At 39.6% G+C, this 131,009-nt stretch overlaps 8 protein-coding genes across 9 annotated transcripts; 2 read left to right on the forward strand and 6 right to left on the reverse strand.

Moving 5' to 3' along the window:
* Positions 1-1,852: 1,852 nt before the first annotated feature.
* Positions 1,853-16,942, reverse strand: ankdd1a (ankyrin repeat and death domain containing 1A). Of its 2 annotated transcripts, none has more exons than XM_080520960.1 (15): positions 16,872-16,942; positions 15,849-15,952; positions 14,116-14,214; positions 13,535-13,633; positions 13,254-13,358; positions 13,079-13,177; positions 12,079-12,177; positions 10,638-10,736; positions 10,448-10,546; positions 9,014-9,112; positions 8,783-8,881; positions 7,413-7,505; positions 5,830-6,025; positions 4,763-4,894; positions 1,853-4,620 (listed from the first exon to the last, which is right to left on the reverse strand). In XM_080520960.1, the coding sequence occupies exons 1-15, from the start codon at positions 16,906-16,908 to the stop codon at positions 4,559-4,561; spliced, it is 1,521 nt and encodes a 506-aa protein (XP_080377086.1). In that variant the 5' UTR covers positions 16,909-16,942; the 3' UTR covers positions 1,853-4,558. The 2 variants fall into 2 exon arrangements, with proteins under 2 accessions (XP_080377086.1, XP_080377085.1); XM_080520959.1 differs by having other exon boundaries at positions 7,413-7,508.
* Positions 16,943-19,590: 2,648 nt separating this feature from the next.
* plekho2 (pleckstrin homology domain containing, family O member 2) lies at positions 19,591-36,929 on the reverse strand. The gene is made up of 7 exons (XM_080499985.1): positions 36,746-36,929; positions 25,461-25,610; positions 25,256-25,378; positions 23,622-23,726; positions 23,386-23,484; positions 22,314-22,631; positions 19,591-22,227 (listed from the first exon to the last, which is right to left on the reverse strand). Exons 1-7 carry the CDS (start codon positions 36,752-36,754, stop codon positions 20,872-20,874), a joined length of 2,160 nt encoding a protein of 719 aa, XP_080356111.1. The 5' UTR covers positions 36,755-36,929; the 3' UTR covers positions 19,591-20,871.
* Positions 36,930-39,229: 2,300 nt separating this feature from the next.
* Positions 39,230-44,826, forward strand: rwdd3 (RWD domain containing 3). The gene is made up of 5 exons (XM_080501834.1): positions 39,230-39,421; positions 40,728-40,960; positions 41,173-41,397; positions 44,155-44,273; positions 44,370-44,826. The coding sequence occupies exons 1-5, from the start codon at positions 39,337-39,339 to the stop codon at positions 44,482-44,484; spliced, it is 777 nt and encodes a 258-aa protein (XP_080357960.1). The 5' UTR covers positions 39,230-39,336; the 3' UTR covers positions 44,485-44,826.
* A 3,467-nt stretch (positions 44,827-48,293) lies between these two features.
* pcsk6 (proprotein convertase subtilisin/kexin type 6) lies at positions 48,294-66,766 on the forward strand (the record flags this gene model as incomplete). The annotated part of the gene is made up of 21 exons (XM_080520515.1): positions 48,294-48,458; positions 49,515-49,619; positions 50,255-50,365; positions 50,445-50,588; positions 51,299-51,375; positions 51,963-52,051; positions 53,589-53,761; positions 53,844-54,056; positions 55,458-55,558; positions 56,421-56,524; positions 56,628-56,745; positions 57,166-57,354; positions 60,011-60,147; positions 60,225-60,377; positions 62,538-62,640; positions 63,044-63,240; positions 63,380-63,467; positions 63,553-63,656; positions 63,883-64,012; positions 66,116-66,228; positions 66,669-66,766. 21 exons carry the CDS (start codon positions 48,294-48,296, stop codon positions 66,764-66,766), a joined length of 2,712 nt encoding a protein of 903 aa, XP_080376641.1.
* Positions 66,767-72,305: 5,539 nt separating this feature from the next.
* Positions 72,306-73,349, reverse strand: plekhf1 (pleckstrin homology domain containing, family F (with FYVE domain) member 1; the record flags this gene model as incomplete). Its single annotated transcript, XM_080520525.1, has 2 exons — positions 72,306-72,886; positions 73,091-73,349. The coding sequence occupies 2 exons, from the start codon at positions 73,347-73,349 to the stop codon at positions 72,306-72,308; spliced, it is 840 nt and encodes a 279-aa protein (XP_080376651.1).
* Positions 73,350-77,336: 3,987 nt separating this feature from the next.
* Positions 77,337-86,206, reverse strand: pop4 (POP4 homolog, ribonuclease P/MRP subunit). Its single transcript, XM_080502335.1, has 7 exons — positions 86,099-86,206; positions 83,219-83,274; positions 81,720-81,949; positions 81,551-81,628; positions 81,388-81,449; positions 80,392-80,493; positions 77,337-78,169 (listed from the first exon to the last, which is right to left on the reverse strand). The coding sequence occupies exons 1-7, from the start codon at positions 86,103-86,105 to the stop codon at positions 78,033-78,035; spliced, it is 672 nt and encodes a 223-aa protein (XP_080358461.1). The 5' UTR covers positions 86,106-86,206; the 3' UTR covers positions 77,337-78,032.
* A 1,162-nt stretch (positions 86,207-87,368) lies between these two features.
* Positions 87,369-111,177, reverse strand: tpcn2 (two pore segment channel 2). Its single transcript, XM_080500909.1, has 25 exons — positions 110,999-111,177; positions 106,317-106,372; positions 105,429-105,505; positions 103,715-103,892; positions 103,494-103,610; positions 102,673-102,779; positions 101,038-101,110; positions 99,719-99,818; positions 99,572-99,637; positions 99,424-99,488; positions 97,381-97,472; positions 97,061-97,142; positions 95,697-95,786; positions 95,468-95,587; positions 95,331-95,390; positions 94,759-94,887; positions 94,315-94,364; positions 93,290-93,392; positions 92,003-92,074; positions 91,810-91,883; positions 91,129-91,234; positions 90,906-90,988; positions 90,729-90,810; positions 89,498-89,589; positions 87,369-89,408 (listed from the first exon to the last, which is right to left on the reverse strand). Exons 1-25 carry the CDS (start codon positions 111,147-111,149, stop codon positions 89,330-89,332), a joined length of 2,304 nt encoding a protein of 767 aa, XP_080357035.1. The 5' UTR covers positions 111,150-111,177; the 3' UTR covers positions 87,369-89,329.
* A 1,251-nt stretch (positions 111,178-112,428) lies between these two features.
* On the reverse strand, positions 112,429-124,402 carry nadsyn1 (NAD synthetase 1). Its single transcript, XM_080499384.1, has 21 exons — positions 124,298-124,402; positions 123,195-123,255; positions 122,889-123,005; positions 122,167-122,220; positions 121,999-122,088; positions 121,523-121,574; positions 120,667-120,755; positions 120,474-120,591; positions 120,158-120,289; positions 119,948-120,019; positions 118,883-119,007; positions 118,748-118,796; positions 118,547-118,649; positions 117,288-117,456; positions 116,978-117,113; positions 116,274-116,380; positions 115,563-115,694; positions 115,384-115,453; positions 114,255-114,383; positions 113,230-113,406; positions 112,429-113,060 (listed from the first exon to the last, which is right to left on the reverse strand). The coding sequence occupies exons 1-21, from the start codon at positions 124,380-124,382 to the stop codon at positions 113,025-113,027; spliced, it is 2,103 nt and encodes a 700-aa protein (XP_080355510.1). The 5' UTR covers positions 124,383-124,402; the 3' UTR covers positions 112,429-113,024.
* Positions 124,403-131,009: the final 6,607 nt, after the last annotated feature.

Consider the following 131,009-nt stretch of genomic DNA (forward strand, 5'->3'; position numbering starts at 1 on the left):
TAATTTCATTGATTGCATATCCATTGAAACATATACTTAAAGATTATCCTCCCCTAGTTCTTAAGCCCGATGGCCTTGCTCCTTGAATCGGATTTGCTTTGAGAGTGACTGTGAGAGCTCTCGGCTTCTGTGGAAGTTTAGACAATGCAAATAAACGCAACCAAAACTCGATGAGACATATTTTTAATACTTTGTCATCCAACTTTAAAACAATTTACCCAAGGAACAGTTTATGCCCCCTCCCCCCAATATGCTACATTGTATTTATTGTATATAAAATCATCTTTTTTCATAATTGTAGCTCAATAGTCATATTACGGTGTCTAAAAATATCAGGATGTTTCATAGAATCAAATGTTTCTTGTATTTTTAACCAGGTGGCATGATCAACACAATCTAATTGTTCAAATGTTCAAAACGATATAAATATGTTATTGTTGCAGATATAACTTTCAAAACAATATAATTTTCAATTATATGTTTTTAGATGTGTCTTTAATAGTGGAGTGTGTGTTCTACATGATCCATCGAGGATTTTCTATATTACAAACTTAGTTTAACCTTAGTAACTGTTTATTGCTTCATTTTCTTTCTTCAAAATCAGTAGCATGTGTTGCTGATTGCATTCTGTAGAAATACTTTTGAAAGCTGTTAACCTTCCTGTTGAAAATGCAGGATGTTGAGAGTTTTGAGAATCTAATGTGGCATCCCGCAACACAACAGCATCTATGCCTCAACATGAGGAATAAATTACCAGCCAGATTCTGTTCAGTTCTGTGGAATCAACCTCTATAATTAATAGTGATGTGTCATGAAGAATTTCTCCAGTTTTTTGGTTTATATAGATGATGATGAAGTTGTTGTTTATCTAATTCCTCTCAGATGGGGAACTTGTGGACTGTTTTGGGTTTTTTTTTTATCATGTGAACACTCCTCACTAGGAAATGGAACTTTCCACTGCACAATGCACTGTTAGACCTCAATGTCTAAATCAGAGATAAGTATTGACTGTATCTTATCCTTGAATGCGATCAAGCTTTTTATGAAAAACAAACATCCGTCTTCTGTTGCACTTTTCCAAATGCTGAAGGCTGAACAGGAAACAAATCCATGACAGAACAAACACAGTCGACACACACTCACACATATTTACACTCACGGGATGACTGAGACTCCATTGAACCTGTGGTCCTGTTTGTTGAGTCTGTGAGGAAGAACTACCCAGAGAAAAGAGGGAGAACATGCAAACTCCAGACAGGAAGGTCACTTGGCCCAGGCTCAAACTGCTTAAGATAAATGTTTTCCCTTTTTCCCTTTACTCTTTGGCATTGTCACGCTTACACATGTGTTTACAGTCAATGACTTAACACTGAAACATATGTAGATTCATCCATGTAAAATATCCCTGTGAACAAGTGGACATTGCTTGGATTTGCACAAAACATCATGAATTCATATTATTCTGCAGAGCGATGAAGTTTCTTTAGACTGTTGTATGTATTGTCTTTCTCACACAAACATATAAGGTAGTGGCTGGAAATGAGAACTTTTCAGTTTCCTCTTTTCAGTTTCCATGACTGTTTTGTAATGTGATCTTAATCCAAGCCTTAACCCAAGAATAAACAACACCAGACATCACTCTATAAGAAGCCATTTATTGACGTGTACATTTCATGTACAGAGCTGCACTGAAGGTTCACACTTGGTTTATACAAAACAATTCAGCATAAGTTCAGAAAAAAACCACATTATTGCATTGACATGAGAAAAAAAGCAACACATTTTGATTTAATAACCTCAGGAGGCATTCAAGGACACCCCCCCCCCCCCCCCCCCCCCGTAGGTGGCATCATGAGACCTCCTGCCCCAGCTCATGCAAACATATAGAATTATAAATAAGATTCTGCCGTACACTGGCACACAACGGCACAGTGCGACAAACCGACGCCAGAGAAAACCAATACAAAATGACATCTTTACTCAGTGAGCGATAATATGTCTTCACCACATGCAAGAATAGAAGCTCATTTGTAGTTTATTAACCTTATAAAGTAAATTCAAGCCATTTTTTTTTTTTAAATGAAACCCAACATCTTTAAATGGTGGATTTTATGTTCACAGTTTGATGAGTTTCTTTTATGTCGAACAGTCATCAAGTTTAACCCTGTTAAGAGCAGTTGTCTACAATTGCTCGTGAGCCGTCTCTGTCATCTAGAATTAACAGCTCAGGGTTGCTTTCTGTTCTTAATTAACTTCCACTGCACTTGTGATTTATTTTGTGATCACTTGATGTTACAATGAATTCCATTTGTTGAGGTATAGCTGCTGTCCACACTCCATCTTCTCCAACTTTCTTACCTCAAACTGAAAGTTGTGGCTAAGTTTGGTTCATGACTAAGGCTTGGACATCAGGAATTCAAGCTGTTTTCCACAATGATGAACAAAAGTAATAAACGGACAAAGTCTCTTTAAGTCAATGTCCCAGAAATGTAAAAGGAACCAGGGTTTTCTTTTCAAGAAACCCTGCAAAGGGTGACATGTTAACATCAATATTAAGTCATATTATTAGTTAGTTTTAATGTTTTCTTCAACACAGTTTTTTGACTCTGTGCATATGAAGTTAAGCCATTTATACGAATGAAATTGGGCATAGTTAGGAAATTATTTTCCAAAAACTCTAAAAGATACATTCTGAACCCTGGAACAGCTCCACCGGGGTTACATGATATGACAATTACAGTATTTTCCAGACTATAAGTTGCACTTTTTTAGTTTTCCTGTCCACACCTTTGCGGACTACTGGGACTGAGGCTCATTAATGGTGCAGTGTCATCTGTGCATGGAAAAAGAAATGTGTCTTACACACCAGTGCAACTTATGACACACTTTTTAAAGATGTGACTAACATTCTGGGAAATACAGTAGCTGGATAGCACGCTCATCTTGGCGGATATTTTTAAAGCCATAACCCAATACACATAGTGTCTTAATATTTCTTCATTGTCTAACCATAGCTTAGTTTAAAATAAGAGCATATTGAAGACAAAGTACTCCACATTGAACTTTCAAAACCACAAAAGTAAATGTAAATGTCCGCAAATACTGGAGCAGAAACTTCACATATCTACTAGAACGATAGTGAAGATGCTGATGGTTTTTACCCTCACGTGTTCCGTTTGTGTGGGTTTGACTCACTCGTACAGAATCTCTAATTATCAATAACAGTGTGCAGAGCTGCATGTTTGCATTTAGTGAGTCAGGCTTGTAAAAAAGCACCATTCCCAAGTAAACACTTAAATATGGAACAATAAGAAGACATAAAAATAGACCCTGGTGTAATTACCACTTCACTGCTGTAAAATTGTGCAGGTTTGTACATTGCAATGTGAACCCTGCTGTTTTTTTTTTTTTAGTTTAACAAAGAAAAGCTTTGGTGAAGTGGCTATGTGGTTCACGTTGGTATAAAATCTGGACAGTCCACGGACCAAACACATGTAGAAAGAGCAGACGGTGACAGATCATACGTGCCTTCAGAGTATCGTTACTGGAGTCGGTCTGTGCTTCAAAGGAGCTCCTGCCACTCTTTTCACTCCCTTTTAGATATTTTATAACCTGTTTATGAACTCCCTTCAACCACAAAGAACCACTGAGTTCTCTCAGCCCAGCACACAGCACACTATGGCAGTTATGAAAGTCTTGCTGCATAATAGAAGACTGCGTTTCATTAAATTTTTTGGTCTGGAAAATAGAACTCCCTCCTGTTTAATATTACACACTTATAGATCTAATATCACTGTGTAATGTCTTCTTGTGATTTACACTCACTTGTCACTCAGTCATCTGGCTGCGCTACAAAGTTATAAAAAAAAATAAGTGAACTTAAAAGAAATAGTTTTTTGATACAGTGCATACAAATTAATGCAACAAAATAAACATATAAAAATGGCATTTTATATTTATTTCCACAATTTAGGTGAATTAAAAAAAGAAAATGAAAAGTATTTTTGCTTGGAAAAAGACCCAGAAAAGTCAAATATATAAATTCTTGGAAACTGTTCTCCTGCCAGCTGGAGCGACTACAAAGTGTGAGAAACACAATAATCTGGTCAAGTCGTCTGCACGTGTCTGTGCAGTGATCACCTATTTTTCAAGCACGTATTTTGTTGCATGATTTTGGTCTCATTGTGCAAATAAAAATGACTTAAGTCATCACAGACATCCTTTCTTTAAAGAAATAGCTTATGTGTATTACTATCCCCCATCCCACGGAGGAAGGGCTAGTAGTCAAATAGTTTTACAGGATAATACATATTTTTTGGCATAAATATAAATGCATCATTGCTATAATGTCTGAATGGATAGGTGGTCATATTATGTGTGCAGAATCAGTGCAGAATGAGTAGAGAGCAGTACGATCAAAGCAAAATCCTCTCAGTGTCTCTCAGCAGGTGTTTGACAGAGGTTGCAGCCACGATACACTGACAACCTCGAACGGACTCACTTGTGGACGTCTGATGCCAGGCAAAGTTCTGAAAGCTGCAGATTTGGTGAGCCGCCGTCACATTGCAGAGCAGATTTTTGGAGAGCTGGTTTCTGCGTTTGCCTTCTGGCGGATGCACTCTGGATAATTGAACAAAGAAACACATCATCAAGATCTGAGACCTTGAGGACAGAAATGCAGCCTGAATCCGAAACAGATCATGCAGCTGACTGCATGAGAATATCAGCGACGGATAGTTAAGTTACTGTTGCATGAGCTCACCTGCCAGGTCTGTCCGGGAGATTTCCACCAGTCCCTCGTAGAGGCCTTTGATGGGGTTTTCCCCGGCTGCCACGGCTCCGTGCAGCCAGATTAACAACATGCGGTGGCCGTGCTCTTTGAAGCTCTTCATACCTGCACAGTGGAAAATGAACAGCATCTTTTATAGCCAATAATATGGCTGCAAACAGGAGCACAAAGCATGTGATGATTCCGTGTGACAACTGTGACATATTCCATCAAGACATATTTTGATTCAAACCTTTTAGAATTCTGTATTACAGCTGCAAATGGTTTGCCAGATATATTAAAAATCCACTGCCTCAGTTTGCAGCCATGTTTTAAACGTATGACTCATGAGCCAAAATGATCTTATTAGAGGGTCCAATCCATTTACTACAACGGTAACAACTATTTTGAATTTGTTCACCGGTGAGTTGCACTGTTTAAGTAACACTCGCAGACTCAACTGAACAGAAAACTGCTGCTACACAAAGCTAACAAGCTATTTTTCCATTCAAATTCTATTGGCATCAAATCCAAACTGTGAATTTGCAACAAAAAAAAAAAGTCACCTGAAAGCTGCAGAGATGCAACAAACAATGAAATTCTAGGTTATTCATGAAAGATGTCGTAGAACGTTCATTATAGACAATCATTTCTATAACGTGCTTCTAATTCTTTATAATGAAACCAGATAAAATATTTGGAATATATGAACACTTTGTTGTAGGATTGTTAATGCACTTGCATGTAGCATCTTGTGTATTGTGTATCATATAGCTGGACCTCTTGTTTTGCTACTTTATATTATTGAATTCACAGAAAGTTTGTATTAATGTGTTTTTGTTTTGTTTTTTTGTCCTGTTTGTTACTTACTAAGAGGCTTTTGTTCAATTCATCTCATTGTATTAAATATCTTTTGATCACTTCCCTTTAATGAAATAGGTCATAACATTGTCTGACTTCTTGAGACACAAACAGCACCGTTGAGTGAGACGCTGGTGGATTCAGCGATGAGCTCTTTATCTACGCATCAAGTCGTGTTTTAGAAGATCAGCTGTGCTCACCCGTCCACTGATGCTCTATAGCCCGAATATGTGCATCGCTGAAGTCCCAGTGCTGGGCCAGGATCTTCCACTCTCCCCTGCACAGCGACTTGGTGGCCAGTCTCCACAGAACGGACCTGAGGTGTTGAGTCTCTGGCTGGTGGTCCTGCTTGAAGCTCAGAGGTCTGCCCGCCCACGGCTCCTGCTCTCTGTGATCCTGAATCCGACATGTAATACAACAAAAAGCTTTTACTGAAACATCATCTGGTGCATAAAACACTTACTGAGTCAGCTGGCCTCCAGGACTTGAACGAGGAACAACCATGACACCAACTCAGTGACTCACACTGGAGATAAATAATATAACAATATATATATATAAATATACATGATGTATAAATGTATGATACTCGCTGAAATGAATGTCTGTAATGTATTAAATAAAACTAACTTCTGTACAGTTAAAAAAAAATTAGCAGCAGAGAGTATTACAAATAATCCAGTGTGAAGAAATGAACAACAGAACAGACAGGCCTGCCTGAGGAGCAGCAGCTGGAGCCGTTAATGCCCTGAATATGTCGGGTCCTCCATAATGTCTTTTGCTCTTTTGACATAACGAGATGTAACAATGTCTTCCAGTCAGAGAGGCCAGAGAGCACAGATGGATAATCTCAACGAAATAAAGAATCTGCTTATATCTGGCACTGAACCGCCTGCATGCCACACTCCTATGTTAGAATATAGACTACATTTATATGAAATCTTTTCTCCATTTCACAGTTAGTTGAAATGAGCAAGCATGTTTTATAAACGTCTGAACTGAAGGACCCTCAAGCCAAACTGCATTAAGACACATTTCACATTTCAAGAATGTGTCACACACACATACCAATCATAATCTTTGAAAACAGGTTATCACTTAATCCACAAATACAAGTTTAAGTAGCAAAAAAAGGAAACATGTCCAAGATTTGGAATGCTTTTTAGAAGCCCAGCTCATCAGTTGTATTAGGTATACATTAGTGCCTATGGTCATGGAGACCTCATGGAACTCAAACAGTAGTACTCAATTCTATTCTATAATGTATTTCCACAAACCATTGGAATCAAATCAATGGCATTATATTATTTCCGTTTCTTGTATTTGATGTGAGATGTTTCTATACTCAATGTCGTTGTGATGTGATGTTACTTTGATCCCAAATTGTTTCTTTAATTGCTAAAAGCCGAGACAAGGATCGTAAATCAGCGTTGGCTAAACATAAACTATATGTATCACGTGTTTTGTATTTGATATAAAATGATGTTTAATGGATTTGGCCCTGTTCAACAACCATCTAAAGAGGGAAAATGCATTTCAAATGTTTGTTCTGAGGCCATTGCAGCATCCTATATGACCTGCATGTTTGGTTTGACACTAGTTTCACTGAGGAGGCTCTTATTGGTGTAAAGCAGCTTGGTCCACAGTAACAATTTGTCAGCGGAGGGATTCAAACCAGCAACATTCCAGTCACAAATGTGCTTCCCTCACCTCTAACTATCTTCTACTTAAGTGTTTTCCACATGAACCTCTGCAGATCCACACACAATGAGGACGGACTCACCTTCTCCCACTTATAAAAGCGGTCGGCTTTGATGATCATGTCCACCAGGAGGACGTGGTTTCCTCTTGCAGCCACTTCCAGACACGTTTTCCGCTGCTGTGCAACATATGGTCAAACTAAATCATTTACAAATTAACAGAATCCAATATTACAGAAATGTACATTTCTCCAGTTCAATATTCACTGTGTTACATACAAACACCTTCTGGAATGTGACATTGAGATTCCTCCTGATCTGTGACGCTGGCGTCACTCACCGCAAACGTCTGGGTTAATCATGGGGCTTTTATGGATGTGATAACATAATCCAACACTCAATTCTCTCCATGTAACCTATCATCACTTTAATGCATGAAGATAATCTAATTAGACCTACAAATCCATCTTCTCCATCCTGTTGTCCAGTAGTGGATAGTGGGTAAGCTGACTGATAATTATGAGTATTGATATGCGTGTTGTATATTAGAAGGGGAATGCTAATACGTAAGGAGCTTAGTGTGTGTGGGTATAACGCCCTGCTTCTCAGTTGATCGCTCCTGATTTATTAGTTTGCAGATTATTTGTCTAATTGTGTCGGGGGGGTTTTTGGGGCTCTTTTGTTTTTGTGTACTGCTCAACTCTGCCTTTACTGTAAGCTGCTTAACTTTGTTGGCACTCGTTGATTTCGGTTGTTTTTGGCAGCAGTTTTCATTATATTTGTTCAGAAGGAACATAAATACCTTTGTGAAATCAACTTCCATCTGTTTAAGAAAACATGCATGTTAAATGTTGCAGATACTAAAGAAGACATTAAACAAGGAACTGGCTTTTGCCAACATCTGTCTGACTGGATCTATGCAGGATGAACCACAGCTGTGATCGACTCCAGCCCCCTATGTTCCTCAACTGGATACATCTAAAAACATTGATGTTTGAGGAAATACTTTTTCGAACAAGATTTCAGCCTACAAATATTTTCTTGAAATATTCAAGGCTGTTTGAATATTAAATTTTGAGTTTGAATTTAGGCTTTGTTAAAAAGAAAAGTCAGAATGGCCTCTTCAAAAAAGAAAAAAAGTATGAGAGACAATGAAAAATATAATAATAAAACGTTTGATTGGATATGTACTAGATATATAGAATAAAGATAGGAAGAGAAAAAAAATATACTCTATTTTATATCTTTATACAATAAAGCAGTAGGAAGATGTGAACACTTTTTATTCCCACCCCTTTTGAACTCTTCACTAATTTTGTGCCATAACTATTATTAAATGTGTAAAATAATATGCAATCATTGAGATTATTATTATTGGATCCTCGTTGATATCAAACTGGACTGTTTTTGGCCCCTGACATAAACTGAGTTGGATGTTGAAGCTGTGCAGTACCTTGTCAGTCAGATTGAGGTTTACGCCTGCGATCAGCATCATCTCCGCCATGTCCTGAAAGCCTTGTTCTGCCGCGATGTGCAGGGCGGTCTGCTGCCTCTGCGACACACAGGACTCGTCTGTTTACTTTCTGCTCTGTCACCTCCGTGTTCCAAGTCATCAGGTCACTGCATAATTCACTGGTTTATTCAAGCAAACGCAACTTCCTCTGCTGCACGGCTTCGTACTCACACCGTCGGCGACATCAAGGTCACATTCGGCGTCGATCAGCAGCTGCACGAGTTCTGTGTGGTTGTTGAACATGGCGAGGTGCAGGGCTGTGACGTGTTGCTGTCCCAAACACACACAAGAAGGATTTTCACAATAGAAGCACTCGCCTCCATCTCATCACCTCACAAATTAGATCCTAATACAGTGCAGTCCAGCTTCACATCACTATGAACCACCGTCTCAACGAGGAGCGTTTATCATAAACATAAAACATTACAGAAAATATGACATGTGGTCAAATTAGTACCTACAATGCGTTCGGTTTACACATCTGCTGAAAATTCCCAGTGCTGAGCAGTAAACAAAGATTTCTGATCTCGTTCAGATAACATTTCTTCAGGAAAAGTGTTTCATATTTCAGCTGAACCACATGCTGTATTCATCAAAAAAGCAGAAGTGAAGCAGCTGAACTGGCCGACCTGCGGTCCAGACCTTTCAATAATAGAAAAGATTTGCTGCATAATGTGAAAAAAAGACATAAGACTGTTGAACATCCTCAAACCTGCATTTTAAGATCAAATTATGATAAAAATCCGTCATTTTTTTATGATGTGTTGAAATCATCAAAGTCAAAACGATCTATAATTTGTCATTCAATGAAAAAATAGGAGTATTAGATGTGCAACTTGATGCATTCATGGACCACATGTGGCCTATGAATGCATTCTTTGAAGCTTCTGAGACAAAAAAGCAAATAAGTTAATCATTTGCTCTCGAAGTGATCAACTGCATGTAAACCAGCTATAATAACTTCGCCATGACTGTGTTTGTAATATTTTACTATCACAACTATCAAATGCATGGTTGATATAATAATTCATGTTTGGGAACAAATAGTGAATAGAACCATAACTCTTATGTTCCGTGTCCTCCATCTCAATTTGGCCTCCTGATAGTGAGGATGAAATATTTACGTCCCTCACATTGATGAATAAGGTTTTCTAATGCCTCCACTTTTGGGGTTCGAGAAACTAAATATATTTGACGTTTTCATGTTTCTAGCATTGTGTTTGAGAACAATAAGAAAGTAACATACTGGCTATTAATGGTTTTTTTGTCTCTAATCAGACAGATGTATCAGCGGGAAAGGGTATTTCTTATTTTTCTTCCATTACTCTTACAGTTATGTTATTAGTCAGTCACTTTATTTTTCAGTTCAGCTACACATAGACACACACATAGAGAACTGAAATAGCTTTTCCCTCTTACATGACATTTTTAAATAAAATAGAAATGATATACGCCAAGATATAATAATTTAGGCATAAAAATTTTTAAAATTGTAGACATAACCATGAATAAAAAACACACAACAGAGAGGTCAAAATTGACTTTGTCCAGCTATAGTCCCTCCTACACATAAAGTTCCTGCTCCGAGGAGTTTGCTCTACTTACACTGTCCCCAGCGTCGATGTTGATTCCGGCCTCCAGCAACAGGCTGGCCAACCTGTCAAAGCCGTGCTGGGCCACATGATGAAGAGCGCTCTTATTCTTCTGCAGGCAGACACAAACCAAGCTGAGAAGATCCAAACACTATGTAATCTCTTGGTTATTTTAAGCGATCAGTAGCTCTCGAAACACATACGTTGGTCAGTGCATTGACATGACAGCCGGACTCCAGCAGCAGTTGGACACACTTATAGTGACCTCCGTCTGCTGCCATGTGCAAGGCTGTGAGACCATCCTGAAACACAGCACATGCAAGGAAGGGGGAATTAATCCAGTAAACAAGCAGCAACAAAGCCAAAAAGTAAATTATATATATAGTGCGGATCATATATATAAACAGTCTCGGCTCATCTTCATCTTCAGTAATTAAAATCAGATTATCTTCTTGATGAAAGATTTAAACATGACTGAACAATTCAAGTTATTAATAAAGGTTTAAATGCATCACATGTCAAAACACACACTGTAGAGAAAAAATAGAATTACTAATATACAATTGTATGTTTGGCTCCACATATACAAAATACATTTTTGACATTCGTGACAGTACTAATAAGTGTATTTTCCTGTGCATCTGTACACCTTGATGTATAAACAAGGTCATCCATTGCTGGAATAAGTTACAGTAACATTACTGGAGCTAAGTAGTATTTTTGGAGTATTTTTCAAGAATGTAAAGCCTCACTCAAGTACATTGAACAAAATGCAATCTACTTTGGAAAAAAAAAAAAAAATTGTTCCTCACACCAGTCATCAACTCACCACTTTTGCTGCATCCATAAATCTCATGTCATCTCATACAACTCATCTCATACTAAAACCAGCTAAACCTCGTCTCTCACTATCACCGGACTGTCCAACATGAGCTCTCCCTCTAATGTACTCAATCTTAAATCCAGTTTTTTTTCTGCAGATGTTTACAGAAAACATTGCAGGTTTTTAATGTGTGGGAGCCACAAGAGAGCTTTGACTGGGGTGCAGCAGCAGTGGAGGGTGAAATTATCTCTTTTTTTTTTTTACTTCGTTTATATTTTGCTTGGAAACATGCTTTGAAGGTAAATGGTTAAAAACTAACAAATACTTTGATTTGAGAGTATTTAGTATTTTTACATGACTATCTTTTCTCAATAGTACTTCCACTTGTAATTGAATACAATGTAGACCTCCGTCTTTGTCTCAGCTGCTTTCTCATTGGTTCCCCTCTGGTTGAACTATCTCCTGATTCCTACAATGAAAACAGAGTTCAGCTTCGAATATTGCCCTCTAAACATCATCACCAGGGAGTAAATGTCAATACTGCCTGAATTCAACGGTCCTCACAGCAATATATTAGCAATTGACAGATTAGTATTGATGAATAAGAGTGTTGCTGTTGAGATAACAATAAATTCTAACAGTTCTTAATTGTAAAATAAGCACAAATGTGCCATTACTTCCTGGATGAGGTGTACATTAATTTTTAAACAGAACCAAGGGGCTGACATGCTGGTATGTGTTTGATATCAGATGTAGCTAAATGAAAAACCATACTTCTGTCCGATTGTCCTTGAAGTGTGCAGCCCCGTTCAGATACTCACTATATTCCTGTCGTCCACATCCACTCCGATCTCTGCCACTTTCTGCAGGACCTCAGCGTGGCCTTGCCGCGCTGCCAGATGCAGGGCTGTGTTCCCTTCCTGTAGTCCAGACATAACAACATGTGAGCACCACATTGCTGTTCCAACACTGTTTCCTGCACACACACACACACACACACACACACACACACACACACACACACACACACACACACACACACACACACACACACACACACACACACACACACACACACACACACACACACACACACACACACGCACGCACACACAGTCATACATTAAATATGAATATAAGGATGTAAAATGTTCAAAATAAGAGAGGTCAATGATAAACTCTCAGCTCTTGTGCTTTGGCGTGCATGTGCACTGAGGATTAAAGAAGTGTGTGCTACATTTTAATGCAATACTTCCTGAAATTTGAATGCAGAGTTGCAGTGAAAAGAAAATCCTGCAGTAGCAGTGTGAACAGAGCAAGTTTTAGCTGAGCAGTGAACAAATATTATCATGGAAACAAAAAATCCTGCAGATGAGCAGTAAGTTACAGTCACGGTTCAACAATGTAGTCATTCCTATTTTGTTTCTCCCAACATTTAAATATTTAAACGCTGATTTGTTTTTATTACTGTGTCCATTATGAGCCAGATGAGCCAAAGCAGTAGGTCAAAATAATGTAATACAATACATAATAATATCAATTTATTACTGTTCATCAATCTTAATATCAGTATTAACATCTGGAGGATGTTTTTGGAATAGAAAATAGAAAAGATATTTTGCTTATTTCACTTTAGAAATTTTAAATAATAACTGTGTTTTTACTGATTCCATTATTTTTTGATTTTTTTATACACAAGTAAAGGGCTTGCATTTTCTGCAGCTGGTTATGGTTAAGACCATTTATGCTGAACAATAATTACAATTACCAGCATTTTACAGATGTGTGCACACATGTAATTGTGTGTTTGTGTACATCTACCTTGTCCTTCAAACTATGTCTGCAGCCCATTCCGATGAGAAACTCCACCACTTCAAGCTGTCCATGTTCAGATGCCAGATGAAGTGCCGTCTTCCCTGCCTTCTTAACGAGACGCCGGCTGGTCACCACACGCAGTTTCAGCAAATGAAGTGTGTAAGATATCAAAGAGCGTCACCTTGTCCACCTTATCCACAGAGATGTCTTCCAGGTCCTCCATGATGAACTCCAACACTCTGATGTGGCCTCGCTGAGCAGCACAGTGCAGTATAGTGAGCCCATCCTAACACACACACACACACACACACACACACACACACACACACACACACACACACACACACACACACACACACACACACACACACACACACACACACACACACACACACACACACACACAGAGTGAGGTTTCCGTCAGACAGTGGGTAACGGTCAGGCGATTGGATGACCTCTGACCTTGTTCTCACAGCTGAGTTTGGCTCCACAGGACACCAGGATCTGCAAGATCTTCAGGTGACCAAACCAAGAGGCCAAGAGCAGAGCGTTCATACCAAACTGTGGACACACGTTCACAACATTAGTGTGTTTCTGACTGAGCGTACCTGGAGCAAAATACAGTATATCTTCATGATCATATACCTCTCATTGGAAGAACCAGAACATGTTTTATTGCTGAACATGGAGACATTCATTTCAATGTTTGCTTCTGGAAATGTGACTCTCAGTGATGTCTTTTAAAAATGGATAATGTTAATAATGTCAAAGGCTTATCTTATCTTATCTTATCTTATCTTATCTTATCTTATCTCGCCTGTGCTCTTATATTATTTATTTGCAAAACATTTGAAAATTCCTTGCATAAGATTTTAACGGTCAAATTCTCACCAAACCTTTTGTTTGACCTATATTTCTAGCAATGGCTGCACAAAACTGCATTTTGGAAGTTTACCATAAATTCAAAAAAGCTCTCTGGTTCTTTACCGCTCACTGAAGAAAACAGTTAGAAAATAAGATGAGTGCGAACTTTTCATACTCACGCTGTCCCTCTCGTCCACATAGGAGTCGTGGAGCAGCAGCAGACGCAGAGCCTTTTCATGTCCAACTCCTGCTGCCCAGTGCAGGGCCTTCCTCTCAATCTGTGGCCCCCCCCACACACACACACACACACACACACACACAGAATCACATCATCTCAGCGATCATATTCCTGATCGTCGAAGCAGCAGAGAGATGACTCATGTGACGACGTCACCTGGGATCTCCTCAGAGACACCATGAACACATTTCTGTCAAGCCAGAGTCAGTGTGTCTACACACACCCTTTCACCAAACACCACTTTGCACCTATTTCATGCGTGTACGTGTGTGTGTGTCACTGTCAGCAGTTCTCTGTTGATTTTAAATGAGACTGCAGCAAATGGTCCCATAAAACTAGATTTGTTATAATTCTGTTCCTTTAGTGGAATAATACAGCTCTGTATACATTAGACCAGCTGCACAGGGGAGAAGGCAAAGCCATTTTCAGAATAGTGGTAATACTAGTTGTTGTGCTGTTCAGAAACGGTGTGTGTTGACTGCACAAATGCATGATTCACAAATCTGGCTTTCATACATTCATCTATCGTCATTCAGCTTTGGGTCCCAAGGTGCTGGAGTCTATCCCAGCTAACTAGTTAAACACAGGTTGCACCTGGATAGAGACACAGTCCCACACGCACACTTCTATGGAGTCAACAGTTAGCCACGTGTTTTTTGGACTGTGCAAGAATATGTACACAGACTCAGAGAGAATATACACACTCCAACCAGAAAGGCCCCAATCCCCATACTTAAATCAGACAGACAGTGAATTCCTCTGCTGGTGGGAGAAAATGTTCTAATCACAAATCCAGAAAGCTATTGAAAACTCACCTCAAATACATGAGAACTGCTTTAAAGTACAAGAGGATTTACCATATAATGAAAATTATGTGTATGTCGTAAAAAAATAGTCCAGAGTGTACAGTTGTGTTATTGTACTGCATACATTCTTAACTACATTACACAAACGCATGCAATGTATACACCTTTATTCTGAAGACTTATATGAAATATGTAACGTGCAGCTGGGCTTTACATGACATTATAAAGTAATTATTGTAATGCCACCACTTTTGGCAGTAACACGCTTGTAACTAGTTGCTGTTATGACAGCAAGACCAGTTGTGATACCGTTGCTTTAATCGAATATAAAAACAATGTCGAAGCACCATTTTTCCTTGTTCTGCTCACTGTGTCAGCTGTCAGCTCATCCTGAAGCTATTTTCTTCACGGGTATTAATTGGAAAATGCTGTTTACAATAGCAGGAGGATGTCATCACTATCTCAACACCAACATGAGAGATATAAAACTGTAACTCAAACATGAGCTTGTTTCTATGGTAACCATGATGATAAACTTTACTTTATGAGAGCTCTCTCCTTCTGTCTGCGTTGTGAGGAGTTTATCACTGCCATTGCTGTTTTTGTGTACAGCGCATCTTATTTGAGAAGGACACTGAAATGTTACGAGTCTGAGTAATAGTTGATCTGCTTTACAGCTTCATTTAATTGAGGGTTGCTGAATTCCAGGGAGCCAATTCCAGCAAACACTGAGTTGTAAGGAAGAACACCGTCACACACTTCACATACCCACTAATACATTCTTGGTATTGAGCGTGTGTGTGTGTGTGTGTGTGTGTGTGTGTGTGTGTGAGTGTGCGCACGTGTGTTTGCTCACTGGCAGCCTTACCTTGTTTTTAGCCTTGACATCCACACCCTTTCGGATCAGTTCCTGCAGTTTGTCCGTGTCGTTCCGCCTGGCAGCATCGTGGAGCTCCTTCTCAGAGCACAGCACTGTCACACACACACACACACACACACACACACACACACACACACACACACACACACACACACACACACACACACACACACACACACACACACACACACACACACACACACACACACACACACACAGAAGTGTTAGTGTGAACTGCAGGGAAACTGATGACTGCCGTCATGCCTGATATGTATGAAGCAATGCTTCTATGCATTATGACTGCACTTTATATTGCAAAAGATTATGCTTTATTGCATGGTGCTAGACATTGTACTTGTAGCTATTAGTTTTTACTGTCAAGTCTTTCTCGGTGTATATATTGTGTTTATTCGTTGTTAATTAAGCATTGCACATTTAATATTGTGTTCTTTCTACTTATATGATATTTTAAGATTCTATTGATACCCAAAAATTCTGGAGCAACAATGTAAAGAATCTTCCCCTGTGATTGTACACTATTTCTAGTCTAGTCTAGTCTAGTCTAGTCTAGTCTAGTCTATTCTATTCTATTCTATTCTATTCACGAAAAACGGGGTAAAAATATGATCCAAAGGGGAAGAGAAAGAACAGTTATCTGGAAGAACAAATCTCAAAGCCGAAAGACGCTGAGATAATCTCATTAAGCGTTTATATTCATAATTCATTTATAATCATATTATTATCGCGATAATAAACCCATACGTGGTGGTTTAAGTGAAGAATCCTCCACCAAATGCAGGCATGAGATCTGTGAAATTTCCTGCTTATTGAATTTTGTTTTCATCAGCTGCACTGGGATCTAAATCAGCCGTGAAATTTCCCCCATGCCCGCCCCCCTCTGAGCCCCCCCCCCCCCCCCCGCACACACAGGGAGGCTGTGTGTGCGGGACAGCCTCGGTGTGCGGGACGGGCTCTGCTCGGGACAGACTGCATCATGCATCTCGTACTCACACACGTCGTCCTCCGACACCAGATCGTCCTCCTCCATGTTTCAGCCGTCCCCGCTCCGTCCTCCCGTCATCGCAGCCCGGGCTCAGTCTGCTCCCCTCCCGCCCTGTGTCTCCTCCCTCCTCCCTCCTCCCTCCTCCCTTCCACAGCAGCTGGATCCACGCAGGACGCGTCAACATCTGGCCAGCCACGTAACCACCTCCGGTGCTCCGCCTTCAGAGTAAAGGCGTCCCACCTCCGCACCACCTCCTTTTAATGTCCATTTAGCATTTTCTTTCTGTTGTTAACGACCAGATTACTCATTGAGGTTACAGCCTGTGACCCGTAGGTCGCTGGTTCGAGTCCCAATACGGACACCCCTTCTCACTACTCCCAGTATGTAGATATAAATACCCCAACATGTCCTCAAGGTGATCGATAAACATATTCTGATAATGTCCAGCAATTTTTAAAAGTTTGATTGTTTTTCAATTTTCAGACTCAGCCCTTTTAACAACGTATTTTTAAAGAGTGATAACCACTGCTCCACCTTGCAGCCAAAGATCAAAAGTTACACACACACACACATGTATATATATATACATATATATATATATATATATATATATATATATATATATATATATATATATTGCCAATTTCTTACTTTTTTGCATGTTTGCAGATCATCAAATACATTTAAACATTATTCATAGATAATAAGTAAACACAAAATGCAGTTTTTAAAATGAATGGTTTTATTAATGAGGAAATAAAAAATCCAAAGCTCCATAGCCCTGTGTGAAAAAGTGTTTGCACCCGAAACTTAATAACTAGTTGGGCCACCCTTAGCAGCAACTACTACAATCAAGCATTTGCGATAACTTGCAATGAGCTTTTTGCTGTGGAGGAATTTTGGCCCACTCATATTTGCAGAAGTGTTATAATTCAGCCACATTGGAGCCACCTTTTTAAGGCCATGCCACAGCATCTCAATAGGATTGAGGTCAGGACTTCGACTAGGCCACTCCGAAGTCTCCATTTAGTTTTTCTTTAGCCATTCAGAGGTGGACTTGCTGGTGTGTTTTGGATCATTATCCTGCTGTAGAACCCAAGTTGGCTTCAGCTTGAGGTCACGAACAGATGGCCGGACATTCTCCTTCAGGATGTTTTGGTCGACAGCAGAATTCATGCTTCCATTTATCACGGCAAATCTTCCAGGTCCTGAAGCAGTAAAAAAGCCCCAGACCATCAGACTGCCACCACCAGATTTTACTGTTGGTATGATGTTCTTTTTCTGAAATGCGGTATTACTTTTATGCCAGATGTAATGGGACACAGACCTTCCAAAATGTTAAACTTTTGTCTCGTCGGTCCACAGAATATTTTCCCTAATGTCTTGGGGATCATCAAGAGGTTTTCTGGTAAAAATGAGATGAGCCTTAATGTTCTTTTTGCTTAGCAGTGGTCTTGGAAGTCTGCCATGCAGGCCATTTTTCCCCAGTCATGAACACTTAACACCTGAACTGAGGCTAGTGATGCCTGCTGTTCTTTAGATGTTGTTGTGGGTCTTTTGTCACCTCTCGGATGAGTCGTCGCTGTGGTCTTGGTGTCGTTTTGGTCGATCGGCCACTCCTGGGAAAGTTTACTACTGTTCTGTGTTTTCGCCATTTGTGGATAATGGCTCTCACTGTGGATCGCTGGAGGCCCAAAGCTTTAGAAATGGCTTTAGAACCTTTTCCAGACTGAGAGATTTATTTGGATTTCAGTATAATGTCGAGAGCTGTTGAGGATGTTATTATACTTCACTTTGTCAGGTAGGTCCTATTGAAGTGATTTCTACATTGAGAACAGGTGTGCAGTAATCAGGCCTGGGTGTGGTTAAAGAAATTGAACTCAGGTGTGATCAACTACAGTTATGTTTTAACAGGAGCTGGGGGGCAAACACTCTTTCACACAGGGCCATGTAGCTTTGGATTTAATTCTTCCTCATTAATAAAACCCTTCATTTAAAAACAGCATTTTGTGTTTACTTGCGTTATCTTTGACTAATGTTTGATGATCTGTAACATTTTTTTTTTTTTTTTCAAATATATTTTTATTGAATTTTTTACAAATAAAATCACATCACATTGGTCACTCACACTATGCTCACTCACACTGCATTCATACTCGCACACGTCCATTCAGGCACACACAGATGCACACTTGAGGAGAAAGGCGCACTAAAGACTTCACAAATCAAGGTTTTTGGGGTACAGGCATTGTTGGAAAAAGTTCCCAGATATTATCTATACTCATCCATCCTGCACTGGTTCAGGATCAGGATACGATCCAGACCTTAGCAAGATGGATGAGTGTTGCTCGGCGTCAAGGGCTCCCAGGAAGCAATCAGTGGATCACTTCCTGAGGACCCCTCCACCGCTCACACACAAAAAAAAAAAAAAACATAAGTACAAATATAATTACCTTCTTGACTATCATTTGAAACCATCATACAGAAAAATTTTTTTGTAAAAATAAGAATAATAGAATGATATTAAATAGATGATCTGTAACATTTAAGTGGGCAAAGGACAAACACTTTTTCACACCACTGTGTTTTTGTCTTGTGCTGACACTTAATTTGCTAATGTATTTAAGCAATGAATGAATATGCTAATCATAACAAAAACCAGTTTGAAGGAACATGTAAGTACAACATAATAGATGACAAATATTAAAAGTATACATGGGAACACTAAGAAAAACAAATATTGGGTAATATATATAGTCAAAACTCGACGTGGGAAAAAAGACACAGCCTGGAGCAAATAGCTTCCCTTTTGTTTAATTGAACACATTTCATGAACGAGTACAAAACTGTTTTTGATGTTAGAAAATATTTTAACATGCTCTACATTACATGACATTAAAATGGCCTTAAAAACTACCATCACATGTGTTTACAAAGCACTAGATGGTGAAGGTGAAATTCTTCATTCATATCTCACACTGCAGGGAATGTCACTGAGGGTCTCTCCATTGAGGAGCTGCTGTGCATTGTCAGTATGAAAGATACCGCTAATGAACAATTCTGTAATTGTTCTACGGGAAATAAGAAAGTACTCTTTGATTCACTTTACCACATGATTTGTTTTTATCAATGTATTTCAGAAAAAAAGCCTATGCTGGTACTTCTTTCACCAGGGACAATCTGCAGTAAAAGTATAAAAGTATGTACAGTATAGATTCCCGAGACCAGGACTCCAAAGTTCACAGAGTAAAATTAAACTGTTGTGTAAAATGGCATCAACATATTTTTAGTATGTACTTAAGCGGTTTATTCTCAAAGTTATAAAACACACAGACTTTCTATCTCATTAGGCTTTCTCATATGAGCTTTCAAGTAATTACTCCTCAGTAAAAAAAAAAAAGTAAAATTTGTTTAACACAACAAAACATAAAAAGATCAGAAAGTACGCCTTCCGCTACAGTGAAACATCAACTGGAAATAATTGCACATATTTAATTAAGAGCGATCAGATGCATGCGCTACATAAGCATCAATAGTGAGACACCTCTGTCCGTCATCTGACCTTTGTGTAAACCCCAACTCCTCAGCTAACGCTGCCTCACAGGCTCTCCGGTCTCACAAAGCATATGTGCCACTCACATAGAAAAAAAGCTGGAAATAGGTAGACTCTTTTAAAAGCTGTGGCCATTGATCACAGACAGAAATAGACAGACAATAACTGAGAATATTTCTGAGCTGTAGCAAAGCAGGTTAGTTTCATTAGCTGACTGAACATGTTATGTTTGGCTTTTACCATAAAGAAGGGCTCAGGAGAATGAAGGATTGTTTGAGCCCAGTCTGTGTACATCGGCAAAAATATGGCACTGTGAATCTCCTTGTCATGAGGGGATCTTGTACGCACCATACAACCATTTCCCTTCTGCCTCACATGGAGAAGTCCAAAGCTTGACAGGTTTCTGGGCCTTGTTGGACAATCTGTGTAATGACGGGATAAATCCAAGTGGACATTCACCAACTCTTCCTATCGTGTGAGGTGTGTTTGAGTTGCAGTTTGTTGACCTCCCTGAGGACGTGATCTGCCTTCTTCAGCTTCTCCATGGCCTTAGTGAGCAAGTCCTCTGGGGTTCTCTCCCCATCAGCTCCCCTCTGGGTGTTGGACACTCTGCTCAAGAGGTCACTCGTGTTCTCCATCTCCAAAGCCACCTCACTCTCCAGTTTCATGACCTCGTCACGGGGAGAACCCATGCTTTCCTTCCCAGCTCTGCTCGGTTGTTTCACCTGAGCGCACACTGCAGCACTGGATAGCAGATCCCCGCTGGATGCAGACTTGGCCTTGACTGAGTGGCTGAGAAGAGCCGCGGGCTCCGAGCAGCGGTACGCAAAGGCCTTGGGTTTGATCTGAGGCTTGTTCGAAGCCTGTTTCTGGATCAGAACAACAGAGGTCTGAATGTCGTCCTCACTGTTGTCCAACACATCCAGACCGACGTTGCTCCCTCTGAGTGCCGACGTGGAAGCTGCCAGTGTGTCTTCACAACCAGAGCACTCACTCTCATCATCTGAATGCTGTCCGCTGTCCACCGATTTCTCTTCCGACTTTTGTTTCTTCTCCCCAGACGAGTGACACAGCAGTGGACTGAGGTTGAGGCTGTCATTGAGCGAGTCACTCAGAGAAACTATTATTGACTGTACTTCACTCTCAGGCACCAAGTCTTCTGCTTGAAGAGAAGTGGTTGAGGTATCAGAGGCAGATAAGTCCGGTCGATGAGCAATATGAGTTGCAGCTGCACAGTTTTCCAGTGAGTCTGGATTTGTCTTGGAGGTCAGTGGAGGACTGGGGCTCTTCCTCAGAGGCTCTGCAGGTATTTCTTGCTCATTGTTGGACTCTCCGTTAATTCCACTGAAGTTCTCCTGTAACTCTTCTTCAGAAACCTCTCCATCTGTGCCGGGACTTTCAGGTTTAGCATCTGTGACATGAAGTAGCTCCGGCTTGGTAATGGGCTCATCTTCCTCTTGTAATTCCACCACAGTCTCCATCATGCTATCTTCTTCTTCCTTCTCTTTATTCTCCTGGTTTGAGCTTTGGACATCTTGATCTGACTCCACAGTTTGATGGCTGGGCTTCTTCTCTTTGGATGGAGGAGTGGGAGGGTGGGGGTTTGACTTGGGCTGTAAGGCCTCTGAGAGGCCACTCAGGGAGTTGTTGGAGCTGGGTTTGTTGGGGGGGGTCGGTGGCGGGTCTGCATTTTTTCTGGCTTCAGGACTCATTTCAGGCACCTCCTCAGATTGTGTCTCCTCTGTGGCTTCTTCTACAGGTGAAGCACAAGGCTTGGCTTCTTTAACTGGAGGCATGGGTGGCTTCAGGACCTTGAAAACATGCAATAACAGAATATAAGCCTCCTTACTTAAAAAAGACAAACACAGAAAATGCTTTTACACGTCATCATACAGACCTTTTTCTCTGGATCGTCCTTTGCACGCTCATCCTGAGACATTGAAATCACTTTAGCCTCTTTGGTAGGCGGCATGGGTGGTTTGATGACCTTTTTCTGGGGAGTCTCCTCTGGCTTGGGCTGAGCCTCGTCGTTAGCGCTCTGAACACGCGGAGTCTCTGCAGGTCCACCACTATTGTACCGAGGAGTCGAGGCTATTGTGTCATTGGAGGTGTGAGTGCCATCAACAGCAGCAGCAAGATGGGTCCCATTAGGCATTACAGCATCCTCAAGATCAAGATCCAAACGCAGGATCCCATCAGATGACACATCAGCTACCTAGAAAACAAAAGGTAAAATCGGGGAAATTGCTAATTAAAGATCCTGCTGAAGCAAAAAGGGTGATATCTCATTCAGCACTGTGATACTTGCTCTTTTGAATAGAAATGTCTTTTCACAAATGAACTTCAACTCCAAACTTTAGGACATTTTAATCACTGTGATGTTACCATCAATAAAACCAACACTTCCTCTAAAAATATTTCACAATAAAAGCTAAAAAAAAAAGTTCAATAATATAGGGATTTATGAATGGATTAATGAAAGTAACAGCATCAAAACAGTAGAGGCAGGGAATTCCGTTAGTCAAATCTACTACTGCATATACTGACGAGAGAAGGGTAGTTGGTTACCATTGCTCTGGAAAAATTTTTCGATTGCTTTGATATAGAATAGTTCTTCTTGAAATTCATGTTTTCAATTTTCAATTTCAATTTTCACCATGATCCTGTTTATAAAAGCAATGAAAGGAGAAGTATCCACAACGCAGTGGAAACCAGTTTGGAGTTTGTGTTAACTTCAAAAAACATCTGTAACTAATTAAAATAAATAGTTAAAGAAACATTTTACAAGGAAACCATCAGTGTTATGATCAAACTGTGTCACAAACAGCATAATTGAATCTAAACTAAGTGTGTATGTTGATAAAAAGTCTCACACAGGGTCTGATTCAAATGTAAACCGACGCATTGCTGGAAAAGCAAACCCACCCACACCCAGATTTATGGACTCCCAAGCACGCACACACACAAACCTCCTTCATGTGTATCCTGGTAGGTGGCCGGCGGTTTCGGTTGCCTTTGGGTCTTGTCCGAGTAACATGCTCTAAATTACTGGCCTCATCAACCTTCACCTGAGAAAACATGAAGCCCAGGGAGCTTTTACAAGCTAGTAGTGTACAGTACAGTAGTACAGTATACAACGTCTGTCAGATCATCACTGATTGAAATGAATTCACAACTACTGATTATACTGATTTTCACTGATTACCTCATCAAACACTTTGTTCTTTGCTCGGTTGATGGCATCTCCGAAGGCTTTAATCCAAGCTTCCTTGTCTTCTGCACTCTGAGCCTGGAACTTCACATCATGGACCTGCCAGAAACCGAAAGAGGCCAACAATGATCTCAAAATCCCCTGACGCGAGTAGAATGGAACATTTACTTTACAGTTATTCCCTTCATCTGATGACAAACTGGATTATTATTAAGTTGTTTTTTTTTCTCAAGGGTGTTGTTATGGGTCTCAGTCTGAAGGCACATATGGGATTCAAAGCTAATAAAAGAATCAATAGAGCCTCCTATTGTGACAGCTACCACTCTGTTCCACTGCTCTCAGTGTTACAGGATTTGTTCCATTTTCACACTGACAGTTCATGTTAATAAACATTGTTGTTATTAGACTAATGCTTTTCCACTGTTAGATGCTGAGAATTGGACCTGTGCTGCACTGCAGCCACAGATTGGTGGTTGTTGGTTGTGAGAAACACTGTTGCTGATCTTCTGCTAATCTGCTTCCACAAAGTCTTTCTGGCATCATTTGGCCACACAGAGCCGGAGCTGAACACGGTTACCACGGAGAATGCAGGAGGCAGCCAAATAGCTCCTCACATCCTGGTCGGACCTCCCTCACTCCATTCACACTCAGCAACCTCAATAATACAACCTACCAACTGGGGGATTAGGTTCAGATCCAGAACCTCACAGTCAATGAATTAAAAATCAATTTAAAATGGTAGATTGTTCTATTTCCACCCACAAAATACCAATAGTAGCAACCCATACTTTTAAAAACAGAACTTTATTCAGGAAACTGTGACAATAACTAAAACAATGTCATAAAAATAATGTCATAAAAATGGGCACTAGGTGCATATCAGCTGATCTATAGATGTTTGAGAAGCTGCCAGTGATCACAGTCAGACTTGCACATGTAAAAATAGAAACCCTCAATGTTCATCTTGAACATTTCGAAGCCTCCTATCTATGTGTGCCAGTGAGAGTAGGTTTCTTTTATCTTCAGCACTTAGCTTCACTGCAATATTTTTGCCAATCAGAGATTAGAAAAGGAAGCCTTTTCTTACAGGCAATCTAGGAGGGGACCTCAGAGCAAGAAATGTTGGGGACCAGTTTCCCAATTTTGTGACAACTGCACATTCTAAGTCTCTGACTATGATGTGGGATTCTGCATCTGCACTGCTGGAGACTCACAACAAGAAAAAATCATGAGGAAGAAGAAGATTATGGTTTATGTGTGGGCTCATTTCAACATTTCAAGGCAGAAAATGACAAGAAGCCTTGTTGTAATGCTAAATGATTAGTTTGGTGGCAAATAATTGAATGCAGCAATGAGTTTAAACATATTTATATGTAACAAAAGCCAAAATCCCACTTTCATGAGAAACCACTGCTGTTGGAGCAGAGAAGACACTCAAAAATTCTCGAATTTGACTAGTGTTCGGTTCCACCCTTTGCCCTCCAGTCACCTGCTTACTTTATTCTTCTTTGTCTGAGTGTGTTGCCTAATATTTGCTTAGCATTGCATGAACAGTAGCTAATACACACTTCAGGATCTATTTAACATTTACGTGAGTCCCGCCGTCTCCCGACCACCTCCCTGCTCACCTTGTTCCCAGACTTCGGTGATCGGTTCAGTATCAGCCTGTGCTTCTTCTTGAAGGGGCTCTTCAAGTCGTGACATCTGTCGTAGTTTTCCAGGTCGATTCTCTCTGTGCAGTTGTCCAAGCCCTACAAGACAAATAAAACGTTTTAATTGTAATTCCAACTAAAAATGAAGCCTCATCACGTCTTGATGCGAAAAGTGACGCACCTCATTATCATACACCGCCACTTCTGTCTTCTCCACATGAACGTAGCGGTCTTTATAGCTTGCCAACAGCCTGCCGGGGGCTTTCTTCAGCCAGCCAGCTTTACCCAGGAACTTTGGCTCTTTCTGCTGAGCCGGCTCCTCGTTTACACCCTGAAACAACACGAAAGAAAGAGATTCACACTCAAAGCACAACCCAGAGCATCAGCAGACTTCACATGGTTAACATCGCTTTCAGTAATGCTGTTTTACAGCTGCTCAGATTTGCTGAGAATGGCTTGGAATGAAAAAAAACAGTTGTTGTTTTCCAGTTAATCACAACATATGAAATCAGAAAACAGTCTGTTGAGTTTTTCTTGGGCTAACTAGTAAAGAGTTTTAATAAAATAAAAAAAAAAACACACATTTTTAACAGATAACACCGTAGCAGAGCCTTATTAAGTCATGAAAACAGTCTTAAAACTACAATTTATGCATACATGTCACACTAATGACATCATCTAAGCTGTCCTCTGACAAACCTAATGGGGCAACGCATTTTATTTCTGTCAGACCACCACACTGAACACACCACTAAATACTAAATCTTAAGGAACTGGAGAGGAGCATAATAACACGGAAGCAAACTTAATACCTTAACAAGAAATGGAATTTAGACCCACAGCCAAAGGGGAGGTATGGAAGCCTGAATGTGCCAGTGTTACAGCCTGTATTACATTGTTAGTGGGCTTCAAAGAGGAATTTGAAAACATTCTGATATGACTGTGTGCGGTCATACAAACACTGGCTGACTATTTGCACAAGGACAGATATACAACTAGCAAGAATCTGTAGCTCCTTATCCAGATTGGTGTAATATTTCATTATCAGTTCACAATAGCTGACTTCTTCTTGCTCTGGTAGTTGTTATTTCCTGCCCAGTTGTAATTTTGACATCACACCTTCCCCAATCACATCTGGGGAAGTGTGAGAAACTCTTTTTTCAGTAAGAAGCAGAAGTTGCTCTCTATTTACAAGTTTCTGCGCCGGCTCCTCCCTGCTCCAGCATGTGAGATGTCTTCTGTTGTTTTTCATGACTCACCCAGAGACTGAGTAGGTTTACAATATAGTGCAACCAGCGAGGGAAAACTACGATCTGCTTCCAAGCACAGAGCCGCGGATCTCAGCAGAGGCAGCGGCTCACTCTTCTGACCTGACATTCTTATTTCTGCCCTCTTTTCAGGAAGCACATGGTGCCTCTGACATGTCTACTCACCTAAGATGAACACAACCTTTGAACAGAAAGTTTTTTTTTAGCCGCCTGCATGTTTTGTTCCACTGTGCTTCAGCAGATGGGTGTGGAGCGACAGAGTGATGTATGTGTTTGCATAGCTTCCACCTCTTTATATGAGCCACAATGTTTTTTTAGTTTAAAACACAAAATACTTATTTTACTTGCGAATGCACATAAAAAGGAGCTACTTACTCTGGAAAGTAACTCAGTAATTATGGTTGCTTCAATTAAGTACACATGGCTTTGATATTGTAGCTCTGCTCTTACACACTGACGGAGCTGTCAGGACTGTGGGAAGGAATTCACACATTAAAGGGGCAACTTGGTAAATATAAGTAATGGCACTTCTAGACACTGGGTGGCAGTAGGGAGTGACTGCACAGAGTTGGACTGAAGATGAACTGCAGTTCCAGATCTTTTGAATTCCTCTCAAAGGTTTGGCAGTTTGTTTTTAAGCTAATCATTTGCAAGAGGTTCAGATTCTGTTGTGTTTCCATTTAGGGACTGGACAAACTGAGCTTACATAGTTGGCCTGGTTTATTCACTACTTATACCTAAATGATATTGCATAAACATCATTGAAATTGCATCATAGTTATAATTTTCAATATGAAATAAAATATACCGTCCCCTTTATGTCAACAGCCGTTAGTGTTACATCAGTAAGTTAGTTAGCTGCGTATTAAAAGTCACCAAACAATTAAAAAAAGTCCCACTTATAGTAATTACAGTACTAATACAAACAGAGATTTTACAGTAACATGTACTTTATAAAGGATTATTCACAACAGAGCTGGGTACTCTTCTGTGTCCAAAGCCAACTTGTGCTTCACTTGATTCATCCACTCATATATGTCTTACTTTATCTGTACTTGGGTACATTTAAAAGGGAAGTGTACTTTTATCACAGTACATTTATCTGAACGCAAGATAAGTCAGAGAAGATGTACTGCGATAGGTTGAAATGGGTAATCATCATTTCTCTTCTCTCCCTTTCAGGCTCATACAAGCCTCTGTGTAACATCACAATCGGAAATATGTGTGTACACATTGTATGTTTAGATTTTCTAAGATACTTTTGTTGAGTTTAGCAAGCAATAAAGAAAAAAAACAATTCAACCTTGTTCCAACACAAGCTTTATAATTCTACAACACTCATTACTTACACAGTGTGGCCAAAAACAGAGCATACATCAGCACTTTCATGGGCGTATGGCTGTGAATGCTGAATGTGAAAATGAAATTGTCAGTGAGGAAACTAAGGTGTGTATTTAGTACTGACAGATAGGGGTGTGTGAGCCTTTTTTCCGGGCAAACGCTAATATGATCTGGAGCAACTGCTTTGAGTCCAAGCAGACTGCTGACCTCCATGAAATATCTCCACATGCAGACTTGCAAAGTAAGCTTTGCTTTAGAGCCATACTCCCTTTTTTCATGGTTACTGGAACACCAGCATATGCAGGTGTCTGCAAAAATTCACAGTCTTTGTTTCTGCAGGAGGCACTTCCACAGGATATCTTTTTTTTTTTTTTTCTGGTTCGGGATTAGGTGGGAGGTCATCTAACTGTTTTTCCACTTTTACTCTCGCTGCAAAAATGTCTTAGTGCAGTAAACAGCAGTGCCGCTGCAAAAGAAAAGCACGCAAGGCAGGCAGGAGAGAAATGCCAGACCAGAAGGCAAGAAGGGTGAGAAAAAAAAAAGACTTCTTCAAAAGAGAAGTTATGTTAAGTTCCCTAAAGAAAGATGAAGCTGCCTCTCTGTGCAGAAGCCTTGGCAGCGCTCTAATATGTAAGAACATGGAAATAACTGGATGGAGCTAGGTGGAACACTTCAGTACAGTACTGACCGAACCCTGAGAGAGTACGAGGTTTCCATTACTCAAGCCTCAGCTGGCCGCTGCAGCTCCGCACGGCGATCACAGGCTTTTGGTGACACTCTAATTTTGAACAGTGAGTCAACGCTGATCCACAAACCCACCAAACATTTGACCTAAACCTGTCCACGTGTGCGATATATTCTCTTGGTCTGTGGTTTCTGTGGTGAACTCAAAGCAGATCAACCTGCATCAACTGAATGCGCAGGGCCAAATAGCACTGCAGCCAGCTTTGGTCTGTAAGCTGAGTCCTAAAAGAGGAAGAGAAAACAAAGCACAGAATTTTAATGGAAGAGGCACACCTCGCCACACATGTGTTTCTGATGAAGTTTTAGGTCAGAGCGCATCTGGAATTCATAGATTTTCCCACTGACCTGCCCAGCTTGAACTCACCACAAGACTCAGTGGAACTCACACTTCACCCCTGCTAACCTCGACAAGCCGAGCAGGGGGCAGGACAGCAGGGCTGCACCTCTTTGTGTTTGCTTGGTCTTATTGGGCATTTTGCAGGCCGGCCGGCGATGTCTCTAACTTCCGCCTGACGAAAGCTGATCCACATCTCATATTTCTTGCTTACAGATGGTTAACGGATGCTCAGCCGCACTCTGAGAATACACTTCCCATTTTATGTTGCTGCCAAATGTGCTGCAATAAATGAGGACGGTTCCACACTCGGCTGCGAGGGTTCATAAAACCGTCCACACCCTACAGTCAGAGACACAAGCTTTTCCAATGTGATTCCAGCTCATGGTAAACAACCCAGAAAACATGCTTTAATATCAGAAACCTGACAAAAAACAAAACTTGAACTTTAAAGTTTTTAGGTATAATCCAAGTACATTTTCATATTTTTCAGGCAGATTTTCAAAGAAAAATATAAAAAAAAAACAACACAAATCTCACATCCATTTCTTAATCTAATATTATATATTGTTATATTGAATTTACATCTGTTTCGTTCTTTCTTCTTGACCCACAGAAGAGCATAAAAAGGCTTCACAAGTTTGAAGCTGATCATAAAAAGTTCTGTGGTGTCAGAAGGTGGGGGAGAGTTTTCGTGTCACTGCTTTTTTTTTCAGCAATCTATTAGTCAAACATGGAGGAAATCTATTTTTAATAATGCTGGCAGCCCACGAGAGGCTGTGCAATGAAAGCACCTTCTTCCTCTCATATGAAAGAGTCATGCTCACAAATCCTTATTAAGGACTTGCGATTGCACTTCGTGAAAAAAACAGCTACACTTACCACCACAAGATTTGCACTATGATATTACAATTTCAGTCTGGAGCTTATCATCACATTTACTGTTTTCTGTCAAGCTCTGATGTGATAATCAACCCAAGCAAATGGCCAACAAGTCCAATAGAATAGAGAAGGGACAACTCTTCCAATCAGAGATATTGCCTTTTTTAAGATAAACGACTTCATCATAACAGCCACAAAGTTGTTTCCTTAGGATGAACTAATGAGTGTTCTGCTGAATCAGTTCAGCTGTTTTCCACTGATCATGCACTGCGCGCTGCAGTAAAATGAGTGCAACACACCAAGAGACTGCCAGAGCCATCCACGATCATGACCATGACTCACTTCCTATCCAGTGCACTTGGGCGCCAGATTCTTTAGGGACCGTAGCAGCCAGTGAAGTGGGATGTTGAAAAATGAGCCACAGAGCCCAAATAACATCCAAAATGTTTCCCCGAGCTTACAGCATGACGACAGCTGCACCAACTTCTTTCATAAACATTTACGGCAGCAGCCAAACAGATCAAGCAGACTGATGAAACCTGCTGTTTCCAGCTTTTTTAAGCATGATTCAGACTCACTGGATCAATCAGCAGCTGTGTCGGGATCAGCTAACTGGATTCAGAGCCGATACTCATTCAAACAGTACTCCATTTACAACTCGGCCTCCTCGCATTGCTGCTGTTATGATCACTTTATCCAGTTTTTCCATTAACCCAGAACCAGGGCATCCATATATTTTCATGCCCACTTATTCACCAATAGGTTTTTCAGTCTATCCACCCATTAGTACATCTATCCACCCATGCATCCATCTGTTCACCCATAACCCACGCGTTTATGTATTTTCCTGTCCCTGTGAAGTCCCTTATTGCCCCATTCCACCATCCACCAATTGATCCATCAATTGATATATTCATTCAACCATCTATCCAACATCCATTTGACCGATCCATCCATCCATCCATTCATCAATCCATCCATCCATCATAACTTAAAGTAGGTTTTTTTGCAATCTGAGCCAAATATGGGATCATACTTACTAACTAAATTTGAAAATGAAAATGAGGAACTGTTAATGTTTGGGATGTTTTTCTTCTTTTTGTAGCAGTATGTCAGTAATATCAAGTAACAGCTCACCAGTTGTTAGCCAGAAAAGAAAGTATTACTAGTTTATATAACTAATAACTAATAATAAGTATTATTAAGCTTTCACTTTCAAAGTCAATGGCCAAATCACTTCACAAAAAGTATGTTGAGTTAGTTTTTAGGCACGCATAGAAAAAGATAGATTTGAGATTTTAATCTGACTATCTTTCTCAATACCTTTAAATTAACTTGATATCTTAAGTGAAACATTAGATTTTTTTTCTCTCACACATATATGATCATCTTTTAAGTAACTTCTGAACAAAGTCTGCCACCAATCTGATAAGTACTGGAGTACTCAGAGGTAAGTGATGATTTTTATTTTTTCATTTTTCATGTGTTTTTCATTTCTTTTGTATTTTGTCAGTTTGGATGGTTAACTTTAACACAATTAACAATTCTTCTCCCTCGATCATTAACAGAGAATATGAGCTAAATAGAAATTGGAATGACATTTTTGAACAAAATTGTTGAACAAAGCCTCGATTGTGCCCTTATTTTCATGGACAGGCTCACCTTGTAATTACCTGTCTTTGATAATAACATCAAGAACACCCCTATTCATTCACTGATTCGATGATTCTAGCAGAAAAGCAATGGGCACTCAAGTACGAGCTGAAACTATCTGCTCTGGTCTTTCAGCAGAGTTTTTTTGCCGATCCAAGCAGGGTAAATATTCCAGAAGGACACTTTACTCATCTTTCAAGCACTCGCCAGGCCTGCAAGAACACATTCCCGAAAAACACACAGCCATTCACGATGAGGACCCTTTCTTTTCCATAAAGGCACTTTCCCAGCAACCGTCAGCAGCACCCCAGTAAGACGATGGGTGCACACACACACACACACACATCCATTGTGCAGAGGAGGCCTTGATAGCAGGGCAACCATGAGAGAGGGTTAATTGTCTTCTGCGTGACACATAATGTGGCAGTCTGTTTCCTCTTTGTCGAACGGGGTCATGCAGACACGTCACAGCGTGCTCTCTGGGTCAGATGGATGGAGATGAAGCGATGACTCACAGAACTCAAACAAATGATCATCGTGGAAGGACTGCAGTGGTTTGGAGAGTGAACGATGCAGACAATAAAGCAGTGAAATGATAGATTTAAGATAAGCCAAGTACTGACACATCACTTTTCAACCATAAACATGCAGGGATACTGATTACAGTTCACTTCACATAGAATACGCCATCCTAACAAAGTTTAAAACCTCCCTTGGCTTCCGAAAAGTGTTGACAAGGTGTTCAAGGACATGTTTGTTTCACAAAGAGATGACTGTTAACCTCAGAAACATTGATACAGAATTTATCCATCAAAACCACACAACAGAATACATACAAAAAGTTTCTTCACTTTCCAATACTGCCATTATTCTGAGATTTCAAATGTCTACCTTGTCCCAACTGCTGTAAAAATACTACATGAAAGGAGGGAGTTCATACGGGTAGTGTCGGATTAGGACGATTATTGTATTATTTGATCTGAGATCAGTAAATTGAGCCAATCAGTTCAAATGGTTTCTTTTACGGGGCGACCGTGGCTCAGGTGGTAGAGTGGTCGTCTTTCGGAGTGAGAGGTCGGAGGTTCGATCCCAGTCTACACTGGTCTATGTGTCGAAGTGTCCTTGGGCAAGACACTGAACCCTAAATTGCTCCCAGTGGTCGACTAGCACCTTGCATGGCAGCTCTGTCCCATTGGTGTGTGAATGTGAGCGTGAATGGGTGAATGACTGATATGTGAAGCGCTTTGGGACTGCACTCAGTGTGGTTAGAAGGCGCTATATAAATCTAGACCATTTACCATTTATCGCAGTTGTTGTAAAAGTGAGAATGGTTTTCAACATTGTAAATATCCATGGAGCAGTATTAGTATTGCAGTTGATAATTGGTCAATGCTTTAAAGTAGAAAACTGAAATAGTCCAACAAGCATTTTTAATATCTACAATGAGTTGAAAGTGTCAGAGCTTCTTTTGTTTCATACAAAACCAAAAAGGAAACAGAAGTGACAAAATAAATTTCGTGAATCATAACTGTAGCTGAAGGTTTGACCATGAAATTCACCCATTATGTGATGAGTAGAACATACAACTTCATTAATGCTATCCACGGTTATCCACAACACACAAGAAAAGTGATGCAGTGTTGAGCCAATGCCTCATAAAGAGGATCTTTAATCATAAAGGCAAAAAAATAATAATAATAATCCAGCTTATAATCATGTGATTGTGAAATTATTAAACCTTTGTCCTGTCCTATCAACATTACATATGAAACTGCCTTACCAGAGCTCTACAACAAAGTATGTGTCAAAATACAAGATAATTTAAGACTTGCTGGCACTTTTCAGTTTAGTCATACACACCAGTTCCACAGGTCTCCTATAAGAACGTGTGAAGATCATCCAGGAGATGATGACCAATTTGATAACTAACAAGTTCATGGCATTTGGTTTAACATAACACCTCATTACAAGCCAATATACTAAATTAATGTAAGTAGCAGATTGGGAAAGTATCAATATACCATATCATACCCAATAAAAAAAAAAGAAAAGTGATTTGATTCAGCGATCAAAAATCAGGTAATCTCCAGATAAAAATTATATTTTGTGAATGAATGTTTTATCTGATGCTTCAGTCTTTCTAAAATCTACATTCTGGATGATACAGTTTTAGTAATCATATTTGAATCTATATATTCAGACAGTTTAAGCCCTTCATCTCTCTAACTTTACAACCACACTCAGACCAGATCTCTTAACATGTCCAGGTGTTATGGGCCGACACGAGCATAATTATTATTAGCACTATTTCATAAAGTTATTTACAGGAAGAGAGGAGGGCAATGTGACAGTGGTAATGTCACCAGTTTTATACAAAGCTGCAATAATGCCGGTAAAGAATAAAAATACAGTACCATCTCCTCTATGATCTGCTTCCCAAACGTCCACTCAAGATTCAAATAATGAATGTGAAAGTACAACACTGAGATGTCCGCAGCTGTGTTCACTACTTAGCGAAGAACTACTTCTGTAATGTCGACCACCTTTCTCTGTAACATGCTTGTAATCAAATACAAAACTGAGATTATTAATGCAATAGTCAAACATGAGAAGAGTTGCAGAGTTGCTGTCTCTCTGTGCTGCATTAACATTATCTGTTTCCACTAGAGAACAGCTCTGTGACTATTTCCCTGAATTCCTGTTCGCTGGACGAGAGCTGAACTCAGTGCTCCTGACAGCAACATAAAAAGTCCTGTGGCTTTAAGTGGTATTACAATTGGCTTGTAACCGCAGTACCTGTGATCCATTATCACTCAGAAATAAATGGCTTGCCTTTGTGGCACACACACCTCTTCCTGTTCACACATTAGCAGTTTATTGCAGCTGTTTTGCTACTTCATACATACTTAGTTTACGAAGTAAAGTAAAGCTAGATTTACTCAAACAGAAAACCTTTTAATGTTCTGTAGCCACTCGTTCTTTAAAGCAGTTACTGAAATTACTAATTAAATCACTAACTTTTAGTAACTTGCACAACACTGATCGTCAGTCACAGCCCTACACTCATGACAGTGAGCTCACAGTTTGGATCTTCCTGTTTAAAGAGTGACTTTGCGACTGATGCAAACATGTTTGAGACTCGACGTCAGAATGAAACTACTTCTATAGGTAATCCAGCTCATTCTGCCTCTTCAACACTTCACTTTTTTCAGTAGACTTGTTCCTGGTGGCTGATGTTGGAAAGCGTACAAAGGGAAGGCTTTTGTAATAAGCTTGTGACATCAAGTGTTTGCAAACTCTTAACAGCATAGTGAGTCGTCCAGTGACAGTAAAGGAATGTTTTTCTTGCGGTTGAATGAATAAAAATCAATGATCAAATTACTTTAGAGGCCAAGAAAATGAAGCTGCACGCACAACACTGCCTGGAACAGGTTCCCTGCAAACAGCAGGTAAACCTCTAGTGAACTTCCTTTTTCTACTCGAGGGACTTCCTCAAACATCAAAACTTTGTCACTGCCATTTTTGCACATAAGATCACGACCTTTGCACAGTTTCAGATGAACTATGTTCTCTTAATTAGATGCCACACATAAAGTAATTTCTCTCTTTGTTCTTTTCTAAACAGTATCAACACACACCTCTGATCACACATCAGCTGGTAAATGTGGAAACTGTAAACATTTATAAGCGTTTGTAAAAGCCCACTGGCGAGTGCAGTCCAGCACATAAAATCTGTTTTTGAGTCCTTGAAAGACTTTTGACGGAGACGGGAAAGACGGAGCTGAAATTTCCACCAAGTTCTGCCTGATTGCTGGGAATTATATCCCCCTCGAGGGAGCACATGCAGATGAGTACTTCCAGTGTTTAATACAGAGTTTAGTCTAAAACTAATGTGGCCGTCAAAAAAAAAAACCCTGCAATGAACCCCTCCTGAAATATGTCTGTATCAACTGAAAGGTTTACATGATCATCAATTCTGATGACTTATAAGTTTTTGGCTTTAACGTCGGTTATTTCATGACATAAATGAGTAAAATTTGATCGGCTAATTTAGAACACGAGCTGATCAGCCATTTATTTAGTTTTTTTGTCTCGTGGAATTTTTTTGATAGATTTAACAGACTGTATCAAGCTAATTTCATCCATAAAACTGCCATTGTGACAGATGAAACTATTAGGAAACATCTTAATTCTTTCCAGTGCACTTTACTGAACAACACTGCATGGATTTGACACATGTATAAAGAGTGTAAACAAATACAAATCAGTGTTTGTCTTACAAAATTGCCAGCCAGATTTTTCTAATAAACCATTTTATTGTGTTTATCTTAATAAAGCTTTCACTTTTATATTTTCCTTTATTTGTCTGAAAAAGAGAAAGACTAGAATGAAAATAATTTATTATCATTCCACAATGTACAACAAAATTGGAGAGCGGCTCCTTGAACAAATCGCTTGGTTTTAATGTATTTCATAATCTTAATCGCTTTGGATTTCCGATTCTTAATCGCCTTATTTTACTGCGTTTCCCTGTAAAGCACTATGAAATGCCTCGTATCCTAATATGAATACGTTCTAAATGTTTTCTTTCATTTTAATAGAATAACTGAAGTTCAAAGTGGTGATAATTTATCAGAACTGACCCTCCTGTGAACATTTAAACCGTTTTCGAGCAGTTCCCTGCCAAAGAAATTATGAATATTATACTAGAAATATTTTCAATATAAGATGCAGGCATTTGTTGAGAGAACACTACTTTTGGCGACCCTGTTTTGGTCCACTGACACTATGTTTGACACCTTTGCATTTGGGGTGTAAGTATAAATGCACTTCATCCAAATACAGATTTGAAGAAGTCGCAATACACACAGACTCTGTGCACAGGGTGTCGCATCCCTGCAAGCAAAGCTCCTGTTTCCTCCAGCACACCAGCAGATTGACAGGTGGGCAGGTGCTCCGTGCCAAAGCCTGAAATCTGCAGCAGACTGCCGGAGAACAACTCCGTGGAGCCCGAGAGGACCTCTTTCTGTCTGCCTGCATCTCAGCGGCCCCAAAACTTTAGCTCCAATAAGCTGGTCGCGCCCTGACGGAGCTTTTTTTCTTCTTCTCTTTTTCACTCCCCGAAACCTTCCCCCCATCACACAGAAACTTTAGATCTGATCAAACAATCAGTCGGGAAATAAAATAAAAGTCCGATCTGCGCTGCGAGCGGACTCGGACACAGAGAGAAGAGACTTTACTCACATCTCCCATGATAAACAGCAGCCGGGATCCGTTATGTGGCTATTGACGAGCCCCCCCCAAAAAAAACCTCTCGACGTCGCCCTTATTCTCTCTCTGCTCGTCGGCGCTCGGCCAGCGGATCACTCATTTCAAGCAACACGCCTTAACCGGAGAAAAGAAGGAACTGTGCAAGTCTGTGACGCTGAAGGGTCGTCTCGTTTTCCTCTTTTGCCTCTGAGCGCAACAAGTTAAAAAAAAAAAAAAAAAAAAAAAGTTCGAAGAAAAAGTTTGGTTTCCGGTCGAAGTCCCTTTTACTCTCTTGAATCGAGAAGCGCGCTGAGGAGGAGCAACAGAACAGAACAGACAGAGAGTGCGCGCCAGCAGAGCGCACCAGCCTGCCTCCACCCCTCATCTCCCCCAGGCCAGACCAGCATCCCCCGGCAGGGACAGACCCCCACCCTGCTGCAGACTCGCAAGATGCTCTCCATCCTCGCCATTACTCGCCTTTACAGTGTAATAAAGGACATATAAGAGCTGTGGCCTCTCATCGTGCCAGCATGGCCACTTCCTGCCTCCTCCTGTGTGATGAGTCAAACCTGCAAAGGCAAACAGAATATCTCTGTTTGAACCTACTGACATGGCTGTCAGGAGCCAGTCTGGGGCCTGGGGCAGGTTTATTGGGTAAAACCATAAATCGATTATTTGATTAGATAATGTCTAAAATAGAACAGGAAAAAAATGGTAATTGTGTTTGGTTTGAACATTTAACCTCTAATTAAATATTGTAGGCAGTGAAACAAACAAGCTCTATAGGATTCAGAACATAAGAATGGAGGTACAGAAGGAGGGGTTACATCAAATCAGCTTTTGCTTTTTTCTCACTCCTTTTCACTGTTTACTGTGACTATTAGTGAGTTTATATACACTATAGCTAGTACGGATTTGAGTACCTTTATTTAACTGTGAGTATATGTACAAATGTAATTATATTTCTGTAAAGTTGTGATTATCTATGTGGCTGACATCAAATCATCACATGTTCATGTCCACATGCAAAGACACCACAGAAAAATACTGTTAAAGAAAATAAAAGGTGTAGAGGTTATCTTTGAAGGTTACCAGACTTAATTATGTTTAAGACGTGTGTATCTATGTTTTATGTCTAATAGATAGACATACAGATTAACATTTTCAGAAAGAGAATCAACATATTCAAAAAAGTTTGTGATGAATTTAAAACTACTTTTTTAAAAGAAGAAAAATCCCACCACGCACCAGTTCTCTTTACATTTCTTTAAGCATCTCGCCTACATATTTATATTTTCTCAATGATTTGGTTTTGCACAGATTAATGTGTTATGATAAGTAGTTTAAGTGTAATATAAAATCCAATGATATTTATACTCTACCTGTTTTCTTATTTGTTACCACTGAGGAAACATTGTGAAAAATAGTAAGATGTCTTGTCCTGCATAGACTGCGGTTTCACACCCTAAATTTTTAAATTGAGTTCCATGCTGACTGAGGATTGCAGCTGAGTTTTTTTTTTTCAGTAGACAGTGTAGAATGTGCCTTGCACTACATTTCTGCACATAATGTAAAAAACCAAACACACATGTTGATACTGGTATAAATGCACATGAGAGTTTATCCCTCAGCAAGTCACAAACAGCCATAGAGAGTTTACTTCTGCACTTCATATGAAGGTAAATATTTTGACTGCACATGGTGTGGTGGTTGGTATCTTCGATGGATGATACAAGAGCTGAAACCACTCCTTAAAGAAATGTGATGTAATCATTAACTTGTAAATGTTTTGATGCCATCAAATAATTAACACGCGTAGTGTTTAAAATATGATAATTAAAATGTTACATGATAACTATATTTACGAAATGTTGCCGTTCATGGTTGTTTCACATCTATAAATATAACTTGCTGCACTCTGACCAAATTACTTTTTGTTACGTTGATTTGTTGGTCAAATCCACACAATCCGACAAACAAAAATTGTCTTTTTTTGTTTTTCTAATTGTGTAGATATTGTAAACAAATCAAACTAACAAAAAGTACCTTGGTTTACTACTAAGGCCTTTAATCCTTTCATCCTACTTTCAACTGTTCATGCACGGCTTTGGTTCTATGTGTGAGTCGTTGGATATGCCCCCTTTAAAAAAAAAAAAAAAATCAGTTTTATTATCCATTATTATTTTTACCTTTTTAAAATCAAGGTATGTCCTTAAAACATTACAAAGCTGGATAGGAACCTGGAGATTGCTCAGTTGGTAAACAGTATAATAGTTATTATTGATTAAACAATACCCACATATCAATAGCTTTTCAGATTGCACATTTATAAGTGCAAATATAAAATTAAAATACAGAAGAAGTAAAGTGTGAAAGCACGTTGTGACAACTGTCAAGGGGCTTTCCTGCGAGGCGGAACTAAGATGATGTACGTGTGAAACTACCCGGACAGTAGAGACGAACGGACACATGTGTCAACATGGAATTTGGCAAGATTTGGAAGAGTAGCTGAGTGTTTGGTGGCATGTCTGTTATTGTTTCAGGGATATAAACAGCTGAAGCTGCGTGATGCTGCCTCAAAGATAATGTCCGAGGCTGCTTTGGAGGAAGTTTCTGTTTTATCGTCTATTTACTGCGGAGAAGGAGAGTTTGTACTGCTGCAGCAATCTGGTGAGTTCACAATAAACACCAGAGAGGAAGGATGCTCATTCCTCAAAATATGGAATTCATTCAATAACAAAAATCTCGTGCTATCAAACAAGACTGAGTCATGCATCTTAATGATTTCAAGCCCTTCATTTTTATTTCAGTCTGAACTTACGATGTTCATGTATTTCTACTTCGTTGGCAGCTGTTCTGAGCATTGATGTGACATGAAAGTAACTGCATTCAATGAATACAATTTTCACACACAAGTTCAGTAAAGAGTCAATCAAACCAAACCTAACAGCACCCAACATGTACTGAATCCTCTATTTTACACCCAAGAGCAGGTTTTGGCGGCATGTATACTTGATTTAATCCAGTTTTTCCTTTTTGATTAAATGAAATACAACACTTAGTTGTAAAGGCTGATAAACAATAGAATGAATCCACTGAGCAGACGGTCAGACTTGAGATTTGTGATCCCACTGAAAACTTCAAGTAATATATATTATTGGCTGGTAGGTTTTATTTCACAAATATATGCTTGAGAATGGAAATTCAGTTCAGTTTAAACCGGTTTATATGAACGTGTTTTCTACCGTCAATTAACCATTGTTGAATGTTATGTGGGTTAAAAAGTGCCCTTCTATGCAAAAAAGAAAAGAGGAATGAATGTTGATTGAATTTGAAATGAGCCTGGTGCAATACTTTTAAGTGAAAGGTAACATGTCATTAGTGAAGTCTTAAAGGAGTGGTAACAATGTGTGCTCTGGGATACTGCTGCATCACTCTGCTGTTTCTGACACTGCTGTCACATTTCACAATACAAAACACTCATCATTCATGATGACAAAGTTCCTTTTGCAGCTGATGAAAATGTCCATCCTGCCTTCGACAATAATACTTTACTCCTACACAGCTATTATGGAGGCCGTTCTCATCTGATTTCCACCTCGGTGAGCATCTGATCTGCTGCCGTCATGGCCGAGGTCAACGCTCAACCTGCTGATAGGATAATTGGGAAAACTGTCTCTCACAATCCTGTGCTGTAGATGCAATACTGCTCACCCTTTAGATTTTGTTTTACTCACACTTTTAAACTAAGACCCCATGCCCAACACTTTAATCCCAGCCTTTTATAATCAGTTGTTTCACTGTAGCACAAGTCATTGATATTCTGTATATTCAGTGTTTGGCTGGTATTTATTACCTCGCGCCTTCACTTAAACAGACCTTGTATTTGTTTCTGTGCTAAGTGACTCATTTCAGTAAAAAAAAAAAAAAAGTAATGATTAAGAAAGTCTTTTCTATCTGTTCATTGTGCTTGTAGGTCAGGATGGTCTCATTGTCCAAATCAACTGCACCGGTGGAGGAGAGGACGCGTTCGACGCGAGTCTACTTTTCCACGTGCACCCAGGCTACCCGTCTCACCCCCCCGACATCTCTGTGTCCTCCACCGCTCTCTCCCGGACTCAGTGTCAGAGCGTCAGGCAGAAGCTGCAGGAACGAGCGTCAGAGTTACCTGCAGAGCCAATGATACACCAGCTGGTGGAGTTCTTCCAGGTACACCTGGGGTAAACTTCAGTCCTCACTACTATTCATCTATCAGCCCCAACTGCTCAGTTTTGTGTCAGAGCGGTTTATTATGCATTTAGTTTTTCCTTGTAAAATAGCATTTGGTATTTCAGTCATTACAGAGATTTTAAAAGTCTAGTAATTCATTGGTTTATGAAACCATCTTAACGAATGCGCTGTGTGTGTGTTGTGTACTGCAGGAGTGTGTTGAGCTGACAGACGCCCGCAGAGGAGGAGAGGAGGCCGTGAAACCAAGAGAAAAGGAGGATGAGTGGACAACTGTGCTGCTGCTGGATCACATGCAATCTCGGAACCGTTACGTCGGATTGCTGGAGCGCTGGAGTCAGCAGCTGCAACTGGCCGGGACGTTATTACTGGGACAAAGTATACTGGTGATCCTGCAGGGAGCCAAGCACAACATCAAGGTAAATGCCACCAACACGGTCAACGCTGCCTTTATGGAGCGAACAAAGGCAAAACAGAGGTGCTGATCGTTGGTTCAAAGGTTGAGAGCGGCATAAGGCACTTTGATAGCAGCACTGAACCTAAGCCAAGAAGGAAGAAGTTTTGACATGATTTGAAATTGCTTGAGCATTTCCAGCCATTGTTTCACAATGCAACACAGAGACTCATGCATGCCTGCTGTAATCTTTCCACTCTGGTCTACAAAGAACACAATTCACCAATTAATAATTTCAGAATTTAGCCGCATGAGTTCAAAGGTCAGAACGAGAGATTTGCACCTTGAATTTTTGCAACAATAAAAAGTTCTTTCATTCCTTTATAAACCACAATAGGACTTTACACCTGGTAGAAATGCTTTTAGTTTACGAACTTGGAAGGTTTCCAGATCTTTTACTTTCTCACATTTACTTACTTAAATGTGCAATTCCTGCTTCAAACGTCCAGCCAGTGATATTAACATCTTAAAACATGAAATCAGCAAGTTCTGACAGTTTTTAAATATCATGCTTAGTACTTAAATCATCTATTTATTTTGCTCAGTAGTTTTGCACATTTTCAACATTTTGTTTCGGCAGTGTTTTTGAATTCATTTTTCATTTTCCTATAAATTCGATCATTGTACTCGAAAGTCAAAGTCTCTATTTCTTTGTTTGTTTTTATAGTTTAATTAGAATAGTACATTGGACTGCATACCATTTTTTTTATTTCCTCATTGATTTGTTTATCTTAACTGTATTACAGCAAAAGGTGTGTTTCTTGATTAAAAGCAGAAGGGGGATTGCCAACTTTCTAATATGAATGATAAACATCAATAAATATCTAATATTGAAAAATATCTAAATATTAAAATGAAAAATGTATAACTAGTTGTTTTTGTAAACAATTTCTGCATTTATTGTGATGGAATAATACAGACCGAATACATTTCAGTGCAATTATCCATTCAAGTAGAAAGCTCTAACCAGTACTTGTTAAAAAATGTCATTTACGGCCCACAGCAGCGAGTTTGAGGTCGAGTGAAAATTGTAAAGTCTCACAGTCCTTAATGTCCCCAGTGTGATCAAAACCAACACTGGAATGTGAACTATGAAGTCTGTCTCTCGCTCACATGCACAGTGTGATTGAAGGTCAGCGGTGACAACTTCACAGCGGGAAACCAAATGAAAGAAATAACTGGTGGAATACTCGCAGATCAGATAAAGAAAGAATGTTGTAGAATTGAATCACTATTTGTAACCAGTTTTGATCACCTTTTGATAGAAATATCTGTAAATATTATTTATCTGTATGTAATTTTGAGGAATTAGAAACTAATCTACAAGATTGAAAATGTAAAACTTTTTATTTACTTATTACCTAAGAGGCCAACCTGCAGTAAACGTGGGTCCCCCCCAGGGGGCCGCAGGCCACACGTTGACCTGCAGATCAGCCATTGACAACAAGTCCTTTTCGTTTGAACCTACTATACATCGGGAATTCAACTAAATTGTATTAATTAGTGTGCAGAGTTCGGAGTTAAATCTGTGAGTTTCACTGTGGACAACTTCTTTCTAGGTGTTATTGGCCGGTGTGCTGGTGGAGTCTTGTTTTTATTCTTTTGGTGTTTGTGTCACATTTACATTTGAATCACACTTAACTAGTTTAAAAGTGCGTCAAAACCAATAATAACGCTTTAATGGCCACTAATGTAATCATTTTGTCCATTTTATTTTATTTATTTTTTATTATTTTTTATTAAAAAAAAGACATTTTTAAATACAGTACAGTCATTCCAATGTGCTTTTATAGAGAAAATAGAAAGGCCCAACATATCCACATGAGCAAGCAGGTTTGTTTGCGACTGTGGAAAGGAAATTTTATCCATTTTAAAAGTAGTAACTTGCCAAAAAAGTAATGAAATACTAAATAATTTTTTACTACCATACTTGAGAGAGTGCTGTGTAGTCATAGTTGATAACCTCAATGAATGAGTATGGTGACTGTCTCATCCACCACATTTATTTTTCACAAAGCAAACTGCACAAAATTTGCTCATAAAAGGCATTTAATTCTCAAACAAAATGCTGTTTTATTTATGTATTATCACATTATTGACTGAAGTTGTAAGATTTTAACATTTTATTCATATTACTTCAATCATATGACTTATTACATTATAAATGGACAAAAATATTTAATGATTGGTTGTGACAATCTGTATTACAAATAATGATTGAGTGAGTGACATGCCATACTGGAGGTACGCTGTACATTTTGACTCAATATGCTGAGTCAATATACATTATAAAGATATTTTTAATAATGGCGATAACTTCACCATTGTCCTGGTGCTTAATGGAGGTGCTGCAACCTTGTATTTCTTACTTGTTCACTGAGCAGCTCGTAACAAATGGCCAAACCTCTCTAATCCAACAAATGCACCATCACAGTGGTTTAGGTCCAGTAATAGTCTTTCCAGCTGCGGTGATATGCACAGACAACAGATTCAACCACTTCTGAGTGTCACTTCCATCCACTCACACTGAACTCACAGAAGCGACTTACATATTCTATACCTGAAAACTATATAAGTTGCTTAGAATTCTGAAACGTTTTTGATGGAGCGCAAGAAACAAACTCTCAAGTTTCAGCTCTTGATTGACGTGCGAGTTAAGGTTGTGAGTTTCTTTCCGATAAGTGACCGTAGTGAGGAGGCCTGACTGGTCATCTGTCTCCAGGAGTTTTGCCACCGGATGAAGACGGTGAAGGTCGACGTGGATTCTTCAGGGAAGAAATGCAAGGAGAGGATGATGAAGGTCCTTATCGAAACGCCTTCTTCTTCCTCGAGTCTCCACAGGTATGGATCACAGACAGGTGACTGAGATCAGACCTTATATTCTGATCACACAGTGTTATTGAAGCAGCTCTCATGTCCCCGTCCCCTTTCTTTCAGCCTTCAGGGTTTTATAGTGAAGAACTACGACTCAGTCACAGAGCTGGCTGCAGCATTCGAAAATCTCCACATGGCTGATCTTTACCGGCGCATATTCCCTTCACTGAAACACTGACCCAAGAAGAGTGCAAGCAAACTCCATAGTTCCTCTGATTGTCAACACAACAATGCCTCTGTGGTAGCATCAATTCATAAATGCAAAGGACCTGATGTACAGAAAACCAGCGTTTCGATACTGTTCTTGTTTGAATCGCTTCCACTTTTTCCTTATACAATGGGTACAGAAACCATTCTTTCTGTTATATAAGTTATAAGAGCTTTAATGTCCCCTCAGGGGAATTGGTTTTCAGCTTCCAGAAATCAATCACAAGTTGTGAAAGAAGCATTAAAAATCCATAGAAATATCTAATGTACTCGTATATTAACAACCAGGACCCTAACATATAAGACTACCATTTAAAATGGTTAGTTTTCAACAACACACCAAAATGGTAAGACATAACCTGCTCAAGTGTTCCAATAACTTTAGGAGCAAAGCAGATTTTGTGTCTCTGATTCCTCACTGAAGGCATCTTATACTGCTTCCTGAGGGATTAGGAGCATAGTCCTTCAACAAACGATGATTAAAATGCTGCAAGTGACCTTGCTGATCAACTATCAGGTTAAGATAGACTTTAATTCTCCTGGTATGCACTATTTCCTTTATTCCAAATATAATTTTATTAATTTTACTCTCCCAGCTACAGCAGCTAAACCTTTGTTGTTGTTTTTGAAACATTCAAACACATAATACATATTGTTTTGATTGTCATTCTGGTTCACCTGGTGGTTTTAGGCACAGGATCATTTTTTATCGAAGGATTTAAAAGAGAAAGTCTTGACATTGGCTCCACCTCGTGGCTGACTTGAAAACAGATCAGATTATTTAAAGGATATGTTCAGCATGCAAAGGATTTGTTCTGGGCTTTTTGAACGGTGTTAGTTAAAAACTCCGTTTACACGTATAATTTAGACATGTATCCATTGAAACATCCACACAAATTAAGCCATATGTATTTGTGACAAAAGATGGAGGCACATATTTACATATACACATAGAAACAGATGTCATGTAGACATATTAGCATATGAAATAATCACGGTGCCGAGTTCTTTTACCTTGTTTGGTACCAAATCCAACCAGCCTGCCCATGGCACTGCAGCTCTAACCGTGGAGTGGTTGAGGTTTCCTGAACATACCACTGCACTGCAGCAAGTAGCTGCAGGCACAAAACTGAAATAAAATATAAGAACTGGAAGCTCTTTTCATGCAATTTTGCACCAATGTTGTAGGACTGTCGGTTGAACCGCCTGCTTGAATTTGCCTGTAATTGACATGCATGTTGCACAAAATCCATGCACCATTGGTACGATGCTCTTTTGAGATTTGATGACATTTGTCAGGCAGCAGTTACATGACACTCCTGAGAATTCTTTATAATTTCAACTTCATTCTTCACAGACTCAACTTGAAATGAGAAAAAAGACATGCAATAGTGAATGTCTGAAATTGCTCATATAAAAATGCAAATAACATATTTGAAGTGTAAAAGTGGCCCATAATATTAAATGAATGTATTATATCGGGTGATTGACAAATTGCAAATGTATAAAACATTTTTTTTAGGTATTTTTGAGTCTCATTTGCAAATTTCCAGAGTAATGTGGCAATTCCCACTTGGATTTGCTTTTTACTTTTGACTTTACCCAGCCTATATTGTGTGTAATTTGTTAACAGAAGAAAATATTTACAAACTAACACTTCAACACACAAGTGCAAGACCAGCTAAATATCATTTTACATTTAACTCTGCTCCTTGTCTTTAATTTATTACACTGAATCTTTTTGATCAGTCAAGTATATTTTTTTTAGCAAACTATTGTCACTTATAAACAAGACCTCCAGAAAGCTTTTCCTGAAATTAAAGGTTATCTTTCCCTACCAAAACAAGTCATGTTTTCTTGTGGGATGAACCTGGATTCATGTTACATCCATATTTCACCACTTCATTTGCACAAAGCAGGGAGGCCAACCTCCGGCTTTCCCACATGTACAAAAATAAACTCACCAGACTCGCCCCGAACAGAGCTGTTGACCCTCACAGGACGTCTGCGAGAAGACAGAACCATCAGCTTCATGATGGCAGGATCGTCATGAGCACAGATCCACACACAGAGGACGACACATCCCTGGTCCTACTGGGCTTTCCACATCGGACTCTGATAGGAAGAAAAAGTGCAATTATCTTCTAAAACATTTCACACCATGTAGGACTGATGGTTGGACAGTTCTGTATTTCATCCATCCATGATAAGGTATGATGTCGTACGCACTGCTTCCTTCGAATACAGAAGAGGAGCCATCTGACCAGAAACTGATCATTTTACATTTATGTGTTTGCAACAAGTAAAGGAAATCCAATTTAAATGGTTTAATCCAATTTTTGGAGGGAACAGGGGACGCATACCTCATATGTGAAACCCTTTCCATTATGGCAATCAAAGACACCTTTCAAAGACCTCATGCTGTATACATGCATGCATGTGAGTAATTCAGTGACAAAACAAAGCCCAATAAGCATATTTTACTCACATAGGTAAAATATCCAGAGTTTACCATTTTACATTACAGAAACACCCATCATTAGTGTTCAAGGTGAGATTTGGCTTGTAGTAATGTAAATGGTATAAATAATGCTGCCTTTGGGCTCAATGATATGAGAATATGGTCCACTTCAAAGAGTCCTTATTTGGTGCAAAGAGTCTGGGCCTAAAAGTCAGAGTGTTATACAAAGAGCATATAGGGATGTTAAAAAAAAAAAAGTCCAGGTACAGTTTGATAAATCAAAATATTTTCAACCATCAAGTTGAGAAAGTTAGTGTCTTATGTAAAGACATTATGTCAACGGTTTCAAAAACCGAGCTTTAAAGGGGTTATATTATGCAAAATTTAATTTGTGATGGTTTTCTCACAGTAATATAGTCCCCATACCTAGAATGACGATGACGAAGATATTCTGTCCTCTCTCTCTACCTGGCTTGTTTCAATTTTTTAAAAGTGTGTTGCTCCAATGAGCAAATCAGAAATCACACCCAATATAGTGTCATTGGGGGTTTATCCAAGCCTAATCAAGGTAGGCCCTGTCTTAGACTCCTCCCACAATTAGGCAGCTCTGCACTGGCACATGGCACCACAAGAGGAAGTGCTTCCTTCTCTTCCCAAGATGAGCATGTATGGGAGGAGCCAGTCCAACTGGCACAGACACAACATATTCTGAATGCGGCCCATATGATCCAATATTCAAATTGATAAAAATCGAGGAAAATATGGATTTGGGGCAATAAACTGTGAATACAACGTTTTTGAAGTACAATATTGATGCTTAATTGCAATATTATGGTTATGTATTGTTCACATCTCGGTCCACATTTTATTCCTTCTCATTTTTTCTATAATGTTATTTAATTAATTTAATGCCGGTGATAATGGGAGTGCAGAACACGATTGCTTTTGTAACTGACAATAAAACCTTCAAACCTTTATGATGGAGATGGGGTGGGATGACGTTGTATTTCCTCTCTCCTCTTTCCTATGTGTTTATGTCTTCATTATATTGCAACAATGTAACTGTGTTATTTATTCAAAACAAACAAAGTTCATCATTTAAATCACCGTCGCATTATTCCTTTGATAAGCGACGTGTCCTCCGGCTCGGTGCGCCTCGGAGCGCGGCGCCGCGGCGCGCGCACTGGAAGCGTGGTCGTTTCAGAGCGGACTGACCGGGACCGGGGACCGGGATGGAAACCTACCGGACAGTGCTGAAACCTGGACTGCTCATCTAATCACAAATTCAAGTCAGGAGTCTGTAAAGTCCCGGAGCCGGGATGCCTTTCTTTTGGTTCTTGGTGTTCCTGGGTGTCGCCGGCGGGCTGCAGCTGGTGTCCGGACGCCGGGATCAGTTCACCAACCACTGGGCAGTGAGGGTCACAGGAGGTCCGGACCAGGCGGACAAGATCGCAGCAAAGTATGGATACAGAAACCTGGGACAGGTAAGAACAGCTCTGCTTAGTTTTCTTTACAATAGGAGGAACACATGGGGATTCTTCTTTTTTTTCTCTCTGTGGATCAATTTACATTATTTCGGGAAACTATAGAAAAACTTTGTGACGGTAAATAAATGTTAGTCTTTTGTTTACAGGGGGTCAGTATGGGTGAAAGAGTGAATCACTCAATTTGAAGTCAGAAATCAAATCAGAACTAACATCAAAATATCCTGGATTTTTTTTTTTATTGTTTAGATTGATGATTTTCAGAGTTCCCTCAAACATTTATAGTATATGATTACATCATTATACACAATCATGACCGTAGCGCAAAAAAAACAACAAAACCACTACACTTTTCCAGTAAATGATTAACACCGTGAGTCAACTTCATCAGTTTTTGAAGATGTGCTGGTTCTGTACAGATCTCTCAGAAATGAGGAGTTATACAGACTTTTCTCCTTGCTCACTGGTGTCTAACGTCCACTAGGATCCAAAATCTAACTTTTAGAGTAACTATTTACCCACCTTCTGTTGTTGTGATTGAAAAATCATTTATTGAGGCCAAATAATAATTTCATTATGGAACAGCTTGAAATATAAAGATTAAAAGGGGCTTTTACAGTTAAACTCAGCTTGCAAAATTTCACAATTGAATTGAAAAATGAGGAAGCCTCCAGAAATTGTCAACAACATCTGAAGATGGGCCATCACTTATAATGTGTGGATCTTTAAAAGCTACTGGAAAGATAACAAATGGTTTTTTTTGGAACAAGATAGTTTGTAGAAGAGCGTAACGTCCTGTGTGAGATAAGCTGAGGAAAAGTCAGATTTGGATCACATTTGAAGAAAAAAGCAGGCTTTGTGCCAAGTGAGCACATGTTTTAATCCAGCTCACATTTCTGATGCTATTTCAAGAAGAAAAAAACATTTATCGAGTGACGTAATCCTTCTGTACACATGTAGAAAACTTGAAATCATAAGCACTTTTTTTTTTTTTTTTTTAAAGCTTTACACTGATGGAATGCTGAATATTGTGTGATTATCTTCTTGTTTGGTCAGATAGGAAGCCTGGACGATCATTACCACTTCCACCACAGCAGGGTGGTCCGCAGGGCTGCGTTCTCTGTGAGGGGCCCGCACAGCTTCATCCACATGGACCCCAAGGTGAGTCTCTGTCATGTGGAACCATGTTCAGCAGGGGTTTGTTCCTCCTGTCTGGTTCCTTACAAAAGTGTGGAGCAGGGCGTTGGCCACAGTTCACATAGTTCACATATTTTGGTCACTTTATACAATAATGCGAAGGGTTGTGTGAACATGGTGGTCTTTACTGGAGCACGTCGTGTTGTCATAAACCTGTGGGAGGAACCACAGAATGAAAAGTACATTTTCTTGACGTTCTGGCAGCAGAACACATGTATATGGTCATGTCCCAATTTGTATTTATTTTTTTAATAGAAGTAGTGGTGCCATCACATTAAAAAACAGGTAATAGGTTTTTAGGCAACGGCAAAATGTCACTGTATTTCTCATTTTTTTGGCCTCATTTTGCGCAACATAAATGTTTCTTTTGTGGTTCTAAGTTATAAAGAAAAAAACCTGATACAACATGATGAAAGAAAATCTAAATATTATATAAATAGCAGACCGAGATCTAATAATAAATGTTTAAGTGCTCTTGTTACAGAACCCATGCCACATGATGATGTGGATGTGTGCTTATAGTTAACTATGTTATAATATGAGGCCTTTATGTTAACAAGTTGGATTCAGGAAATCAGAACTTTGTTTTCCTTCTGCAGGTGGACTGGGCCCAGCAGCAGCTCGTAAAAACAAGAGTGAAAAGGTACGCCCCGAGTGACCCGAACTTCATTCACTTCAATGACCCTAAATGGGCCAACATGTGGTATATTGTAAGTATAGTACTGACAGGTTGTGTTGCTGTCTTGGGACAGAAATACGAGGTGTTTGTGTCTGTGTTTTTGTCTTCAGCACTGCAATAATCAGAGCAGCCGCTGTCGCTCCGAGATGAACATCCTGGCCGCCTGGCAGAGAGGATACACCGGCAAAAACGTAGTGGTCACCATCCTGGACGACGGCATTGAGAGGAACCATCCAGATCTGGTTCAAAACTACGTGTGTGCATCTCAATATATGAATACAGCACAAAAATCTATTTGTTAGCGCATTGGCAACCACAGTGTTGCAAGTTACTAAACATTGGTTTTTATTTACATTAACTGTCTTCTTGATAATTACTTTATAAGGTAATACAAATGTAAGATTTATTGAAAGTCCCCAAAGCAGCGTAAGAGTTGGACACGAAACACAAAAACACATTCATTTCCTTAGCATATATTCTCAACAGGTCCATTGAAATAAACTGGCTCAAGATAAACCTGTACAACCAGGCGATAAACTCTATAACGTACTGTGTGTCTGATCAGAGCTTTGGAATTAAATAAAAACATTTCCCAAGAGTGCATTTTCATTTCACTCTCTCCCTATGTGCATCGGTTTTCAGCTAATATTAAAGCTTAAATCCTGCACAGGGAGCAGGACAGGGAGACAGCAGCTGGGTTTTTTTTATGTCTGCTAACAAGCAAAACAAAGCAGAGAAATCTCATGGATGTGTCAGTGAATTCAGTAAATGTGATAAATACACATTTCATCATTTACTAGTAAATGTAACATACTGCGTTATAACTCGTTCGTAATGCTGCCTATAAGTTTACCCATCAACCTTATTAACATCACACAGAGACGACTGACACAAAAGTGAGTTGGATTTTTCTTTTCTCTGTCACATATACGTCATTTTTCTTGGTTCTTTTTCATTTCTATAGGACCATCTCGCAAGTTATGACATCAACGGGAACGACCATGACCCCACACCTCATTATGGTTTACGCAGTGAAAACATGTAAGAATTTCACAAAGGTCTCTTGTCCTTCTTACATCCGTCTGCATAAATCCATCCCTGTTTTTTTTTTTTTTTTTCCAACAACTCTGCCCTTCAAACAGTGCAATTCACAATAGGGCTCATGTTCATGCACAGACCAGATACGCTCTCAATCAATCCAGAGATGTTTCAACCAGTCAAAGTAGATCACTGTCAGAACAGAAGACTAATTATTTATTATATGAGTTAGTCTTGCAACCTAGTCCTTCACTTTGGTTCAATTCAGTCAGTTCATAAAGCTTTTCTGGAAAATGGCTGGAAGACCATTTATTTTTGCCTTACCTCCCAGGTGTGTTTGCTTCCCGTACAAAAAAGGATTGACAGAGAAATACAATGTGTCAGCCTTTACAAAAAGGTGTTTTTTGAGCATGCAAAGAAAAGTCTGCCCTAAAGATCTCAGTGCATGTGATGTGATGACAGCTAATCTGCAATTTTTTATCAATGGACATCGATGTGCTTTATTTGTTTCATACTGTAGCCCTTGGATAAAGGCATTGAACAGGTCCCAACTGTGGATCAGGATGTAATTCCTGCTCTTTGACTCGTAGACATGGAACTCGGTGTGCAGGTGAAGTTGCAGCAGCAGCCAACAACTCCCATTGCATCATTGGTGTTGCTTACAACGCTCGCATTGGAGGTAAACTTTGAGGTTCTTTCCACATCTGTGTCGGATGTTCATGATTTTATCAGGCGTTTAGACAGGCCTTATAAAGTCTCTAATGTTAATTTTTAACACAAATCGGGGTGAATTGCTGATTAGATGTGAAGTTCAGTGGAAAACAACAAATACCGTTCCCTTAAATTTTCAGTACTTTTCAAATTCAGCAAATAAGCTCTGACACTCTTTCTTCAGCTCTCCTAGGAGGACCCCAATGCTGCAGCCAGATACAATCAGATACAATTTCTCTACTTAGGAGTCTCATGTCATTGGGGCATGCCTGGTAGACCTCTCGTTGAGGGACTGGAGGGCAAAGTGAGGCCCAACAATCTGTTAAGAAAGCTCATTTCAGAACATAGTATCTGTGGTCACATTTTTTGGGCGTTATGATCCAGAGTCCGCACCATAGCTGAGGGTGGAGGTGTCGACGAACCAGTGAACAGAGAGCTTTGCTTTACAACTCATCTCTGGTACAGGTATCTCCGAAATGTGCCACATCTATCCAAATTTTCAACAGATCTCCCATCAAAATTCAGAATATATTGACAAGTAAATGCAAAGGAATCATGTTTGCATGATCAGAATATTTGGAATGCAAAAAGGAGTTATGTGCGTCTGGTTAAACAATGAGAGCATTGTTGTGCTGATTGCAGAGCTTTTAGTCTTACGCCTCGGATCAACGCTTTCCAACTCATCTGTTCAAGTTCTTTTTTATTTGTGACATATTTCAGGGTCTCCAATTGTTTTCAGTCAGATTTAGGGCAGGATTTGTTATTTTAGATGTCAGTGTTTTTAAATTTGACCATTTCTTTGTACTGATCTTCTGCTAACAGCAAGTCAGAACAGCTGCTACACTCACTATGGTCTTATTTATGACCTTGCTATGTTGATCTCTCACCTTTCTATCAAAGGCCATGTTGATGGAGAGCTGAGGAGCATCAGCTGCACCTTCTTCTGCAGTCATCACTTCACTAACTGATCAGAGAGGACGGGGATCAATGAATTTTGTGTTATTCTTGCTAAAGGGGTTCAAATTCAGAGATTTCCTCTCAAGATATTTGTGTTAAAATGATAATTTTAGCTCAATTTGCAAACAAACTGCAGAATTAAAGAAAATCTGCTTTATAATTGACCAGGTGTGTACAGGAGCTGAAGACGGCCAATTTTGATTCACCATTGCAAAAAGTATCTTCAGTACATGCGAGCAGAGAATACTGCTTTTTGTTGCATGATTATGAGATGAAGTTCATTCAGTGCCTGGTCTGTTTTAATGATTTAGTTTGACTGTAGTTAAAGCACATTTTCAATTAGACTTTAAATCCAATTGTTTAAAATGAAGAGATTACGTTTCTCATCTGCTATGTATGCCAAGACAAGCTACCTGTGCAGCTGTTGGACATTGGAGCTGTAAAAATCTGATATTGTTCGTGACTCTTTATTCTTCCACATTGAAGATAGCGCCCAGTGCACATGAAGTGATCCTGATCCATTGAGGCTGATGTAATCTTGCATGCAGGGATCCGGATGCTGGATGGTGATGTGTCCGATATCGTGGAGGCCAAGTCGCTGGGAATTCGACCCGACTACATCCACATCTACAGTGCCAGCTGGGGGCCAAAAGACGACGGCAAGACCGTTGACGGCCCTGGGCCACTAACCAACCAGGTTTTTGAGCGAGGCGTCAGAAAGGTCATTAAAAACAACATGTGCTTGTGTAATTTGCACGCATGGAGATTACATGAGCACATCACAGTGTGTTTAACTCACGCAGGGCCGTCAAGGCTTGGGCTCCATTTTCGTGTGGGCTTCAGGTAATGGAGGTCGGCAGGAGGATCACTGCTCATGTGACGGGTACGCCAACAGCATCTACACCATCTCCATCTCCAGCACAACAGAGAATGGAAACAGGCCCATGTACCTGGAGGCCTGCAGCTCCATCATGGCCGCAACCTACAGCAGCGGAGAGTTTAATGAGAGGAAGATTGTAAGTACACATTTATGTAGTGTGGATTAAAAAAACCAAAACAATTTATGAGTATTTGTGGTTTCTAATCTATACGTGAAACCAGAAGCTGTATCTCGTTTCCTTCTCCGGTGATTCTGGTTGAAGTAGCATACAGAGATTTGCACTTTTGAACACAGTCCAGGCAGACATGTGATAGACGTTGACCAGGTTACATTCATAGAGGGTGTATCCACAAGCACAAGTGGTATTTCAAACGTCCTCATTACCTGGGGGCCACTACCACTATCAGGATTGTGTTGCAATAGTGAGAAAAATCAGAGACTATTACTTTACCAGATTACAGCAGTCTAGTTAAAATGTTTACAAAATAACACACACACACCACTGCTATTTTAAGTCTTTTTTTCAATATGACTGTACATCAAGATGGTTACTTTTTGGAGCGGTTACTGTATAATGATCAGCCCAGAAGCTTTTAAGCAGTCTAAAAGGAATTTAATAGTGTGCTAGGCTTCCTCAAATTCCTGCAAGTTTCACTGAGAAAAACTGTCATGGAGATCACAGTGTGTGAAAATGATTTAAAATGTAGATTAAAGTCAATTGATTGGAAAGGTTTCTCTCAGAAAAAAAGCTCCATGTTGTCAATACAGGTGAAGAGGATGATTAGATACATGGTTGAGTTGAGCTCTGATTCTCCTGTATGCTTGAAGAGGTGTGTATAAACATGAGCCCACACAGCTGATTCATTTGTAGCTCCATGTCGGCTGTTTGAACTCACTGATAACAAAAACCCACAGACCCCCACTGGGTCAAGGTCTGAGAGCAGGTCTGGTACAGCAGCCACATGCCCACACAGTAAAGCCACGTTCAGGTCACGTGAACTTCGCTTCACAGCATCGTGACGACCCACCACAACACAAACCCTAGGAACGTCAGGATTTCAAACATCACACTGTGAATACAATTACTTTTTGAGATTCGCAAATCTTTGCATTGTTTTGAATGATGTTGAGCAGAATGTCCCAACTTTTCTGAAAGTAAGTACATTTTGAAATTTCAATCTTGTCCTTCACTGAAAGCACTTTGTAGCTGTATGTTATTCTCATGTCCTCTAAAAATGAATTCACTTTTATGTTGAAGTCAATATAATTTCCCATATACACAATAAGGGAAATATAAAATATCTAAGCTATCCTTGATATAAGTTTATTTAGGTTAGGGTTGATTGACACTATTTCCAGCATTATATTCGAATTACCAACAGTAGAAATAACATTTAGATATTTTATGATTGAACACACGGTGAATTTCTTTGCAAAATTTCTCTTGATGACTGATAAATAATACACTCATGACATTGATAGAGGGATATGTGAATAATACATATAAGTAATAGTTGAATCATTTGTTCCCTGGCAGTTCACGACAGATGCGTCGCAGCGCTGCACTGACAGCCACACTGGCACGTCTGTCTCTGCTCCCATCGTGGCCGGGGTCATAGCGCTCGCTCTGGAGGCCAAGTCAGTTCACTCTTCGACATCATCTGTCTCTGTACTCATTCTTACTGGACATGTTAGAGTTAGCCTGCAAAACATTGGGACCATTTATTTAGCACAATATACTGCAATTTTCTATGTGTGTTCACTGTGTGTGTGTGTGTGTGTGTGGATAAAGACAAGAAAAAACACATATCGGAAAGAAAACATGGATTAAAATTCACATTTTTTTCAACAGATACAAGTTCTAGCTTAAGTCACACTGCAAAATTAGAGCCATGATTGAAGGCCAGATTTGTATGTTTAAAAATAGGCTCAAAGTCGATATTGCATATACACAATGTGGAAACGGATTTTCTGATGGGAACCACTAATGATAATATCTGACAGATGCACAAAATAACACTCTATGTTTTGCACAATTGTCTTCATGAACATGACGTACATTCTGAGGAGAGATCATGCAAATATCTGAAAGTGCAGTGTCTATTGTGATGTGATTAACATTTCTTCTTTTCTTTAATGCTTGAAATAGTTTGAATAAGTTCAGCCTTCAGCTGAAATGTGGCTGTTTCAGCGGCTGGATCCACCACAACTTTTACCTTTAGACTTAGTCATAATACCATTTCACTCTTCTTAGATCTTGCAATTGTTTCTGAATGACTGAGGGCTGTATCTCTATGAGCACACTGCCACTTTGATGTGATCTTCAGTTCATGGTATATGTGTATGAAAAAGTATTAAAAAAAACAATAGCAATTTCTTCCCCCCAAACTTATATTAGGCAAAAATACTGGAAATTAGTTTTCATAGAAGCAGAAACTAAACCAACTCTCTTTAAGTCAATCTTTGTTCAAATGAGATAAAGAGTGTTTGCTTCCTGCAGCCTCTTACTGACGTGGAGGGATGTGCAACACCTGCTGGTGAGAACCTCCAGACCAGTTCACCTGAAGGCTGATGACTGGAAGACCAACGCTGCTGGACACAGAGGCACACTGCTTTCTTCTTCCAACGTTATATACACTAAACACAAGTGTGTCTGAAGCCCGGTGTTCATGTTGTGAGTCTGTCTGTGTCCTGTGGTCTTTCTCAGTCAGCCACTTGTACGGCTTCGGCCTGGTGGACGCAGAGGCCATGGTGCTGGAGGCCGCCAAGTGGAGGACCGTTCCTGCTCAGCGCATCTGCACACAGATGCCAGAGCGACGCACCAGGTGTGAAATTGTCCACCAAAATTGTCCACCTGCAATAAGATTGGAGTGCATCTTGTCCTTTATGATAAACAATTGAACATTGAACCGAAGTGAAGACGAAATGATGCATCTAGTAATCAGGATTTTTTTTAAGCCCATGCCTCAAGGCATCAACAAAACAATGGTTCTTTTTGGACTGATGGATGTAACCTATGACAAAGACACGATCTTGGCAAAATAGATGATATTTTAGGTCCAAAATAAATCACACAAAAACAACGACATTGATTACATTTAAGGCAGTTGAAATGCAATATAGGTCATTTTTTTAAACCAGATCTCATCTTGTAACACACACTTCTTGATCACTGCAGTTGAAGAATTTGTGAGAAAGCAGTCTTTACTATGAGAGTATTTCTATAATGGCTGTGCTTCTCTCAGACACATTCACCCTGGCCAAAGTCTGAACAGCAGTATTTTCACCTCCGGATGCTCACAAGACCCCGAGCAGCACGTGGATTACCTGGAACACGTTGTGGTGAAGGTCCTGATCGTCCACCTGCGTCGAGGAGACCTGGAGATTAACCTGGTCTCTCCATCTGGAACCAGAACGCAGCTGCTGGCCAGGAGGTGAGAGCCACACTGCTCACAGCAGCACATTAATGAGGGGGTCAGGTCAGCCAAATACCCCTGTGATGTCTAGTAATGTATTCATACCGTATCTATTGTAACTCTTCTTGGAGAAAAAGCCAATTTTCTGATTTACACAGTTGCTTGTCAATGTGTGCCATCAGATGATTCAAGAAAGACTCGATTTTTTATGATAAGCCTTTTTCCGGTTTATTAAAAAAAAAAGAAAAACACCAATTCAAATCAAAGTTAACTTTGTTTGCGTTCTCTTATGGCTCTTTAATCCACTGGACACTCAGAGGATTTGCTGTCGTAACACCAGGTATTCTTCATTATATGCTTCCAAAAACAACAGAGAAGGCATTAATTGGAATCTCAGCTCATTATTTTGTAGTTTTCTGGATTATCTGTACAGAGCTGCTGGATCAAATCTTTGCATTTTACAGCATTACAAAATACAATAGAAACAAACTCAGACAAAGACTTGCTGGACTGAGGTAAATCAAACATCTGGAGCATGATTTTATGAAATGAGCATTTTATGAACAATGTTAATTTCCAGGTAACAGGAAGTGGTGCTACATGTGTTTAAAGTTACACAAAGCCTGTAGTTTCTCTGAAGGACATCCAAAGAAAGGCTTGAGTACTGGCTGAAAAACTGTATTTTGAAAAGAATTTAAATACCATTCCAGACCTTTTTGCTGCAGCTGCTATTCATTTCTCCACAAGCAACAATGAGAAGGACACTTTCTCTCAGGAGAACGTTAATTATTCGACTGCATTGTAAGGAGTGTCGGCATCTAAAGCTTGATAAAGAAAAAACAACGTTAACACCTACCAGTGATGTCCTGCATACACAGTGAAAAATATGTTTTGAATACATCAAAATGAAGGAAAAAGTGCTGAAACAGTACTGTGACTACACAGCTAAAGCAGAGAGGTATAATATAAGACCTGCAGGCCAAAACCAGCCCATCAGGGTTTATTGTGGCCCACAGAATGACCTTACACATTGTAAAATTTACAATAAACATCAACTTTTATTCTTCGATAAAAGTAACTTCTGCTTTTCATTTATTCACTGGAGTTTATTCTGTTTTAGTCCGAGCTTGTAACAGCCAATAATATAATAGCGTGTCAATAGCGTATTTAATTGTAATTTCAACCTGTAAATAGGGTAATCTAGTATTTTTTCACCAGTGAATTAGAACTTGTTAGGTTATGTAAAAAGATATTTTCTTGAATATATATATTTTTCCACTTGGGAATTTGCTGTCATTGAGAGCTTTTTATGCTTCTTTTTTTTACTGGTCCAGCCTGTTCAAGATCAATTTGTTGCCACCACCTAACTGTATAATAACTGACATACATACATACATACATACATACATACATACATACATACATACATACATACATACATACATACATACATACATGTATATGCCACATCCATATTTGATTATTTATTATGAGAAACTATTTGGTTATGATGCAATGATGCACGGTGAATGAGATGCAGTTTCTCCCCCCATGATCTATCTGGTCACGTATAACTCATGGTTCTGGTCAGGCAAAAATAATTGAAAGCAGTGCAATGGCCTCTGTGCTGTTGCTTTTCCCCATGACCTGAAGTGAAGTCAGATAGGCAGGAATTGAGAGTAAAAGCCAACTGTGTACTTTTGTATATAAGAGGCTTATTTTTCCTTTCCTGGGTTTATTAGCGTGTTCACATTTTCAGTATTTAAGCTTCATTATTCTTCACTGTACGATTACTGTACTTTATTTGTAGTAATGTAAATTCCTTTTATTCCTATTCTCTTTGAAAAAAAACAAGCCCACTTAACATGAATAAGGGATGTTTTCTAAAAATATTTGGTGAATCGCACTGACATTTTCATGAGCCGTTAAAATGATTTTGTTCAGATCAATCATTGATGTGATAATATAGCTCAACTCAGAGATGCTGTGCGGCTCACTGGTATAAGATTTGTGTTTTTGATTAGTATAGGTTTTGATGCTCATTTTGTAACTTTTAATTTGTAACTATGTAGTTCCTACACCATCAGACCGAGGGTATCGCAGCTTCTCAGCATTCTCACTTCTGACTTATGGTCCATAACAATAATATTATTAATAAATATTTTGAATACATACAGCAGTAACAATAATGAATGTAAACGACTTAAACCCGCCAAGAAGATATTAACGTTCTGGTGCTTATCAAGTCTTGTTGGGAAAAAGTGTGTTTGCACACAATGTTTGAAACTCCTTTTTAACCCCATGTGTGTCTTTGAGTGGTCTTCGTTGATAATTTCCGAACATGTTGAATGTTAAAGTTATTAGAGCATCTTTATGACAAGCGAGAGAAACATTGAAAGCTGTGAGTGGAGTTCCTTGCAATGCATGTTAACAAGGAAAGAACCAAAGAAGCTTAGTGTGAATCTCGGGAGAACCGGAATTGTTAGTACATTCTGCAGCCAAACTCTCAGAATGATAAATAAATACAAACTTATAAAGGCGTGACTGAGATCTGCTAAAGTGACCTCGTCTGAGTCTTCAACATGAGGCTATTTGTGGCTCCATAGCACCATAAGCACAGAGGATTTCACTTTATATTTTCCTCATTTCACTTCAACTCCTTGTTGTTTCACAGGTTGTTTGACAATTCCAACAAGGGCTTCACGAACTGGGAGTTTATGACAGTTCACTTTTGGGGTGAGAGGGCAGAGGGCACATGGACTCTGGAGGTTACTGACTCGCCGTCAAAGCTGCGCAACCTGGAGGCGCTTGGTGAGAACCAGCAGGCCAACCATTAAATCTACATCGCTCCTGTGTCAAGTTAATAACATGCTGTTTGCTTGGCACAGGTAACCTGAAAGAATGGACTCTGATCCTTCACGGCACATCTCAGGCCCCTGGCAGCCCGCAGCACTCCCGGTCAAGGATCCTGGAGGTCCCGATCTCCAAGGAGATTCTGGTGGAGCCAGAAGTCCAGGAGGAGGACGACGATGAGTACGATGGTGAGCACAACAATAAAACACACCAAAAAAGACATGCATCTTCTAATTATATCGGAGTAATCCAGGCAAGGATTGCATGAATCAGGAGTCCAACATAAGGGAAGAGACAACCAAACATACATTCAGCCTGTGAAAAATGAACACGGGGTCAGGAAAACCATGCAAATGCCACACAGAATATACAAAAAGTTATTGATAGGCAGCGGTGCTGCCTTGTTCTCATGATCGCATCTCTGATGTCTTGTTTTAGAACAGCACTGCAAGCTAAACCACATACATGCAATATTATCATTGTGCTCACCTCTGATTTGCATCCAAACTAATGTTGTATGTAGCCTGTCCCAGATTAATGGCAAGCAGGAGCGATTCTGATAAGTCACCACAAAGGATTAAGATTTTGCATGTAGGTTCAAAAATTGTAACTTAAAGGTATAGTAGAGGATTTTCTTCTTCCGGGTGGATCATCAAAATAACTCTTCCTCCCAATTGTCAATCATTCTGGTGATATATGACGTAAGCCCGTCGTACGTGCCCGTCCCTGCGCGCAGCTCACTCCACACGGCTCTCATTATGCCGGTGGCCGACCCGACGCATTATTCTCGGACATTTTTACACAGTTTCACCCCCTCTGGTGCAAATCTTCTTGTAAAGTGAGCTTATGTGAGCGATGCCGACTTGTGACTTGTAAACAGAGCGTGCACGAGGAGAACTGGGCTCGTGCATGTCTTTCGCACGCGTTTTAGTAGGCGTTCCGTTCCCGGAGCAGGTACAGCGTTGCGCATGCGCATTTTTTTCAAACGGTGGAGAGGGCGGTTCTTTCCTAAAATTCCTGAAAATCCTCCTGTATACCTTTAATTTATTGAGAAGTTCGTGTATTATTATTATTATTGTTGTTGTTGTTGTTGTTGTTGTTAAGGAGAAGATCCATTCCTTCTTATGAGGATCATCCAACTGCACATCTTATTGCACATTGTCTCACTAGACGGAAACTTAATTTGCTTAGTAGCAAATCTTCATATGACAAGTGACATAAACAACTAATTAAGTCGAGCAACATTTTATTATGCGTCTGCCTGTTTTGCTATTGGTGGTCTGATCATGCATTTGATTACATAATTACCGATACAACCAGTGTGTCTCTTTTTACGTTTCATTGTGGTTTTTTTGCTTTACATATACACATACAGACTAACTCTGTAATATCAGTCTAAGTGTGCTCCCTCCACCACAGCCTGTCTGTGCTGTCCTTTGTTTTTCAGCAGTATGAAATCAACTGCAGACTTAAGTATGAGAGAGATCAGCTTAGACAATCACCTGCGACAAACTGGGACCCTTCATGGAATTTCTTTGAATAAGGATAGTGTGTTAGCATTTAGTCTGAGATGAAACAAACATACTTTGGTGGCCAACAGTCAAAGGGGCTTGAACACAGTGTCCTCCTGCTTGTACAATCAATATTTCAAGGGGAAAACTCGATGGAATCCGTCTTCTAACATTCCTCAGAGTCTCCGTAACATCTGTTATACGTGTCTGGACATGCATGAAAGTCAGCTACCTCACTAGTTGGCTGAGGCAAATGACCAAGAAGCAATAATTCTACTAGACTCTTTTCAAAGAGTAGCAGATTTCTGATGAACTCCCCCTATAGCATTCCAAATGGTCTTTGTCATTTCTACAATAACAGTCAATCACCTTTAAACAGAGACAAGGTGCTCGCACATTATTGTAAGTCATGGTTTGAAAAGCACAGCCGAGCCGCTCCTCTCACTGCACATTGTGGCTGATAGCAAGCCGATAAAAGGCAAAAGAAAAGCAAATTAAATGGTTTTCAAGTGCCAGTGGCCACACAAGGACATGATGAGGAACATTAAACCACAGGAAGAAAGTCCTAATAGGCAGCGACAGTGGAGAAAGTAATGCTCCAGCATTTAGTCATTGTTATAATGATAACAATGACTAAATCAATGAAAATGATGATGAGGATTTTCACGAGAGTGAGAACGATGACAGACCATGATGCTAATGGCAAATATGATAATGGCAATAGGTTACAACGATGATAAGGCATCATGATGATGATGATGATGGAGGGAGGAAGAGGTGATGCAGCAGATAGAGCTGGTGATGCAGTGGCTCACGATCTGTGTGGTGTTGCTGCAGGACCTTGTCACAGTGAGTGTGGAGACCAGGGCTGCGATGGACAAGACGCTGACCACTGCCTCAACTGTGTCCACTTCAGCTCAGGCAGCCTGAAAAGTGGCAGGTGAGGTTTGTTCATGCTGCTCAAGAGAAAATGTTTAAAAGTTGATCAATTGTGATTCGTACATTCTCTACTTGTGTTTAGATTGGAAAATCGGACCGACATAATTTTGTACAGCATCTCTGAATAAACACTTCCTGTCCTGTCCTTCCCTCTCCTCTATCCCCTCGCCCCAACTGGTCAGCAGAAAAGCCACTTCCTCTGGGTCTGGTTTCTGCACAAAAGTATTCCTGTTGGAGAGAGTTTTTCCTTTCCACAGTTGCTCTTGTGGATTTGTTGGCTTTCTCTCTGTTAAAAGTACCTCAAAATTACTGTAGTATTTTGTGCTATATAAATAACGTTGAATTGAATTGATTTATATGTAAACACTGCATCTTCCTGTGTGTGTGTGTGCGTGTGTGTGCAGAACTTGTGTGAGCCACTGTCCACTGGGACGCTACGAGGATGTAGCATCTCGCCGATGTAAACTCTGCTACAAAGGCTGTGAGAAATGCTCTGGCCGATCGGCCGGCGAGTGTCTCTCCTGCCGAGGAGGCTTTTACCTCAACGCCCTCACCTCCAGCTGCATCAACATCTGCCCTCCAGGTTACTTTGCTGATGAGAGTAAGTAAACGCAGACATAGAATGTTTTTGCCTGCATTGAGTGAGTACGAGGAACATAAATAAGATGTTTGTTCTCATCAAGAACCTGCGTCATGTTGCCATATTCATACTTTGAATGTGTTTACCATGTGTGGCGCAGATCAGAGGCGGTGTCTGAAGTGTCATGACACCTGTCAGACATGTCTGAGGGATGCAGACCGGTGCACTGCTTGCACTGAAGGTTACAGGTATGTAAACACAGACTAACTCTCAATAAGGTTTCCTGATTCAGTTTAGAGCAACAAATTGCAGCAGAGCTGTTTTTCCCTTCAGTCTTGCAGGGATGACATGCGTGCCTGAATGCACTAATGGGACTTTTCTCCGACTGGAGGACATGACCTGCAGCCTGTGCCATGCTTCCTGCAAGACCTGTACAGGTCAGGTTCACTTTTAATCTAGTTTGATGTATTTAGCCGGGCACAGCATGCCATTTTTAAAGTTATAAACCTCCAAACACAGAGGTGGAGGCCAGTTAGAGGGTAATAAAGGGAGGAAATTGAGAGGGATTCCATGCCAGCACAGTCTGCAATTTCTCACATAGAGAACAAACTCAAACTGTGGTGTGTGCACGAGCAGCCTCACATTAGTTTTGGTGTTCCTCAGGGCCGGGCAGGGAGGAGTGTATCCAGTGTGCTGAGGGCTTCCTGCAGCAGGAGTGGCAGTGTGTGGAGGCATGCACGCCTGGATATTACTCTGCAGAGGCAGAAGGATTCCCGCATAGGATCTGTCAGAGGTGAGGGCAGCCTTCATCGGGATCTCATCATCAATATTGTTTTTATCAGTGTCGGTCTTTATAGACACTCTTGGATTAAAATGTACAGCTGTAGTTGTTATTCCAAACTATATTCACTCATAATTTTGTTATTGCCTCCCGTGTTGGAAAATAACAGTATTTGTACTGTGTACACTATTTGTTACTGTACTTTTTTGGAATGTTTTGGGGTATTTGCACTTTTCTAACTTTTTATCTCTACTTTTGGCCTTTGTGTTTGTATTTTGTATTTTGTATTCCTTACATTCTTAAGGTGCCTAATTTCTATCAAACTCTGTGAGGGACGATTCAGAGTTGCAGTGAGGCGATCAAAGACAGTTACGCATGCTGAAGCTGTAGAAGTTGTCAAATTTGAGTTGATTCATATTTTTTGAATACAAAAACCTAAAGTTTGTAAGGTAATTCACAACTCAAAAGTTTTTATCCTTTTTCTTAGAAAATAATTTAGTTTTTGACCTAGAACTATGTTACAAGTTAACTGTTGTCAACAAAGACATTATTACAGTGTGAACAGTTTCGATGTGTCTGGAGTTCAGCAAAACATGTGAGTGTTTTGGGCAATTTTGCTATACATTTCTATAATAACCTATGAGCAGCTGGATGCCAGTTGCAACATGCAGCAGTATTGTGTTTTCTTAAAGGTATACAGGAGGATTTTCAGGAATTTTAGGAAAGAACCCTCTCCACCGTTTGAAAAAAATGCGCATGCGCAACACTCTACCTGCTCCCGAGACGGAACGCCTACTAAAACGCGTGCGAGAGACATGCACGAGCCCAGTTCTCCTCGTGCACGCTCTGTTTACAAGTCACAAGTCGGCATCGCTCACATAAGCTCACTTTACAAGAAGATTTGCACCAGAGGGGGTGAAACTGTGTAAAAATGTCTGAGAATAATGCGTCGGGTCGGCCACCGGCATGATGAGGACCGTGTGGAGTGAGCTGCGCGCAGGGACGAGCACGTACGACGGGCTTACGTCATATATCACCAGAATGATTGACAATTGGGAGGACCAGTTATTTTGATGATCCACCCGGAAGAAGAAAATCCTCTACTATACCTTTAACATCAGCATTACTGTTTAAAGCAGTGGTTCTCAATTATTTTCTGTCATGCCCCCCCTAGAGGACAAAAAAATTTTCAGCCCCCCCCCCCCCCCCCCCCGAATTGTACTACCATTGAGAACCTGATAATATTAATTTATTTATCTGTATAAACCACTGTATGATTTGCTGGCACCAGCATTCTGCATACAATCGCCTGATTATCAAAATAACTTAATAAAATGAGCTGGAGGCCCTTTTTTTATCGTTCAAGCATGAATAAAGACATTAATACTGAAAGTCGCGCCTGCCTCACGCCCCCTGGTTTAAAGGCAGGTATTTGCAAGCAGATAAACAAAAGAATAACAGTAATATCAATTGAAAGTAAACCTTGAAACACATTTAGAGAACCAAGGGCATTGTTTAATTTTATTTAGTTTTATTTAATTTAATTTTATTTTATTTTATTTTATTTTATTTTATTTTATTTTATTTTATTTTATTTTATTTTATTTTATTTTATTTTATTTTATTTTATTTTATTTTATTTTATTTTATTTTATTTTATTTAGTCAATCCTTGTCATGCTGTCGAAATTGTAATCCTACTACCCACAACACCTATTACACCGTATTATTTAAAAGTTTCTATTCCTCCATATGTATTTGGTTACTTGACCATGAAATTCTGAGAGGTTTGGAAGAACAATTAAAAAAAAAAAAAACTTAAAAAACTATTGAAAAGAAATACCATTTGTTGTGGAATTCTTTCATAATATAGTCGCCCTGCATACAGTATTCCCTTAACTCTTTGCAAGTAAGAGTAATGTGCTGTAAATACCACAGTAAAGTGACTACCTACTGTAGCAATCCAACATTTAAATATAAATACGCTGTATTTCTGTGTTATTGTACATCTCGGTTTAACATTGTTTAAATGACAGAATATGTGACAGTGAAACAAGCTTGTGTCTTTCTCTGATTTTTCAAAGAAATCCATCAAATCTTTGCTGTGTGTCTCCAGGTGTGAAGAAAACTGTGTGAACTGCAGCGGACCTGGAACAACCTGCACTGAATGCAAAGCGGGTTACAGTCTAATCAGCAGGATGTGTATAGTAAAGGCTTCTTGTAATAATGGTAAGAAGGAGGATCATTCTCTGTTAATGCTGTCAAAATGTGACACAAGCGTCTTCTATTAAATTACTGTTATTATTATTGTTGCAGCAGCACAAACACAAGACATGAAATATTTAGTCTGAAACACGAGAACGGCCCTTTTATAGGTGGCTGTCTGGGTTCATAGTAACAGAACTTATAGTTAAGAGTAACATGATTCACATGTGGAGCTGTTTATAAAGATGCTCATTTGCCTTAAACCGATTGATTGAAATCAACTTGACTTTACATGGAATTTATGACAAAAGTAAAAATGAGTGGAATAAAACCACATTGGGATTTCTGACTGGAACTAAAAGTGTCACGACAGTTTCAATAAATCTTGCCTTTCTGAAGTTGGACATGGAATTTGCAGACTGTACATCTGTTTGACCCCCTGCTTGCTGTGTGTTGTGTCCCAGCTAACGAGGTGTTTTGTGAGACGGTGAAGTCCAACCGACTGTGTGAGAGGAAGCGTTATCGTCAGTTCTGCTGCCGCACCTGTCTGATGAATGGATGAGGAGCCGGGCGCACTTCATTATTCTCAAGCAGCGCAAACTTTAATTAAAGTTATCTGTTATTTTACAATGTCTCACTGGAGTGAAGCTCTCTTGTTGGTTTTATTCAATTTGCTGGGAGTCAAATATGATTTAAGATTCCATTAATCTTTTTCTATATTAAGTGACTTAGTTGAATGTGTACTTTTACAGGTCACATAATAAAGGCTTTCATAGAAATTGTGTGAAGCTGAGTCTCGCCAAACAGTATTTTTATTCTAGTCTTTTTTTTCGTTGTATTTAAAGTTTATTTTCAGATTATTTTCAGATTCATTAAAAACAATAATCTAATAAACCCACCTTCTTTTGCACCCATCTGGTTACAGCCTCATGGAGGAATTATGTTCTTCTTCACTACTTCCTGTGTTGGTCAACACCTCAGCTCAGGGCAAAGGTCAGCAACTGAACTCATTTGTTTTGGCTGTTAAGAACCTGTGTTTAGACTGAGCGCAAGTAAAACCTAGAGTTATTGTTGAAAAACACTAAAAACATTTTGTTTTTGATTTCTGTCTAAAATATGTAAACATGAGTCACTATTCTAGTCACTGATACTTTTCAAAGTGTATTTTCATGCATCTCCACATAATGAAACATGCACTGGTGTCTGATTTTTAGGCAGAGGAAAAAGTTGGACTTCCTCCTTGCGAGGAACGATTAATTTTAAAGAAAGTAAAAAGATGCCTAGTTGAATACTAATCCAGTATTTATACACGATTACTTTCACAGCTGAAAGCGGCTGTGAGAGTAAATGTTTTCTGAGAGAAAATGTGAAATTGGATCATTTCCCACAGCACACCTCACTATATCTCGCGGAACACCAGTGTGCCGTGGCACAGTGGTTGAAAAACACTGAAATAAGTCACTACTATATTGTACGTTTACACGAGTTTTACTTTAAGTGATTCAAGAGAATTGTTTGAGTTTCTTATTTCAAAATACAAGTAAAAACTGCTGAGATGATAAGATATGTGTGTGGGATTTAGTGAAGTTATGTTTGAATAAAGGTTAAATTAGTTTAACACACATCGAACTTGTGACGACCACTGCTGTCAGAGACGAGGACTATGGCTTGAGCCTAATCTGACAAGCAGAAGAATCGGAGCACAGAGGAGCGAGAACACTGAGTGAGTTCATGAAACTCTACTGCCCTCTGCAGCACTTTCTATATCTGCATGGAACTACTGAGCATGTGAGACTGGTTTGACTTCTGAAGACTGTGAAACAAAACAGGGCCACACGCTGTCATGCAGGCGAGAGGGTGAAGTCTGTGTCTGTGCTGAGGACTTGTCTTCTATCTTGAGCTATGAGGGCGAGGAGACTTCTCCGGGATTATAATAGCAAACAGTATAATACCACTTATGCATGTGTAATGCATTTGACGTGTGTGTACTGAGGTACAAACAAGAACCTGTTAGATGTGTTACTCTGGGTTTTATTTACTGTCTCTCTTTATCAATGCAGCCTTTATAATACTAAGGCCCGACTGTTGTGATGCTCATTTCATATGTAACGCGACAAAAACTAGATAAGAACCTGTGTTTAGACTGAGCGCAAGTAAAACCTAGAGTTATTGTTGAAAAACACTAAAAACATTTTGTTTTTGATTTCTGTCTAAAATATGAAATAAAATTAAATAACCAATGGGTCTTACAGACCGAATGAATATTTTGAAATACTATCGCATTATTCTCACATTTACCAGAAATGCCAGTGGTTGACGGTGAAAGATGACACATCTTTTTCTTTTTTTTAAATGTGTGTTCACAGTGAAGTTGCTCTGCTGCTGCAAAGCTTTGCACACATGAGACTAAACAAAAAGCAACAGAATAACTTTAAAGCTGAAAATAATAATTGTACACTGCAGTTGAACACGTCACTTAATTGAAAAAAAGGCATTTATAGGAACAAGTTGTAATCAATGTCATTGTTTTGGATTAGATATACAATTTAGATTAAATGTATTAATTAATGCATATAATATCATCTCCGATATGTCATTCCACAAAAGCATCAGGAAGGGAAGAATGAAAAACAATATCCCCAAATTCTCAAAAAGGTTTTTAAAAAAAAATGAATCTGTTGTTTGAGGATCCACATTTTGACTTTCAAATCTCTCATCTGTTCCTCATCCTTCCCTCTACGTGTGTGTCAGGTTGACTGAGTTCTCATCTTTTCAAAATTTCCACGAATCTGATTTCAACGCAAAAGTGAAACAATGAGATGAGGTGATGTTATTAGATACATTTCTGCATTTATTTGGAACTCTTCAACAGAAACAGTCGGACGTGACATTCTGAGAAAACCACAGAGGAAGAGTTACACAGTCATCATTTCCTTCTCCTTTATCTGAAATGCAGCTGGTTTAAGTGAAGAGAGCCTCGACTCTCCCGCCGGTCTGCAATTTGTATTCTGGCCTTGACTCTGCACCACTAAACAATCTCCAAATAGTTATTTATATGTGTATATATTTGAATATATATTTACACTTTTTTATGTAGGGGTTTTGTTATGAACATATTGACACAGTTAATAGGATGACAAATTGCAGCTGTAATGAATAAATTGATTCTGATGTTATACAGTATATCAATATTTATTAATCATTTTAGACCAACGTCAGACCAGGAATCATTATGATGCTGTAGGATTGTGGATTTTATGTTGATTTGAACAATTATGTCAAACATGGACAACTTTGATTGATCTCATTACTAAAAGATCAAATTATAGCACATTATTTATTAAGCGCATTTGAGCCACTAATCTGACATAAATATGGTTCTAAGCTATACAATTAGTTGGAGATGATTTATTAATTTTACAGAATCCTTGGCATAATAAAAACTGAACCACGGTTTCTCACATCATCATTAAAAATGAAATATTTAATTAATAAAGTCCATTTTGGTCCTGACTGGGTTGGACCAGTAAAATGGCAGCATAATAACCTTTTAAATACAAGGTTTTCTGCTTGTTTAAGTGCTTTTTGCACAATTTAAAAATGTCTGCAATTAAAGAAAACCCAAAGAAGTTAAAGGAAAATGTGCCATTTCCAATAAATGGCATAGCCAACAATGCTACTAGACTACGTCCTCAGACTGAAACATTTTGCTGCTTTCAACACGCATGTTCTATCAAACGTACACAACAATATGGTTTTGATGCTATTTTAACGCTACTCTGCATTGCTGATCCACTCTGACTGTACTGTTTGTTTGCAGTACTTGTCGAAGAATTCATTTGGAGGTGAGATCAATTTTTAATTCTGAGTAACTTTCAAAACACTGGAACTCATTTCATTCACTGAGAGTGTTATCTTATCTCATTTCAGGGGGAAGTAGAAGACCGACAGTAGATCTGACCTGCAACAGCACAAAGATCCAATTGTATGCATGAGTGAATGACCCCATTCTGTCAGGACGAATCATGGAATATCATTGTGTCATATACAGTGTTGCCACAGTGACTTTAAAAAACGAATCCGATTACTGATTACTAGTTACTGCTTTAAAAGTATCTTAATTACTTCACTGATTACTTGTTTTTAAAAGCAACTAAGTTAGATTATGAGTTACTTTTTAAAGTTATTTCAGCAGCCGCCAACACCACCCCCCCCACCATGTCAACATAAAAATTACAACTGGTTTTGCCCAAAATTCTGCTGATCCCTGCCTCCTGCTCCTGATGATACATATTTAACCTTTGACCTTCATTCTTTGTTGTATTTATATCTGACTCACGGTTTTATTATCACATTTTTACTATTATTGATATTTATTTACCCAGAGATGTAGTTGTGGTCTGTTGTTGCACTATTCTATTTCTTTATATATTTGCACTGCCTGTTCTATGAGACTTCATTTGCCCCCCCTCTTGGACAAATAAAGTCTTTGATTGATTGATTTAAAGGTTGGGGGGGGGTATTTATTGTTGACGATGGTTGGTTCAGACTCTTTGGTTACCTGAATGCACCGTTGGAGTTGGAGGAGGACGGAGGAGCGGTCCGTTCTGTTTAATAATAAAGCGGCTTTGCAGACAAGAAACTCGTCTTGCGGGACACAACAACAGCAACGCACAGTGACTTGGAGTAACTTTAATCTGATTACTGGTAGCGCGTTAGAATACTCGTTACTGAAAAAAGTGTGTCATATGAGAGTAATGTGTTACCAGCATCAGTGGTAATATATATGGGCTGTATTTCCTAAATCCAAAGCCAAGAGGCAAGTGTGTCAAACAGGTTTGACGGCAGAGTTTCCAGGTTGCACTGAGGAAATAGATTAACGTCACAAAGTCCCTGAGGAGAAACAGAGGTGGTTGTGAGCAATGCTTGAAGGCAGGCTGACCGCTGTGGTATGTTTACTCTCAGAGTTTTGGAAAGCTGGAGATTGGGGAAAGTTCAGGGGAAATTCCTGTCTATTAATCATGAGCTGGTTGGATGAACATGGTCATACTCCTATATACATATACTGCATGTATGTCAGTGTTTCTTGTCTGTCACTATACACTATATAAGTATAAAATGCGTTACCATAATAAAGATTGATTGATTGATTGAAACTGAGCGTTCAAACAAACGAATTGCAACTAATCCAAAGATATGTATGTTTGGTGTTTGATGTGTAGATGGATACTTACTGTAGCTTGTAGATGTGTGTGTGATTGGTTGTGTGTTGAACTCCAAGTCTGTCCAGATTAAATTTGTTCTCTTATATTCGCTCCAGATCTACAGAAAGACAACTTGGACAGAGTGGTCTAAAACCGCCACTCTTCACTGACTAGATGTGCCTGCACCTAAAGTGGAATAATTCATAATACTAGTATGTCAACAATAAAAAGACTGTTTTGTCTCAAATTTAAATGTATAAAAAAAAAACCCATGCAACTCAAACTGCTTGATTGGGTTTTGTCAGTTCAAGTTTCTGGTAAAAAGACTATCAATATTGTAATCGAATACATACGTGGCTTCTCAGCTTTACGTTTTCAGTCGAGAAGCACCGTCTACCTACTGGCTGAAGTGTTTGTTTGTTGTGAGTTTGGTGCATGCAGTGTGTACACACTGTGCTATTCACTGTTTAATCATGTTCATAAATTCATTATATATAATCTATGGATGGGTGAAATAGCGAAAACTATTCTATTGGTTTTTAGATTAATACCACATATGGAAGAGCATTTGATTCAACCATGACTTTTTGAGTTGTTTATTTTCTTAGTCATTGTTCCAGCAGACATGTTCAATCACAAACAACAAATCATTCATGAATGCATTCAGTTCTTTATTTTCTCAGTTAGTATCAACGATGCATGTGCAGCATGTTGTCATTTACACCAACACACTGCAAGAGGATATAACATTTCACAGCAAGAGTGTTTGTAGAATAAACAGTGATCACATATTTTTTTTACAAAAATAAATAAAGTAAATATGTTATATACATTTTGCCTTGTGTGAGAAGGCGTGCAGTTTGTGCACAGCATTGTCCGAGAGGCTGTAAACACTCTTCACGAGCCCATTCTTTGGGGCTTTTTGTGTTCTGGATTGAAGTACACAGAAACAGCCCATGAATTCATCTGAGGGTCCATCCACCTGCTGGGGTCATGGATCTCCTGGTAAATCTCCTCCACCTCCTCGTCCTCGCTGGACGTCTCCACCTCGTCTTCCTCTGAGCCCATCTTCTCGGAGCTCCACGTGTTGCTCTGGACGGAGTGGCACCTGGTGCACACCCTCTGGGGCTTCGTCGGGTGCATGTGACTGATCACCGCTCGAGTCTTGGAGCACGCGCCGCACACCACGAAGCCGCACTTGCGGCAGTGGTGTCGACGCTGCGTCAGGGAGAACCTGTTGGAGCAGCGCATGCAGATGGCCGAGGCCTTGTCGGGGATCCAGGTGACGGCGAAGTCCGAGGAGGCCCGGCAGCCCCCGCCTTGCAGCAGCGTGGCCTGGCAGTCCCTGATGTGTTCAATCCAAGCTTGCTTCTCCACAGGCGACGACGCTCCCACGTAGAAAGACTTGCGCGGCGTGCGGATCAACCATTGGTTCTTCATTTTAAATCCGTCCTCCAGCTCCTCGATCTGGATCTGCTCTGAAATGTTGACAAATGGCATGTTAATACAAAAAAGCCGAAACGTTTAGGCGACCTTTACTACTCAACTATACAGCTTGTTTAGAAGAGACAGCTGCAGGTTTGATGTATTTTTATTTATTTTTTTATTTTTTTGCACGCCTGCAGTGTCTACTACTTTTCATTCAGCTGGATTAAGTCCCGCAGAATCACAGCAACGCTCACCGAGAGGGATGATCTTCTGCTTTTTGTACCAGTGGCCGTTCAGGATGATGCTGCCGTACACCAGAACGTCGTTGAAGAGGAAAAAGACTTTGGGCTGTGGGCCCCCCCGGGGGCTCATCTTCATCAGTCTGCCCTCTCCGATGAGAACTCGATTGGGCTCCACTAACGGCTTCCCCAGTGGTCCAAAAGAGTGCTGAACTGCACAGATGCGTTCACGGTTCTCCTGCGCAAACGTGAGTGTTGCTGCTGGTAGTTCCATCATGCCTCTGCGGGTGTGAGACTGTGGCCGCTCTTCAGCCGCCAGAGCCTTTTATAGCCCCAAGCCCTTGATGACGCAACGGGGCTTTCCAAAATAAACCACGCATTTTGCAACACGTTTGAGGGCGTGAGCAAGATTTTAACTCAGAAACAAATGACACAAGAAGTTCTGCATAAAGAAGTAATGACATTCATTCTTCAAGAATAAGTACTCATCTGCGCATTGGCATGGCTGATTCTGTTGCTGGTTCACTGGATGCAATTTAGAAATATGGGTAAAGGGCAACAATCCATTTAAAGTCAGCAATAAAAAAGGCTGAAATGTCCAGAGGAAAAAAACCCACGCATGCACTGCTAAAATAAAAAGGCCATGAACAGGATTAAACCACATCCACACTCTGCATTACACAAGTTTTTGTTTGTATTTTTGCATTACATGCTCCAAATATTACCTTTTTTAAAGTAGAACCACATGAGACTTCCACATGGGGCAAATTCAATCACAAAAGGTCCAAATTGCACAAAATCGGAGTTTATTTTCTTTAGGTAATAAATACATAAACAAAGCACCAATGAGATTTTTTTTCAGTCACCAGAAATGGAGAAGCAAGAAAAACTTGACAACACTTACAGACAGCAGTCCCGTCTGACCGGTGGAACAGCTCAGTCCGGGAAGGAAAATGTTGTCAAACGTTTGCTTTTTGCCAAACCTGCTGTGTCATTTATTTAGCTGTGTCAGAATAATTAATATCCTACGGTAAGAAACAAACATGGTCAAAGCAAAAAACAAACAAACAAAAAAAAACCCAAAAAGCAAGGAGAGAATAAAATGAGATAGGAACTTTTTTTTTTTTTTAGTTTGGAGTTAAATACCCCTGTCGCTAAAAGTCAAACTATATAAAGCAACTTCATCCAACTAAAATATGTAACAGAATTTAATGAGTGAATCAGTATTTTGACTGAATCATGCAATGCTCAGCTGAGGTGTAATTACACAGCTATTTCCATGTTATTATGAAACACATAGAATTGAAGGGCCAAAGATCAATTCTATTGAGGTGCCATTGTGCAAAGTGTTATATTAGATAATTGATTTTCAATCATAATGAATTTTTGCTTTTTTATCCAACTTTGAGAAACTTGTTTTTATTTGAATAATCTTTCAATGAAAAAAAGTAATAGTTTTTTAAATGAACCACAGTACCAGTGATTTTAGATGCGACTTGGACTCACTTAAGATCTCAGTCCACACTGATAAAAGATTTCTGCTAAGTGTGGATACATGCTCCTCAGGGATTCAGGATATCAAATATGGTGTGCCCCAAGGTTCAGTTTCAGGCTCAATTCTTTTTGACTTGTCATCAAGACGCCATGCCATCGATTGTCTCAGCTATGCTGACGACACACGGCTGGACATTTCCATGTCTCCTGAAGACATGCAGCCACTTGCTGACCTTGTTTAGTTGTATTTTAGTTATTAAATCAGGGATGGGATAAGGGTTTATACAACTCAATGAGGACAGAACTGAAGATTGTGTTTTCGTTCCTCAGGCTAAGAGAGAGAAACATTACAGATATTGTATTTAAAAACATCAGATCAAGTAAAGCATGCAAGCAGCTTAGGAACATGTGCAGAGTCTGCCGTTTTCTCTCAGGTCAACACAGAGATGCTGATGACTTTGTCTCAAGTTGGAGTGATTATTGCACTCTCACCTTCAGATTCTCCAGAAGTTGAGGTGTTCTTGTGTTGACAAGGACCAGAATCCAGGATCACATTACATTGGTTCTGAAGGCATTGCATTGGCTCCCCGGTCCTTTTATTCACTCCCACCATTAAGAACCTACGGTGAAGCTTTCCAACATTCAATTGTGCAATAAAAATGAAGGTTGATTGATTTATTATCTAGTCTGGTTCACACAATGTAATAAATCAAGATGACTGTGGTGAAAACCTGAGTGACAAAGAGAAATGAACAACTCTCTGGAAACCAAAGTACGCATGCTCAATTGTTCCTTGAACACAAGAATGTCCTCCTTACCCTCGAGGCTGCACAGCTTTGTAACCTATACAAACCTGAGAGTCAGGAGGAAGCAGTTTCACTCTTTATCAGTGATCTGATCTCAATGAAAACATCTGCAAACCTACCATCAAAACATAAACCAGCATAGCTGAAGGAACTTAACCAACACAGTAACTTCACAGCAAACTGTGTGTCACATCAAGGATGAAAGGGAAGTGCTGCGTAAAGTTTGACGCTGACGCAGAGACCGGACACACATCTTCCTCTAACTTATACTGTAAGATGGGCACTGTAGGGTGTTCCTACTAAAAAGAAAACAAAACAAAATACTGAGACATCAGAATAAATGTCCAGTTTTGTGTCAGACTCACACTTTCAGGTAAAACAGTTTCTCGTGAATAAAAATCTCACATTTGGTCGCGAGATTTAATTCAAACTACGTAGAAATCACAAGTATTGACAGACAATAATACCACATGAACATTTTTTATAGTTTGTATCTTAATCGTCATTAACGTTTCACATTATGGCTGGAATAAAACTGCACTCCAAGTCTAATGACTCCTGAAAAAACTGATTGGATTTGTTGTCTTTCAGTCTATGAGGGTTTTAAAGCAGTCAGACGTAAACTTTAGACACTCGGAAGCTCGGTTTGATGCAGCCGCATGATTTTGCTCCATGTGACTCAATGATAAATGGCACTTGAGATCGTGGGAACAAAAAGGCCATGTTTTATGGAATTTTCCCCACATGTTGCATCGTCTTCTAGTTCTATTACGGCACTGTTTAAGGACACATTTTGATTTTCCCAGGTTATTGGGATGAGGAGGGAGGTGGCAAGATTCGGTGTTTGGAGATTTGACAGCTAATAACATAATTGCTCGACGAGTCAAAGATTTTGAACCAAATTTTTGAACAGGAGCGTCTCCTCTGTCATTTGATTGTTTTGAATCTGATATTATATTCGCCTCAGACGAGATAGCATTTGTGTGAGGGCCTTTTTTGGGTGAAAATCTTATTTTGAAAGGCAAATTGCTGACTTCCTCTTGGATTTAGGTCCGAGGTATCAGCATGTGATTTTTAGATCGATGAACTAAACAATTAAGTTTTGGTTCTTAAGTTTTGGTTCGATCTCCCTACAACATTCCTGCAGGCTGTGGTGGCCGCAAGAGAGCACATTTTGGAACTCTGGGGGTTAATTGTTACATTTTCATAAATTTTTCACAAGCCTTGGTGAGCGTGCCAATTTTAGCGAACTTTTGAGTGTGTTTAGACAAATTTGGGTCTAATGATGCAGCGGAATAAGAAACAATAATAAACATTACAAAAACAATAGGGTCCTTACCTCCAGACCTTTGCCTGCTTTGTCCCGAATTAACATCCCATTTATTAGTTTATTATTGAGTCAATGGAAATATTCCACAGAGGAAGCAGCTGTAGAAATTTGCTAAAACACATCAAAACCAAACAGAAGTACCAGGAACATGAACTGATAACAGTGAGGTTGAAATCCTGAAGAAAACAATACAGACATGTATAACATTTGAAAGGGCAGCACATACCAACACGGGTCCCTAAATGTGACAAAGTAAGGTGGAGGGATCATCATGATTATCAGCCAATAGAGACACTCTGAAAACAATGTGACAGTTTCCAATTTTGGACCATGAGGAGCTTTAATTTAATGCTGTTGTATGAAGGTCAACCAGTTGTTAAATCCACGGATCATTTGCTTTGTTTCCACATCGGTACAGTGAAGGTTTAACAGCTACGTTCAATAAAAACATGCAAAGTTCACTTGATATTTGCGACTCCGACGAAGCTCGAGTTAATGCATCAAATCATTTTGAAAGATGAATGTTCTTCTTTCTATATGTATCAGACAAATAACAGCACACACTGGACCAGTTTACACTTCTGCTTTGAAGACACTTTATTCTTTAAGGTTGTTTTGTTACAGGTTGGAGCAGATGTAGAAAACAAAGTACAGGTGCATGTTTAAAAAAAATTAAATGTTGTTGGTTATTTCTATACTCATAACATTTAAACTCAAAATGTTACAAGCATGAAAATCAGACAACTTTAAGCACTACAAGGAGGCAACTGGGAACGATAAACACTGGAATGCATCATCATGTTTCAGTGTTGACAGTGTTTCCACAGCCTTTATGTGACAGGAGCAGCTGTAAATGAGACGTTACGAATGCATACAAATTTTTATTAGGTTTTTCAACAGACAAATTCTAAGCATCACAACAAGGAGAGAAAGAAACGGGGGGAATGCATACAAATTTTAACAATTGCTGCCAACAGGCGACTGCAGTCACAGTTCAGTATTTACCAGTTCAACAGTCTCTTTAAGGCCTCCCCGTGCATTAAAAAAAACAAAACAACCACACATCTTTCACATTGTGCACGGCCAGCACAAGCTGCAATAACCTGGACGACTTGTTCAAGGAGATTGTTTTGATTTAATGTACTTACGATTCACTCCGAGACCAGATGGCTCATCAAGTCTGCAGAATCACTGGAGTACAAACACACTCATGTGTCTGACTGCGTTAGCAGGAAAGTCCTTTAGAGACACGCGCTTGTCCACTGCGCTGCACTTCCGACTTTGTTCGTACCAGCGGCACGTGTTTGGGTCACGACATGACACGCGATCACAGGTCGATGGTTCCCTTCACTTTGAACTTCTTGGCCGAGCGCTCGCTGGCTCGCTGCTCGAACTTGCTGCCGTAGATGTGCGAGACGAAGCCGTTGATCTCCACCGCAAACACGCTGTTCCTCTTTGGTATCACTGTGGTAGAAAGGAGGAGAAGAGGGTGAGAAGAGCCGAGCGTTGGTGTGAACATGGCGCAAAGTCAAATTCACACGGACATCAGGTGTCTTCTTTTTTTAAAAATGAGGAAAATTACAAACATGTAATTAATGAATCTACTTTTAAAACATTCATTAGATGCTGATGACGTGTAAATATTCACTGTGTGTTTTGTCGATCAACTCATTAATGTGACTTTGGTCCAAAATAGACATCCGGTGTATTGAAGTGGGGCACCAATTTGCTTTAAGGATGCTTTGCAGGAGCATAGGTCAACTGAGCATTTGTCACAACTTGTGGTTTAGAAAAAAAACACCAATCACTGTTCAGCCCTGTAATGTCCAACATACAGTCAGAGCACTGATCGGTGCAACATTTAGTCTCCTTCACTTTAGTCTGCGTAGCACTGTTATCATAGTATCATCATAGTATCAGTTACACGAGACAGATACATAGACCACACAGCTCATGTCAAAATGGACGAGCTGAATTCATTTAACTTATTTGAATTATCTCCAACCAATCACCTGGAATCAGGAATGCTAAATTCTCTTGAAGCTGGATTTTGTTTGATCGAAACTGCTGGATTTCAGTTGCAGTGTTTGTGTGAAGACCAGCTGATTCACACTGACGAATTGCACAATGTTGAACTCCTCTAAATGTTGTCACTGCAGTTGTTTTCCCGCATTAAAGCACTGATGAGAAATGTGATTAGTGATGGCTTCTTTCCAGCAGGTGACACATGTTGGAAACACGCCATCAAGCAAACAGCAGGACTGTAGCGCCAGGTCTGATGTGTGCAGTCCTCTGAGCCCATTTATACTGAGTGTTTGATCAATGAGAATCAATGCTGTGAAGATGAAAATCTGAGAAGGGTGAGAGTCGGGGCAGCTTGGACTATGGTGAACCATTCCCTGAGTTATGCTGCTGTGGATTCAAACTTTATTCGATGTGCTCATTTCTTTGCGTGTCCTTCCGTCCTCTCTATAAAGTCTGTTGCACAATCGCTGGCAGTGAAGCCGACAGCCACCTGTGCCTCTTTCACCACACAAAGCCTGAACTTTCCTATCTGACGTCAACTCTCATGTTGTTCGCCGACTTATATTTTCTCTTTGACAATCTCCTCATTAAAACAGGCGCATAAAAAACCCCCACAATGTCTTCTCTTGCTGTAAAAGGGATTTTTCCATTTCCAATGTTTTCTGGAGCCACACAGTGTTGTAGAGGTTTGGACTCTTGTCCCACAGTGAGATTTATTTCTTGGGGATCTTTCTGAATGTCCTTCACAGGTACTCTGGGTTCCTCAGAGGTTCCAAAAACATGGACGTTAATTTGTGACTCTTTTGTAGGTGTGAATGTGACTGTGTGTCATTATCTGCACCCTGTTTAGAAGAAAAATTGATGTTGTTTTTGTTTGCGCGTGGAAAAGATGGGCTCAATAAAATGCCCTCAGACAGGAAAGTTGCTAAATCAATTGAACTCAATGCAAAAAGAAAACAGCCAAAGATGGTTGACTGATTATTTATGCAGCGTGCACGCAAACATTGAAACTGGTTGTTCACATTTGTTGGGGTGCATTGAGATGGATAAAGGTATGTTTTCCCCACTTGTCACATTTCGGTTATTTGAAAATAAACCCTGGAGTTACCGTCCTGTTTGTGCATCACATATCGGAATAGTGTGAAAACTTCAATCTGAATTTGAGCATGCACCAACCAATCGATAGGTATAATATAGGCACCATCTGCACATAACATAGGTGTTCTTCCAGTTCTAAACAATTCAGACCAAAGGGCTCCTGGGATGTGGAAATATCTACATCACTGAAATGCCACGCAAACCTGAAAACTGTCCAACAAAAAACTTTTGCATGCTCGTGTGGCTTGATTTCAACTAAACGATGTTGAGCTGCACAACATTTATCATGAAACGTAAAAACATCGAGGTCCTTGAGATTCTGCGTGATATTTCCACTTTTTCCTGGGATTGTTTGATTTCTTCTCTCCATTTTAATGACTCGCCATGTTGTGTCGAGACAGAACCTTTGACCTTCGTTCAGTCTGCTGGAGACCTTTCGACCTACTTCCTCCAGGTTTCACGTTAATCAAATTAAACCTGCCAAGGGTGAGCACGCCTTCACTAATAGGAGCCAAACAGCCGGAGGCCACTTTCACACACCGACACACATTTGTACGTCCAACCTTTCAGCCTGTCCTCCTTGGTGATGAGTTTGAAGATGTGTTTGAACTCCTGAACGAGGATCCCAGTGGTTCCAACATATGATGGACATTTGGAGCGGACGACTGTGACAAGGAAGAGATCATGAAGCTTTAGCAATGCATTCAGTCACTTTAGAATATGTTTGTCTTCAGGTTCAGGCTCAAATGTTACTGCTTTCCATGAGTGCAGAGACAATTTGATAACTTTCTGAAGATTTTCTAGCTCTAAACTCTGTTAGTTTAGAGAATTTCACAGGATGTTAGTGCCGAGCTTTCATTTTTAACTCTGAGAGCTCAGAATACTTAGATTAAATGTATTAGCTGATGACAACAATTACTTAGTTGTGCTGCTATATGATGAAAGTGGACATGAAGAACTTCACTACTGCATTAAATGAAAAACACATTTAATCAGTTGTCTATCAGCTAATAAAATTTCCATTTATAGCTTGATTTGTGCATAATAACCGTCAAAACATTACCATGGGAGTATTTAAATATACATTCAAAATGTGACCAAACAATACGACTGCACTCAATACTACTTACTCTGCCCACCTCAAATAGAGACGTATATGCATGTTTTGCAACCGAAAATATCAATCAAATCTCAAACATTGGAGTGTTTTCGTTCTCGTCTGCATTGTTTTGTCTCGTCTTCTCTCTCTTCTAGTCATTATCCTCCTCCCGGTCTGACCTTTCGTGGAGGTTAAACATCACTGCAGCTTATCATTGACTCTGTGTGAAGTTTTACGTCGGGTGGGTCTCTTCTGGTTCTTCGAGTTGAGAGGGTGACGGTGACACTTCAAGGGAACCCAGCCGCTGCTATCAGCTGCTTTTGGGCCAACCTGTCCAACAAGGTAATCCCTCTCACCTGTCACCGATTACCCTTTCTACCGTTTTGTCGAAGCACGGAAAACTTTGTTGTGAGAAGTTGCCATTGAAATAATGTTTGCAGTGTGACGGAAAAAGACGTACCTGTGATGATGGCACCGTGGAAATCTGCCTTCAGGAGCTTCTGCTGCACAGACTGTGGGCTGCTGAGAAAGTAACGGCAGGCTGAGTGTTCAGTAAAAGCAAGGCGGCTTGTAAAGAGCTGAAGAGGTGACTGGACATGTATCGCAGCATCACGCCGACTTACCTTGTTGGCTTCAATCCGTTGCACAGGTCGATGATGTACTGCTTCCAGAGCTCGTGCAGAGGCAGGAAAAGTTCATATCTGCAAAGAAAAGATACAGAAACTCATTTCTGGTCCGCAATACTTCAGGAAACCATTTCTTCACACGAGGTACAGTAAATTGCTGACGCACTTCTGGTGCTCCGGCTTGATCTGGAAGATCTTCAAGGCCCTCTTCTGCCGGGCGTTCAGACCTTTGGCTTTCTTGCTGCTCCTCTTGGTGGAGTCTTTCTTGGGCCTGCGGTGCTCCAGGATCAGAGCCTTGTGACTCAGCATGCTCTCCAAGTCGTACTGCTCAGGCTGCTGGAGACTGTTCTTCAGGAAGGCCTTGGTGAAGGCAGTGGCTTTCGCATGGGTCTGAGACTGAAAACCATAAAATGGCAGCAATAATATTTTACTTAGCGGAAAAAAAGATGATTTTTCTCGCAAAGCACAAGAGCAAACCTGGTCTGCTCAGAATAAATGGTGGAGAAGTTGTCAACACTCCCTGCTTCAAAGCAGGGAGTGTTTTGGTTCTATGCTACTCCAGATTCCTTACGGAAACCAAAAACATGTACATTGGGTTCCATTTGTGAGTAAAACTGTCTGTAATTGAAGGTCTGTGATTGTGTATTTCATTGTGATGGATTGCTTCTTGCCCATTGTCAGCTGGGATTAACCCAAACCTTCCTGAACCCAGTTGCTTTGATAGGATAGAAGCAAGAAAAGGCTACTTTATGTATAGAGCACCAAAGAAATATTGGAAATACATAAAAGCTTGACAAAGAAATAAAATAAAATAATAAAAGGTCTGTTCAGGCAAGTCAAACCTCTGACTTTAAAGTATTATGTTTGGTAAACTGTCCAATGACGAGATGAAAAACAAGAATTCGCAATAAATATAAGAGCAATGATCTTTAATGGCAGCGGTGGTGTAACTCATCTGTAATAGAACAGACTTCAGACTGTTTCACCATATAAACACACTTTTCTCCTGGTTCAAGAACAAACACTACAGGCGTACGAACGGGGTTTTTAATGACAGGACTTCTTTTGAAGAAGATAAAACGGTCTGTAGGGAAAGTATATGGCTCATATATAACGTCAAGTTGTTCGTTATACATTATACACTACATATTTACAAACAAAATCTGTTGAATGAAGTCGTCTTAATCCTGGGACGGTCATTGGTCCCTTATATACCTGCTGACTTTGTCAGTGTTCCCAAGTATATCAACACTGCACTAAATAGTTTGTCATCTTATTTCAGTCCAGGATAGAAGAAAAGGCTGAAACTGCAGCAAAAATTTGCTTTTTTTTTTTTAAAAGAGTAATGTCAGTGTGAGTAAAGTTACACTACACAAGGAGACTCCAACAGTTTTTCCGAGTGGTTTGTGACGTAGTTTGTTTTTTGACATTTTTGATTAAACAATTTATGGATCCGTCAGGTTTCCAATTTCCCCTAATGTTAAACTGATTCCTAAAACTCTCTGAAACCGTCTTTCATCCACCGACAGAGGGGACCGTCTCCAGCAACATGCAATGAAATTGCCTGGATAGATAAGATGTTTACTAGTTAAGCCCTAAGTATTTGATTATTGACATGTAATTTCAAAGTGTATAAAAGGTGCAGTTAAACGTCCTCCCACTGACCGTTACACCAGCCATCTTCCCAATCTCATGAGGGATGGTCACTCGCAGAAGTGCTTCTGCAAAGAAACAACAAAAGAAAACCTTCATACAGTTTTTAATCACACAAAAAAAGTCATATCAATGAATTCACCGTGGCTCTTAAGAAAAGCACGCAAAGAAAAATCACTGTCATGCACGCACCTGTCTTTCTTCAAAACATTAAAATGTATGGAAAATGTATCCTTTTAAGAAGATTTTTTTCTCTTTAAAGCTGAAGCTCAGGGGGGTGAGACTGGCTGTACAATTAAATCATCAAAATGAACGTGAAACTTTTCTAAAACAAAAATTTTTAAGACGGTTAATAACATCAGACTAGGAAATTCTTCACATTACTGATAAATGTTAAATGCTGAGTTTCAAAGGAAAGAGTGCACTGTGCTGTCTAAGATGAGAGAAATACATCCAACTGGCAATAAATGAGGACTTTGCAGCCACATTTAAATATCAGACAAAACTCTGATATTTGCGAAACTCTGGTTTCAGACTTTTTTTTTCACAACACTTCTCAGTGAAATGATGTCAGAGGTGACAGCATATAAACCAATGCTACTGTCAGCAGCAACAAAATGCTTCCATCGAAGAATAAAGAGCAAGATTTTTCCAAGAATACCATTCAAATGTTTTTTTTTTTCCAAAAGTGCCAATCATATCCAGTTGTCGATTGTGCAAGAGGTCAAATGATGATCTGATGAAGGGCTGGATCTCCCAGCACGCCAAAAATAACTAACATAAATTCAAATATGTGTTAAGTCTTAACATCATGAGTCCCAAATACGAGCAGTTTTCACTTTCAGAAATCAGTGACAATACCTTTCCATTATACTGATTATCTGAGATGCACTAGTATACTGGTTATGTAATGATATGAGAGTGGGGTCAATAAAAGATTACAGATGATAGTTGATAAAAACCATAAAAAGTCATGAGATATAAACACAAGAGGTTCAGTTAGATATTTTAGTTGTCACTGTGAGCTGAACTGGATTGCCAAGTCTGGTTAAAAGTAAAAGTTTAACTAAATGCAAAGTCTTGGCTATGTTCAAGAAGGTAACAAACAGGGGTGATTCTATTTTTTTGGCACTCTGTGTTGTGTTGATTTAACATTTTATTAACCTTTAATTCTCACGAACAGACTGACCCACAAGGGCTGTTTTAGCTTTCCTATGTTCATTAACAACTCTTAATTGCAATTATCTGGTGATAAAGGAAACAGTACTTTCCTTATTTGCACGGTGAATTCGCCTTTTGCTGGCTAGAATAGCGCTCTATAAATAAATCCGCCTTGCCTGGCCATAGGCGTGTTCACAGTGTGCAACACAATGCATGCCGAGTTTGTCTGCAGGTGGGGTGACACCTGCTTTGTAAATATACGGTTTGAATGGCAGCTTTATCACATTGCAACAACTGTAAAAACAGCACAGTTTGTTTTAACAGGCTCAAACGTGACCAATGTGAACACTGAAACTCTTTCAAGCAACACTGCACACCGACATCACCCTCTGTAGGTGTGACCACCTGCATGATCCACACAAACATGCTCATGTATGTGCATAATATTAGCTTTGAATGTATTCTCTGGATGTTTTTCTACAACATACTTGACAACTCGTTTGCTCCACCACTTAGGCGTGGAAGTTCTATGTTAGTCATTGCTAGTTACTGGCTATATATCAAAGAAGATCATTAAGAAAGTCGTGCTGAACAGATTTTGCATGGTATTGTCTCAATGATGCTGAATGATCAGATGCATATAAAACGATACCCAACTAAAGTCAGAGGTATTAGAATGGACCTGAGAACTGAACCTTGAGGGACACCTTGAACATTAGTCCAACCAAGAGGTGGAAGACACAAAATAGAATTTGAGGGCTCTTCAATCAGTCTGCAAAGCTTTCAGAAAACAATGAACAGAGGTGCTCTGCTGTCTTCTGGCCTCAGTCAGTATTTCCAGACAAACAAGCGGGGCAACTTCTTTCTGCAGCAAACCTTCCAGAAATGTCTGCGCAGCCTAACCGGTCAGAAAAGATTTGACCAGACTGCCAGTAAAGCTCTCACATTTTCAAACCACACACTGGTATTTCACTGAACTTTGGCCAGAATTTCATTTAAGTGACAAGTCTTCAAACGCCACTGTCACTGCCTTTCTTTGGGTGTGTGTTCACACTTGTCACGTTTTAGATAAGTCCTGCAGTGATTAATGTATTAAAATAGTTTATTTTGCATGTGTGCACCCTGCCTTCCACACCCTGCTGTTCTCCAAACAGACCAAATGCACCTGAGGAGAATATTAATTTACGAATGCATTTCTATGTACCAGAACAAGGACATCTTTGTTTACCGTACTTGGTGCCCTATTTGTTTATGCAGTAATCACTTTTGATAATGTTATTGAGACTGGGGCACGTGGTTTCAAAAACTGCAATGAAAACTTTGAGTATAATAATAAAAAAATAAAAAAATAAGGCTGTGATGGGTGTAATAATGTGCTCCATACGTCTTTTAAGCATTTCCACAGTGAATGAAATGTTGATCATCTTCACATAAACCACATGAGCTCACACACTAATCAATCTAAAGACCTTCAATTTGTTGCTGTAATTAATCTGGCCCTGAAGGCAAAGAGAACCGGATGTGTCAGACATGACAGTGAGCTCCATGTCGACATGTTTTTACATAACATAATTAGCATCATCTGCACCTAAAGACACAAGAGAAGCATGTTTCTTGACTTATGAGCCGAGAGCAGCAACACGCCGGATGGAAACACAAAACAGCGTGACTGCATCAAGTATCAGGATTCCCCGACCTGAGAAACAACCGGCGTCTTCAAAACCAACTCACCTTCCATTATTGGAGATTATGAAACACGAAGATCCGTGAAATGACACTTTTTTTTAAGATTATACTTAAACCTAGAATGTTAGACACGTGTTTACGTCACAACAAACCACTTCCGCCTTCTTCTTCTTCGTCTGTTTTAGAGGATCCTCGCTGCACTCTCGTCCCCCTGGTGGTTATAAATGTATTCACACTCTTGAGCTGAACTCCACAGGGGTAAAACTTGGATATCCCCTCAAATGATCACATTTTATAAATAACTTTGTCATCATCTCAGCCACACACACACACACACACACACACACACACACACACACACACACACACACACACACACACACACACACACACACGCACACACTCTCTTTCCTCATACACGTTTGAGCCATTTAGATGCAAATTGTATAATAACTTATTTGTTTTTAATTAGACTAAGAAATGCTGAAATATAATGAAGAAAACTACGGAGTCCCTCTGGTGACATTGGTGAAAAAAATATTATTGCTTAATAACGCGTGGCCATGCGTGATTAAGGCGTGGGAACGAGATAAATAAGTCGTGGCCACGTGTTATTAAGGCGTGAGATATATAAGACGTGACCTTTAACTCATCATCATTGTTCCTTTAGCTGCTTGCAAACATGGACAAGTTTGAATACATTTCATTTTATTTCAATCTGGGAATGAATTACAATGATATTCTTCAGGCGCTTGCAGTTAGGCATGGAGTCATTCTTAGCAAGAGACACTTAATCCGGCTGCTCAAAAAGCATAGGCTCACACGCAAACAGTATGCGGACACCGGGGAAGTCATAGATTTCATCATGCACCAGCTGGAAGGACCTGGAATTGTTAGCCTTAATAATGCGTGGCCACGACTTATTTATCTGGTTCCCACGCCTTAATAACGCGTGGCCACACGTTATTAAGCAATAATATTTTTTTCACCAATGTCACCAGAGGGGCTCCGTAGAAAACAAAGGATGTGATAAAAATCAAAAGCAGTTCATTTATTATTTTGTATTTGGAGTGTAAACTGATTTCAAAAGTTCTCACTTTTGTAAATACTTATTTACAGTAATGTGAATACTTGTAACTTATGTGCATGTAAAGAATAATGAACAGACAATGCCTGCTCACTACAGTAAAACCTCAGGAAATGCCGCAATCAATCCACAAAACACATTTACATTTTTAGAAAATATTTATTTTTACATTGATAAAATTTTCCAAAAATAAAACAAACATCTTTTATAAATACCAAAGTTGGCCTTCTCAAATAACAGGAGTCCGCCACACAGAGATCCCTTTAAGTCATCACAATGAATGAATCAGTTTCCTTGTGAGGTCAGTAACCAAAAACAAAATAATTTAAAGCACTCTTTCACACTTTATGACCTAAATATCTGAGAAATGCCACAAATAAAGTATGACAGCTTGTTTCTGTATGAAACAATGTCAATTTCGAGTGATGGATTATTGTTTTTGGCTTCACACCATCCTGTTGGCTGCCCTGGAAGATTTTTGCAGAGCTGATGCACCGACAGGAAATTAAGAAAAGCCCACAACAAGGAAAGAATGAAAAAAAAAAAAATTCCATAAGACGAGGTCAAATGTTTCACAAGCAGGGAAGAAGATAAAGCAGGATACTAGTCATCACTGGATAAATGACCTCAAAACATCAATTTGGAACCTTTGGTGTGAGTTTCAGTGTAACTCCAATGGTTGGATATTAATGGAAGCAGACACAAAGCCAGCATCACTTCCAACAATGGCTAGCAAAGAGGAACCACTGCAACACTAAGAATCCAAAGTTTTTCAATAACTTCTCCCAGCCCTCAACATTATCATTCTGTATTAAATCTTCTTATGAAACTAACCTACATATCATGCCAAGCGTGACAAGACGTCCTGACGGAGAGACTGGTGACGATGTGACACTGACGTAAGTCAGCTGGCCTGGGCTTGATAACCGCAGACATGTTGAAGTGCTACATTTTTACCAGTGTGGTTGATGTTAATTATAGTTCATAAAGCACCGTCAAGAAGTCCCCGTCTGACGATGATGAAATGGCATGATCCTCTGTGACTTGTCATAGAGAGGCCACGACAATCAAACTCAATCTGGGTCATTTTACTATCAAGCCAAAGTGCAAACCACTAATCCACTGTGCAGCTCACATGGTTTAAATCATCAGGAAGACGCACACGAGAATTTATCTGATTGCTCTTCAGCATTCCAGTTGGCTTGTTAAACTGATACTATGAAGCCAGCTCAGTGCGTTCAGACATTTACACTGCAGTCATACAATCTCCTGTGCTGCATGAAGCTCCAACAGGACAAAGATCAGGATTTGTTTAAAGCTGGTGAGGCACAACAAGTCCTTTCACCGAGTCAAAACTTCAGACAGAAGTGATCAGAACTTTTGTTCTGTACACAGACATACTGCATTTACATACAAAACACCACAAGGGCTCAGTTGTTGAGAACAATTTACAATTAAACAAACCTTTGATATTTTTTAAGGATTTTCCTCAAATTTCTAAGACAACTTGCTGAGCTTGAATATTTCAAATGCAAGATTTTAATAGAAAAGCTGTGGAAAATACTGCTTTTCTGTTTAGTAACAAATTGTGATTTCAGAGTAACAAAGACAAACATTTGTCTGCAAGTTTACTTGATTGCATGAAGATAAACTTTCTCAACCTACAATCATTAGGACAATCAGTGGCTTTGTCTTTTCTTACATGACTGCATTATGCTCCATAAACAAGGCACTTGGTTACAGCAGCATGTCTTGTTTTGGGTTTTTTTATGGCTGCATGTCTGGAAAAACAATCTTCTCAAAGACAAAAAAAAAAAAAAATCCGAACTGATTAGAAATTAGTGGCAACACCTCTTCACTCTTCCCTTAGGTCTTAATAATAATAATAAAAAAAAAAAACCTCTAGCAGCTATTTTATTTGTTTGGTGAATATGAAAATATCTGGAGTTCGGTATACATTTATCAATAACCCAGTAAAAGATGCTGGGTCGTATTTCAGTGTGGTTTTGGTAATCCTGGCTGCAGCTGGCAGTGGTTTCACCCCAAAACAACAAGATGATTAACAATCAGAAAGCGTTTCCGACTGTTCTAGTAGAAGTGGTTATAGTTGACGGGAACACAGACTGGTAGCTCCATGGGGGAATAGAGTCCTCAGTGTTTTGATCTCAAACAGGTGCTGGTGGTGTGCGTCACCACTGCAGGTGTAAGTGGGGGTGCTGGTGGAGCTGACACACCAGTTCCTCCTCTGTGGGCTCCTGGATCTGCTCTCTGCAGGGGAGGACGGCTCAGTTACACACAGACGTATCCCATCCTTCAAGCTTGGAAGATTCGCAGCAGAAACACAAGGGGGGGCGTACCTGAACATGAGCTGAACGGAGGTCTCGTATCTGATCTTCTCCACGTCTGTAACAGAGCACCTGCAGCTGCGGTCCCACTTGTAAATGAAGTTCTAATGGAGGAAAACAAAACACACAAAACAAAGCAGTTCGACAAGTAAAAAGGTACATTTTGACAACATGTCCTGGGGTAATGTACCTGGAAACAAGTCAGACAATATACAGTAAACTTTAGGCCTGTCAGGGAATCCTGACTCAGCGTGTCCTGAGGCGAGAAGCAGACTTATAGAAGAGCAACACTGGATGGGAAGTGTGCGTTAAATGTTAAAGTTCTCAGTCCTCTAATGAAATTTCCCTAGGTGTACAAGCTCATTTATACATTTCCATGCAAGAGACCTCCAGTTGCTACTCTCCATGGAAATGTGTCCACAACAGAGGGTGTTCTTGGCCCTGGGTACAAACTGTCAGGTTGTGTGTTATTAAGTCTTTTGACAGCCTGCAATTCAGTCGTATAACTGATGAGATGAACCGTGATTGTTTTTTCTCTTGGCTGCGTTACCAGAATTCACCAGGCCTTGGATTGTTCATCCACTAACAGGGAATGTGAGCTGGTCTAGACCGCCGTGACACAGGTTAGTTTCACCCTGCTGATGATTTGTAGTTTTTATAGTTCTTGCGGATTGAACAAGGCTCAGCGTCCGCTGACAACAGCAAGCAGGTTTATATTTGAGGGAAACTACTGGAATTTGCAGGAAGAAATCCAACCAGACAGAAAGTTTGAAAACAAAAAGCATTGAGATCTCCATCAAGATGAATCATCTTGTATTGAATGCTGGTTGTTTTTTGCTAGGTTCAACATTACATTAAACCTGGTGGCAACAGGTACGAGAAACACTTTATCCGATTAGCTGCACCTGCTTCATTTAACCGAGTAGCCTTGGAGGAAAGCTCAGCAATTTCAAATATTACATGACAAGACCTGGATTGGACCTAAATTGCTTAAAATTAGTCTGTGACTTTAGACTGAGGCCCCAAAAAAACACAACAAAAAAACAAGTGTTCCGGTGTCACTAACACTGGTTCCCATAGTAAAAGAAATTTGGCTTGAGGGTCTCAGAGTTCTTCACACTGATCCACGGAAGCAGAAACTTTTACAACTGTGTCAGATCCTGCATTCGGATCTCACGCAGACAAAACAAGCCACATGTGGAGTTGAACTGTCCATTTGCTGTTTGTGTTTTCTCCAACTCACCTCCAAGATGAGCGCCACGAATAAATTGACCCACATGACGGAGGAGGTGAGCCACCAGCTAACAAAGTAGATCTTGGACCACCTGGGAAACGATGATCATCATCCTGGTCATCATGGTGACCAGACACACTCATCAACAGCTGATCGATGTGTGTGTGTGTGTGCTGTGCTTCTTACTCTGTGGTGTATCTGCTGTAGGCCTCCATGAAGGCCTGCCAGTTGTTGACTATCATCACATCATATAGCAGAATGATGGCCGCCTGCAAAGGAAAAGCAATGGAAAAGACGAATAAAACAAAAAGGTTATATTTCTAATACATTTTTTTTAATTTTAAATAATTCCTAAGAAGTCCAGGTGAAATCAGATTAGATGAAAAGTCTGGATTTCTGTGAAACTCACTGCAAAGTCATCAAAGTTGTTTGGCCAGTAGTTGAGCTGTTCATACGTGCCGCACTCCACACTGAAGTTCGTGGTGACGATCTCCATGGAGCTATTAGAGATCACACTGAGAGAGACACACACAAACGCACCTTAAAACACAACAACCACTCATTGAACCAGCTGATGTCTCTTCACTTACACGAAAACTGGAACAACCCAGAATGTACCTGGCAATATTGTAATAATTTGGGTCTTTTTCAGTCTTTTTCAGTACAAGAAAGCCCATAAAATAAGAACTTATCAATAGTATAATAGGATATGTCATCTTTTATTGTAATAACATTTATTAAATGATTGAAGTTGCATTAGAAAATCAGCAATAAACTGCAGTTGGTAATATAATGGCATACGAGTAGGGCTGCATTTCTTGGAAATAAAAACATTTTGCAGGTTTTGTGCAGTTTGCTTATGAGAACTATTGTGCATGGGTTCGTCATAACATTCAATCATTGAAGTTAGAAACTCTACGACATAATTCTTTCATTATTTTGTCATTTTTACAGAATCCTCAGAAAATAGAAGAACGAGTCCATATAAATTGAAGGTTTTCCATATGTCGGTACAGCGTTCTCGTATTATCGTTCTGGGTTCTGAACTCACAGGTTTTCTGTTTTTTGAGCTCCTTTAACGGCTTCATACCTCATATTTGGTGGAGGTTTAATAGCTCCTTCAAACAGCCAGATCCCAAATACTGCAAACACGTAGTACACCACCTGAGGAGAAAATAACAAGGCATCAGTAAGTAAAGTGATGCTTATTTATTAGTAAGTCTACTGGCTTCAATGTGTTATATTTAAAGCATGAATAAAGTTTGAAAGGCCACAGAACTCACCACCAGAATCCCTGCAAACGCTCTGAGATTCTTCACCAGGTCCAACAGAGTGCTGGCAACCAGAGCCATGAGCTGCAGAGAGACCAAAGTGGAAATGAACCACAACTCCACAAGCACTGATTCTGTTTATATTCATCTGTAAATTAAGCTCTGTCAGTCCCATCAGTTGTCATTGTAGATCTTATCCTCATCACTATTTCAGCTTACAGTGCAAGTCAACTGTGCGCCTCTTCAGCAACAATTCTGAAACTATCCTGAATCCAACCAGCATTCAGCTGCTGTGTCTTTTTCTTCCAGAAAGGCAAAATCTGAAATAAAAACTTGTTAAATTGAAATAAAAAAACTTGACATTTAACTACAAATCTGAAATAGATTTTTTTGTAATGATTTGTAGTTCACTGTCGATCAGTGGGTATTTGTGAGCCGTATTTACATTATACTTAGCTAGAAGGTGTGTGTGTGCGTCTATTTGTATACATAAATATGTGTGCTCTAGATGTATTATGTATATGTAAAATTGCATATTTGTAATACACGTGTTGTGATAGTGTGGTAAAGTATATACGTACAGCTATTAGGTTGGTCAAGAGCTAAAAAAAAAGGAAATAATTAAAAAGTAGACTTGTTCCTATTCTCTTTTTCAGCAGGCTACATGACAATTTGTCTGATCATTTTGATTTTCCTCGTCTTCCTTTACTCAGTTTGTCATCCTCATACATCTCAAAGTGAATACTTTATCATATGATTTCCCCTGTTGTGTACATGTTCAAAAATAAATCAAATTAAGCAATTAAGCAACGACGCTTTGTTTTTAACCTACATTTAATACTACCTAATACATAATTGATAACAAATAGAAACCCAATGATATAATATTCTTATCCACAGGTCAAATTATGTGAAAATGTTAAATGTAATAATGTTTGCCTAATTTTGGCATTTCTGTATTGAGAGAAAAATTCAAAATAAAATAAAACTTTTTAGCTGCAGAAAGACCACAGCTGTTATTTTCATAATCTATTTCTAATAAAACACATTTTTATCATGGTGAGGTTTGATTGGGCTCCATTAAGCACAAGTGAAACATCACTTGTTTGTCTTTTCATTGTTGCCCTTTTTAAGAGACAACAGATATTCGAATCTACACACATGGAGGAAAGTACCCACACACACTTTAAAATCTTCTGGTCTGAATAAATGATTAACCAAGTGGTGTGGCAGGTGTGTTGTGTGCTTTGCAGGTGTGTTGATTATAACAATGCAGAGGATGAACCCACTGAGATGTACCTTAATATCCGGGATGATGCGCAGGAAGCGGAAGACGATCAGCATGTTGACTAAACGAACCATCTCCCACAGAGATATCGCTCTGCTGGAGGAGGGATCGTCCCTGTGGTCACACAAACACACACAAACTTCTCTATGGAGATAAAGTACAGTGATAAGCACAGCGTAAACAACCTGAAGTGGCTGTTGCCAGGGCATGTTTTACAAGTTTTTCCAAGGTTTCATGACTTGGGATCCAAGTAGACAAACTTTTACACTTAATGGATTCCAAGTATATTTTAGGTGTAACATTTATTGAACCCATCAGAACAGAGTTCCACTCTAAAAGCTTCACATTTTGGTGTATTTCTATTATGAAGATTGATTTTTCAAGTAGCTGAAAAGAGAAAGTTATCTAAAGCCTAAGACTGAAGTTATTCAGTATGTAAGAAAAAAAAAAAACATTTTCCCTGTGAATAAAGTAAAATCCAAAATATTATGGGTCATCAGATCGCAGAGCTACAGGCAATGAACAAACAATGAACAAACAAAGTAAAATCTGCTAGAAAGTAACAAACTTCAGCACTTCACTACATTTAATCAAATCCTTGTGTCAATAAATCACACAAGTTGTGGCTGTATCTTTGTTGGCAAATTTCAATTTTTAATATGCATATATAATCACAACAATTTGGGCCAAGATGACAAAAGTCATCTCGCTGACTCTTGAGGAAAAGCTGCTCTTGATGTGATTAACAACTGAAAGCGGCAGAGGGAAGATTGCAATGCTGAGTCCAGTAAGTGAAGCAAAAGTGCGGCGTCGGCACATGTACAAACATCTGACTTGCCATGAATCACTGCCAAACATCAACACTTTCAGATCAGGAAGTTCAATTTAAGGACCAGGATGTGCTTAGAGTGAACTTTGAATCTGGCTAACCCAATCTGACTGTGAATGAGAATTATCGCTGCAGTCTGAACTGGCAAGCTGGACTTAAATACACAAACCTGCACTGGAAAACCGGTGAAAAACTATAGAAACTTACCAGTGGCTAAAGGGCAGTTTGTATGTGATAAATATAGTTATCTGTAGGGTCTGAGGAAGAGAAACAAACAACAGGATCAGTGGATGGAAAATACATGAAAATGTGTGGAACTGCAAATTAAAATATCATTCTCCCCAAAAAGCTGATGCAGTAGCAAATGTTTCAGTGTTACTCTTCTGACAACGGTTTGCTAAGATAAGAATGTTTTACCTCTACAGCGGCTGGTTGCAGCCATCTTTAGATCAAACTGAGCTTCCACAATATTGACCAATCCCTTTTAAAGACAGTAATCGACAATCCCACTCTTTAAAACTGTGCAGGCTCAGACTGCACAGGAACATCAGTGTTCGGCGCCTTCAATACGTCACTTCTCACACTGAGGGGTTCTGGCCTCTGACTGAACTATCCAACTAAACATGAAGATAGAAGTCTGAGCGGCGTTACCAGCAACAGGATGGTGAGGAAACCATCAAAGATGTTGTTCCTGTAAGACAGGTAACCTTTCCAGCCGAAGGCAAAGATCTTCACGCACATTTCAAACAGGTAGTAGAGGATGAAACACAGGTTGATAATCTGAAAGAGTCAAATAGATTAACTGTGATATCAGTTTACCTCGGAGGCAGAACCTGCCAGGAGGTTCAGAAGAGCAAAAAAAAACCAACCTGATTTCTCTGCTGTTAATACAGTTTAATTAGCCAATTCCGAAAATAGTCAGTGAGAAAAAATGATCACTTTAACTGGTCGTTTGCACAGCCAAAGGCTTTATTTGATTTGGAAGAAAAAACAGAAATAAACAGCCAAATGAAAATACGTGAAATGGGATTGTTTTATTATGGGAATAAGTTTGCAAAATGTCTAAGTGACATCAGGAAATATTCTCTTAATGCCTCTGTATTTTAAATCTCATCAACTCTTTTAGCGATTTAATGCTTTTCATAATCACTGCAGGAGATCCTCCTCTAAATTTACATAACAGGACTTTACCCTGGAGTGTTTTTTTTTTAAACTTTGTTTACCTCCAAGTTGTAGTTGTCTCTTTTCTCCGTGGACTTTTCAGAGTTCAATACCAGGATGGTCTAGAACGGTCAGAAGAGGTCAGGTTACAATATGCTGGCAGGCTTGGTTAAAATGTGTGTGCGCGCATGAAACTCACACATATGCACACAACATTGGCCAAGGCTACAGCGTTTCCCAGCACAGAAAGGTAGAAGTGGCTGAAGATCACTTGGAGTCTCTGCAGGACGGGAGACGTGTACACAGGCAAGGGAGGGTGCTGGAAACAACAACAACAACACACACAAACACAAACACACACACACACAAAAACAGATTTCAGAAATGAATGGAGCGCTGAATGAATATACAAATTGACATAGTCCTACCTCCTTGATACGATCTTTATCCAGTTCATCAAAAATCTTCCTGAACTGCTCTCGATCCATCGAACCCACGTCAGCGTAGCGCCGGGCTGCCTGTTGGAGGCGAACATGAGAGTGAAGAGAGAAGCGTTGCAATCACAGGCACGTTCAGACAGCAAACTAAAAGAAAATGGTTCCTAAAAACAGCTTCAGAATAAGTGGGCATTTGTCTTCGATAACTTACTTTGCAACTGCATGAAGTGGCCTGTCCTGGTTCTTGACTTCTATTCTGTACTATATCATTTTAGTTGAAATCAAAATAAGGTTGTACAGTGTTACAGCCAAATGCTCCTGCTCCTCCTTTTTGTCAAAAATATGGTGACATTGTGTGATTAATTATGTATGTTTTCTCCACGCAATTTATATAACCATATTTGTGCGATTTAAATGATGAAAAACATGTGTGAAAATAGTCAAAAACTAAAGTTATATATGAAGAACCTTTAGCATAAGTGGATCATTATATGATCACGTATCCCCAATGATGTCTAATTTATAGACATTTTCATGTTAACCATTGTGATTTACTCTATCTGATTCGAGTATTTAAACTGGGGTGAAAAAATCTGTCCCCACCGTTTTCAGATTCAATATAAAACATTTCAAATAAATGAAAACATTTTCAGAAACGAATGTGGACCATTTATGTGGCTTTGTGACGCATCGATTCTCAAATTGTAATTTGAATACCACTAATAGTATCTGAACCCCTCCTACTGGTATTGAAATGCCAAATGAAAGATAAGTTATCAAAACAGTAAAAATATATAAAGCATGCAATTAATAGCAATAGGCATTAAGAAATGTGTTTTAATGACAATCAGTTGTCATGTGGCGCTTGCTGTATTTATGAGCGGAGGAGTTTAATTGTTATACTGCTGTTGCTTTGTACAGTGCGGCTGATAGAATTATCAATAAATAATCATTTGATAAATAATGTATGCTTTATTAGCTGTAGACTGGTAATGGGGCATCTTCCAGTTGGCAACAGTGATGGGAAAAGTCTGACAAACGGCGCTTCAAGGAGACCAGGCTGGATTTTCAACACATCAGTGAACGTGAGATGTTTTATACAGTCAGCTGCAATGGCAGGTGGTTATTTTCATCTTTATGTAAACTTTAGCACATGTATGTCTTTATTTTAATTGCTCACTCTATGCAAAGACTTAATACATTTACACACTCATAATACAGGGACCTCTAGTCATAAGTAGCATCACTATATTATTAGGTAAGCTACAATAGCTGCAGGGGAATTTTATTAAGTCCGATGTAAATGCATGCATGTCAATGTGCCACAAAGTGGAAAAGAGTGTGTGAGTTCTGACCGTAGTGATGGCCGATCTATAGTAATTCCTTGTCTTGACTCTGGACATCACCTCCATCACAGCGTCGATGTGCACACGCTCCCTGACGGAGAAAACAGCACTGAGTACTGCAGTACGATTCAGAACATTTATGGAACGTGAAGATGAACGACATCGATCTTTTTAAGTCCATCAAAAACTGCATTCACGCTTTAAATGAGTGAATAATGAATAAGACAACATGGTTTCATACTTACAACTACTTTACCTCGTCATTTACCACATGCAATTTACATAGAATAAGTATTTTCCGTGTGTGTGTGTGTGCGTGTGTGTCTTACTCAGCAGCTCTTTGGGCTCCCTTGCAACTGAGGACCTGGAAAGCAGCTCTAATCCCGAGTCGTCTCCTGATGATGGACGTTTGGATCGACATCTGAACAAAGACGTGACAGGTCTTTTCAAAATTCCTGCTTTACAACTCTTGTGCGCCTTTTCTTTTCTCTAGTTTGGTGCGAGTAGCTCAAATCATACAGAGACCTCCAAGAGAACATACATGTTGTCATTTCTGCATTTGAACATCATGTCTTTCATGCTGAAAAGAAGTGTCTTTTGCCCCTACTTTTTTTTTTTTTAGTTTAACTGTTAAGACAACAAGAAAGTCTAACGCAACATCTGGTGACTGGACACAGTTCTAGTTCAACTCTGCTTGTCTTCCAGCAGATGGCAGTCTTGTCTCAGTTACAAAGTGATGGCTCAGCACAGGCCTGAAAGTGTTGAGAAATTAGTGTCAGTGTGTGTAATTGCTGTTGTTTTAAATACAAACCCAAGAATATTGAAATGCAAGCAGAACAATTTCATATTTCTGGATTTATTCTCAAGGAAGCTTTTTGTTCTGTTTTGAATCAGACTCGAGTCAAACTGTGAACAGACGTCCATGTTTAAAAAGACGATTTATTTCGTAATGATGTCACACTCCAAGCTCCGTGAGAGCATCTCAGGCATGTCTCTTATGCATCTGATCGTTTTCCAGTCTTTGACTAATTCTCTGTTGTTTGTCTTGGATCTAATGTGTCTGATGGGTGCGGCCTGCTGTCCTCATGGAGAAACTTACTCAGCTTCTAAAGCAGCTTGAAGGAACTTTAAATGGAGGAAATTCCATCATTGGGATATTTTCATTTGGAATAATAAGACTCAAACTTATTTGGAAAACTGTGTTGAAGAAAGCTGCATGGGAAGATTGACATTTTCCAGTGAAAGAAGACTGACTGACGTGATGATAATGGTTCTCGCTGTTTGACCCATACTGGTTAACTTAAGTATTAACGGATTTCTGTGACCTTCCAGTGATACAGATTTACAATATTATTGCTCTGAACTCTCCAGTGAATGGCAGCAGACGAGAAAAGGATCTATATGTGGAAAAGGGTTTTCTTTATGGAGCTCAAGAACAAAAGTCAACTGACAATATTTAGCCTTTACTGAGGCTGAAATGACTGTGCAGACATGTTTTCCTGTTTTCACATGTTACGAGTTTTTAAAATGTAATTTTGCCAGCTGGGAATGGCAGATGTGATTATGATCGCTAGGAAAAAAAAAACCCTGTCTCACATGTCTGTGCATGATGTCAAGGTGAGGAAATTCTATGCCATGTTTGAGAAAACGTGTTTAAAAGACTATGGGATGTTTGTTGGGCTCTTTAAAAAGCACTGTCAAATATAGTTGTGTAAAATGTATAAAATAAATACTTGTTACTTTGTATGCTGACTTGTATCACAATTGATAAAACAGGGACGTGGCAATATGGCCAAATAATTCTATTAATAATGTAAATAATTGTAATATCAAAGAATAAAAATGTTAATTATAAATATTGCAGTCTAACAACACAATATTTAGATCTGTAAATAGTCTTCTAATAACATCAATGAAAAGCTCAGCAGCTGTACCATTTATCACATGAAAATCTCCTGTAAAGTTATTAGTTCAAAATATACAACTCAAACAGCCATGTCATGAAATGAATCCAGTCTGGATCCAAGTGTTAATGTGTTCAATTCTTTTGAAAATTAAACAGAAATAAGTAAATAATTCTTTTTTAGAAAGTGTCTGAGAACTTAATCTATGTACACTGAAATAAAATATAAACGCCGTTACAAATGTATCATTTTGTGTATAAAATTATTAAAAGTTGAATAATGTGCAACTCTTCCCCTGCACTGGACTGTGGCATGCTTTAAGTTAGGTGCTTGTATACATTGTAGGCTGTGATTTTTTACCACGCTGTTGTCTGAAACATCATCCGACTGGGATTCTCACCCTCATCATTACAACCCTGTTTGATAAAGGCTCAATGGAATCAATACAATGAGCTCTGAGTGACTCACCAGTAAATATCCCCTGAACTGGTTATAGATGATGGCCGTCAGTAAGTTCATCAGACAATATGTTCCTGTGAAGACACAAAGCAAATATGTCACGCTAAATCCACCAATAATGAATTCACTGCACTGCTTCCAGAACCCGTCTGCTCACCAATAACACTGAAGGCAACGAAGAAAATGGAGTATGCTCTGTTGAGGGAGTAGGCTGGGATCATAACTGCAATGGGACACAAGAGAGTGAAAAGTTTAAGCCCTGTAACAAGCTACGAGCGCGTTGGTCATGTGACTGACGGCATACCGTCTGGATTGTTGGCTGTGGTGAGCAGCACCAGCAGAGAGGTGAAGGAATCAGGCAGGTTTCTGAAATGTAGCGCCCACTCCCCATTCTTCTTGGGGTCCTGTGCAGAAACACGGCGGGAGGGGGGGTTGAGTAGGAGACGCACATCACATACTAAATACACTATAAAGAGGTAAAAACTTAATCTCTTTAGTGTTTGTGGGTCATCACGAAAAATCTTAAGGGTCTGTAAAAGCTGCTTCCACTCAAACATTTTCACCTTCCCCGATTTTAACACAATTAAATGTCACGGTTCCCGTTTAACCAGCCTCGTCAAAATATTTCCATAACCTGCAAATGCACTACACGTCCTCTTAAGAGTTTAAAATATTAATTTAGACAAAATGATGATGTTGGATGCTAAAAGTACTCACTCAATGAATTCTATGTAAACAGCACAAACGTGAGTCGACTTCACAGACCTTCTATAGTGGCAGTTTGTTTTCTTCCATTCACATTTCATATATTTAATCAGATGCTGTGAATAATCAGGAGTGAGTGGAATTCTCCGGGATTATTCTTAGCTGTGCATCAAACAACCTTTACAGTTCCCATGAGTATTTGTGGATGCTGTGTGCAGTCCGGGATGACTTGTGGCGTGTTCATGAGTAACTGTGGGAAAGTTCCCATTTCTTAGTGGGAAGAAAAAACAACATCTCATCACAGTGTGGACTCAAAGAAGTACACAACGAAATGCAGTAAACCAGATTTGTGTGTCTGTCAGATTGTCATGCAATATTATGAAAGAGTATAACTACAAATCATTTTTTTTAAGTTGTAGCCTCATTGTGGACTGTAAACACAAATGCACCAAAGAGAATCATTGCAAGTGGTGAGTGTTTCACAACAAACTGCTTTGAAGCAATCCATGTTGAACTTTAAGATTTCACTCGCTTGTTTCCATATCTATATTTAGAGAGTAAACTATATTTATCCCCTCCAGGATTATTGTGATTTAACCCACAACATCACTTCATAGATTAAGGACACATAGTTGGAACTACTGTGGTTCAAGTGCCTTGCTCATGAATCCACAGTGGTGCGCTGTCAGCAGTGGGATTCCCACTACAAGCTCAATTCTCCAATCTGAAGACCATCGCTTCCCAACATTTCTCAAAAGAACATTCACAAGGCTCACAAAGGCTCTCGGTTTTTTTTTTTCATATCCCCAGATTTAAGTCCAGACAACTTTTAACACTTGAGCCACACACGTCATGACAAGCCAGCATGTTTCACAGGGCGTGGCCACACACACACACACCGAAACACACAAAACTCACCTCCGTCTTAGCAAACAGCAGCATGCCGATCATGGTGAAGAGGCAGAGGTGGAGAGCGAGCAGCAGGATGACGCTGCAAAGACAGAAATACAAAGTTGGTTGCATTTTGAGGATAAATATAGGATCTTGTGTTTCATAACTAATCTCAGATGTCTTATCCAGTACTGTGTCTAATATGACTTTATCTTATTAATAAGTCTATTCTGGGTTTGTTTTCTTCATATTTCATGTCTTGCTGTTATGAAATGTTCCAAAGTCAATCAAGACATTTAAAAAAAAAAACAACAACCCTCTATTCAGTTATCGTGTGAAAATGCACGTTATGATACTGCATAGCAGTTTTTATTCATGAAACTATTATTGACGCTGGTTAGAAAACACCTGATGTTTCTCTAGAAAAACTTTTAATCTAAGAAGATTTACGTTTTAATGGGCCATCGTGAACTAGAACTGTGGCATCAAGCCAGATGTGACAGGGCAGGTAAGCAGAAACTTAATCACAAGACTTCATCGTCATCAGAGCAAACATCGACGAAGGTTTGTTGCCCGAAGTGAGTTTTGCTACATGACATAGTCTATGTTTTCGAGCTTGGCCATTTGACACTTTCTGAAGGATACCTCATGCCATTTTAGTTACACAGCTTGTCACACAACTTGTATTCAAAATAGACCAGTGGATTTTATCTGGGACTGCTCGATGTCACTGTACACAGAAAGCTGATGCAGAATCACAGAAAAACCCGACTGTGCAAAATGTCACAGAAAAGAAAAACCTAGACAACAGAATTTAATCTGAACGTGATTAAATCTGTAGCATAAAATGGAAACAAACCATCACAAAGAGGTTAGAGGGTGTGATCAACGTTTGAGGGAGAAAAGCAAATCAAATGATGGAGAAAACCAAGAAAGCTGGACAGAGTTGCAGTATGTCTGGACACTGAACAATAGGTGCAACTTGTGTTTTTTTCTGCCCTCTTCATAAGGTATATTTTTTTGACAGAGATGACTTACAGTCCAGGAAATCTAGTATCTTTTACTTTCCATGGAAAACATGCAGGAATTTAAATAAATAACCCATGACTTCAGACACATGATCTACTTGTTGCATCATCTGCTTTTTGTTGGGAACCATGTCTTTTTTTATATCTACTTTCACATTTAATGCAGAAGTAATTCAGAAAACAAGGCTAGTTACCACGACGATGGCACAGTGCCTCTCAAGATGTAAGAAAGCATGACAAGCTTTTTTCCTGAATGCATCAAACCCAGGGAAAAACTTAGTTTTGTTTTAGGTTTGTCTGGTGTACTGCTGCAAATGCTCAAGCAACTCTAGTTGGCTTTAAGGTATGATGTGCACTGTCTCCTCAAAATTTTTTATATGTAAACAGTGTGAATTCTCAGGATATCACAGGCATGTGAGAATGCTTTGGAGTCATGAGCCGGTGTGTATTTAATGAACTATCAACCTGAGTGTTTTCATATCCCTCCTTCAATGCAAATGTTGGCTCTTCCGACTCACTGCAGGTGGATTTACCAATCTTAGTAGCGCAATTAGGATCGAAGTGAGGGGCCTCAAATAGCTTGACATACGTTGCACGTTTCATCTCAGCCTGACCGGGTGAAGAGTTCTGATACCTGGCAATCTCTGGCAGAGTCCTCTTGATGCACTTCAGCGTCTTTTTCATTAGAGACGAGTTTTGCAGGAGGAAGAACGGACGCAGGAGTCGCCGTACCCTCAGTTTCTAATAAAAAAAAAAAAAGAAATACGGAAACAGAGTTTGACTGATGGATTGTTTTATCTTATCATAGATGATTCATATGATTCCACACAGTTGATCATGAAGAGGAGACTGTCAAAACCTCAGTGTGGAAATATAGGTTTTTCTTGCACATTGACCCCAGTTTGGCTGAGTGAGGTGATAACTTGTTGCAGTTGTGTTGAAGCGTCGACAGTGACACAGCTGAGAAATCCACCTTAGCAACAATTGTGTTGAAATACAGCAAACACTCAAACACATGTTAATATTTTACATGAACTTACCCGAAGGTTTGTATCATATCCTCACACAAATGTGCAATTTTTCAACAGGTGTAACATTTCTCACATTTCAAACTTTGGATTGGTGACACTGTTACAGTTTCAGGGAAAAGCGAAGACTTTATAGTTAATCTGCGAGTAGTTTAAATGTTTGGATTTGTTGTTTTTTATTTATTTTAGAAAGAGATAAAACTCTTAGCTTAAAGACATATAGTATATATGGTTAAAGGAATCATGAATCATGCCAGCATCATGAATTATTTGTTGGATTTTCAAATGATTTCTTCATGATGAGAAGTCAGAGGCACTGCAGGCAAAGTGACCCTGGTATTTGACTTGAAGATATCAGACCTGACGAAACACTCCTTTCGGATTAGATGACACCTGAGCACTAATTGCTTGGAAACGTGGGCCTCACCTCGTCACACAGCATGCTGACAGACAGCACCCAGTCGATGATGGACACCGAAATGACCACTGTGTAGCCAATCAGCCACTTGCTCTTCCTCAGTTCCTCCCAGCCAATCAGATAGCTCTGAAGACAAAGTGGACATTTAAATAGATGATGGACAAATTCCTGCTATAAAAACGGCCAGCGAGATGAGTGAACATAAACATCTTCAAACAACGTGAACTTACCTTTACAGCAAAATCCAGGGTGAAGATGAGGAGGCAGACCAGCTCAATGCCCTCAGTGAAGCCACAGGGGGGCTGCCAGGGGTCGGAGCGATACCGGGGGTCTGATGAGATGGACAGGGAGGACGGGCGCTCCACAAACGCCAGCAACAGCACCACTGCGATGTTCAGCCCCAAACCCCTAAACAACGACAAAAGAGGGGACGGATGGAGACAAGGGCGGAGGGACAGTAGAAAAGTGATGAAGGACAGATTCTCTTGAGTGAGATTCTGCAGTTTATTTTTATATAGTTTTTAACATCAATATTTCTTTCATTTTATTCTAATTTACTCTGCTTTAAGGATCACTTTCTTGTCCCCTCTCTTCGAACCTCCACATAAGGTGCTCTATAAATAAAAGGGATTGAGGGACTAAAAGGATAACAATAGTTTGCACCTGATGTAATTGTTGCATTATAAAGGGTTAAAATCTGCACGGCTTCCAGATTTCAAAGTTCTGCAAGTCGAGTTTTACTCCACCTCAGCAAAAGATATACATCATATTATTTTGCTGGCAGTTCTTATATGCAACACCAGCAGGCATGCCATTATAAACAAGAATAGTGTCAATTGGTTTCTTAAAATTTAATTTACGAATTTTAGGTTGGTTGAAAACTCACTCAATTGCTCCTACAAAGTTGCAGAAAGGATTGTTGGCCACGGCCCTCATAAAGCACTTAAAGGTCAAACTGAGATGACTCATATAACGATGCTGTTGTGGTTGACGGGTCAAACAGAAGAAAAAAAAAATCCAACAGTGAAGAGAAACCGTCTCACGCGACCACAAACAGTCAAGCATGAGCCTTTCACACATTTAACGCTGAAAAAGATAACACATCTTTCTGTTGCCATTTAGCTCCATAATGATCCAATAAATTATTTTCCACATGCTAATGGAAGCCGTTTATTATATGAAAAATGACAGACCACATTGTGAGAGATGAACATTTGTTGTTCAGCCAAATCATAAACTAATAAATGAAAGGGAAGTGAAGTTTCATTGTTCTGCATGTGCTGTACTTTGCGGCCTTGCAGACTCCCTTTCTAGCTCTGTTGCTTTTCATTTTCATTTTCAGTTCTGTTTGTAGTTTGATTTGGGAGAGCTTGGAGGGACACGCAAAATACTTTAAATATAGGAAACTCTAACCACCCCTAACAATCGCCGATGCTATTTTACCCCAACTTGACAAAGCCCTTGAATTAAATGAGTTAATGAATCTAAGACAAGAGTCGTCGACTCTCATACCTCAGGGGTAAACCCAAGCTCACATCCAACAAACACTTTGTTTCACGCCAAGCAGTTTTTGAATAATATACTATAAACGATACTGTTGCTAATGGCCATTTTGCATCCATAAACAATAGCTGACACTTCTTTTAATTTCAAAAAGTATGGAAAATATTTATTTGCAACCTTCATGTCATGGACTTTTTTTTTTTTTTTTGTCCCAACTACATTTGTAACATACATTTTTAGTTCAATTCACTTATGAATCATGTGCATTTCAATACAAGTAAATTGTATTAATGCCTCACTCCCTCTCTGGCTGCTTCCCAAATAGAACAATTTTTTGATTTTTTTTCTTTCTTCTTCAACATTTTGACACAGGTTTTCTCATTAGTAATACCAATAATATTTTGGAATGCCTGAAACACAAATAAACTGATGGAAACTCACCACTGACATATCCTGGAGTAGTACCATCGATACAGTCGCAGTGAACTGGCATCTACCCGGTGGTTGATGGAGCGGTACTGCGGACAAACAGACCTTAATTTTACAATATGAAATAATTACTTACCAACACTATTTACTTACTACCTTAATTACTTTGTGCAGTAACAACTGAGGCAAAGGCCACAATGCAATATGTAAATACAGTACTCTTCTCAGTCTTGTCAAACCCAACTTATGGTACATTATGTCTATGATTCCCATCCGGCAAAATTTGTACAAGTTATGGTGTGATGAGCATGAATAGTGATTTTTTTTTAAATTCATTTGTTCTTTCCTCACTGCATTGAACTCACTTCCTAGTCAACATTTCTCCTCCAGGTTCAACAGGTTAGGCTTTCTAAGAGTGGTTAAGCTGAAAACAACAACAGGAGCCTTCAGCTTTCAGCCTTGACCTTAGATCAGACTCAACTCTCGGCTCTTCTCCTGCTTTGTTTCTGACAGTAAAAACCTGAAATCTGAAAGTGGCACAGAGCATGTCAAGCAACTCCAGTGGAAGCTAATCAAGATGGATTTTGAAAGTTCGGGCTTTGACCTTTGCCCTCCTCAAATAACAATATGCAACATTATCATCATGAATCAAGATGCTTGATCCTGCAAATATACGTAATCAATCTGTGCAGCTTTTTATTCATCATTTTAGGTTCCAGCATTTACAAATAAATGATTTCTCCTGCCATACCAGCTTCTGTATGGAGGTGTTTAACAGTTTGTTTTATCTCCTGACCAGACTGCAACAAGCCCCAACATGACTCCATTATAATTACTAGAGCTATGACTAAAGTTTTTCATGTTTGAATACATAAAATGACAGAATACAACTGGACTTACCTGTATGGCGTCTTCAATGAATACAACAGCCTGCTGGATGTAAAGTTCCTCATCACCTGTGGAGGTAGAAGTTAAGAAGAACAGAAAGATAAAAGCTGAGATGCTGCTGACAACAGAACTGGATAAACTGGAAGCTCAGACAAAGCCTAGTGTTTGGCGACAGAGAGAATCGGAACTGGGAGACAGTTTAATGGCGAAAACGCCTTTTCCTGAGACTGGTTTATCTCCTCTGAAGGCCAAAACTATCCAGATAAACAGATCACCATGGCAACATGCTTCGGACCCGGTTTTAGTCTGGAAAAGATATGAAAGATCTGCTTTCTGACCAATCGGTTCTCAGGAAAATTGAATTACTGTTTGGAGGAATCAAATGGAGACCTGCTTGAATGTCCTCCTACTTTACATCATCATTCTAAACGCATTAATTACGGTCTTTTTGCAGCTCCACTCAATGGAAACATATGTTGTTTTTTTACTGTACTTATTAGTTAATACTGGAGATAATTTGAAAGGGAACAGTATTACCCAAAAGAAATCTAAAATTCCTGTAAAGTGTGCAAATGCATAGTAATTTTAATTAAGTCAGGTCCTCAAGAGTAAACACCACAATCCTCATAGATTTAACCTATTTCAATGATTTAATCTCAATGCAAAGCCAACTTTGATGCTAACCTCCTTGATTGTATGCCTCAGTGTCAGTAACAGTGTTTAGTGACTGGAGGTGCTGAAGCACTAATTCTTCAGTACCTTAAAACTTCACACACTTTGCCATCCATGGACAATTAGCATTAGCATTTTGTTTTTAAATGCATATAGTAAACGTCATTGCCTATAAATATCCAATAACTCAATTTTAAAACAAGAAGAAACTACTGCAACTCAGATTAAAATGTGCAAATGGTTTGAACTAATTTATTAAATGTTTCAATGATTTCGAAGCTTTACCACTGTTTGAAACTTCTCGTTAATTGGACTAACTCTGTATTTTTTAATATGATAGAAAATGAATTTAGCCAACTAGATGCTAAAAAGGTGAATTATTTAAATAATTTAGATTGGAATGGATTCTGGTAACGTTGGTCCAAAATGGTCACTATCAAAGCTTTAGTTGATTATAAAAGGATTGAGTGAGCTTTAAACTGAACCTGCTCACAGATCACAGGCAGTAAAATGAGAATAAAGAAAAACATGGAGTCTATCAGACTTGTTCTGCAGCTGGTGGTGATACTTTAAGTCTGCAACTATTTCAGCCAGCGGTTACACAGATACAAGGCATGATGACTCACTCACACCATACAAAAACACACACACACACTTTGGTGTGGCGACTTGCTGCGTCACAGCAGGATGTGTCAGAGTGGCGGCTGTTTCTGATGGAGGAACACTTCAAACTGCTGCAGTCTGACTGAAAGACACACACACACACACACACACACACACACACACACACACACACACACACACACACACACACACACACACACACACACACACACACACACACACACACACACACACACACACACACACACACACACACACACACACACACACACACACACACACACACACACACAGGGAAATCCTGCCTGCCCTTACAACTTCAGTGTCATGAGCTGTGAAATAATGTTTCATCAAACACACATACTGTACATGAATTTAACTGACAAACAACTTTAGCGGCGATACGTATTTGGATATGCGACACATCCACACTCATTGACACCAAACAATGTTAATAATGTGTTCCAGTTCCCTCCGAGGTCAGGACAAGGAGACAGTTTTTGTTTTGCAGACAAGAAGATAGACGACCATGTTATCAACATTTCCCTGAAACATTCTGACCTATTTAGCGGGCATTTTTATCTTCTTTTCCATTGAGTGACTTACCGAGTTATAGTTTGAGATTTTAATGCAGATTGTGTTTTTCTCGCATTTTAAATATTCATGGTGTCTAATAAAAATTATCCAATGGTCTAAGTTCAATGCTAACTGCTTTAGCCGTTTAGCACTACAATCAGGAATTAAACATGACTGTTCTTTGAGATGCTGCAGAACTAATTGGCCTGAATCTGCACTTCAGTTTTGCTGCACTGCTCCTTCCTGACTCTACAGCAGCATTGCGAGTTTGTTCATGCAGAGTTAAGTAACAGGGCAGCGGTGCAACGACCAGAATCCATATTTGTCTTTAGATGAAATACTAAACGACGTGCATTGATTTTTAAATACATTGTTGACAATGTATGTTAGTATAGTAGAGGAGCTGGTTAATCAGGATAAAGCATTCCTTCCCCCGACTCCATCTTGTTGTACACAATCAAACCAACTCTATTTATCTCCTTGTTTCATCATTTGTTTGTTCCAACCTCTGAGCATTAAATACACTTCAAAGAGGCTCTAAATAAAGTATTTCTACCTGCCGGTTAGTACAAAAACACTTTGTCACCTCCCCATTTTCTCAACACAAATACAAACGCTCCTCTGTACTGACTGCGATCAGGTGTCCGACTGGAAAGTCCTCTAACCCGGAAGCTCCCAACCCGTCCTGTCCTCACGCTCAAAGTGTCCTTCAGTGGCAGACAGACGTGTCGGCTCCAATAACTCTGATGCGCGACTGTTAGTTCGGGTGGACAAGACACACAAAAAAGCTTGATTCCACCACTGGATTTAAGCTTTTAAAGACAGCAGTTTAAGGGAAACGCGCTGGAAGTTTGCTGGAGAGAAGAGCAAGTGAAGAGGTTGGACACGAGGTTATAATAGAGGGTGAGAACATGATGGGAATATAACAGATAAGATAAACTCACAAAAACAAAGGAGAGAAGTTAGACTATTAGATGGGACTCTGCAGGTAGTGGATGGAGGAGTTGTAGGCAGTGACATAATTTTAGTTAGAAAGGCCAATCTTCATCAGTGGGCGATTACTGTGACTATTTTTGTCGTAAATATAAAGCGTAATTGGACAATGAGTGCAGAGGCCAGCTCTACAAATTTGGGAACTGGAGAGTTTACATTGTGTACGTCTCAGCATTGATCTCAGGTTGACTAAACTGATTTGGTGAGTTTTTATTAAACCAGTTTCTCAAATAGTAGTTTCACACAGTCATAACATTAGTTGGTGATTCATTGAATCTGATTATTTACAGGACAGCTCTTGTTTTTACCTGTACAGTGCATTTGAACCAACCCTGTAAAATGACAATATTTCATGAACCTTCCAAAGTGAATTAACAAGAACAAAAGCAATGTCTTTTAATGGAAATATCCAAACACAAAAGGCAGGCCTTTCTAAATTACTGGTTGATGTTTGATGATAATTTTAAAATCATTCAAGCAGTGATTAACTGAGGTCCTGATTCCATTCTGGACTGTTCCTGTGAGGAGTTTGCATGTTTCCCCTGTGCGTTGGTGGACTTTCAGCCCGGCGTTACGGTTTCCTCCCTAGTCGATGAGCAGCAGGTGAACCCATGTCACTAAATAACATTTAGGTACGTGTGTCATCTTGTTATTTGACCAGAAAACTTCTGATCCGTTTTTCAATATTTACTCTCGAGGTTCACCTCCTTTTTAAAAACACATATGCAGGTTTAATGACTTTGTTAAATAAATACAAGGAATATTAGATTTTGTTTATGTATTCTAGTGCAGTGGTTAGTGCTCGCCTCACAGTACCATCACACCTGAGCCTGGGTTGTGCTCAGAGACCTTTCTGTGTGGACTTTGCATGTTTACTCTGATTTAATACTTCACAAACATGCATTTGAGGCTAATTGGTCAATGTGAAAATGTGTTAATACAAGTGTATGGCAGCCTCTGTGATGGGCTGGTGACCCGTCCAGAGTGTAGCCCGCCTTTACCCAAACTCGGCTCACATCAGCGCCAGCTCAGAGCGTTGTAAAAAGACGGATGGTTTGATTGTGTAAAAAGAGGCTATTTATTTGTAGTTTTCCTCAAATGTGCAAGGCAAAGAGCTGTCTGAAGAGAATATATATTTTTAGATATTGTGACCTTCACATACTTCTCTCATTGGGTTTCTTCTCTGCCTGAATTCCAGGAAACATGAAAACAACTTGGTGATTGAGCAACTTGTTGAAAACATGACACACTCTGGATTATTTAGACGACTTGCAGTGTCTGATGATCTGACTCAGCTCGTTGCTCCTTACCCTTTTTACATGCTTTCAGACTATCATTTAATTGGTTAATGCAGGTCACTGTTGAGAAATTCACAAAAACGAGAGTTTATTTGATGAATTTCACAGATTTTTGTGTTGAAAGCAAACTTTCACATTCATGTTTCCTATTTTTTGAGCTGCAGCCAGACAGATGGACAGTAGTAGATCATGGTACGCTTGTATGGTACGTTTGTGAACTTCATAGTATACCAAGTATTAAGTGGTCCCAGGATAATAACTTTAGAACATAACATACCAGATAAATACGGCTACTTTAAAGCCCAGTGTGATTATAAAAAAAAAGTTATTCTCAGTGTTTAACACAGGTGATCCATGTGTATCAATGAGATAGTAGCTATAAGTGTTAATGATGCAATACAATGTTTACAGTGAACTATTTGGGCCAGGCTGCTGTAGCGACTGTCATGACAAGATCCTTCCTCTCTCACCTGCCCCCCCACCTGTACCCCCCAGTTCACCTGTCTCTTTCACCCAACTACCCCCCCTCACCTGTGTCTCTCTCCACTCTGCAGGTCTCCGCGGCCGCCGAGTACGACATCCGCCGGCGCCCCGCGGCCCCTGCGAGACCCGCGCCCCCCCGCGAGCCATAGTCCCCGGAGACTCCGTTCACTGTCCCGCTCAGCAGACTGTCCGTTTCCATCCGGGAGGTCTCCAGACGAGACCGCTCGGGACGGAGCGTCCGACGCAAACAAACAAGTCAAACAGAAAGTGCAGGAGGCGCTCCTGTTTTTAGGAAGTCGCTCCCCCACTCCTCCTCTCCTCCTCTGCTCCTCCTCCGCGTGTCTCACTTTACACTGGCTTTAAAGGCTCGGCTCCTCCTTCTTGCAATGCGTCCCGTTCCCTGCAGTCACATGACCGAGCAGAGGGCGCACGAGCCGAGGCGGTCTATGAGGGCACGCGCTCCACCTGGACAGGTAGTAATGCTGGGAAAACACGGGCGGGAAAAGTGGAAAACCAGTGGGGAAAAGTAACCCTTCTCAACTTTTAAGGTGGACTTTAAACACCTCACAGTCATTTCCACAGATATACTCTTCAGAATCAGAAACACTTCAGATAATCGAAGTAACAGTATACTCCACCACGCTGGAAATATGTCATTCCATTAGTTGATGCAAACAGCAAGTGAAAATCTTTCTTTTTTTCTAAAGTACTTAACTGAAACCTTTCAATAAATAATCAACAAATTGATAGTTTCTACTGACCAGTCACCTGGCAGCACATATTCTCCAGATTAAACCAAAACAGAAGTTTTCCATAGTGTTTGACAGCTAGTGGAAATGCATTTTAACACAACATTCTCTGCATCTTCTTTTATTTGTTTATTTGTTGTTCTTCTGCTCCTTCTTCTTTGGGCAGTCATTGTTTTAACTGTGGTCCAGAGGTGAGGAATAAAGTTTGCGGCTTCAGCTCTAAATCTTCAGGACAGCCTTCTTCGAGTCTTGAGTTTCTGATCTCAGACTTTAAACTACTATGATGACATTATTTGGTTAACACTAGTGTTTAAAGCATCGGAGGCCTCAGGAATCCCAAATTAGGCGATTTTTTTGTTTTCAAAATTGCAATATAAACTACAATGGCATGGATAGCTATATGCAAATGTAAAGGTTGAGGAGTTGAGACAATTTTCTATTTCTAACAAACTTTTTGGATAAAATATTTTCTTACTACTGAATATTTCCCCCCACAATGTGTTAATGCCTTCACCTGCCATTAGTCATCATAGTGTGGCTGATTGCTGCAAGGCTGTGTGTAAATATAAAGAGAAGCGTAAACAGATTATATGTGACATTTTGTTGTGCTTTTTATAGAGAATTTGAGAATTTATGAAGGTCAGTATTCTAAAAATATCACCACAAATTCCTTTTTATGTTAAAGCCATTTATTTTTCCAAAGCCAGGAAAAGACAATATTTGGTGAAATGTATTTATTTCGAGAGAAAAAAAAAATTCCCTCAGACTGAAGTGTGGAGGATAAAGTGAGATATACATAATCAAGGATAGACATAAACAGAACATGCTGAGAACCCGTGAGAGACATCTTGTGTGACTGATGTTTTAGCAGATGGCCATTTACCATATTCAGTTTCATGTCCTTGAAAATACACAATTTAAAAATCACGAAAGCTTGCAACTTTCTATCTAAGCCTAAAAGACTGTCAAACTATCATTTTAATGTCATGTTTCTAACTGTGTGCATGTGAGGTTTATATGTGACTCAGTTCAGTTGTACCAAAGGAAAATAAAGACGAATATTGGAGGTGTTTGTTGCAGATAAAATAGTAGTTGCTCATTTACAAGCTCCTGGAAAATATCTAACAATCCTCCATATTCACATACAGATGAAGGAGCTCAAGTTTCACAGGCAGCCGATAGAAGAGTTGGATTTTTTCTTTATGGCATCTTTGAGGTAGAGAAACACTGCATGTTGCCTGATGTACACAAGTTTTTATCTTTTCTGGAAATGAGAGAAATCATGCTGTAGTCTCTGATCCGGTGCGACGGGAAGATTTTGGCTTTCATTGTTTTGGAGTGCCTGCCGACAGCTCAGATACCTGTGGGAAAGGACAAGAAAAATATCAAAATAGAGGAAATCATTTCGACTTCTGGTTTGTATCCATCTCCACTAAATATAAGATTTGGTCGAACATCCTTGAGTGTCGTCGGCCTTGTGTTTTTCAGTCAAGGCTGAATTCACCTCAATTCCAACACAAGGATTTCTACCTGGGTGTCGATACTCCTGAACTGCCAGGTCCAGCGTGTGTTATAAAGGAAAGGTCGGAGGTCGAAGCGGTTGTCATCGGGACCGTAGCTCTCGGCGTGGTAGGCTGGCGTCACCGTGGTCATCTTGTGACGGTTCACCGAGTACATCCTGAAGAAGTGCTTCACCTTGTGGGCCACCTGAAGGGCAACCCAGGATTTCTCTCAGTCATGAAATCACACGAAGCAGCATCTTATAAGCAGCAGCCTCAACTACATATAAAACAGGAAATTCTGCTCTGAAACAAACAGCCTGCATTGAGATGTACACATTGTTGGTTTCATGCGCTTTTGGTTTTCAACTTTTAGGACATTTATAAACTCTATGCACAAGGAATCTGAATCTTCTTCATCTCGATGTCCACATGAAGCAACGATGCAGATTTACTTGTATCCACACACATATTTGCAGACTTTTCTCGAATCGTCCTCCTCAATTGTTATTTTTCTTATCTGGTTTGCTCCTCCCCCTGGTTGCACATGACCTATACTGCTAAAACACTTCCCACCACAGGTCATCAGTGGTGATACTCCGTTAACTATGCATCCATAAACTCCCTGGCAACTTACTGATTTATGGAGAAAATTAACTCAGAGGATGGAGCCATGGCTCCGTCCTTATACATTTGGGTACAAACATTGCATATTTGTTCTGCCTCCTATTAAAGCTGGCACTAATCTCCAGCTAATCAATAACACAGATTTTACGTTCTGGGTTAGCCTCCCCTCATTTAGAACGGTAGCCCTAAACCTCAAACCCCATCATTAACAACACACACTTCAACACAACAGAGGAAGGCTTATGAGAAAAGAACTACAGTTTATCATTATTTTCCTGCAGCAGTTTGGAAGTTCTCAACAAATCATCTGGGCAGAACTTCATTTCTCACGTAGCATCCGACAACAGTGGAAGTCTGTCTCGTCAAACTTCCGAGACAAAACAACTGAAATGACGATATCTACTTTACACTGTGAGGAATCTGACTGACCTCAGACGGTGAGAGAGCGTCTTTCCACATGTGAATGAGTTTACAAAACATGCTGAAGGGGCCGCACTTGGCAATCTTCCTTAGTCGTCCAATCACAGACAGCTCCGAATAGGTCATCCCCATGTCTGCCTGATGAGGGAGGAAAAGAATTAGGATCAATACACACAATTCTTTGATTCCAATGATTGACTTGAGCTCCTGGGCCCATAATAAGAGTGCAGATCTTGGACACATGAAGCATTTTGAAATTGTTAAAACTTCATCTGATACAAGGTTGAGCACAATTAGACCCAATGATGAGGTTTTAATCTGCTCTGGTCTGACTTGGGGACGAGATCCAGTTTCATGTTTGCTCATTAAAAAAAGACACTCTTCAAATATTTCTTTGCTGGACTTGAATAGTACACAAAATACAATTTGTGGACTCTGGAGCTACACAAAGAGTACACTGTACTGGTAGCAGGTTGGCCTTGTTTACAGATGTTTACATAGTGCAGACACACACATACTCCTGTTACAATAATTTCCCCCATGGATTAATAAAGTATTTGATTGTCACAACTTTTATTTCTATAACAAATTTTATTTTCAAAATCATAAAAATAAATATCATGAGGTGACTGAAAAAACTTCTATTGTGACAAAAATATGGAGTTTCGGAAAATTGTTAATTATGGCAACATTTAAGCTTAAACTTTACACAAGATAATTAATAATAAGAATATAATCTGAAAGCCTAGATATTTTCTCAAGTGGAGCTGCTTCAACTAAACTATATAGGAAAAATAAGTACTTTTCTGTAACAATGCTTTTTATTCATTAATCTTATACCATTTGTGCCACAACTATAAAGATCATGCATTTGCAGGATGAGCAGCACAGCTGAAGTTTATCAGATATTTTCTGTCAATCAGCTTTTCTTTGCAGTTGATTCTCATTCGGGGAGGTCGATGATTCAAATTTGAATCTACTAAACCCAAATTTCCTCAATTTTCCTATTGAAGGCAAATAAACGCCCAGTTTGACTCAAAACCAAAAAGACCCAAAACAGAATTGTGCGACTGATGAGTAGAAACCTAAATGTATTTGAGTCTCCTCAGGTGACTTCAGATGTTTGAACCTGTCTCACCTCGTCTGTCTGAGACACCTGTCCGTCAGTCAGCGGCTCCAGCTCAGCAGTGGGCGGAGCCGCCAGGATGCTGCAGGGGAAACACACACCAGCGACAAACTGAGAACCACACACATGCTTGTGAAACCACATCTTCCTCAGCGGGCATGTTAGAAACGCTTTATTGTTGCTGACTTCACCCTCTCAGAGCGGTGAGCTGGAACTGTTCCACGCAGTAAAGCAGGAAGCTCTTCAGGTCCGTTTTGCTGATGCCTCCTATCGGGTTGATGTCAGCGCTGGAGCAGTCGTATTTAGTGAAATAACCCGTCAGACTGAGCAGCAACAGAGGAGGACATAGATGAAATGTAAGGTGGTGTTTAGTCGTTGAGAAACACAAACAAGGCTTCGTATCTGATGCTTTTACCATTTATGTCTGTCATGTTAAAAAAAAAAATCAGAAAACACAGCCAGCACTCGGAGTATTAGTACAGTTTCCTTCAATAACCTCTCAAAATGTTAAAGAAATAACATGACACTATGAGAATCTAAACAAGACTTTGGAAACTGTTCTGTCCTGTTTAAAATGTGCCTGCTTTGATCAACCCTGGAGGTGGCAATGCTTGAGGTAAATAAAAGGTTAATGAACTTCATGGGAATTGTAACTTTAACCCTTTCATTCCAATTTGGCACTATTCATACTTCTAACTACCTTGTACTAACTCATAAACAGTTTATGATATCAAGAAAACTCAAAAACTAAGAGAAAGACGAGAAATAGACCTTTGTGGACATGCACCAATTCTAACACTGACCACAAGGTCAAAAGTGTCACGTATAACACCTGTGAAGCAGAGGCAGTCCCAGTATTGATCTTTAAATAAGCACAGGACACAGCCTGTGGTCAGAAGTACCTCTCATCAACGTTGGCCGAGCCCAGAACCAGTAATCCACCAGGTTTACCCCGGGCCCACAGGCTCAGCTGGGCAAACAGGTAGGCCAGGACCATCCTCACTCTGGCCTGGGAACGAACACACACAAATTTGTTTTAATTTACTTCTTATGCTATTAATATTTTACTCATATATTTCCTGCCCGAGTCACTCACTCTCTTACCAATATTTTATTATTTCTTTTATCAATGTTCAAAAAAATTTTAATTAAGAAAAAAGAAATAAATATAATTTTTTGTATTTTAAATGACTGACTTTTATTCTTTTATTTTTAGTAGCTGTTTTGTTATACTTGTATTATCTGTGTCTTGTATCTATTTTATTCTGTGTGAATTCAGCACTGTGGGTTTTTACACTTTATTTATTGTACTGCCAAGCACTTTGTTCCACCACAGTTAAAGTGTTATACAAATGAGGTTGTTTGCTTGCTTCAGTATCTTGGCTATTTTAGCCAATTTAGCTATTTAAATAATTAGAGCTGCTGTTAGAAGTTAGAACAGATTTAGCAATACTAGCACCCCCCCCCCCTCCATTTTTCTATTTCGTGCAGGCTGCAGACCTTTGGAAAAACTTCAAGGTGTGCATGTGGAAAAGAAAAAACAAATATTGCCGCCACCGAATCAAAGTGCTGATTTTGATGACAGTTGTGATGAAGAGTGTCGAACCTGTATGTTCTGCAGAGCCAGGTTTTCTCTGTGGCTTCCTCCATTAGCGCGAAACTGAGGCGAGCGTCCAGTGACCAGTGAGAAAATACCCAGAATGCCGTTCACTGCCATGTCTATATTAATGGGCATGTGTGTGCTGCAGAGAAAGAAGCACAGAGTTTTTTTTTTTTTTTTTTTTTTTTTAAAGCATGAAAACTCATAACTTTTTGGAGATTTTTTTTTTGTTAAAACCGTACTAATTAATCCCTGATGGTCTGCTTTACTGGGACTGACTTACGAGTGAGTCAATTTAGTTTTCTTATCATTTTACCTGCCGATCTGGTTGGCCAGGCTTTTGGCTCTGTTGCGTGTGTCCTCTGAGGAGTTTTCACTGGCCATGTAGCAGGTGGTGAAGATGCGACCGCAAAGCTCTCTGGGGTGCTGCGGGCGATATGAGTCATCACCAACCACACGCCGGACGTCCTCCAGCACCTGACGGCCTGAAGGAAATAGACGGAGAGATAAAGAGGACGGAGGAGGAAACAAAATGAAAAGCTGTTTGTTCTTGTTATTGAGGCTGTATTTTAATAGAATTTGACCAAATTTCTACTTTACCATTTAGAAGAATAGCAACAAAAAAAAAAAGCCAAAAACTGATGGCAAATAAATGTAGAATAGAATTAATTGCATTAAAAATGAACTACAATGATGAACCTAACCGATGTTTTTATAGTGTGGAGTGTATGGCACACATATATAACAATATGGGATGATTTTATTACTTTTCTACATGGTTATAAAGAGTGGTGTGATCTATAATCAAGTCCAGATGAGCACTGTATTTACGAGGCCTTTATTAGACGCCCTGGTGCAGTAAAGCATCTTAAATTCACGATGCTGCCTCACTGAAGGTGAAAGCTGAAATGTTCAGTTTGTGTAAAACAAGAAGAAGCAATAACCTCCACAGATATGGTTTCTTTAATGTTTCAGCCATTACTCCAGGCTTATTTCTTTCCGACTGCATTCTGCTTTTTACCTTCGGGGTCAACTTTGCCAGCTGACTGCTTCTGGAGGGAGTTGCTACAGGACTAATGATCCCTGTTTGTCTAAGTGAGGCTTGGTTGATACACACTCCTTCTGTTGGCTTTTCTTTTCCCTTTCAGGTGTGTGAAGCGACTTCACTGTGAGCGGGAGCTTCCGATCAGCTGTTAATCAAGAGGGTGAAGAGAAGCCTAAAGGCAAAGCCTGTTTCCCTGTTTGGGGTTTACTTTCCTTTTTAGGAATGGGATGCTTGGTGCTGAATTACATTTCAGGTTTACTTGAATTCTTTAACATTGCCCCGAAAATTGTGTAACGGCTTTGTTCCAAGAAAAACATGGAATAGCAGGGTTGTTTATGTATTAGTTTAAACACTTAATAGTTTGTCTACACTAAGTGATTCAGATACAAATCAGATCACATTCAAACAAATCAATAAATCCTGGTGGACAATTAAAAAAACACATTTCTCGAACAAAAGAGAAATAATTTGTGGGGGTTTTCTTTTCTTTTTTTGAGAATTTGTGTCAAAGCGAAGTGAATGTTACTCACTGCCGTCCTCTACAGCCTGGCAGAGCAGCACACACATTGAGTGGACAATACAGGCAGTGGAGGAGCTGTCCACGCCTCCACTGAGAGGCAACAGGAAACCAGCCTGAAACCGTCACACCACGTCAATCCACGATTGTAAAGCTGCGTATTCTAAAAGACACATACATGATTTGCTGGTTTTCAGAGCGTGTCCCTCCTCACCTGTCCACTTCTCCTTAGGTAGTCCCACAGCCAGCAGGCCGGTCCGAGACTAAACACATATATTGAACGTCACACAGGCTCTGCAGGGGTCTGTCAATAAAAACCTTAGTCGGACTAGATGAATATGGTCAGTACCTGATCTCCTCCTCTGGTGTGTGAAAGTGCCATTTTATTGGCTGGTGGGTGGGGAGGTAGATATCATCACAGCTGGACAAAGAAAAGTCGACTTTAATCCTGTGGCACGGTCTGGGTTCATTCCCCTGCACCAGAGAGGAAAACAAAGACACTCTTGGTTAAAATTACTTTCAGATGATGATCACAATGCGTCTTTAAACAACAGGTTGATGAATATTTATATAAAGAAATTGTTCGTCGCTCCACCTCACATGTGTTTACAGACCAACACTCACCTTACATATGAACTATGAAGACATTTTGAAAAGCTTGGATGAAAAAAAGAATGACCTTCACATGATGAGAAAATCCATGTTTACAACTGTTGGTGTGAGTCACTTTCAATGAAGTGGCACGATACCGCAATACCACTCCTGTTTATAAAGGTGGTGGCTCCTGGTCTATCCTGAGCGAACTCGGCTCTCGTGACATGAAAGAAGTCTGACTGTAAGTTATACCCACAATTATGATAACAAAAATAACAATTGTACCCGTGATAGATGAGCATCGTTACACAAACATTAGGTTTGTTTTATGAGAGCTGTCTGCACACTGGTAGTTTAGCTCAGCTATATTGTTGTGCATCTTCTCATTATCTTTAGTTTTCAAGTCCATTTTCTACATCCAGATTTTAGAGCATCTTCCTCCCATGAATTGATGTAAAGAATCCGTCATTAAACCGACCCACATTGTGCTGACAAAGCTAACGTGTCATAGCATCACTACAATCAACAGCTATGTGTACTTTCCTAGTTTGAGTTGGACAATTAGAAGTCATGCCGCAGTAACTTTCAAGGTTATTTCAATCCTCAAAAACCAAGAAAGATAATGCCTGAAAACTGAAAACAGCTAATAATAATAACAATAATAGCTCATTTTTAGTGACTTGCACAACATTGGCGAATGGTGGGAGTCATTTATTTTGGAACCCAATAAGACTGTGAAGATTTGTTAGAGATGCAGGGCCAAACAATGTAAGAATGCAGCTTTGTACATTATAAATGCTTGATGATGGTGCTCCCTCACCATCACTGGCTGGCAGTGTTCTCCCCTGTAGCTCCGGACATCCTCCAGATCCAGCGTGGCAGAGATCACCTCCTGCAGCACAAACAGTGATCTTGGAATCACCAACACGACGCACCCACACTAAGGCCACTGCGTATCTCTTATTCGAGGCATGCAGCTTCCACCCACGTTTTGACGCACGCGTGTATTTCTCGTTGTGTGTACACATACCACATCGTTAAGGGAGAACTGAGCTCCATGTGCCACAATGTCTCCGTTGATGGCTACCATGGCACAGCCGTCATAGTAGACGCGGTCTCCATCACAGCCCCTCTGGTTGGCATACAGGTAGATACCACCGCTCTGGAACATCACCAGCTATTTAATAAGAGCTAAAATGTCTGCATGTTGTATAAAAACAACGTGGTACAGCACAGATTGTTAATGTACAAATTGCCCTCTGGTGGTCTTCACTTTACTTTGGCCCATGAGCAGGGCCAGTGTATTGGTAATACTTCCAACTGGAATAAACACAAGAAGTAGGTACCTTAGTGGTGGCAGACTTCACCAGGTCGACTCTTTGGTCGGCTTTACGTAGCTCGTGGTGGCTGGCGGACGAATTAGTGAAGATTTCAACTCCATCCAGTCCCATGTAAGTGTGAGGGCTGAGAGAAAAGAGGAAAATCAGACTCAGAGGTGTCTTTAGGAACAATCAGCAACACAATGCTCCACTGCTGTACCTGTCCGGGTTCCACATTTCCTCACACATCTCAGTCCCAATACATGTGTCCTTAGTGGACAGGACACAGTCACCAAACGGAACAGTATCCTGATGAAAACAGAAAATAGCAGATAAACTTCTCCTCTGAGGTTCCTGAGGAAGAAACAGTCCTTCTTTAATATCTTCTGAATATTTATCCTGAAGTAAAACACGTTCATATAAGTGAACAGTGTTGCACTGCATGCATTGCAGGAAATCTGCACCAGGTTTCAGCTCATCTTTCATCAGTGTGAATTCAAGCAAACATCACTGACTGCTTCTACAAAGACTAATAAGCTAATATTTAAATGGATAAATGTACAACAAATAAAGCAGTGTCAATTCAACGCTTTCAGAGTTACATTTATCTCAGATAACATTTGGTCTCACACAAAATGACGAAATTATGAAATGTACTAAGGTCAGAGTTTATTTTTCAGGGTTAATTTAACACATTTTAATGTAAAAATTAACACTGAATTGTGTCAAAAATATTTAATTTTTGGTCTTTTATTTTATTGCTTTTACACGATTACACTTTTCTATTAATTTCACATTTGTTTTTTTACATATTCACCTTATGCAGCTATATTTGTAAACAAACATGTAACTCAGGATAAATAGAGTGTAGATAGATGTACTTTATTGATCCTTAGTGGGAAATTGTAGCAGCACAGACAACAGAAATAGTGCAATGAACATGAAAACACACATCCTACTACTTGATATGGCCGCTACCATGGTGTGGTCTCCGAACAAGAGCTTCAACTAAATTGCACCTCTCTACGGATCAAACACCAAATATAACAAGGTCTAAAGGAATGATGTCTTTTTACCTGGCCTGTTACTTCCTGGATTATTCTGGGCAAGAAGTACTCCTCTACCTGCCTTTGAAAAGAAAAACACAAAGTTAGATCAAATCTCCATCCACGCTTCCAAGAATTTTGGAAACAAATTATGTTTTCCCTTGTATTCTAACATAATTGCCTTGTTTCGAGGGCGTCCTGTGCATGTTCTCCTGCAGGTACTACCAACAAATTCAGCACATTATCTGTTTGGTGGTTCAGTGGAACTTTGCTCCTCAGAGAAGCGGTAGGAAGAATAATTACCACTATTACTGAATGTCTTCGCTACTTCACAGTGGTGTTATCTCAGTGATGAATGGGTATTAGCATCTATCATCACTACAACAAAGATAGAGCCCAAACTTTAAAAATAAGAAGAAACTGGTGCTAAAATGACTCAATACTGCCACCAAGTGTACAACAGCAACAAGACCACTTCAATTTTCTCCTATGAGGGCTTCACTGACCTTATCCGCCTCCAAGGTGTGAACCAGCGCGTCTCTCTGTAGTTCCCGCGGTTGGCCATCACCAATTTGGGCCTGATTAACAGGATTTTTCTGCAGAATGAAAAAAAGGTGCCGAGTGATGTAGAAAGTGTGTTCTGTGAGCAGACTAACGTGTGCATTGCGACGTACCGGTTGAGAAACAGGACCCGACAGTTGTAGCGCACATTGTGGTGCATGATGGGCCTGAGAAGAGCAATGGAAACACTTTAAATATGACAGCAGACAGGGTGAGACTTTAGAATACTGAAATTCAGTCATTAATCCAAACATTTGGATCTTCGTCTCCTCTGTAGTTTAAAGTTTAAACATGTTTTTTGATATTTTATTTGGTGAATAGTGAAGAGCTCGTCATAAAAGTTTATAATTACTGCTCACAGTGGGTAAAAACCAGCCACACCAAAGGCCAATTTATAGTCACTTAACTAACCCAACGAGTCGGTTTTTGGATTGTGTAAAAACAGTAAAGTGAAGGAGAAAGGAGAAACTGTGTTTAGCTAAAACATAGAAACTTCCCACAGAAATACTCAGACTAACAAAAGTAAAACTGACCCCTAAAAGCATTTTCATCCATCAACCTTTTATACCTGCTTTATCCTTGTTAGGGTCACATGCACATGGAGCCTGTCCCATCATGAGGTGAAAGGTTGAGTACCAACTGGACAGGTCACCACTTGTACTCACATATATTCATATTCAAGGGGAATTCGAACAAATAAAATCAACCTAAAAAAGCAATTCTTTCTCTTGTGCATGAAAAAAAACCCACACAAACCATCTACTAATATCACTAGATGGTGCCAAAGCCTCACACAGGCTTCACAAATGAGCCGGTGAAGCTGCTTTTTACTCACATTCCAATATCACAGATGATGTCCTGGGTGACGGGAGACTCCAGGAGAATCCTGAGGACCTGGAAGCTGTGGAGCAGCGTGTCCGACTCATAGAAGTGGTCTGCACAACCGTAACCACTGCGCAGGATGAGAAAGGTCAAACCTCTAACCTGTTTAGGACCTGGTGCTGTAGGAGCTGCACATTGATAGCTTGGAGGATAATGACTTTATAGCAGCTCCAGGTTGTTGTGAACTCGCTGTACCAATAAAAATAGACATTGTATGCATGTATCTAGAAAACCTAATATATATATTTTTATTTCATACCATATCTCCAGCTCTGGACCCAATCTGTACTTGGCTCCTTGACTTTTAGCGATCTCAATACCTGGAGAGAGAAAGGCAGATTCAAATGTACCAGTGTACAGCCTGTCAGATTGCTTTATAAGAATTACATACATGGTTAACTGAAAGATGAATAAGTTAGACACTTCAGCAGCATGGTCAGATGTGGTAAATATAATATCAATTGGAAAAGAAAAAAAAAAGAACTGAAATTCCAAATTCTGAAGAACAAAGATGTGAACCTCTTAAACTCCAGCTTTTCCTGATGTTGTTTTTAATTGCAACTGAAGAGGCCGTCACAATACTCAATAGAAAATTATATGTTGACCTCAAATCATGCAGGAAAAGCAAAATTTACAACTGGGTTCCTTCTCCTGGTTCAGTCTAATATTGATAAAAAACAAAAAAACAAAACAAGAAATCAGTGGTAAATCATTCTATTTGTTGGGAAGTGAGTGTCTATTCAGATGAAAATATGATGATGACAAAAACTTTTTCTTACTTTTTATGGCACCAGGTTAGTTTATTTAAGACTTTTTAAACTTACTCATTTGTTTGCTAATTCAGAAGCCACTTAGTTGCTGAATTATCTGTAGTTTCTGGGTTGTAAATGCACCAACTTCAGTCACTTCATAATATATATATATTATTTTTTTTGCTAGGGAACTAAAACATCAAGGAAGGTGAGTGCATGGAAATAATAATAAAGTGCAGTTCTGAAGGAAATGCTGATTATATAATCTACTTGCTTAAGGTGTCTAAGTTTGCAAATGTTGCAGTTGTAATAGTTTAAGAGTTAACACCCTCTGCAGGTAAATACTGTACTCATAGTATGAGTCATAGTCATTGTTTTTAAGACACCTGTTTGCTTGCGTCTGTCGCCAGATCTGGCAACACTGCTGATAGAGTGAGTGACGTGCCTCCAGGTTGTGTCACACTAGCCTCATAGCTGGTGAAGCCGCCCCGATAACCCCCACCCACATTCCCTCATAACAGATTTATACTGCACAAGTCGCCCACAGACTACACACCTGGCTGACTCCAACATAGTTTTCTTACAGTTTAGTAACCAGAAACGCACTTACTCCTCAATATTCTCTCAGAGTTTCCTTCGAAGTCCAGAGCCCATTGATTCAAAGCGCAGGAGGCCACCGTCACTTTACGGCCCATCTTCTGTGCACTTCCAGCGGTGTTAGTAAAGACTAGCGGGTGCAAAAGTTGTGAAGTTTATGAGTGTAAATAAATAAATAAACAGTGCGAGGAGAATCCGGGGGAACAGAAAGTACACTACCTGCCCTCTTTTTCTTCTTCTCCAGTTTGGTCTGTTTGGAGGTTCTGAAAGAGATGCTGCTCCCAGGCGGACACAGGCGGTATTACATCAGATATTAGCTGAGAGTGTTTCTCTTCAAGCTAATACTGATAAAAGCATGTCACTTTTCAGCTCGTGTCTCAGTATCATTACATGTCCACTACCATTAAGCCTGATATCCAGCGAATAAACACTATTTACCAGGAAAAAAATTAAAGCTCCTTCCTGGATCTTGTGGCTTTGGATCCTGGGCTGTATGTCTGACACCCCAGTTTCATTACCACACACAATCCTTCAACACATTTTCATATTTGATTCTATATGTTTATACCGATCAATACATCATTTGTCAATGGTTTTTCTTCAGGGGCACATTCTTAAACTGTTTAGTAACATTACTACCGTCACTTCTAAAGCTGATGCCTTTGATGCAATTATTGTACACAGTGGTGGGGCAGCATGCAGCCAGGAAGATCAGCTTAGTGGTTCTCAACCATCAATCATGCTCTAAATGCCTCGGTCTGTCTCAGTGTTGTTCTTCTTATCACAGCCGCAGCGTACAGCCAGTAGGATCAGGATACATTTCACAAAATATACAGCCACAAATTAACACGACACTTATGAAATGTGGTTGAATGGAGGTGGAGACATGTTAAGAAATTAAGTGATGGATCATGTCATCATGAGAACTTCCCAGAACTCAAAGGTGGGTCAGAAGTGGTGGTCCCAATAAAGTGCTGTTTGAAAGTAAACTTTAGATCAAAATGTTTCTAATATGGGCACCAACTCCCTCTTCAAACAGCCCTTTTGAGCTTTTGGTCATACATAGCAGTTTTATTACAGTCAAAGGAGGAACAATAGCTTAAATTCAATCCAATGTATTTTCTATCCCAGAAACTAATATTACCCTTCAATGGCAGAGTAATGTTGAAATCAGATATTCACTCCACTTTCTGCTCACGTTTGGTCTCCACTGGCAAATAAATAAAAAATGTTCACCACTTTATTTGGCAATAAAGAAGTCTTGGGAGCTTGTGGGAGTGGTGAGATTTCTCTAAAATCATTACGTTGGGAGCTGTAAAGCAAAATAATGAGCTGAAAGACACGAAAAGCTTTGCACTGATGGGAAAAAGAACAAAAAAAATAATAAAAAGTTTGATCTTAGGGGCCTTATACACATAAAAATGGCAATTTTATCCATTCGTTGCATATAAACAGTCATGAATGCAGCTTTATCTTCAAAAATAACTTTAATTTCAATACTTTACCTTGTATGTATGGAGGAGGAACATTTTAACATTGTATTAACGTGTTAGATGTGGTAGAGTTTTCATAGCAACACAAAGAAGTTAAGCTTTACTCTGGAAGACAAGGAGGGAAATTGTTACAAGTGACCCCATAGTATGCACTGTAAAGTAATATGAGTGAGTGTGTGTGTGTGTGTGTGTGTGCGCGCACTTGTTTTTCTCACAGTTAGACATTTGTGTGGAATGCTGGCTCACCTCAATCCAGACTAATGTTGCTATAATGAATCAGACCTTTCCATGAACTTGCACATTTTACAGCTAAACGTTACAATATTAACACCAACTGTTAACAGGGAAACTTCCCACTTCCCAATGAGAGATAAAAACATCAGTATGCCGTCAATCTGGGACTTTCCCAAAGAGGAAGTGGAATGTTTGGGAAAGCTAGGAGTGATGTGACAACACAAAAACAAACAAATGTACATTAAAATAATATTTCTTAATGATGAAGATGTACTGAGAGAGTAAAATAAGTTACAACAATGGCATTATTCATAATTGTACAGAGAAGATTTACACTTATATCAACTTTATAAATATATTTTTATCTGTTTGTTTTTAAGGGTAACTTTTGCTAACCTTCATGTTGTCATTGGGACACTCCAAAGTGGGAACTGAACTTTCCCAGCTGGTACCTAAAAGTTCTGAACTGCATGAATCACCACGGAAACCAACAAGAAACACAAGTGAAGTTTGAGAAGATTAACTACAAAGCATTTCATGCTGTCACAAAAATAAGTTAGGAAAAAAACAACACTAATGTCAAACTTTCAAAAGGAAATAGTTTTTTTCTCTCCTTTGAAATTGAAAATACCTGTTCGAGGACACAACTGTAAGGAATAATGATTAGAGCTTCAGAGTGAATCAGGTGAAAACGTCCGGTAAATACATTTCAAATGCAACAAGCCCCAGTCTTGCTACTATTTGTGTATTTATTATTCATCTAGTTGATCAATCAGACTATTGCTTTTAAAGAAATATGTGTGGAAATAGAATAAAAGTGGACTCAATCAGAGCAATAATATCACAACACAACAGAAATAAGTAATGGACTTTATTTTTTATTATTTTTTTCTCCAAAACATGCACTTAGTGAAGACAGTGTAAATGGAGGGGGCACATCATTGTGTCATTAGTTTAAAAGCTAAGAGGTCATAGCCACTGGTGAGAGAGGACTCACTCACTGTCGAAACACTACAAGCACAGACACACACTGCAGCTGTCTGCTGCTTTCACACCGAGCTGGAGGGAAACTTCCATCAATCACCTCTTCAACTCATCACTTAGGCTTTGCTTATGAGGCCAGAGGAGTGTTTCATACAGGACGGGCACCAGTGAAAGCCAAGCTCAACACAAGAGACGAGGAGTATTTGCAGGATTTTGTTCTCTCATAATGTAAGGTTGAATCAGTAATTATTTAAAGGGTTCCCCATTTTCATTTATGCTGGTGGCAGCACTCATTTTCCTGTCATTTAAAATCAATGTGATTAATACAAACTGGTGCAGGCACCCATAATCAGCAGGGCTCTGTTAACATTCAAGGTTCAATAGAAGTGGAGGATGGAACTTTACATTATTAAAACTTTCATCCCATCATCATTATCAGCTCAACCTATCAGTCTGTACAATTCCTGGTTGAATATGTGTAAACTACCTCAGGGGTGCTGCTTGTCTTAAGCAAGGGTGGATAAACTGATTTCACTGAGCACCTGTTATAACAACTGCCCATAACACATTGATTTGGGACATTTTAAGTGTAACAGAGCCAGTGATGTAATAACTTCACAATAATGTAATAACATTTTTGAATCAATTTTGTAATAGGATGTTTTCCCCATTTTAAATTTATATGATCCAGATACATGATTAGACATCACAAATGTATAACACGGACAAATGTGGAATATGTTAAGAAACATAATTGAAAATAATTATTTTTGGGATATTTTATTGAACACATCACTTTCTCACTATGCAGATTCTTGCACTTCTTCAACAACGATTTTGAATTAAATTTATCTCACAGTCAGAGCGATTAAAGCCATTTCAACAACAGATGTGACAAACATGGACAAATAACTTCATTAAAATCAAATAAAAGTGTGGCTGCAAACTCTGAGGCATCAAAAACAAAAGTGATTCATCCACAGGTGGCGGCGATAATTTATTGAATGCTCGGCTCTGTGTAATTTTACTATCATTATAATAAATTGCATTATCATTGGAAATTGCAAAGAATAAAAAATGACTGTTGCAAACCTGTGAGAGGACTTGTCACATCCGTGGCATAGTAATGTTCAGTAATCTATTGTATAATCCTAATTTATCTTCATACATTCATGTCTTTAATTAGAGTTTTGAATTCCATTTATCTTGTGACACTATGAATGAACGGCCGTTTAAAATCAATCGAACATCTTAGTTTAACTAAGGTTTGTGTCCTACTGAATGCACAATAATTAAATTCTGTTTAAAAAGCACTTCTCTGTCTTCTTTAATGATGTTTCTGCTGTTAATGGAAATTTAAAAGCCTCGCTCGGTGAGATTTCTGCAGCTCTGAGTTGTTTTTAACCTAATGCTGGTTCAGTTTGTTGAGCTACCTCACACAAAACCGTTTTATGATAAGCTTGGCTCATTCTGATCCAGCTGTATGAAATATTCCTCTGAACATTTTCCTCCCGGTACAAAACAAAAAAACAAAACAAAAAAAAAACCCAGCAGCATGGCACAAAGGCGGTCAGTGATGGATCCAGGGCCAGAAAAGACAAATGTTGTGGGAGGGTCCGGTGCTGGATTGAAGGGTCTACAAGTACTTGTGTGTGCACTCAGGTGTAGATTTATACGTGACGTGCCCACACTGACAAAGTGGACTGGCTACCATCTGCTGCTTCAACAGTACAAGGTGCAAAAAAAAAAAAAAATGTGGCTTGTGAACACACTCACTCATTCTCACACACATACACACAAAATAAATAGCAATATGTACAAGACTCTTGAGAGGGTGAAAAAAACTCTGTCAGTACATACAAACATATCTACACACAGTAAGCAACTTACAGTATGTAAACAACCAACAAAATGTTTAGCCCTGTCATGTTTAAATGAGGCGGAAATCATAAAGTATAGAAAGACTCCAGCATTAATAAGTTGCTCAATCCGGATACGAGGCGAACGGAGTGGGTGAGAGTGGAGGCGGTGTTTCCGAAGTTTTACACGAACAGTCTTAAACCCTTATGATCAAATCAAACGATGACCCACCCCATTTCTGTCCACAGCAGGAGAGATCCTTCACCCCTCCTCCTACCACTAATGTCCTGAACCGCTGACTTGATGCCCCGCTGAAGTGTAAATAGAAGGCAAAGGCAGTAATGTAGCGAAAGGCAACCTATCCAGATGAAAGACAGAACGGTCTTCTGACTCGCCCCTCTCCTTTGACAACAATGATAAACGATGAAACAACTTTGGGGGTAGTTCCCAAGGCCAGGGTGGCAGTAGCAGGGTGGTTCAGATGGGAGTGGAGGAATTCGATGGGAAGGGAAAGACGGAGTCACTCGTACTGGAGCGACACCCAAACGAACGGATGTAGTGAAGCAGAAACCACATGAATCAAGTCCGCATGTTGTTTAAGATGATCAAACCTTCTGAAGGAGACAGTTCAGTGATTAAAATGACCAAACTTGATTTGAGTTTCTTGCAATAATGTTTCTTTAATCCACCCCTAAAATAATGGATGGACTTAAAATGGGATCAGAGCTAAACTGTGGTCCAATAACCAGGGATAACCAGTTACCAGACACCTAAACATTATCGGAACTTTGATGATACAACTGAATTTTGGATTTAATCCCACTCAGCACTCCATGTTAGCTTGATTCTGTTCATTGGTGATCATGATTGCAGTTGGACAGAAGTGCATTATCTGACTCTCTGGCTTCAATCATCAAGTCACCACCTGACATGTGACATAGAACTTCAAGCCCCAAAGGGATTCCTCAGACAATCAAAATGTTGAGTACTATAGTAATAGAAATTACCTCTGAAGCACCCAATGGGATGGGTTTTTGAAAGCGATATCTCTTATCTAGACAACCTGCACAGATCAGGAAAACTTTATATACTTTATTAGGGTGGAAAACAATCATCACCCAGTGTTTTATTTCTCTTCACTAAATGTGTGGATGTTGGTACTCAAATGCAATTTTCTGCAGTTTCAGGAGTTTCCACTCGAGTGACACAGAAAATTGGAAATGACAAATAAAATCAAAATATAACACTCAAGGAGTCAAATGTAAAGATGCGAAATATCAGTTGTTGGCCGGCTCATTGTAACTGTATCATCAGTATGTGTTGAATTCTAAACTTATATTTCCCTTCTGACCCATAAATAATACCACAATAACAGGTTTGTGCAAATACAGCTCAATATAAGCATGTGGACACTTGGAAGTGTAATCAGATGCATCCCAGAGAAACTCTGAGGCTCTGACTCTGATGATCCGCTTTAGTGCAGGAGCCACTTCACAGAAAGAAAGAAAAAAAAAATCCAATCACAGTTTCATTCCTCAGTCTGGGACCTCAGCAAACAGTTTCCATCAAAATCAAAGGCATCGGTCCAGACGTGGACAAACAATGAAACTGTTCTCAGTACATGTGTGTCAGCTGAAGCCGGCACATCGGAGGCCTTCTACACAGCCAATCCCGGGTGTGTTTGGAGTCATAGCTCTGTCCGTGTGGTGCCTTTAAGGCTCCGTGCCGCTCCGGTCCACACAGTGTTTCATCTGGCACGCCGATGCCTGCCGACAGTAATCCCACAGCGGCCTTGAACATCCGGTCCACCAGGGGGTGTCCTACTGTACACTCATATAAAAAAAGTCTGGAAATTTGATCGAAAAAATTTGCATTTCATAAATAACCTACTAAAAAAAACCACCAATCTAGGCAGGTAGCTAATTTACAATATAGATTTGCTGCTAAACACCATTTATGATCTAGCTTGTCATAAAGCACGCTGAAAGTGTCTTGAATGGCCTCATTAAAAGGTGGAATGGAAAATATGATTTCTATTTCATTTGCAATGTTAACATTTGTGTCTTAATTTGTTTTGTTTTTTCCTGTATCTTCATATCAATTGATCATTATTGGTCATTAATTAGCCAACAAGAACAACTAGTACAAAATTCA

This window comes from Blennius ocellaris (assembly GCF_963422515.1).
Source record: "Blennius ocellaris genome assembly, chromosome: 1".
NCBI lineage: Eukaryota > Metazoa > Chordata > Actinopteri > Blenniiformes > Blenniidae > Blennius > Blennius ocellaris.

What these genes read in the sequence shown, in the direction of transcription:
- rwdd3 (XM_080501834.1), top strand. Translation starts at nt 39,337, where the DNA reads ATGTCCGAGGCTGCTTTGGAGGAAGTTTCTGTTTTATCGTCTATTTAC. An exon ending in TGTACTGCTGCAGCAATCTG is followed by an intron (nt 39,422 to 40,727) that starts GTGAGTTCACAA and finishes TTGTGCTTGTAG; the next exon opens with GTCAGGATGGTCTCATTGTC. An exon ending in GAGCCAAGCACAACATCAAG is followed by an intron (nt 41,398 to 44,154) that starts GTAAATGCCACC and finishes ATCTGTCTCCAG; the next exon opens with GAGTTTTGCCACCGGATGAA.
- plekho2 (XM_080499985.1), bottom strand. An exon ending in TGGCGGTGTATGATAATGAG is followed by an intron (nt 25,379 to 25,460) that starts GTGCGTCACTTT and finishes TTTGTCTTGTAG; the next exon opens with GGCTTGGACAACTGCACAGA. An exon ending in CACCGAAGTCTGGGAACAAG is followed by an intron (nt 23,727 to 25,255) that starts GTGAGCAGGGAG and finishes GGTTTCTGGCAG; the next exon opens with GTCCATGATGTGAAGTTCCA.
- nadsyn1 (XM_080499384.1), bottom strand. Translation starts at nt 124,382, where the DNA reads ATGGGCCGTAAAGTGACGGTGGCCTCCTGCGCTTTGAATCAATGGGCT. An exon ending in ACCTAAGGAGAAGTGGACAG is followed by an intron (nt 118,650 to 118,747) that starts GTGAGGAGGGAC and finishes TGACGGTTTCAG; the next exon opens with GCTGGTTTCCTGTTGCCTCT. An exon ending in TCAGGAGTATCGACACCCAG is followed by an intron (nt 113,061 to 113,229) that starts GTAGAAATCCTT and finishes CCTTTCCCACAG; the next exon opens with GTATCTGAGCTGTCGGCAGG.
- tpcn2 (XM_080500909.1), bottom strand. Translation starts at nt 111,149, where the DNA reads ATGGAAACGGACAGTCTGCTGAGCGGGACAGTGAACGGAGTCTCCGGG. An exon ending in ACTCTGCCAGAGATTGCCAG is followed by an intron (nt 101,111 to 102,672) that starts GTATCAGAACTC and finishes CTGTCTTTGCAG; the next exon opens with CGTCATCCTGCTGCTCGCTC. An exon ending in AGTTCAGGGGATATTTACTG is followed by an intron (nt 97,473 to 99,423) that starts GTGAGTCACTCA and finishes GTCTTTGTTCAG; the next exon opens with ATGTCGATCCAAACGTCCAT.
- pop4 (XM_080502335.1), bottom strand. An exon ending in ATCAAGCCGGAGCACCAGAA is followed by an intron (nt 81,629 to 81,719) that starts GTGCGTCAGCAA and finishes TTTTCTTTGCAG; the next exon opens with ATATGAACTTTTCCTGCCTC. An exon ending in CCACGGTGCCATCATCACAG is followed by an intron (nt 80,494 to 81,387) that starts GTACGTCTTTTT and finishes TCCTTGTCACAG; the next exon opens with TCGTCCGCTCCAAATGTCCA.
- ankdd1a (XM_080520959.1), bottom strand. Translation starts at nt 16,908, where the DNA reads ATGGAGGAGGACGATCTGGTGTCGGAGGACGACGTGT. An exon ending in ACCTTGATGTCGCCGACGGT is followed by an intron (nt 8,882 to 9,013) that starts GTGAGTACGAAG and finishes TGTGTGTCGCAG; the next exon opens with AGGCAGCAGACCGCCCTGCA. An exon ending in ACCTCAATCTGACTGACAAG is followed by an intron (nt 7,509 to 8,782) that starts GTACTGCACAGC and finishes TATGTTGCACAG; the next exon opens with CAGCGGAAAACGTGTCTGGA.